At 43.7% G+C, this 144,179-nt stretch overlaps 1 protein-coding gene across 1 annotated transcript; it reads left to right on the top strand.

The window, feature by feature from the left end:
* Positions 1-49,675: 49,675 nt before the first annotated feature.
* Positions 49,676-99,929, top strand: BARX2 (BARX homeobox 2). Its single transcript, XM_044997352.1, has 4 exons — positions 49,676-49,950; positions 90,689-90,986; positions 98,221-98,305; positions 99,678-99,929. Exons 1-4 carry the CDS (start codon positions 49,764-49,766, stop codon positions 99,927-99,929), a joined length of 822 nt encoding a protein of 273 aa, XP_044853287.1. The 5' UTR covers positions 49,676-49,763.
* Positions 99,930-144,179: the final 44,250 nt, after the last annotated feature.

The following is a 144,179-nucleotide window of genomic DNA, read 5'->3' as shown; positions in this document are numbered from 1 at the left end:
CGTTCAGCCCTCGGCTTTTTTCTGAAATGGCGAACAAGGCTGCAAACAGTGCTAGCTGTAGTGGTGATTTTAACAATGTGGATACCTGGACTAAGACCCAGCAAACTCATTCCATATAAGCCACCACATAGCCATCAGAAAGAGCGCATCTTTCCATCACTGTTCACCTTAATTAAAATGGACAACCTAGAGATGAAAGGATCCACATTATATTACCAAAACCAGACTGCAAGAGTGCAGGAGAAACACCTGGTCTCTGACACATAAAGGTTTACACGCAATACCAACTCAGTTTTCCCAGTCTCTCTCTTGCGCTCTTTTTGTTTTAAAGCTATTCAGGGGAAAGGCTGCAAAAGTAGACTTTGGGAGGAAGGATGGTCAAGCAATTAGACAGCTAACCCTGACAGAGGAAGAGACAGGTTCAATTCCTGCTCTGCTTCAGCCATTCTGTGGGTGTCAATGAAGGGTTAAAAGAACAATTATTTTGGTGCAAGAATGGTTCTCTCTTTAAATTAGTTTCTCCGTTTATGTAATGCACCTTGGTTTAATGCACAGGAAATGTGTTTGTTTCTGAGTTCTCCAGCTGTTATGGGGCCTGCCGTTTATTTCAATTTACCTCTAAGTACATGGTAAATCTATTTTTCTAACTGCTTTATGTACTTGTACCAGCTACAGAGGACTCTGATTTGTACAATCCCTTTGCCTGTTTGGCTCAGAACAATTTGTTCGGTGAACACACTGGGTCTGATTCTCCTGACACCCTAATACCAGGGTAAATCCAGAGTCCGGCTACTGAAGTAAATGGAGTTGACATATGTTGTTGTTTGGAGGAGAATCAGGTTCACTGATGCCTTTAAAAATATTGTCAGAGATTCTACAGCACTTTTCACAGCTCATGAGAGTGCTGGATCCAGTGGCTTGACTCATTTCTAGCCTAAATTATTATGCTCTGGCCTATGCTAATTTCCACTGTATTTACAATTCATTAACTCTCCTTTATTAGCACTGTAATCATCACACACCACACTCTACTAGAAGGTGCCTATCGGGTCAGCAGAACTGGACTGGATGGACATTTCACAAGGTCAGGATAGCTTACAGTGGAAGCTGGCAACTTCTAGAAATAAGCCAGCAAAACAGTTATGTAATGAGATAACTTGCAGCATCAGGTAAAAAAAAGAGCGTCTCTGATTCAGAACAGGGTATGCAAAGCCCGTGAGATGGCTGACACTCCCTTGAGAAATTGGAGCTGAGATCACCATGTCTTTCTGCCTTTTTTGGGCCAGAAATCAGGTAGGAATGGCCTTTCTTGCCTGAAATAGCTACTTCTACTTCTGTCCTCTGCAGAAGAGCAGAGTTGCTGCAGAAATGAAAAACAACTGAGGGGAAACACTAAATTTTTTTCCTGCTGAAGCCCAGATAATGTTCTTTTATCTATCTAAAGTACTTACATGGCCCCCATTACAGTGGTATCTGACTGTGTCACAATCTTTCATGCATTTCTCCTCACAACACCCTTGGGAAGCCAGGAAAAAATGCTGTCCCCATTTTACAGATGAGGAACTGAGACTCAGAGAGGTTAAGGGTGGGATTCACAAGGGGGACTTAGGCTGAGCACTGCAGTGCCTAACTTTTAGGTGCCCTGCCAGCAAGTGGAATTCACAACCAAGTCAGGCACCCAGGCTCCCCACACAATAGCCACCTAAGCTAGCCAGGAGGCAATGGTGAGGGGACGGGTGTTGGCCTAAGCCTCACCCATCAAAGGGAGTAAGGATACGTCTACACTACAAAAACCCCATGGCAGAGAGTCCCAGAGCCCGGGTCAACTCATTCAGGCTTGCACTCCAGGGCTAGAAATAGCAGCGTAGACATTCCTGCTTGGGCTGGAGTCCAGGCTCTGAAACCTAGTGAAGGGGGTGAGGTCTCCAACCCAGGGCCGCCCAGAGGGGAGGGCAAGTGGGGCAATTTGCCCCAGGCCCCAGGCCCCGCAGGGGCCCCCACGAGAGTTTTTCGGGGACCCTGGAGCGGGATCCTTCACTTGCTCCAGGGGCCCCAGAAAACTCTCACGGGGCCCAGGCCCCTGGAGCTTCTTCCGCTCCGGGTCTTCAGCGGCAGGGGGTCCTTCCACCCCAGGCTGGAAGGACCCCCCGCTGCCAAATTACTGCCGAAGCGGGACCCACCGCTGAAGTGCCGGGCCTTCAGCGGTAATTCGGTGGAGGGGGGCCCCCGCCATGGGTCTTACTGCCGAAGCGGGGGCCCCCCGCTGCCGAAGACCCCAGGCCCCCTGAATCCTCTGGGCGGCCCTGCTCCAACCCGAGTGAGAACATCTGCACACAGGGGTGCTGGAACAATTTTTATAGTGGTGCTGAAGAGGGAAACCATGTATTTGGGTTGTTATTACTACTTCAGGCCAGGAGGTGCTGGTGCTGGGGGTGCAGCCACACCCATGTCTGCATAGCTGTTTTTTTTTGCATTGTAGACAAACCTTTTGGCATCCAAGTCTGGGCCAGAGGGAGGTGCCTCCCTCCACTCAGGATTCACAGCCCTGGACCCTCTCTTGGAAGTAGGCACCTAAGCCAAGTCAGTGCTTTCTCAAGAAAAAGCAAGGTGCTACCCCCCTCACCATGCAACGGGCTAGTGCTCTCCCCCAGGCTAGTTGAGATCTGGGTTTGAATCCCTACTCTGCCTAACATAGAGCAGGGGTCGAACCCAGGCCTCCTACCTCCAAGAAGCGTGTCTTAACTGCTGGGTATTCTGGAGTGGGTCACTTTGCCTCTCCTGTTGAAGCTCTTCTACTTCATAGAAGTGAATATTCATGGAGCCAGAGAGAGACTCTAGGACTCAGGGTATTCACTGCAGGTATTCACTGTGTGCAGTGCCAGTTCCTGCTCTGATTATAGTTAATGAATACAAAATGGAACAAATTCAACAGCACAGATGGCAAGTAACCAGCCCCAGAATATCCCAAAGCCCAGTGATCTGGGTTTGAATTCCTACTCCCCATCAGGCCGAGTGGGGATTAGAACTAGTGGTGCTACATTTGTGGCAAGTGCTCAAACCACTATGATATAAGGTCATAAAGGAACCATCCTGTCCCCTGGCTGTGTTTTGTACAGGGCCCAGCCTGGTAGACATTTATCTAAGGCAGCCTCTGAGCCGGTTGACTGGATCAGGCCCCGCAGGTGAGGATAGGCAGGGATTGTGAAGCCTGATGGGGCTTAGTCATGAGTTAGGCACCGAGCTGCTCAGTGGTGTCGGGACTGGCCATGTGCACTGCTGCCTCGCCAGCAGAAACGTATGCACTTTGCAGCCTTTACCAGGAGAAACTTGGGCAACTACAGAGTTAGGGTGGTAGCTGAGCAGGGGTTTTGTGAATGCCACTAGCACCTAAATGTTGGACTTAAGTGTCTGCATTCCCCCCCCGCGTGATTTTACCAAGGTCTCCTGTGGGAGAACAGGAAAAGCCTGGCCTCCCAAGCCGTCAGCTAGTGCCTTAACCACTGGATCCCCTTCTTGTCCATCTAAAGCTCTGGAAGGTGTTCTGAGTGGGTTCTAGTTTTGCTGAGATGGTCCATCTGCCCCTATTTACAATCACCCAAGTAGTTTCTTTCCTGTTTGAGCCCTGGAAATTTTTTACTTTCCAAGTTCTTTTTTTGCAGAGAGGAATAATACAATAAACCTCTAGCACTATTACTTGCGGTTTGCAGGTCACCGGCAGAAGCTGGTGGTTCAAGTACTTGGACAAATTCTAGTTTGGTGAGCATCATCCAGGGACTGATTAAGATCAGTGGCTGGGCCTATCAAAGAGAAGGAATCCCATCAGAGTGAGATCTCCACAGTTCACTGCACAGCAGGAATCAAAGCATTTCCTGGTTTGCCTGAGGATTTTATGGGTTTTTTTAACATTGTTGTATTGATTTTCTTTCAAATGCAAAAAAAAATAAAAAGGAAAAAAATACAGATATATCAGAAAGAATTAAGAAGAGCAGCTGGCTACAGAGGCTGGAAGTAGGTCAGACGCATCACAGAATTTAAAAAAATCATTATGATTAACAGAGATTGAGGAAGGCAAGAACAAATAGCACCAAAGGGATCCAATTTATCAAGCCACTTAAGCAAAAGACTTTCTAATTGAGTGGGGTCACCACACCCATCCACCAATCCCCAGCAAATGGAGAGAGGTGGCTCTCCCCTTTCTTAACCTGCCTTTGCTCTATTGTAACATACCACCCTTGTAGAAACCTTCATGCCGTCCTCTGTGATTGTCACCACTGCTGAGGAAAAGCCAATGCCCCAGAAACACTCTTTTTCTATTTGAGCTGTTCCTGTTTTGTGGTATATTCCCAATTCTTTTAAATAATAATGTAACAACATCCCTGTTAGATTGCGAGCAGGGACCGAACCCTCAACCTCTGAAGCCTGCAACACTAGTCCTTGACCTAAAAGATTAACTTCATTAGCAGAAGGCAAAAGCAGGAGGCTATCCTCTTTATTACAGAAGGGACCATGCACATATTTTACTGGTGAATTACAACCATGGTGACTATTTGTACATTGCAGCCAACCTGCAATTTAAGGATCACTGCCCCGTTGTGCTAGGCACTGTACACACACAATAAAAAGATGGCCCTGCCCATTTTTATATATAAATATAATATTCTACACTTCTATAGTGCCCTTCCTTTACATTGGCAGGTGGCTGTAATTATCCACATTTATTACTCCATTATTTTCCTCCAGCATGAGGTTAATGTTAATGAGGGATGGGGAGGTTAAAAAAACTGATTTTCTTTTGCTGAAAGGATATAAAATCCTAGTGTTGTTACAGTTCCCAGAGAAAATCAGGTCCTAAGTGACATGTCCAGTGCATAAGTCTGAATAGATCACATTATAGGCCTCAATACCCCACTCTAGCTGCTGGATAACACTGCTACCCATATATCCTGTACATCTCCATGAGACTTAATATGGCCAGACAAAGCCTCTATTGGTAGCTGCAGGAAATTCTTTTAATCTGCAAGAGTTCTATCTCCTAACAAGAGAGGCACTTTTATATATTTAAGCGCTGTAATAATTCTCCTATTACCTGCAGAGTTTTGGACCATTGCTGCACAATACAGCAGTTCTCCTTTGTTGTGGCAGCATAGCTGCAATCCCCATGACTCCACAACCGGCTGAGCAATGCTAATATGTTTTCCCCATTAGTCTGGGTCCTGCAATCCTCCTCTAGACAGCAACTGGAATCTCTGAATCCTTTGGCAGAGCTCTGCTGTATCAAGTGTTTCTTAACACGAGCAAGCTGTCTGATAAACTGAAACAAGATGTGGCTGTCTCCTAACAGTGGGTTAAGTGCTGGCTGAGTGGCCTTCTAAATGACTGGGCTCTGGTGCCAGAGGCTGCAGAATGGTCTACAGCTCTATGCCAGCCCCCCCAGAAGTGCTGACTGGGGCAGTTGGTGTGGCATGTAGCAGGCGTGGCATATTGAAAACCTTTAATTAACAACACATTTTGTGCCACTCATTTATTTTATGTTCAGGAGGGATTCTTATATGAAGTGTGTTAAAGCCTTCAACCAGTGGTTGCCCTTGCAACTAAAGTTACTGCTGATGGGTTCTGGGCCTTCTGATCCCAGGAGGCAAGATTCCTTTCTGCTGCCTTTGCAGTGACAGATCCAGGGCAGTACAAGCCCAGATGAGTGTCAGTGCTTTTTCTGCGGGCTCTCTGCAGCTCCTGCTGGGCTGGTGACCAGGGGCGGCTCTACCTTTTTGGCCGCCCCAAGCAGTCATGCGTGGGAGGCGCCCCGGAGCCGCGGGAGCAGCGGACCTCCCGCGGGCATGACTGCGGAGGGTCCGCTCGTCCCGCGGCTCGGCTGGACCTCCCGCAGCTGCGGACGGTTGGCTGGTCCAGCGGCTCTGCTTGAGCTGCCGCAGTCATGCCTGCGGGAGGTCCAGCGGAGCCGCGGGACCAGCGAACCGTCCGCAGTCATGCCTGCGGCAGGTCCGGTCGTCCCGGGGCTCCGGTGGACCTCCCGCAGGCATGACTGCGGCAGGTCCACCAGCCCAGCCTGCCGCCCCCCCGGGAAAGGGCCGCCCCACGCGCGTGCTTGCCGCGCTGGGGTCTGGAGCCGGCCCTGCTGGTGACATTCCCTAGAGATCCAAGAATTGACAGACCTCTTTCTACTCTCTCGGGCTCAAGGCTGTGCTTTAAGCTAATGTGGACAGAGGTGTCATATTAGCTCAGACACGAGGTCCCGTTAGTCCAGTGTTCTGTCTCTCACTGGTCAACACCAAAGGCATCAGCAGAAAATGTAAGAAGTCTTCAGTGGGTAGATGTGATTTAATCTGCATCCAACATTAGGTCGCATCCTTATATGCAATACAGATTGGCTTAAAACCTGAAGCATAAGGTTGTATATCCCTGCCAGAAGTTTTATTATTATTAATTGTAACAACTCTGGAGATTATTTATATCCACACAAATGTCCAATCCCTTTTCGAATCTTGGAGGCAGATCTTCAGCGGGTGACAACCAGCCCAGTGCTATTGGAGTCAATGGAGCAATGTCAGTTTACACCCATTGAGGATTTGTCCACAGTTTTAAATATTACTGCAAGTTGTTGAGTGTTTGGTATGCAACTACCTGGAAAACCTCCAGATCTGCAGCCATCTACAGAAGTGGTCCAGTGTCCTGCACTATCATTGGAGATACATTGCAAACTCTAGCATTTTGCACAGTTACTGTAGAATACTCCAGTGGTGTTTGGTAAGGGTAGTTGCTTCTTGCTTGATATTTGATGTTAGGCGTGCATATGGGATTGGAAAGGTAGGAGATAAGAGGGCAGGTAGGGAGAGGGACTGTGCAGCGACTCCCCGTCAACTCTATACTACAGCAATAATCTTTTCATTAAATAGTGACAAGAAACAAAATTAGTGTTTAGTTCTGTTGACTGGATGTTAGGATTCAATTCCCGGCTCTGCCACTGACATATTGCATGATCTTGGGCACGTCACTTTCCTGCTATGTGCCTCAGTTTCCTTGTTTGCAAAATAAGGCTAATGATATTGAGCTACCACAGGGGGTGTTGTAAGGCTTAATTATCGTCTATGACCAACTCTGAGATGCTCACATGAAAACTACTGTGTGAATGGAAAGTCTTGACATTATTATTATTGTTCTACCTTTAAACTGTCAAACTGTTTAAATCTGCATGGCTGCCTTAAGCAGCATGTGCAGATGAAAGAGCTGTAAAGGAACAAATTCTCTTTTTGTATCTTGGTCGTGGAATAAAATGTCATAATTGGAAGGGAAAACCAGGGAACTATTATTGCTAGAGAGAGGTATAAAGGGCTAGGAAAGAAACCAATGCAGCAGTAGAAAGAGGAGAGATAAGAGACAACCATTCATACAGACCAATAATGGAAAATCTAAGTACCACCAAAATGATCCCTTAAACCAGGCCATTAAAAAGAAATTCTAATAATAAACATTTCACATCAAGGGGCCTTCCCTTTACAGTAGTATGACAAAGGCAGTCATCTGCCTGACAGCAGAACTCCCCTAGGTCTAATAAATTAATAACACTTTACAAGTCACATTGGTGCTTTTCACCTGAAGATCTCCAAGCTCTTTACAGGCCTCAGTTTAAACCTCACTGCATCCCCTGTGAGGCTGGCGAATGTTGCGACACCCATTTTAGAACAGCAATAGACTGGGGGCCCAGAAGGGCTGAGTGTAGACCCTGAGTTTCTAGGCTCCTAGTCCCATGGCAAAAGCAGAGGGGTGGTTAAAGGTGTACCCTTCTCGCCTAGCATTGCCCTGTGGTTGAGAATGGCTGATTATATAGGCTACATGTGCTGGAATACCTTGGCACAGCAGGGTGAATTAAAGGCCGGGATGCACTGCCAACCTTCACACCATTCTTGGTTCCTCTTGGTTTATGTTACACTCAAAGGAAACTTTATAATAATGTTATTTGCAGGACTTGGGGCTCTCTAGCACCCTCTCTATCCATTTTCTCCATCCTACTCTCCCCAAGCAACTTCAAGTTGCCACGTCCTAGGTGCCTCAACCAAGATCAAAGACTCATAGTGCTAAGCATATAACAAGAGACCACTTCTGCCCCAAAGAGTTTACAAGCTGAATAGACAAGGCAGACAAAGGGTATGAGGGAAAACAGAGGCACAGGGAAGTGAAATGACTTTCCCAAGGTTACACAGCAGGTGAGTTGCAGAGTCAGGCATAGACCCCAGCTCTCCTAAGCTCCAGTCCAGCTCCTTACCCACTGAAGCTGTTCCAAGATCTCAGCTCCTCCTCGTCTCCCATTCCCTTGCAGCTGCTGAGCAAAACACCTCCAAGGTATTCCCGGCCACCCAGTAGCCCAGGACATGAGAGAGAACTGCTGGGGCCAAACTCTGTCTTGCCCCAAAGCATTACCTCTAAAATCCAGGCTGATGACTTTTATTTTGTTGTTTCTGGTAATAAAGAAATAGGAATGTTTTTCAACAATCGGAACACCCCTGCCTCCCAAAAAAAGATTTCCATCAAGACTATGATGGTTCTAATATCCACATGACACAGAAAAGATGAAATTGCACAATTCCCAATGGAATTTTTTGGATTCGTGGTTCCTTCGGGCCCCAAGAAACAACAATGTTTTGTGTCTCTGGTGCTGGCTGCCCAATTTGAGACATCTTGACGGAGCCTGAATTTCAGAGGTAGAGGCTAAGTATCTTCTGGAAATCAAGTCTTTTTAAGATGCCTCAAATTGGGCACCCAAAATAGTTAGTCTCTTTTGAAACACTTGGCCAACAGATCCTGAAACTTCATGCTCTGAACTTTCAAACTGTGGCCTGTTCGACACTGAAGAATTAGGTGGACATCGCTATGATATGCAGGGGTGTGAAAAATTCGCATCCTTGAATGGTATAGCTATGCTGACCTAACCCCCAGTGTAGATGCAGCTAAGTCAACAGAAAAATGCTTCTGTCAACCTGGTTACTGTTCCTTGGTGGGGTGGCATTGCCCCTTCTGTCACTGTAGGATGTGTCTGTGCTCCAGTGTTACAGAGGCCTATGGTGCCCTAGATGTACTGCTGTAGTGCCTGGAGACGTGACCTAAGTAGTGTCAGTATGGATCAGAACAAGGATGGGAGATCTCGTCCACACCTAAAAATTAGACAGATGTAGCTACATCACTGAGGTCTGTGAAAAAATTGTGTGCCCTGTGTGCTGCAGTTAGTCTGACCTACTCTCACTGTAGAGCTGCAGGATGGTAGTTATGCTGCTGTAGTATAGACATGTTGCAGAAAGTCATGCTGGGGGTACAAGAGATGGCATTTTACTTTTTACAGCAGGGGGAGCCAATTATTTTTGTCAAGGTCCAAATTTCTTGGCCAAGGTTAAGTTAAGGTCCAGACTCCAGAGAAAAGAAAATAATAATAAGTTAATAAATAGATTTCAGGCTCCATTCAGAAGCATCTGGCGGTGTGGATTTGGTGCGCAGTCTGCTTATTGACTACTCCTGCTCTACAGCAATACTGAACCAGTGAACCCTGCAAGATGCTAGAGGGCACTGTGCTCCTGGAGATGCTCTCTTTAGGATGATGTAATAAAAAGGCCCTGCCTATTTCTCAAGAGTAAGGATGGTTGCCCAGGGATCCTGGCCCATTTCCAGTTGTTACTTTCATTTTCATAGAATCATAGGTCATCTAGAGAGGTCATCTAGTCCAGTCCCCTGCACTCATGGCAGGACTAAGTATTATCTAGACCATCCCTGACAGGTGTTTGTCCAACCTGCTCTTAAAAATCTCCAATGATGGAGATTCCGCAACCTCCCTACATTCTTCCCTCCTCCCACCCGCCGACCCCATGCAATTTTAATCCAGAATTTAGGACTCTTCTGCCACTGCTACCCTAAACTGTTGTCACTGTGCAAACTGCTGTTAAACACCTGCTGCATTTTGATGCTGGGAAAATTAATCCTTATGTAGATGCCTTACTTACCCCAGTGAGCCATTGGGAAGGTTAATTAACTGTTGTTTATTAAGTGCTTTGTGACTCTTGGATTAAAGATGCTACATATGTGCAAAGTAGTATTATTAGTTACTAACAGAAACACTCCCAGCCAGCTGCCTTGCGAGGGTGGAGATGTTGTCATTTCATTACAGAACATCATATGCAGGGTGCGTGGTCTAACTGGATCACTAAAATATTTCAGGCTGCAAGCCAAGCATATAAGTATGTACACTGTGTGCGTTATGTATGTTTTATTAGCCAAATTTTGTCCATGTAATTCCACTGATTTCAGCTGGAACAGGAAAGTCTTGGACATAGTAAAATGCAACTAGAGTCTGATTCTACAAGGCAGATGATCCTTTAATTCCTATAAAGTAAAAGGGAGTTGGAGGTTCTCAGGCCCAGATCCTCACAGGCATTTAGGTACCTAATAGCTATTGATTGCAGTAGGAGTTAGGCACCTAAATACCACTGAGGATCTGAGCCTGAGGGCTCAGCATCTTGCAGGATTGAGCACACTGGGCCTGATCCAAAGCCCATTGAAGTCAATGGGAAGACACCTATTGTCTTCGGGGGGGTTGGATCAGGGCTCTTCTGCCCATGTGCAGCATTTGTGTTTCCATCATGTTCACTACCAAGCAGTATTCTTGCACCAGTGCCCCAGCCCAAGCCTTACTCATGTTAATGGGCATTACAGCCCTGCATCTCAGTACCTGCAACGTTTCCCCTGGGCACTGTTTTTTGTCCTGGTACCTAGGAGGGCTGATATTTTTTTCTACCCAGACACTTCATCAAGTCACAAAATGTAGTAACTTTATACATCAAAATGTGACGTAGTAAATTATTCCTGAGTTTGTTTTCTAAACATCTTATAGCTCCATCTGCAGCCAATGCGTCTTCTCTCTCTCTCTCTCTCTCTCTCTCTCTCTCTCTGTGATGCTTTTTAGGAGGAAAGCACTTACTGATGTTATTTTGGAGACACTTCTTCCTCTCATCCTTTGTTTTTTCTCCTAAGAATCAGCAAGGTGCCCCATTCAGAGGTTTGATACTCTGTGATCACTCTCTCTGGCCCCACGCCTGCTTAGTTTTGGTCAACAACATCCTGCAGCCCTGGCGTGGACTTTACCCATGGGCTTTGGGAATCCCTCAGAGAGGAAGGAATAAACTCAGCCTGTCCACTCATGCAAAATTCTGCTGGCAAGCCAACAAAACATGATCAGGGATGTAACAGGCTCTCTTCTCCGCCCTTCAGACCACCACAGAGTGGATGCTGCAGAGTTTCTAAGCACCACTGTGTTCTTTATTGGGTCCCTTCCAACAGTTCACCAGCAGAGCCTTTCGCAGCAATATACAACTGGAAGCAACCTTACCCCTTAACCCACTCTCCAGAGAAGAAAAAAGCAAGTTCTGTCCCTTAACTGTTCCCAGCTGACAGGTTGATTTTTCTCATTCATTAGCTCATGAGCCTCCTGCCTAATTAAGCCATTGGGCACCCATCTCCCCCAATCAAATCCATACCTTAGTGACCACAGTGCTGGGTCAGCTCTAGTCTCCCTAGCTCAGGGGTCCCCAACGTGGTGCCCATGGGCACCATGGCGACTGCCGGGGCATCTAAGTGCGCCCACATACTGGCCAGCGGACAAGCATCCGCCAAAATGCCGCCGACAAGCTGCGTCATCCAGAGGCGTCGCCGCCAAAATGCCGCCAATTTTTGGCATCCGCCAGACGAAAAAGGTTGGGGACCACTGCCCTAGCTCATAAGCAGTGACTCACCCCTCCCTACTGGATACAGCACTTTAGGGCTGGGACCATTTTTTGTTCTGTATTTGGACGGTGCCAACACAATGGAATCGTGGTCCATGACTGGGGCTCCAAGATGCTACTACAACACAAATAAGCCAATAATGATAATACCTCAAACTTCCTTTAGCAAATAGGATGAGACTCTACAAGCCAGTGAGTTTATATCCTCACAATGCATCTTGGGAACTATCAGCTGAGGGAACAGGCATTTACTCACAGCTGCAAAAACGTGACTGGGTGGAGGAGTTAAGGCAAGTCAGATTCAGCAGGCCATACAATCTGAAGAGGTCTTCAGGATGAGACTTTGCTGATGCTCTGGCAGAGGGAGAAGATTTGTTTCTTTGCTTCTGTCACTGTCACAGCCTAGGAATGTAAAAACATCCAGTGCTGCAATAAATCTGACTCAGAGCAAGTCTTCCACCATGAATGCTCCAACTACCTCACTTGCCGCTTCATCAGCCTTTGATCATCTGTCACCCCCGGTAACCTGATAAGATGAGATGAGGGGTGTGTGTGTGTGGCTAGGCACCAATCTTCGTGGATAAAAGATTGTTAGATGCTTCTGCTAAACTATTCTGGGCAGAATGTTTCAACACCTAATCCCTAGGACACCTGGAATCCAATCAGATACAGTAGTGAGGACTTCTGTTCTCACAAGAGTAAGGAAGGTCTTGACTGGCGGAGGGGATATTATCATAGCTAAGAGCAGTGTTTCACACTTCCAGCCCCATGCCAAAGACTATTATTCATATTATGACAGTGCCTAGAGACCCAACCAAGCCTGTAGCTCCATTGTACGAGGCACTGTACAAATGCATGTGACAATCCTTGTCCTGAAAAGCTTACAGTTGAAAGAGACTGTCATTATTCCCATTTTACAGATAAGGAATTGAGACATGGAGCAGTTAAGTGACTTGCCCAAGGTCTCAGAGGAAGCTTGTGGCAGAGCTAGGAATTAAACCCAGATCTCCAGAGTCTTCATCCAGCTCCTTAACTATAAAAATCATCCTTTTTTCCCACTAACAGCCACTCTGGGCTCACTGGATCCTGAAACCACCTTGGATAGACTGTAAGGGTGCTGAAGATCATGAGATCCCAAGTGAATACAGGAGGAGTCTTGTCTTTGACAAGGAGTCTAGTGGTAGTCAGTCACACTGCTCCCTGTCTCTAGCTCCCAGGGACTCTCCCCAGCCTGCTCAGCAGCATGTTCTCAAATGAGTGAAAAACAGATCTACAGATTCAAATCAAGACATCATTCAAAAGAACAGGAAAAACACCTCTCTCTGGAGACAGAGTGTCAAGGCCCCAGAACCGACTGTGCTCTTTCATTCAGTGCCCAGAGACAGGGATGTAGCCACAAGAATCTTCTCAATTGTCAAGACTTTAATCTCCTTCCAAAAGGAAGAATTAAAAGGGGAAATAATTTTTAAATGGCAATGCAAAAAAAATTGATGGGAGAGGAGAAAAAGATCTCAAATATTTCCAACTCTCCATAAAGGACACCTGCCTTAATATCTCCGTCCCCCACACTGTGCCAATACCGCAATGCTCCCCGGGGCCCCAAACACACCCTGATCTCTCTCCATCTCACACACACTCACAAGGCAACAGCTCCCGTGACAAGGCACCCATTCGGGTATCTCCAGTCCCCCCTGATTTCCCATCCATCTACCCTCCCTCCCATCACACACACACTGCTGTAGTAATTCCAGCCACCAAGCTTCTCAGTTTACCTTCCCAGCAGTGTCTCCCCTGACACCCACACATATCTCTCTGACACAACCATGCCCACTTCTCTCACATACTCCATCAGTGTGGTCATCCCCACCCCTCAAAATGCTGTCTCATTCTCGCTATCCCCTACCATTCCCACACTCACCAGCATTCCTCTCCATCCACTCACGCCCCCGCTGGCATAAACCCACAGCTACAGAGGCTCAGCAGGTTTCTTCTGTGGCCCAGCATCCACAAAGCCTAATGCCATTTGTCATGGTTACAGGCAAACTATGCTTTAGACGCCTTCCAATCCCTCTTTAGAGCAGTCTGCAGGGTCAGGCCTGGCTTCCTGCACCCCTCTCAAAGGGGTTCAACCCCATGGTCCAACCTCTCTTGGACTTGATCTCTGGGTGGCAACCCCTGTTTCCCAGCCATGTTAACACAACAGGCCCAATTATGCTTGGCACCTATAAACCCATTTCCTCCAGGGACCTGTGACCAATGGCTGATTTAAGTGACTCAAAAAAGAGCTTATTCAAAACAAAGCATTATTTATTCAGCTAAAGGTGCACCGGATGCACAGTAGAGGGTAAAAACAATATAGGTCTATGTGCATATTTTGTCTTCCCTAAACCTTAATCTTTCCTTGCATGCTTTGGTAAGATCTATTCACCCCAGTTACCTTCATCTCTGGGCTGGGAGATGCAGCCCACACTGCTCCAGCATGATCCTTTGTCTCTCTCATGCAGCTACAGCCGTTACTAACAACCGACTCATTTTGTCTAAGGCAGCTAGCATCTTTACGGTTTTAGCATTCCTCTTTCTGATCTTAGGTTCAGCCTGGGAAGAATATATTCCACCAGCCTGCTTGGAATCAGGCCAGGGGTGTTCCCCAATTAATAGCCTGCCTCACTGTTTCCCCCCAAGGACTGTTGGCATTCTCTGTGATAGTACCTTATCTTAGCTTGCCACTGTTCCATTCCCTGTTGGTTCCCCCTTGTGGCTTCTTTTAATCTAACTCCATGCAGCCAGACAGGATAATATCTCACAAGTAAACTGACGTGCACATGATGTTTGTAAAAAATACAGAGCTTTCTTTCATTCTCCACGCAGTGCAACGGAACAAAGTGTCTCCCCAACTTCCATTCAGTTACTCCTTCTCCCCTGCCTCACTTCAGGGTTGGAGCATACCCATTAGAACATTTCCTTGCCTTAAGGCTTAGCAATTACTCTGTTCTTACACTTGGGTTTTGGTGAGGTACATATGGGACAAAGACAACCCCTATATCGGGGTCGGCAACCTTTCAGAAGTGATGTGCCGAGTCTTCATTTATTCATTCTAATTTAAGGTTTCGCGTGCCAGTAATACATTTTAACATTTTTAGAGGGCCTCTTTCTATAAGTCTATAATATATAACTAAACTATCGTTGTATGTAAAGTAAATAAGGTTTTTAAAATGTTTAAGAAGCTTCATTTAAAATTAAATTAAAATGCAGAGCCCCCCAGACCGGTGGCCAGGACCCGGGCAGTGTGAGTGCCACTGGAAATCAGCTCGCGTGCCGTACCATAGGTTGCCTACAACTACCCTATATCCTGGGGCTGTGCAGACACCTACCTGATCCCTGGTGTAACTTAGAGTAGCCTCAGGGCCCAAGGAAGCAGAGAACAGTGATAGTGCACTGCACTCTGGCTCTGTCCTGACCTGTTTCCCTACGCTGGGGGCTGGGAACTAGTTCTGTTGAAAGGCTAGTGTGCCCTGCACATGGGGTTAAAGTTACTGGAGCTACACTGGTTTACATCAGCTGGGCTCTGGACCATCAGTGCGGTGGGAAACATCACTTTTTCATCACCGGATTGTTTTGTGATTTTTAACTACGCATTTTCCTTTGTGTTAACCTAGTTTTCTCTCTCTCACACACACACTCTGCACAGCCATTTAATTTTTAATTGAGGACACTATGCTCTTGAGCAGATAAAAGACTAAACCTTAATGGAGGAGAATGTGTCAAAGGAAAACAAAACAGTGCTGTGCTTTCTGCCAGCTGGACTGGGGCACTAGGTAATCCTGATTTTGCCTTTGCTGCTGCCTACAGCACTGTGGGATCAAGTCTCTTTATGCATGGCTGGCTGATGGGAAAAAAAAAGAACTCTCATCTCTCTTGCCTCTGGTGTGAACTTGTCTGCTGTGGATTCTACTTGAATAGGTAGAAAGAATCCATATTCGACACATCATGCCTGCAGACCAAACCACAAAGAGAGCCTTGAATGAGAGAGAGAGACAGCCAAAATGAGAAAGAAAAGCTCTCCTGCTTTAGCATTCTTTAACACTTCCTACCTTCTCAGTTGCTTGGAGAATTGATGCTTCCAAAGGACTTGGTTATGCAGAATGTTAGCAGGAAGAGAGGCCATTAGCACATCTAGCCTTCTGATTAATTTAATAATAGTTCTTTGAATGGATTTAATGATTTTCATCAAAGTTCTGAAAGCTCTGCAAAGGTAAGGTCACCATATTATCCCCCCTCCCCCCACTTACACTTAAACAGATGGGGAAAACTAAAGCAAAAAGGGGTGACATGTTTTGCCCAAGGTCATGTGGTGAGTACTGACTGAGTCATGAGTGGTACTCCATCTCCTGATTCCCACAGCCCACTGCTTCAGCCACTAGACCATGCTGGGACCCATATCCATTCTCTCCCCCTGATATGCAGGCCCTGTCTTATTTGACTCTATAAACAAGTCACTCGTTTTTACAGCTGGTAAAAAACAACACATTTCCACCCTATGGAGAATTCTAATATGTCAAAATGTATTTTGTCCCAAATTGGGCAGAAAAGTTGAAAGAGAAAAATCTTTTGCCAAACTTAAAGTTCTGAAAATATTTGATTTGAAACATTTCAGTGTTTCCAATTGAAATGAAACATTCTCATAAGAACATAAGAACGGCCATACTGGGTCAGACCAATGGTCCATTTAGGTCAGTATCCTGTCTTCTGACAGTGGCCAATGCCAGGTGCTTCAGATGGAATGAACAGAACAGGTAATCATCAAGTGATTCATCCCCTGTCGCCCATTCCCAGCTTTTGGCAAACAGACTAGGGACACCATCCCTGCCCATCCTGGCTAATAGCCATTGATGGACCTATCCTCCATGAACGTATCTAGTTCTTTTTTGAACCCTGTTATAGTCTTGGCCTTCACAACATCCTCTGGCAAAGAGTTCCACAGGTTGACTGTGTGAAGAAATACTTCCTTTTGTTTCTTTTAAACCTGCTGTATATTAATTTCATTTGGTTCTTGTGTTATGAGAAGGAGTAAATAACACTTCCTTATTTACTTTCACCACATCAGTCATGATTTTATAGACCTTAATCATATCCCCCCCTTAGTCGTCTCTTTTTCAAGCTGAAAAGTCCTAGTTTTATTAATCTCTCCTCATATGGAAACTGTTCCATACCCTTAATCATTTTTGTTGGCCTTTTCTGTACCTTTTCCAATTCCAATATACGTTTTTTGAGATGAGGAGATCACATCTGCACGCAGTATTCAAGGTGTGGGTGTATCGTGGATTTATATAGAGGCAATATGATATTTTCTATCTTATTATCTATCCCTTTCCTAATGATTCCCAACAATCTGTTCGCTTTCTTGACTGCCGCTGCACATTGAGTGGATGTTTTCAGAGAACTATCCACAATGACTCCAAGATCTCTTTCTTGAGTGGTAACAGCGAATTTAGACCCCATCATTTTATATGTATAGTTGGGATTATGTTTTCCAATGTGCATTACTTTGCATTTATCAACACTGAATTTCATCTGCCATTTTGTTGCCCAGTCACCCAGTTTTGTGAGATCCCTTTGTAACTCTTTGCAGTCTGCGTTGGACTTAACTACAGTGTATCTTGAGTAGTTTTGTATCATCCGCAAATTTTGCCACTCCACTGTTTACCCCTTTTTCCAGATCATTTATGAATATATTGAATAGGACTGGTCCCAATACAGACCCCTGGGGGACACCACTATTTACCACTCTCCTTTCTGAAAACTATTTATTCCTACCCTTTGTTTCCTATCTTTTAACCAGTTACCCATCCATGAGAGGACCTTCCCTCTTATTTCATGACATCTTACTTGGCTTAAGCGCCTTTGGTGAGAGACCTTGTCAAAGGCTTTCTGAAGATCACCCTTGTCCACATGCTTGTTGACCCCCTCAAAGAATTCTATTAGACTGGTGAGGCATGATTTCCCTTTACAAAAAAACTATATTCTCATATTCCCAAACCAAAATGTTTTGTTTCAAGTCAATGTGACATTAATATATGTCTGCTTGAGCGGCCATGGCACCTCATGGGAATTGTAGTTCAAATACCTTAGGTCCCATTCTTTGCTATGGGCCAGGCTCTCTGGCCAGACTACATTTCCCATGAGGCATTACATCAGTTCAGCAAGGTGCACAAATTTACCCATGGAAAATTTTGATTGTGTGGAAACTGCATTTTCTGTTCACATGGACACCCACCCACCCCTCAACAGAAAATTCCCACCAATTCAACTATGCTAGTTTTTTACTAAGAGGCCTTTCGGATGAATGAGCTACTGGCTACTCTGCCAGGGAATTAAAGAACCCATAAGGTACTTTGCATAAGCATATAGAGTTATCTTGTTGCCACCCAAAATTGTCCTCTCCACCCCATGTTGTGCATTGTGCTGTGCACTAGGTACCCTCCACACCAGAAGTGGCTGCATTTTGCTAGTAATATATGTATAGAGTTTGAAAAACACTTTGAGATCCTTTAGGATGAAAATTTCTATAGAAATATAAGAGGATGTTACAAATCCACAGCCACTCACAACACCACATGTCGCACATGTCGGCTGCTATTTCACGGCAGCAGCATGGATAGAACTCAGATTCTCCTGCTGCAAAAGCCCCAGACCCCTACAATCTGAGCAAAAAACAAAATCTCCTTTATAATTTATGATAGAACTAGCAACAAAGATTGTGGGACCCACAGTTGATTGGATGGCATCAGAATTGAGGGCAGTAGTGCATGCATACACAATGGCTTTTATAGACCTTGATCTTTTCAAGAGGAGAATGTCCCAAATGAATTGGGCAGAGAGGTGACAGGGCTAGTCGTCGAAGGCAAAGCAAATAGAAAAAATAATATTTCTGATCGTGGCAAAAACTGCACCCCAGTGGTTGTGCCAGAAAGTGATTTATCACAGTCAGCCCACTACTCAGGTTGCAATACCATCCCTCAGGGATGGATGCTTGGAGGTGTTGGTATTGGGGCTGGCAAACACCTTGGCTGACTCTGGTCCCATGAAGAGCTCTGCACTTCAGGGCTCCAGAATCTTTGCAGAGAAATGTAGAACTTTCAGACCATGAGACCATGCTACAGGGAGCGAGAGCCCGGGAGAAAAATTCACAGAACAAGAGAGAGAGACAAAGACAATCTTCTGTTTTTTCCGCCCCCTGCTCTTGCGTTGGCTCAGCTACTGCTGAGACCATGAAGACAACTCATAATCTGCATTTCCTTTTCCTCTTCCTCTGGGAATGGATAGCCATGTCGAATTGACCCTGTTCTCCTCCTCCCCCTCCCATTTCCTTTCCCAAAGGGGTCTCTCTTGCATACACAGCCATCTGGCTGTTTGTTGCAGCGTGAGCTGAGGTCTAAGAGGCATCCTTTGGAATCCAGTCCAGTTCACACGATTTCTCCTCTTTTCTGCATTTCTGAATTTCTTTTCCTGGGCTGCTGCTGTCCTCAGTGCCCTCCTTCACCTTGAATCCAAGGCATGTTCCCATCCCCACTGACCTCCCCAGACTTTGCCATTCCTGTGCTTTCCTTATTGTGTTGTGCTCTGGGTCTGGTGGGTCCTGTTTGCAAGGCAAGCACTAAAATCATCCACCACTACAATGGCCACCTGAGCACGGGCATCAGCCTCTCTGGCTCTTACCCCATTCATCCTGGGTCAAAACCCTGACCTGAGAGGCACTGCTGGAAGCGGAAGGGGAAGATGCAAACGGTTCCAGAGGAAGTTCAGCCTTGAAAGCATGTGTCAGGGTAGTGAACAAGAACCTCAAGCACCCTGATTGTGCCCAGAGGAAAGCACGCAACAGAAAAATCTGCTTAACTCTTTCATTTCCAGGAGCAAGCATGGGAATGAAAGGGACAGAACAGGGGAGGTAAACGTGAATGTCCTCCAGGCAGAGCTGGCCCCCTGGATGGTCAAAAGAAGCAGCTGCATAAGGTACCAAGGAAGCAGGGGGAGCCCTCAGGTGGAAATCTCTCTGGAGGAGGTTTATAGATTTTTGAGGCCAGGAGAGACTGTTATGACCATTTTATCTGACCTCCTGCCTAACAGAGGCTGGAGAATTCCACCTCATGATTCCTACATCATGGCCAACATCCCTCTTCAGTACCCACCTTGTATCAGCAACTCCCTATATGTCAAACATTGAAGGCAACGCCAAAGGCCTAGATCCTCAAATGGTATGTAGGTGCATGACTTCCACTGATTTCAATAGGAGCCTAAATACCTTTGAGGATCTGGGTCGTACCTTTGAGGAACCGGGCCAGAATTTGGCCCTGATTCCCTATCAACTATATAAAAAAACATGCGTCACATCCTCTCTCTTGCGCCTTTTTAATTAGTATTATTGAATTGCTTTACAGCCCACCAATATTATGATGTGACTGAGGCATGAAGAGGTAGCAGAATGGCAGGGATGGAATTGAAAGAAAAAGGACAATGGGTTACAGCAATAAGGCTACATGGTTGTTTCAGTAACGGAAGGTGCCTAGTCTGTTGGCTCACTTCTCATGGCAGACGTTTTTTCTGAAGGAGGGATTTAATGAAGGTAGTGGGCTTGTGGGCCTACTTGAGAAGGCCTTCGGCGAAGGAAAGCACAAAGCAATGTGGGCTAGAGAGCTGAATAGGAAGTGGGGGCTCAAGAGAGCCCAAATTTTAATCCTGATTCTTCTGCTGATTTCCTGTGTGCTCTTGGACAAGTCACTTCTCCTCTCACTTTCCCCATCTGTAAAATGGGAATAAATAATGCTGGAAGTGGTTCAGCAAGAGATGCATGTTTACAGGTGCTGGAAGGGAAAGTTGATGGCAGAAGAACGTGAGGCAGAATAAGATGATCTTGGATGGATGATGTTGTATCCTGCATGGAGCAAGAGAACAATTCATTCAGAAAGAGATTAGCATAGGATCCCACAGAATGGGCTACCATGGTTACAAACCTCTCATAATGGAGATGCCACCTAAGAAGAAGAATGCTTATCTAGCTACTTCATGGGATGTATTTTTAAGGATTAATTAGTTACGTGCTGTATGGTGCTTTCAACATATAAAGCATTATCAAAGTGCCAAGTATTATTAGGAGGCACCTTTTGTGACTAAGCACTTCCAGGCTAAGATCTGTCTCTATTTCAAAACATTTGCAGAGTACATAGCATGCTTCTGAGAAATACAAAATAGCAAATAATGGAGGAAAAATAAGAGGAGGAAAAGAATCAGAGTGGCATCAGTCATGTGCATCCTATCTATCTCCATCACCATAATATCTGAGCATTTTGTATGACAAGAGCTAGCCAATATACTGAATTAAAATAAAGAAAAAAGCTATTTGCATTGAACTGTGTGACTCTTGACAGAGTTACCACTAATGTCACGATTCCAGCACCCAAGAATTAGCTATTCACTGGGCAGTGGCAGAAGGCACAGGGGCTGGTGGAGTAAGGGAGAAATGCAGGGGAAAAGAAGGAGAATCTGTAAACTCCTTGAGGCAAGGACGGTCTTTTACTGCATGGTTGTTCAGTGCCCGGCACAACTGGGCTCTGGTCCTGGTTGGATGCTACCCTAATACAAATAAATAAGAATACTACGGTGACAGAGGAAAGATGATGAAGAAAAAGAGGCGCTAGGTGCAACAGTGGTTATGCCCCTCATGATACAAATCTCCAGCTAACAGATTTATAGATTAGGCTTATCCTACAGATGTAGGAGATATTTTGGCAGCTTGTTTACCCAGTTAGGAAGCTTTTTGCAATGCATCCTTGGTCTGAGATGATGCCTTTACTCATGTTGCAGTAATAAAGGCTTCTGCGGGCTACCAGCTTCTAAAGGCTCCCCCATTGATACACTGCCATCTGGTGGACTCTTCCTTGTGAAATGGATTTCACAGTCAGTGTTCTCTGAAGCTGGAAGCTCACCTGTGTGCTGTGTTTGTTCTGTGTTCCCACTAGCCCATGCAATGGCACTGAACCCTGCAGAGGACAGAGGCTTCCCTGAATTAGCCTCTGAGGGCTGAGACATGGGATGGGCAGCTGGAAGCTCCAAACAGGGTTTCAAGTGTGAGGGTTTTTTTTTAAAGTACATTTTTAGAGCTGGTCCAAGCATTCCACAATTTGATTTTTCCAAGAAAAAACAAGGGATTAATTCTTTATGAGAAATGCTGTAAAAAAATATTCACCACATTTTCCAACCAGATCTAGTACATTTTCAAGAAATCAGTGGACAAGTCATTAAGAAGGACAGAAATAGGGATCCAGTGCCAAGCAGTCCTACGCAATTAGCACTCTGAAGCTGAAGAGAGACAAATTCAAATTAGAAATAAGGCGCATATTTCACAGTCGGGGTGATTAAGCACTGGAACCAATTAGAAAAAGAAGTGGTAGATTCTCCATCTCTTGATGCTTTCAGATGAAGTTTGGGTGCCTTGCTGGAAGATAAGCTTTTGTCTAACATAAATGCAGGGTTAATTGGATAAAATTCTATGGTCCATGTTGTAGAGGAGGTCAGGCTAAAGGATCGAATGGTCCCTTTCTGGCCTTAAAACCCCGCCCCCCCCAACCAACCTATGACTTGATTGCTACTGCTTGGCAGGCCGATTGTGTGCTGTAGCAATTAGACCAGGGGATTTGGATTCAGGACTCCTGAGTTGTGTTCCTGAGTCCCTGGGAAGAAGTGGGGCATAGTAAGACAGATGACTGGGAAGCCTTGTCCTACACACAGGAGTTGCACTGCTCTAAGTCAAATTGTTTTAAAAATGTATTTAGTTAAACTGGTGCAAGCCTATTTCTGGAAACACATATCAGCGTGAAACTGGTTTTACTGGTTTAGCTTTTGCCTGTACATTCATTGACACAAGCTAACTTGAGACAAACTGGGTTTAAATAAAATTAAGAGTCCACACAGGGTTTTGAACTGGGTTAACTAGAACGGCTTAGAAGCACACCTTCAATGCACACCTGAGGCCTGGTCTACACTAGGACTTTAATTCGAATTTAGCAGCGTTAATTCGAACTAACCGCTCAACCGTCCACACCAGGAAGTCATTTAATTCGAACTAGAGGGCTCTTTAGTTCGAATTTGGTACTCCACCCCGGCAGGTGGAGTAACGCTAAATTCGACATGGCTAGCTCGAATTAGGCTAGGTGTGGATGGAAATCGAACTTAGTAGCTCCGGGAGCTATCCCACAGTGCACCACTCTGTTGACGCTCTGGACAGCAGTCCGAGCTTGGATTCTCTGACCAGCCACACAGGAAATGACCCGGGAAAATTTGAATTCATTTTCCTGTCTGGGCACTTTGAATCTGACGTCCTGGCTGGACATCGGGGCGAGCTCCGCAGCACCTGCAACGATGCAGAGCTCTCCAGCAGAGGAGTTCATGTTATCTGTGAATAGAAAGAGGGACCCAGCCTAGACTGACTGGGAACTCTTCGATCTGATCGGTGTGTGGGGCGAGGAGTCTGTGCTTTCGGAGCTGCGCTCCAAAACAGGGAATGCGAAGACCTACGAGAAGGTCTCCAAAGCCATGAGAGACAGAGGATACAGGCGGGATGCAACGCAGCGCCACGTGAAAATCAAGGACCCCAGACAAGGCTACCAAAAAATCAAAGCGGCAAACGGACGCTATGGAGCCTGCCACCACTGCCCCACCAGTGACCGTGGACTCTGACGATGGGACAGTGTCGACGGCCAGTTCCTCGGTGATGTTCGCGGATGGGGAAGATGAGGAAGGGTTTGTGGAGGACGAGGCAGGCGAGAGCGCTTACAACACTGGTTTCCCCGACAGCCAGGATCTATTCATCACCGTCACGGAGATCCCCCAACAACCCTCCCCGGCCATTAACCCGGACCCTGAATCAGGGGAAGGAGCAGTCGGTAAGTGCTGTAACCATGTTAACTTTTATTCTTAATATAACAGGAATCTTAACTGTGTGAAAAGGAGGTCTCTCTAGATATGGGGATAGAACAGAAATCATCCTTGGAGATCTCCACGAAGCTTTCCTTGCGTTAATCGAAAAGCATCAGCAGGAGGTTCCTGGGGAGAGCTGCCTTATTGGGTGCTCCGTGGTAGCACAGTTTTCCGCGCAAGGCTTTCATGAGGAACTCAGGGAGCACTGCCTCCCCGAGCACGGCTGCATCGGGCCCTGGTTCGTGCTAGCTTTCACGCAGCATGCGCTCTCTATCTCCTTCAGTGACCCTCCTCAGGGTGATCTCGCTCGGAGACTCCTGCATCTAATTAGGGTAATTACTCTAATTTTACGCCTGGTCCAAAGTATTTTTAAAAAATCTACGGACAGACGCCATAGCACAGACTCAGCACGCAGCTGCGTGACGAGTGTAACGGAAAGCCAAAGAATATAATGGACGCTCATGGAGGGAGGGGGGAATGAGGACACAAGGTATCCCACAGTTCCTGCTGTCTCCGAAAAGTATTTGCATTCTTGGATGAGCTCCAAATGCTTCTAGGGTCAAACACAGTGTCTGCGGTGGGTCAGGGCATAGTTCGGCAATTTGCGCACACACCCCACCCACCACCAGAAGTGAAAACAATCCTCTGTTGACTCTTTTACATGTCACCCTATCTTTACTGAATGCTGCAGATAGACGCGATGGTGCAGCACTCAACACCAACATCCTTGCTCCCCCCACGCTATGGATGGCTGATGGTACAATAAGATGGAAATCCATCCTCATCATCAGCCTATTGGCACATGGGGCAGTGCAAAAGGGCTGGTAACCATGCCGACTAGTATCAGTAAGGTCAATCAAGGGCGCCTGTCCCTAATTTTTGATGGCTGATGGTACAATATGGCTGGTAACCGTCCTCATCATTGCAACAGGGGGCTGAGCTCCATCAGCCCCCACCCTTCATTGTAAATAAAAGATTCAATTGCCCCTGGACTAGCAGAGGGATGATGGGCTCCTTCATCCACACTCCTTAATGTCCTGCCTGGACTATCATTGCAGCTGGAGGCTTCCTTCCACTCATTTCTCACAAACAAGTCACTGTGTCTTATTCCTGCATTCTTTATTACTTCATCACACAAGTGGGGGGGACAATGGTATGGTAGCCCAGGAAGGCTGGGGTAAGAACGGAATGAACAGGTGGTGTTGTTGCAGGAGCACCCCCTGTGAATAGCATACAGCTCATAATTTATGCAGGATCAGACACAGAGCAGCTGTGCTCTCTGGTTCTATGATACAGTGGTTCTCTAGTACACTTGCCCATAATCTAGGCAGGACTGATTCTATTTTTAGATACCAAAAAGGAGGGATTGACTCAGGGAGTCATTCCCAATTTTTGCTTTTGCGCCCCTGGCTGCTCGGCCAGGGGCACTTATGACAGCACCAAATGGGGCAGTGCAAAAGGACAGGTAACCATGCCCATCTTATTACCATCTTATTACCAATTTATGGTATGGTTGATGGTACAATATGGCTGGTAACCATCTCTGCTGTCATGCAAAAGCAAAAGCATGCTGCTGTGTAGCGCTGCTGGCCCGCCTCTGTCAGCGGCATCTAGTACACATACGGTGACATACACAAAAGGCAAAACAGTGTCCATGGTTGCCACGCTATGGCGTATGCCAGGGCAATTCTGGGAAAACGGGCTTGAAATGATTGTCTGCCGTTGCTTTCCCGGAGGAAGGAATGACTGGCGACATTTACCCAGAATCCACCGCGAAAATGATTTGTGCCCCAGCAGGCACAGGGGTCTCAACCCAGAATTCACAGAGACAGCCTAGACTCAGTTAATTGTTTGCAAAAATGTATCTTTGCAAGGAATTCACTCCCTGTTTCCCATCTCACAGCTTCCACTGTCTCCAGACCTGCCACAGCATCCCCCTCGCAGAGGCTGGCAAAGATTAGGCGGCAAAAGAAAAAGACAAGGGACAAGATGTTTGAGGAACGTATGGGCTGCTACCTAGCAGAGGCGGACCAGCAGAGCCAGTGGAGGGAGACCGTCTCTCTGTGCCAGCGCTCACACAGCGAACGGGAGGAGAGGTGGCGTGAGGAAGACAAGCAGGCGACTGAAACAATGCTTGGACTAGTGAGGGAGCAAATGGACACGCTCAGGCGCCTTGTGGATGTTCTGCAGGACCGCAGGAGGACAGAGCCCCCCTGCAGTTTATCTGCAACCGCCCTCCCCCGCCACAAAGTCCCATACCCCCCTCACCGAAAATAATCAGGAGGAGAGGCGGCCGGGGACGTGAATACTGTCAATGCACCACAGCACAGTGCTCAAGTACCCAAAAGCTCTCATACCCTATATTTGCCGAAGTCCTTCACTTCCAGACTCACAGTAGTCCCAATCCCAGTCCCATCCCCTAACTGTCTACTTAAGTAATAAAAATGCTTTGCTGTTAATTACTGTTTCCGTTATGTTTTTTCAAAGAAGACTGTGTTCGAATGGGGGGCATGGGGAAGGGGCTGGTTAATTGCATAGGACAGTCACCTTTCCCAGGGTACAGACACGGGGGCAGGATCAGCAGCGGGTCACACACACGGTGCAGTCAGTAGGCAACCTGGTCGGTTTTTGGAGGTGGTTTCCAGGATCTGTGTGGGCGGGGGAGATGTGACTTTGCATCAGGGGAGGGTGGTTACAGATCTTATACAGCGGTCCTTGTCCTGGACCGCTGAGTCACGCAGCTGAGGAATCTGTATCCGTCCTCCTCCACCACAAGGTCACATATCCGCCCGCACACAGAATTCCATAAAGAGGGATGGCAGGCTCCGTTGAAAGAAGCATTCCGGCACTGCGGACCGCTCTAGGAGCAGGAGCCTGTCATTCCTTGAGTTTAGAGGCGGTCTTTACATCACCGCACACCCTACCCAGCACAGCCTGCGTCCCAGTTTCAACCCTTTCACGAAAAGTCATGAATAAAGAAACCTTTGTTAAGTAATAATGGGACATGTATTTTATTTTTACACGTGTGCTGGAAGTGGGGGTAACGGGGTGAACGGGGTATGTAACCGAAGAGGAGAGTCAACAGTAACTGGGTAAAGAAACAGGGGCAGGTTCAGCTTCTCTGTAAAGAAACTGAACAGTCACAGGTCACGCTGCTCGCTGCTCGCTGGTATTTGAAGAGTTCCTTGTCGCTGTCCCAGGCGCCTGTATAGGGCTTCATGAGCAAGTGCATTAGCGGGCAGGCTGCGTTCCCGAGGATGACTATAGGCATCTGCACATCCACAACAGTTATTTCGTGGTCCGGGAAGAAACTACCTTCCTGCAGGCGTCTGAGCAGCCCACAGTTCCTGAAAACACACGCATCATGAACCTTGCCCGGCCACCCGACGTTGATGTTTGTAAAATGTCTCCTATGGTCCCCCAGTGCTTGCAGCACCATTGAAAAGTAGCCCAATTTCTCAGCAGCTGACTGTGGAAGACGTGGACGATAAAGTGCGAGGAGGAGAAAACGGCGATGATCGCAGCGGGCTCCATGCTTGCAGTGCTGTGGCGTCCGCGCTGTCACTGACCAGAAAAGTGCACGAACAGATTGCCCGCAGGCGCTTTCAAGGAGAGAGGGCGTGATTGACGGTTCAATGATGACAGTTACCCAAAACCACCCTCGACACATTTTTTCCCCCAGCAGGCATTGGGGGCTCTACCCAGCATTCCACTGGCAGCGGGGACTGCGGGAACTGTGGGATAGCTTCCCACAGTGCACCACTTCCAAAGTCGACGCTGGCCCCGTGAATGTGGACTCAGAAATTCGAATTAGTGTATTTAGTATGGATACACAAATTCGACTTCATAAGGTCGAATCCACAAATTCGAACTAAGTTGATTCGAAATAGTCTTGTAGTGTAGACAAGGCCTCAGTCAGGATTTCTAGGTTCTATTCCTAGCTCTGCCAAGAGCACCAATGCTACAATAGGGTGGCAAGACTTTATTAAAGTCAGCAAAGTTCTTTGAGGTCCTTCAATGAATGACGCAATAGGTGAGCAGCAAAGTGTGAGTACAAGGTCATTGCCGCTTTCGAAACCTGGAAGTTCCTTGGCTGGCTCTCCACAGGTGTTGTACAGGCAGGGAAAGATGCTTCTTCCCTTCCTGGTGGGGATCATAACAGCAGTTACAGCCCTTGGGTAGTGCTTCCTGGAACTCAAGCCCAGACTGAGATGTATCCTGGCCAGCTGCGGAAGAAAGTACATGCCGAACCTAAGGGCTGGCATCAAGGCTGGGCCCACTTCCCAGCAGCTCTAGGAGGCATTGAGTGTAAGTGGGCCTTAGGGCACATGGAAGAGACCCCATGAGCCTTGTTATGACCAGTGGCACCTTTAGAAGAGGGAGCTGTTGTCAGAGGGCACATGAAGCATGTCAGCTACAGGAAGCCCACTACAAAAACTTCAGCCTCTTAGGCAGGGGTAGCAGACCGTAGAGATCCAGAGTCAGGGAAGTTGCTCTCCATAGTAGCTATAAAGAGCTATCTAGTGGGTGAAGGACACTTCCTAGCCCTACCCTTCCCTCCTCCAAGGTTAGGGAGCGCAGAAGTGTGTTGTTAAGGCCTTTTGTATTACTGTGAGCCTTTCGCACCTTCTGTTATTGAATGAAACCTTCCCCAAGTGAAAGGATGTGGACATTGACTTAAGGATTTGGGCTTTATTTGGACTGGTCTGACTGGGGAATCTGCCCATTGGCTTAGAGAGAGTAAAGCGAGAAATGCTTCAAAAGGAACAAAACTCTCACCTTATCATCAGGGGAAAAGGAGGGTCGTGTGATGAGGGCACTAGACTTTGACTCAGGATACCAGGGTTTTGTTTCCAGCTCTGTCCCAAAAATCGCTGTGCGACCTTGGGAAAGTCACATCACTTCTTCTGTGCCTCGGTTTCCCAATCTGTAACATGCTACAACCCCACCTCCCCGGGGTGTTGTGGAATGCTCAGAGACCGTGATGATGGGAAAGCCAATAAGCAAACATAAGATAGCAAACAACAAATATGCAAACATAAGCCACTACCTGGCAATTCCATCATGCAGGTTTTAGTGACTCCTGGTCTCTTGAGGTGGAAAGTGTCACCATAAATCCTGATGCAATAATAGCTTTGTATTGCATTACACAGACCTACATGCACACCTCAGTGCACCAGAGAGATAAAGAAGCCTTATGTTCTGCGCATGCACAATACGCAGCCTTCAGGACTCTTAACTTAGCAGAGACTTAGTTTTTTTCTCCCTAACCTGGTAGCAAAGCAATTGCTTCTCAGGTATATCAGTAATTAGATGTTATGGCAGCCCGTCGGTACTATGGTGATGGGTGCTTTAGAAACACCTTAGACTAGATAGATAGGTATGCATAGTGATAGATTTGATCAACCAGATGCTAACTTGCTAGTTACCAAACTCAGTCCACTTTGCGTTATATGAATACACAAAAAGATGATAACGTGACAGAAAAGCCATCACAGCACATCCCCTCAGGGCCTTGCAATGCAGCTGCCTTGGTTTTCCCACATGGTCTTCAGTCCACTTCAGCTGTAGCCATCACTTAACTTCTCTAGCCAAGCCATTTCAGAGAATTCAACCCCTTCCAGGGTAACAGAGTCCCTTAATGCCAGTCCAACAGAAACTGGAAACCAAAGAATCTTCAAAAAAAACCAGGAGTACTTGTGGCACCTTAGAGAGTAACAAATTTATTTGAGCATAAGTTTTCATGGGCTACAGCCCACTTCATCGGATGCATAGAATGAAACATATAGTAAGGAGATATATATACACATATAGAGAACATGAAAAGGTGGGAATTGCGCTACCAACTCTAAGAGGCTAATTAATTAAGATGGGCAATTATCAGCAGGAGAAAAAAAAAACTTTTGTAGTGATAATGACAAGAAAGTGTGAGGATACTTAACATGGGGAAATACATTCAATGTGTGTAATGGGTCCGCCATTCCCAGTCTCTATTCAAGCCTAAATTGATGGTATCTAGTTTGCATGTTAATTCAAGTTCAGCAGTTTCTTGTTGGAGTCTGTTTTTGAAGCATTTCTGTTGCAAGATTGCCACCTTTAAGTCTGTTACTGAGTGACCAGAGAGCTGGGCTCAGCTTTTAGCCCACTTCTTTGAAGACAGGCGCCCAGCTGCAACAGCCTACCCTAACCCCTAACAAGTTCCTAGACTCCAGTCAAACCAATAGCCTGGGCCAAGCCCACCTTCCTAGAAAGGGGCTCTGGCAGGCTGCAGTCTCCATACAGCTCCTAGCCCTCATCCAGGCTTCTTACCCCACAGAGCCACAATCTGTCTATTCGCCATCCCACCCAGCCTCTTACTGGTGGGCTTTGCTCCTCCTAAGTCCACCTCCCAGGCCTAACAACCAGCGCAGGTGTAGCAGAGCGGGGCTACTTCAGCAGCTTGCTGCTCTTTAACCCCTTCCATTCTGGTATGCGGTTTATACACCCTGTCCCAGAAGGGTGTTTAAAAATAATGTTATTTTTGCTTTTCATGCTTAATTATAGATCTATGTCTATATATTAAAACAGGCAGAGCAGAGGACTGGGAACCAGGACTCCTGGGTCTCTAACCAGCTCTGCTACAATCTTGAGGGGTGACATTAGGAAACCGGGCACAATAATGAGCTGAAAGTCTATTTTACACAGTCATGAAGACATTATTAACTAGTGCTTTGGTCTGATCCTAATGAGGCAGGGTAAACGTCAATTGATTTCCACGGGTGCTTTGGTGCCTAGTAGGAGCACAGGATCAGGCATTTGTGAAGACAGGAACCTGATCCTGGAAAAGCCCGACAGGACGCCATTCACAGTTATGATTAGAAATGTTCTAGGAATGCATGGGGAAGGATGAGCGTACAGTATGCATTAGACCCTGATAGAATGGTATGCAGCTCTGTCAGAAGTGGCCAGATGGCACTGTCTTTTTTTCCCAGTGATTTTGATTTGATAAGGTCATCTTTTCCATGACTGCAGTAATGGATCCGTCACTCAGCCAGGCCGCAGAAGAGCTGGGGGTGTGTGGGAGGGGAACATCTGACTTTAATCTTCTCCGCAGGACTCTTTCAGCCTTCACTGTGCCTCCTGAGCCCCATTTCTTGATGCGGGTGTGTAAGGTCGGCTCGTCCAGCTCTCATACTGTCCATAAGCCTGGTGGGGCGAGAGAACAGGGAGAGACAGTTTTGTCCGTAATACATAGGACTGGGAATCATGAAGTCTGGGCTCTATCCCAGCTCTGCCACTGTCTGGCTGTGTGATGCTGGGCAAGTCACTTCCCTTCTTGGGGCCTCCGTTTGCTCTGCTATAGAAGGCTTCCCTGCCTATTGAGGCTGCTGTGAACTTTGAAGATCTTTGAGATCCTTGGATGAGGTTCATAGCATCATTGTGACTGTAACTATTTTAATACTTTATCTAGGCGAAATACTCCTGACCATGAAGTTACTGGATAAACTTAGCCCTTTGAGCAATTTGTGAATTATCTGTGAACAGATTTTGATTTTCCACGGTTAGCGTGAAATGCAAAATGGCTCGATGAATACATTGACCCAGATTTTCTGGCCTGGCTCACACATGCTCGGCTCAGGGCCAGAGAAAGAGAGGGGCAAAGGTGGCATTATTCTGGCGTAAGCCTGCAGAGGTCTGCCAGCCTACATCAAAAACAAAATGACTAGTTTAAAAAATAGAGTTGCAGGTTGAAAGTTCTGCCAGCAGATAGAGCTGTGGTTCCATCCTCCAGAGACAGTGCGCACAGCTGATGAGAGATGCACTAAGAGAACTACCGAAGGCTTCTAGCAGGCTAATTCCTCCACCTCTTTCTCCTGAGGCAGCCGCTTTGAAGGATCCCTGTTTTGTTGTCACACAGGGTCCTCACCACATGCCGATGGTAGATGGGAAAGTAGAGTGATTATTTCACAGGATCAGAATTGCCATCCCCAAAAGGTCAAAAATCATGTGTCAAACCCAAAGAAATAATGAAATTGACTTAAAAAATATGAGCTCTTAAAAAAATTACTTTGAGGTTCTTTTTGTCTCTTGGTGTTGTAGCCTTCACCTTTTCAAGCTTTTCTCTGCAATCATGAGGGCTAGAAACTTAATTAAAATATGAAATCTGAGACACACATGTAATCACTGACTCCAGAAGCTGGGGCTTTAAGATAAGCACCAAAATATCAGGAGACTTGTGATGAAATCGCAAGAGCTGGCAACACGGCTGGGCTCAAATTCATGTTTAGCCACTTGTGCTGATGAAGAAATTACTGGATGAGGTTCTCTGGCCTGTGCTGAGCAGGAAGTCAGACTAGATGATCACAATGATCCCTTCTGGCCTTAACGTCTAGAAATCTATTAATCTGATCCTGTGTGTGTGTGTTGACAGTGGGGATGCAGATACTGATTCTTAAATGCACCAGTGGAATCAGAAGGAATAAGCCTGACTCACTTCCAAGCCTCAATCCATGGAAATTTGTAGTAACCCCATTCAAGCCACTGGACTTACACTGGTGTGTGTGTATGGGGAATCAACCCCATGTTAATTTCCCTTCCACTTTTGTCCTTATTAAATTTAGCAGCCATTGGGCCAGCTTTGGATTCATTTCCACACGGGGCACTCTGGAGTGAGCCCAACAATTTCAACAAGGTTACTCCAGATTTACGTACACAGAATCTAGGCCATTGATTTCCCTGCCTTCCTTGTTTGTACTATAGAAACCAATGTTTATGTTATTGTTGTTTATTTATTGTATCGTGCTAGGGCCTAGGAGCCTCCATATGGACCAGCACCTCAGTGTTCTAGGCTCTGTGTTAACACAGGACAAAAAAAACAGTCTCTGCCCCAAAGAGCTTACCCTTGTTCTGTAACTAGAGATGTTTGGGAATAAGATGCTTTACTTTCCTTTATTGCCACAGAGCTGAATATTGGCATAGAGGGGATATCCTGTTCAGGAAGGACAGGCAGGATAAAAAGGGAGGACATGCTGCGTTATACATCAAGACTATCTACACTTGCTCTGAGGAACAGAAGAGGTGGGAGGAAGAGCAGTGTCTGGATGCCACAGTTTAGGAAAGATATGGAGAAATTGGAGAGAGTCCAGAGAAGAGTAACAGAAATGACGTCAGGTTTAGAAAACCTGACCTATGATGAAAGGTTAAAAAAACTAGGCACGTTTAGTCTTGAGCAGAGAAGACTGAGGGGGGAACCTGGTAACAGGCTCCAAATATGTTAAGGGCTGTTATAAAGAGAACGGTGATGCTACTGAAGTGAGGACAAGAAATAATGGACTTAATCAGCAGTGAGGGAGATTTAGGTTAGATATTAGGAAAAACTGTCTAACGATAAGGGTAGTTAAGCTCTGGAACAGGCTTCCAAGGGAGGTTGTGGAATTGCCATCACTGGAGGTTTTTAAAAACAGAATTGGACAAACACCTTTCAGGGAGAGGCTAGGCTTATTAGGTCCCGACTCAGGGCAGGGGGGCTGGACTTCATGACTTCTTGAGGTCCTTTCCAGCCTGACATTGCTTTGATTCTATGATTTCAGAGTCAATTGTTTTTAATAATAATTAATATTTCAAGTAGTAATACCAATTATTATTTACAGTTATGCCCTAAGGTCTCATTCAAGATTGGGGCCTCATGATGCTAGGGACTATATGAACACAGATACAGACTGTCTCCAAGGGCAAAATTCTCTACCCTGAGCAGATCTTGGTGTCATCTTCTCCCATGAAGCAGAATCACTGTGAGGCTTTGGAGAAGTCACAGTGGGTCAGATCCTTCTGTCTTTCCTTCCTTCAGCAAACACCATAGTGGAGGACTTTGCAATGACTGTGTAGCTGTGGAATTGGAAAGGACCTCAGGAGGTCATCTAGATCAAACCCCCTGCTCAAAGCAGGCCCAATCCCCAGATGGATTTTTGTTCCAGATCCCTAAATGGCCCTGGTCAAGAATTGAGCTCACAATGCTGGGTTTAGCAGGCCAATGCTCAAACCACTGAGCTATCCCTCCCCTCCATTGCTAGATGGAGCCCTCAGCGTGGCTAGACCAAAATGCCATTATTACTACATAAGCATCCCTACAATCCCGTAACTTCTGACTGAGATAGAGCATCTTCTTTAGGTACGCCTGAGGGACTGTGTGGAGAACTGGGTTTGAGGAGGCTTTGACGGAGGAAATGGAGGTGTGGGGTGTGTCCGGGCATAGAGGGCAGCATGGGAGTAAGTTTTTAGGTGCATGTGGGAGAAGGGAATCAGAACTGGCAGAACATAGGGGGAAGGGACAAGAAACAGGGTGTGGGCCAGGGGCAAACCTGGGCAGAGCCACGCAGCTGAGAGTGAGGAATTTGAAATGTGGGTGCAAACTGCCCTTGCAAACTTTGTGCAGGCAAACGAAGTAACTGCACAAGCAAACTGGGAGCTCATGGAGATTCACTGATATTCGTACAGTGTTTGGGGATCCACGGCGCAAATGTGCTAGGGAAGAGCACAGCAATGCACATAATGAATCATATTTGTATTTTGGCAATTGGCAGCACCTGGAGGCTGAGCTGAGATCAGGGCCCCCATGTGCTGAGTTTCTGGCTCTTTTCTGCAGGAACAGGGCTTCTCCTACTTCCTCGCTATCCTTTCTCTCCACCTATGCAACCTCAAAGCTGCCCCGTCAGAGAGGCCTCAGCCAATCTTGGGGCACCACAGTGCTGAGTGCAGTGCAAACAGATAATCAGAGACAGCTTCTGCCCCCATATGATCTAAACAGACAAAGGGATGCAGGGGAAACAAATGCACAGAGATGTACAGACTTGCCCGGGGTCACACAGCAGGCCCACTGCAGAGCCAGGGTCCCTGCATCCCAGCCCAATTCTGTGCCCATTAGACCACATTTCTTCTCAAAGCCCACGTCTGACTATTCATTACCAATTCTCACAGGCCTATTCAATGCAGTGACTTGGCTTTGTTCTTTCTCTGTCTGTGTCCTCCTCTCTTCTCTCCCCCCCCACCTTGCCTTACGATCTTAATCCATAACACAAAGGTTTTGCCCATTGGTTTGCTGGTGTGGGGCAGAGCAGTGGAGAGACTCATCACCTTAAATGTAATGGAAATATCTGCTAACGAATGAGCCCTCGTTACACCCGTTACAAGGAAATGCTTAATTGACAGTGGCCACCGGATAACAGGGTTTAATTAATAAATCTGGGTGGCGTCTCCTAAACCACAGGAAGGGATTACAGGGGTTAATGTGTCTGTCTGATGGACTTTTATGGAAGAGTTTTGCTGCCTGTCTTTAACCTGCTGGTCTCCCACCCAACACTTGTGAAGGGGAGAGTCAATTGGTTAGAAAAACACAGCGGACCTGTCTGAATGTTTGAACTGGGGTTGGCTGGCATCTGGGGATGGGACCAAGGGGATAGTTGTTTCCCTGACGCTCCATCCAGCAACTGGGTTTCTGGTCTAACCGCTCACACGTCACCATGCGTTCCACAAACAGTCCTCTCTCGAACTTAACATTTTCATTACGGGCTTGTTAGCTTCTCGGCGATGCTCCTAGCATTGGCCACACCGATGCTAGTGATGCTTTTGCTTTGGGAGCAATTCATTAATAGACATGGGCCAGATCCTCAGCTGGTGTAAATTGACATAGACCCATTGACATCAATAGAGCTAGGCTGATTTACACTAGCTGAGAATCTGGCTCTATGTTCAATTGCAAGTTGTTCTCTAGTGTGCTTGGAGAGCAGGAGCCTGACACTGAGGACAGGTTTCCATTGCTCAGATTTGCAAGCTGCTTGGATGTTAGGTCCTTTCTTCTTCACACTGTCCCTTTCCCAGGGTTCTTGGTACAGTGTGAGCAGCTAAGGAAAGCCCAAGGACTGCTGGCCGGAGTGTCTGTTTGAATGAGTATCTGATCACAGCCTCTTTTCTATATGCCCCAGAGGTAACTACACCAGAGACCTGATTCTCCACATTCTGGGGCATCATTTATACCTGTGCAAAATGGGGCTATAATCAAGCTCTTTGGGTCAGGACCAGCTTTTTGCTTGGCGTTTGTGCAGCTCCTAGCACAATGATGTCCTGGTTCATACTTTGGGCTCCTAGGTGCTACTGCAATACAAAAAAATAATCATACTGAACCTGAAAGATAGCATTTCCCACCCACTTTGCAGATAATTGAGCCAATGGTTTTCAAGTTCTCAGGGTCCCTTTAAAAGAGGAACAGACAGCAGCAGCATTTGTGCTTCTAAGACAAGGAGGTTTCATATGCACAGGTGTATCAGTATAAGGACCAAACCCTCAGCTAGTATAAATTGGCATGGCTCCATTGGACCTAACCTGATTTACACCAGCTGAGGATCTGGCCTGCGTATTTATGTTTTCGCACTGAAACAAAATGACAGCCGGGCTTTCAGCATGAAAACACTAATCCAGTTTTAAGGAGTGCCTCTCTTCAAACAATCTCCCCTATGACCACGAGAGAAACATTTGTATATACAAACAGGAATATATCATGCGGCAATGTGGCATTACCAGTTCTGCTGAAAACGATTAGGTGTATAAAACCCCACAGTCATCTCCTTGCCTTTCCGGAACAGCCGTTTGTGGTTCACCACCATAGCTTTAATAAATCCATATCCTGGCTATTTTGTGCTTTTTGGTTTGATCTGAGAACCTTTTAACCTGGTTGTTGTGTCCTAGATGTCCCAGTATTTGGGGTTTTGTCTTATATATGCAACTATCCCCCCCAACATCCCGGGAAAAAAAGTGTCCTGATTTTTCACACTTGCTATCTTGTCAAGCTAGTGTAAATCTCTGTTAAAACTTAGACGTGGATAAATTCTTCCCCACAGTGACACTGTCATAAATCCCGAGCGAGTCCACAGAAATCCATGGAGCTAATCTGGCGTTTATACTGGTTCTGCGGACAGCAGAATTTAGCCAAACAAATCTAGTTAGCTCTAACTAGCTCAGGCTTCAGTCTGTTATGGACCATAGGCCAGATCCTCAGGTGATCTAAATCGATGCAGTTTCGTTGAAACCAATGTTACTAGACCAATTTACACCAGCTGAAGATTTGGTCCCAGATCCTAATCCTGATCTTCTTGAAGTCAATGGGAGTTTTCCACTAACTTCAGTGGAAACAGCAGCTGGCTGTGTCATCATTTACACCTGTATGAAGTGGGTGGAAAACGCAGACTGGTGGTAGCATGTTACACCACTTTGCAAATGATGACACAAGGTGCAATGTAGAAAAGAATCTTGCATCATAACTTAAACAAAGAAAATGTCCTAATTTATGTTACCCATATTCAAAATCAATGTCCTCTTATGGATCATCTTCCCACCCATCCCCAATCTTGCACCTTCCCTACAGTAACTACACATTTGTAAAGTGTATGTTCTGTCCTGCTCTAGTCCACTTAGGGGATAAAAACTTACTACTGCTGTCAACTAACAGTTCCTTCTTTGGCTGAAACAAGAGTCTGAGCTTTAGGGCTGAAAGGTCTGGATTCAAACCCTGCTGATTCCTGGAGGGATGGGGGGGTTGAGGAAGTTGTTACACTTCTTATCAACACACTATTGTCAACACAATATTGAGCTGGAAATAAATTTGCTTTAGCATGATGAGCTTGCCTGCTCTGTTCCCCCACCCCGCCCTGCCCACACACAACACTCTGTGTGGCTTCTGGGGTGTTTCTTTCCACCTTCCAGGTGCTCGCCTTTCCTTTCATTAGGACTGAATTGCTCTGATCTGTCCTAGTCACTTTGCAATCTGCTTCTGTTCTCTTGTGCATTTGTGGCTACCTCCTGGTTTTGGTGCTGTGTGCAAATTTGATTGCCCCAGGATTTCTCCATGAGGAAAGAAAGACATCAAGCAACTGGGCAATGTAAAGAGAGGGACAGGCGGAGATGGTGGTAGTGGAGGCTTAAAGTCTATTGGGTCAGAAGAGCTGCTGGGAACCCTTTGAGATCCCTGCAATAGGCTATGACTAATAGGAAGCGTCATTCCTTGGAGAGAGAGAGATTCTTCTCTATTTGACAGAAGTGACTCCTTGTACAACCTAGAAATGGCCCATAAACCTCACCTTGAGAACCCCTGTCCCAAAGCTAGCGGAGAAGTATTGTGTTTATCTACTGGCAAGGCAAAGAAGAGTGCTGAAGAACAAAGCAAAGAGATGGAAATGCCAGGTTTTAGCCCTTGGATTAGTGACGCTCCTTGCAATGACTGGACCTTAAGTTCTCTCTTGTTCTTTCTGCTTCCCTTCCAGTACAGAATAGTATGTTGTCACTTCGCTCCGCTTCTTTCCTAGATCAGATCGTAAGCTCTTTGGGGCAGGGACCATTTTTCTCCTGTGTTTGTACAGCACCTAGCACAACAGGGTCCTAGTCCATGACTGCGGCTCCTAGGTGCCACCGCTATACAAATAGTTATTAGTCATAATTGTTAATATCCTCAAATTCCTTTACAGTGTTAAAAAATACAATGATGGATTAAGCACAGATTGTAGCTATTGTGAGCTCTTGTATGGACTGTCAGCCTCTTTGGGACAGGAACTGTCCTAGATCAGTGGGGCCTGATCCCTGATCAGTACCTCCAGGGGCATAAGTAAGGAGTAAGGGAGAATTCTGCTTCTCCTCCTCTGCTAAAAGTAGGATGGAGTTCCCTCTCCTATCCCTGCACACCCCCAGGCCCCCTTCCTCCTTGGCTGAAAGCGTCCCTTCCTATTTCAATTTGCTTTAACCCCTGAGCACCACTGTGCTAGAAATATTAGCAAATGTAGGAATCGGTAGCAGAGAGGGAGAGGAATGGAAGAGACTCAAGCAAAGGCGGAGAGGCATGTGCTCAGACGGGATTTGAAATTACTGGCAGACTAGGTAGGTGTAGGGAATTCTGGCTGCCAGGAGCTGCTCTCGCCTCAGTGATGGGGAGACTGTGAGAAGGAAGGAAGGATGGGGAAGCTGGGGCTATAGGAGAGGATTGGAGAAAGAGACGAAGATGGAGCAGGTGCAAAGAGTAACTGCTGATACCTGCCAGATGGGCCAAATACGATTTGTACCATTTGAGCTAACCCCTGCTGGAAATTGGTTGCTGGCTCCTGTTGGCTGGAATCGGGGCTAATCCCCAGCCTAGGCATGCCTGAGATCCATGGTGGCAGTAAGAAAGGATGTTGCAGTGGCCCAGGCATGAAGAGATGGAAGCTGAGATGAGGCTTTCATGAGAGGTGGTGCGGGGGCAGCATAGCCACGTTCTAGCGGTAGTCGTAGACAGGTCTGCAGACACAGGAGAGGTGGAGGAAAAGTTCAGGGTCAAGGGTAATGCCAAGGTTATGGACAGTGGAGCCCAATGGGAAGTCCAAGTCAAGCAGACAGGGGAGTTATGTTTGAGGATGCTCCTTAAGCACATGGGGCTTGGAATTGCCTCCCAGTTGTTTAGTGTAATACACCACCCCTTAGCTCAATATAACACAGTGAAAGCTCCTGGGCTTAACCAATGGCACCAGGACTCAAACCAGGGTCTTAACAGCTACATGTATTTTAATGTCCTAATTATGTTCAGTGACAATTGAGTTATGTCTGACCTCTCACTGTACCTCCTTGATACTGAATGTTCTTTCTGCGGAGGCGGGTTGGGGTTATCCCCACATGGTGCAGGACTAGACTTTTCATGCAAACACTTTTCACTAAATGAAACAGGAATGAGCCACAGCTGCCAGAGTTAAAAAGATTTCCAGATTCCTGCATTATGCCTTGGGTCCTAGTAAGCAATAGCATGCCATTTAAAGTCAGGAGCCATAGATTTTCCTCCCCCACCTGACCCTTCTCTTCCCCTATCAGATACACCCCCGTCACCAGCAGCCTGACCTCCCCTAGACCACATGTTGCTACACCCAGCCCTTCCAAGGAGCTTCATGCCTCAAGGGACTGTCTACCATCCCTCCCCCACCCTGCTCCTTACCCCTCCCTTTAATGTCCTGGGACCAACAACACTGATATAAAATAAACACACAACTGGCTCCTTCATGTACAGCAGAACCTGGATTTCACCAAGCTTACAAACGACCAGGTTTACGAAGCATTTTTCCTGGACAGAAAAACAAAATCACGCAATGCAAGTGATGCTGATGAAGAACAAGCTGATATCCCTTTGTGTTCCACTGCCCTCAGTGCACTGGAAATTGCTTTGCAGTGGTTGAAGGACAAATAGTAAATGATGCAGTGCTCGGTACTACAACTTACACTACACCCCGCCTGTCATTTTGGGATATTTTGATTTTATGAACTCTTCAGTCCCCAGTTAGTTTGTAAAATAGGGCTTCTACTGTAATACCTCCTGCCTCCTGGGTGCTGGAGACCTAGAGTTTGTACAATAACTTCTGCTGTGCTTTATTATTTATCTACTCCCAGGGCCTGACACTCCCCTCTCTCGCACTGGTGTAAATTAGGAGCAACTCGAGTGAAGTGAGCGGATTGCACCAATGTGAGACTTGTGTAAGTGAGCAGAGAAGCAGGACCTTGGCTTTTATACTGCACCGTGGTATCTAAGCTCCTTACATAAATCTATCTCCTGTGCACGGTCTGCGCAAAGGGTGGTCCCTGTGCTGTCAGTGTGGGCTAGGTAGCACGCTCAGTGTATCTTGGGGTGGCTGATGGACTCTCAGTTGGAATGGTTGCACTGAGATACATTCTGGGCTCAGATCTGGGGCCTGCAGAACTATAGGGCCTAGGAATGAAGGAGCCTGTCTAGAAACCGGTTATAAAGATTGACGCTTGATGGCATCAGTAAGTCCCTCTGGGCGTCTTCTTGCAGGCTGAGAGAGTGGCAGATTATTAATTCCTTAAAGTTCCTGAAACACCATCCAGTATGAATAGACTCCTTGTGGAAAGCCCCACGATTGCAATGTTTTGCAGGTGTCTCTATGGTGACTGAGACATACTCTTGGTCTATTGGTTTGGATTTTTTTCCCCTTCTCCCCATTCAGGTAAATCATCCCGGAAAAAAGAAAAACCAGGCAGGTATGATCCCTGTGGACCATGGATGCAGCATTAGTTACTGAATGTCAAAGGATTCCTCTTCCTCACTGCAAAGGAATTGAAAGCATCATCTTTTTAAGCTACCACCCATCTTGGCAGAGATCCACCCAGAGCCAGGCAAAAATAATTGGTCTTGAGCACAGCTAGCCTCAGAGGTGGAACCCTGATCAGTTTTAGGCCAGGACACAGGTTAAAGGCCACGGTTTGGTGTCCCCAATGCGAAAATCAGGTAAGCTGTTCTCAAGACATTTCAGCCCCAAACTGTGAGGATCTAATGATATCAGGTGGTTTCTACTACATCATCAAATATGCATAGACTGCTGAGGACCATTGTGCTGGCCAGTGTGACCACGGTTGATGTCATCACCCCAGGGATGTTCCCCACGGGTGGCACCCGGTAAGGTCAGGGCAGACATCCCTTTGCGCATTGATGGAGAGTTTGAGAGCATGGTGTGCTGGGTTTGTCCATCTTATGACATGGCTGAAAAGAGTCCAAGGCTACTTTGGAATATGATGAGCGTCTGAAGGAGAGCCATCATCTTGAGTGCAAATCACTCCAGAACAGCTGTTTGGATGAGATTTTCATCACCTTGCCCACCTTGAAATGGACTCCTGGAGGCTTTGAATCTGACCTGGGACCAAAACCCCTAAGAGCGTAGCAGGAGGGGATGTGTTGGCCATGATATTTTGGAAACAGTACATGAAATCCAGGGTGAATGGAGGAGCGCACTAGTGGGCAGTGTTCTTTTTGTGCAAAAGTCCCTGACACACCAAGTCCCTTTGAGATCCAAAGACTTTTGCTTAATATTCACATCACACAGATGGGGTGGAACTCTAACCAGAGGTCTGCTCAGGACTCAATTTAAAGCCTCACTTGAAGCCCAACTAGCCCATGGCTGACCCAACCCCAGCCCGAGCCCAAGAGTGTCACATCGTTTTCAGACCTGACCCAAACCCAACACTCCTCCCCAGATCTGTGTCAACACCACTGCCGCTGCCTCATCCTTGGGGCTCAGCGTGGTGGGGGCTTCCTGAACCCTGAACCTCATGCCCATGATCTGTCTCTGGCTGACGCCTGCTTGCGGGGGTTGGGACGGTAGTGGCTGCATGCTCAGTTCCTGCAAGCTGCTGCCACCTCGCCGCGGAGGGTGCTGTGGAGTGAGAGACGCTGTGACTTGTCGGCACGCTCATCCTGCAGCACACACAGATCAGCCAAGTGGGAGCTGGGCACACAGCCACCATCTCACTGACCCCATTGGCAGTAGGAGGCGATCAGAGCCTACCCGATCAGAGCCTGAGAGTGTTGGGTGGCTGCTGGACCCAACCCAACCTGACACTTGTAGTAGGGTCCCATTGGGCTCAGATCGGGTTGCAAGGCCCTAGCCCGAACTCCTGCACAAAACATGAGCGAACGGCCTCTGACAGGAGGTTCTCTGCTGGGTTGAGAGGATGGAATCCTCACCGCCCAGACTATGGAGCCTCCCAGGAGCTCCCCGAGGCTCTTAGTCCTCTGCGCTCTGCCTCCACGAGGGTGTGTTGCTCAGTGGATCCACATCGTTGTGGAGAAACTGGCCATGCTCCTGACCCTTCCTAAGCCCACTGGCTCCTAGCCCTGTCCACCCCCCTGCTTGGTGGCACTGAGAAAGTCACCACAGAGCAGGGTTCTATACTATTGTGGGGCCCTCCCTCAATGGGATGGCAGTGGAATCACAGTCATCATCTTTGAGATCTACGATCACCCTTTTTCTAGGCTAGAGGATCTGGCCCATGATACTGTAGGACACTGCAATGAGGGATGCAGGAGAAAGGGCTGGGCACAGTTGCTACTGCTTGTGCTCACCTGCTTTGCTACCTCCAGTAAGGCTGCAGTTTCCAGTTCATCTTCCACAGATTAGCACAGTCCCTGGACTAAACTGGCTGCAGAAAGTTATTGTTCAAAATCCAGCTGGTCTATCGGCTTTTTGACTCTAGCGCTGCGCAGAAGGCCTCTGAACTCCCTCAAGCATATTACGCTCTCTGAGTCTCTCGAAATCTAGCCACAGCCAGAGTGAGAGTCTCTGGGCCAAGTTTCCAGCTAGCCTGATTTCAGATGCACCATCCTTCTACACCTCCTCCCACTCCCCGTTCCAAACAAACTTTCCACTGTTTCAAATGGAAGCTCATTTGGATGACTACCCAGGACAGAATGCAATGGCTCAGTGTTTATGCTGCCCCAACTCCCATTGGCTTTCCTAGGATTTGGATTCACATGGTATACAGGAATGGGCCTGAAGGCTGCAGCATAGAAGTATATCATTAGACGGGCTTGAGATAATGACAGCTACTTAAAGGGAGTGGTTAGATAAACCGAGGCTTAAGTTATTTTCTTCACTTTCATTGCGGTGAGATTGGAGCTGGGGAGGTCTCTGGGGTTCTGTTTCCTGGCCTGCCACTGACTTTGGCCAAGTCACTAAACCTTTCTGTGATTCAGGTAGACAATCATAGAATATCAGGGTTGGAAGGGACCTCAGGCGGTCATCTAGTCCAACCCCCTGCTCAAAGCAAGACCAATCTCCAGACAGATTTTTGCCCCAGATCCCTAAATGGCCCCTCAAGGATTAAATTCACAGCCCTGGGTTTAGCAGGCCAATGCTCAAACCACTGAGCTATCCCTCCCCCAATCTAGAACTTGTGGATAATAATACTTACTTACTTGACAATTGTGAAGAAAGCTTAATTACGTGCTGTTCCCAAAGGCCATTAATATCCTTCAGTTTAATCACTAATATAACTACAAAGTACATCTCTACCCCTTTATAACGCCACCCGATATAATATGAATTTGGATATAACGCGGTAAAGCAGCGCTCCGGGGGTGCAGGGCTGTTCATTGCTGTGGATCAAATCAAGTTCGATATAATGCGGTTTCATCTATAATGTGGTAAGATTTTTTTGGCTCCTGAGGACAGTGTTATATCGAGGTTGAGGTATATTCATTATTATTATTGTTATTAGTGCTCATGACAGATTTCTTTATAGATGTGTTGCTGGCTTCTACTTTGTGATATGATGGGAAGAAAACCTCCAGAATGAGAGCCTGATTCTAATCTCATAGAATCATAGAATCTCAGGGTTGGAAGGGACCTCAGGAGGTCATCTAGTCCAACCCCCTGCTCAAAGCAGGACCAAACCCAACTAAATCATCCCAGCCAGGGCTTTGTCAAGCCTGACCTTAAAAACCTCTCACACTTGTTTAATTCCACTCTGCATTTCCGGTGGTGTAACATCAGAATCAAATCTATTTTTATAACACGCCAATTTTGGGCCAACTGTAATGTGATCAACTCTGCACTGTTTAGTTCCTTTCCAGGTAGCACAGAGCTCATTCCTGTAGGAACACAGACACACTAACTTAACAGCTTCCCTTGTTTTAGAGCCTGCTCCCATTAAAATCAAAAGGAGTTTTGCCTTTGGCTTCAGCAGTGGCCAGATTGGACCCCTCGGAGTGCAAGTGCTCTCCTGAACTGCATTATTTCGTACTCCACAAGCTCAGTGGTGGGTGTGCCCTGCCATTATATAGGGCACCAAGGAACACACCAAACCGGATAGAATAAATCCGTACCAGTCGTGGGGCAGGATCACTGGCAGAATTGGAGATGTTTAGAGAGATGTTTATGGGGTGGTGCAGATTTTCCGATGGGTGTTGTATAGATACCATGTGCACCTGAGTATATGCCAAGAAATGTAGGCCTCCTTTTGGCAGGTAAACATTTGTAGGTTTTTTTTTCTTGCAACTGCTATGAGCCCAAAATCAGGATGCATAAACCAGGGCTGGGGAAGCTGGGATGTACAGGAAGAAAAGTGTACCAGCCTGGACATCCAAACATAGAAGTAGGACTTGACATGCAGAATAGTCACAACTGGCACTTTGCACCAGTCTTAGGACAGCGAGGAAAGCAGAAATTGTGAAGAATGGCATGTAAGGCAAATCCTCCTTCTGATCTCTCTGGACACAGTGTGAGGTGGAGTGAGTGAAGCCAACAGATGTGCTAAATCCACAGCATTCATAGCCAGGTGCTAATGCAGCAATTTCCAGTGGTTTGCCGGCCCAGCCGTCTGCCCCACCAATCATACACTGACATCACCTTCTTCCTCCTTCTCCTTTTCTCTCTACCCTTCATCCAGGTTTTAATGAAAATACTGAAAATAGAACATCCCTGAAATGATAATCCTGCAAACTGATGTGTCTGTCACTTCCCCCCACAAAGGAGTTGAACTGGAAATAGAGGGAAAGAAATCCAGAGACTTAAAAACTAGCAGCACGGTGTCTTCTGAAAGGTGCCCTTGGAATAACAAAGAGTGCAGGGCAAGAAGTGATGTGTTTTAAGGCTCAGGATCAGGGGTAGTCAATGGGCGGACCGGGGGCTAAATCCGGGGATCTAAATCCGGACTGCCAGCTGCTTTTGAATGGACCTCAAAAATCTTTTTATTTACTTATTGTTATTTTTTAAATTATTATTTTCTCTGGAATCTGGACCTTGACGAGATCTTGCCCAAGAAATTTGGACTTTGCCAAAAATAATTGACTACCCCTGGCTCAGGTGCTTTTGAGGTGAACCAGACAGGTGGCAAAATGGTATTTGCCTTTCAGATTGTTCTCTGTGTGTGTGGATTTTGTGCTGGTGAAGGGAGCTGCTTTGATGGGTCCTTTGGGACTCAATTCCCCTCACTAGCCATGGCGGGGGCAGGGAGAAAGCAACCTTTCCCCCGTGCTGCTACACCAGCGTTAGCAAATAGGGGAAGTCCTAGAGTAGACAGGATGCAGCATCTAACCGTTCTCAGAGCTCCTGTGCACTGTCTAAAGTGAATATTTCCAGCAGTGCTGGAGTTACTCAGTGTTCTCAGGGCCCGCACCACCTGCAGTCATTCACAGCTGTGCAAAGCCAGTGCAGTCTGACTAGGTGGCATTTGTAAAATCCACCTGTAAAATGGGGCTAAGACTTCTGACCTACTTTGCCAACTGCTCTGAGATGTACCTGGTATTATTATTTGATGCCCGCTCTGCACAGGTGTAAATGAAGGCGCAGGGCAACAGTGAGTCAGGCCATCGGTGTTGTCCAAAAAGTCCTACGACTGGATTGAGGTCAGACAATGAGCCGGCACCAGAGCAGGAGACAGAACCCACAACTCCTGCAGCCCGAAGCACAAGGCCACTCTCCATTGAAAGCCTCTTTCCGGGGCTGGGTGACTGTTATTTGCACAATTTGCTTGTGTTCCCCTGTCTTCATCATGCAAGACCCTAAACTGACGAACGTGCTTAAATTCTTGCCAATTTCTTCCCTGATTCTGTCCTTGCACATACAAAATTTCCACTGGAGACGATAGGCTGCAGGATCAAGTCCCTGGATTTTTATACACACACACACACACTCTCCCTTGAGGAAAAGGGCACATGCAGAAGTCCCAACCAGTTACTGTTATATACCTCAGGCTGAACTGCCCTTTGTAAAGTACAGGTATCCACTCCCCCCTCCACAATTACAGCCAATTCTCCCCCTCTCTCACACACACACCATGGCACGTATTTCACCTTCCTTCTCCTCCCCATCCATCCCCACTCATCCCATTTCTTGGGAGTGAAGCAATCATAGGGGAGAAGGAGTTACCAGACAGGCAGCCCCGCTTCGGCAGACGCTTGGTGGCTCCAACAGCTGTGCGGAGTTTGAGTCTCTTTGGCAGATGTTTGGTTTTCCAGCCACTTCATTAATGTTGGAAACAAAACCCCTGATTATTCCTGACCAAAGCACTCCTTTTATGATTGACAGCTAGCGTGTGTTTCATTCCACATAACCCATCTTATTGCTCTAGCCTTTTTTTCTTTTCTTTTTTTTTTTAAATTCTCATTATTAACAAAGTTCCTTTGGACACTTCAGAGAACTGATCCCATCTGCCAATACAGCTCTCCCTGGGATCTAGCCGGGGAGTTTGCAGCTCCTGGAGTGGCTGATGAGAACCTGGTAAAGACTGAAGTGTCAGCTGCAGATCTACCAGGAACCAGACTTTCAGATGCAGGAGTGAAATAAACCAGACAATAAAGGACCCAAGTCTTTGAATCAGCTGGGTGTAAAGCGGAACAGCTCCACTGAAATAGATTTCTGCTTTGCAGCTTGTCAATTTCATGAAAGGCTGTTTCACTCCCAGCATCTGTCCTGCACCCTAAAATTAGCAGATGACATAGATTTATCTGCTGAGTCTTGTCAGCTTCCCTTAAAGCTATTTCACTCCAGCAACTGCACTCTGAAATGCCAGGGGAAATTGCCCGTCTCCAGCTACTAGTCACAAACAAAGAACGCGCAGCAAACGCAAGGAAGTATAATGACCCTATCTCCTTTCATATATTGTGGGTTTTTTCCCGTTTTAGGATTCAAACCCTGACTTCTTTAGGACTTTTTTTATTTACTTATGATCAGCAAACGTTCGCTACTTATTATGACACTTTGAGTTATCGTTAGATATTTTATTTCCTTGAAATAATAATTATTCGTGTTATCTGTTGCATTGGAAGTGTAGTTATTAAAATCTGTTTGTTTTCGAATAAAAAACTGGATATTACTATTATTACTATAAAATAATCTAACCCCTCGAGATATTTTTGGGGTGGTTTAGCAATTTAAACAACGGTTCTTCAATATAAAAATAATTAAGAGCATTCGGACACATTTTTATTTGAACTCATCCCTTACCGTTTTAATTAAATTCCTGTTTACTGTAATCACCTTTAATTTCTCAGCTGCAAAAAGAACAAAGTATATTCCAAGTATAGTAAATAAAATACTATTTATTTTAAATATCGATGCGTTCCTAATTACTTTTAATGAACAAGATTATTGGTCTTCTCTCTCTGATTTATAAAAATTGCTGTTTGGGGTTTTTTAAAACAAGTATCTGTAAATTTAAAAAATTGCTCTATATTTGAAGAAAACATCAAAATTAGATCGTCTGTTTCCCTGAGCTTACTATTCCAATTTTGACAGTGTTTAGAAAGGATATCCATATTATTTTTATGGTTCTCAAAATAGACCGTAAAACCAAACAATATTTGCAATAGAAAAAGAAATATTGATGAAACGGAAGACAGTTTTAACAGGATTCCAATATATGTTTTATAACTGGAACCACAACAAACAAAAAGTTACCCAAACAAACTCCATGCTAAAGACTCTGAATAAAATGTTTTTTCTCTTTCAAAACACAATACTTTCCATACAAACAAACACGAAATCTATAATTTCTGAACTTTCTAAAAATTAAAATATATGGTTTGTTACCTTATAGGTCAACGTTACTTTGAAAATAAAAAAGTGAGCAATACGGTTTTGTAGACTATATTAATGTATTTATTACATCTAATAATAAATCTAGACTTAGAAAAATTCAGTATATAGCTACTTTCTTAATTAAACAATTGTTTGCATCATATAGTCGATTCACGCAATTTAGTTAATGAGGGACAGACCAGAATCAACAAACAATTGATGTCAAAAGTAATTCAAATAATTGTGCTGAAAAAATCCTGTCCAAAACGAGGCGTGGGATAATTTCTAAAAGCACTACAAATCCCTATCTCAAAAACGATTCTCCCTTCAAATCGGGAAGAATTGACACAGTGTGAACATAAACCAGAGAAATAAAAATCAGAGCTAAGTCATCAGGAAAGGTTTGGCTTCTGCAAAGCGCAGGAAAATTGCACGAAAGCCCAGAGGCATTTGAAGTTAAACAACAAAGAAAAAATAATAATCTTTAGAATTAAACGAATTGACACATGATTGCTTAAAAGGAGACGAGAAAATGAGGAGCAGCATTTAAGAACAATTATGGAACATTAACAAATAATAATTTCTGCAAAACACTTGCAAGCAATGAAAATGACACTATTTGCCAAGAATCTCTTTCCATTTTTAATCTGTCTGAGCGAGGTGTTCAGTACTACTCGGTAGGGGAAAAAACTGCATTTCCAAAGATCACAAGGGTTATCCAATAAACAGCTGTGAGAAAATGGCCAGGCAGAAACTCATCTGAAAACAACCCAATAGCGACTAATGCTGCATTAGTGAAGAAAGTGTTTACAATACAGTACACCTATAGTTCTCTCTGTGTAATAGTCCAAGTCCTTAGCCGCAAACACAGCAAATCCCTTAATTGTTTAGCCATTATAAAAGCTCTATTAACTTCTGAACACTTAATTAGCTCCTATTTTTCTCCCTTTACACGAACTGTCGGTAAAGAAATGCTCATTTGTGGGTTGTTGTGTGGACAATACATACCCACCAACGAGTATTTCTTACGGACAGTTCGTGCAAAGGGAGGAAAATAGGTAATTAATTGTTCTGAAGCTAAGAAAGCGTCTCTCTTTCTCTCTGCAACACATTTCGGAGCGCTGGTGTATATTTGCTCGCTCTGTACAATTGTTCCAAAGTGCTTAATAACTTCCTGATGGGCCACATTGCTACTTGAATTTTCAAGCCTTAAACTAATTGCAGGGGGTAGGGGGAGAGAGAGGGAAAAAAAAGTCACCCTGGAAGCTTTCCAGCATTGGAAGGCAAAGCCGAATTAAAAACACACCCCGGTCGCTTAAAATAGAGCGCGCGCGCCCGTGCGCCCGGGATCCTGCCAGCCGCGAGCGCAGGGGATGAGCGCAGGAGAAGCCGGAGGCTGCGCTGATTGACAGCCGAAGTGTCCTAAAAAGGGCTCGGCGAGATGCTTATCGGGAGGTTTATATAGCAGCCGAGCGAGCGCACGCTGGAGAGCGCTCATTCACCCAGGCAAGCCGCAGAGCCCACGCCTGGCCTGGGGTGCGGGGGCCACCCCGCTCCGCTCCCTGGGACCCTCCCCACGCCCCTTGGAAAGGGAGAGTTCCTTTCTCCGGCCTCCCAGAGCCCGGGCCGCTCTTCGGGGAAGGGGGCTGAGCGAGCGGCGGCTTCCACCATGCACTGCCATGGCGAGCTGAGGCTCGCGTCCCCCGGGCAGCTCAAGGCAGCCAGGAGGCGCTACAAGACTTTCATGATCGATGAGATCCTATCCAAGGAGACCTGCGATTACTTTGAGAAACTTTCCCTTTACTCTGTCTGCCCTTCCCTCATCGTCAGACCCAAACCTCTGCACTCCTGTACTGGTAAGAGCTTGAATTTTCTCATCTTCCCTCCCATCCAGTCCCCTTCTGCATCTGCCTCCCAGGAAGGCTGGATCTGGGTGTGCGTGTGTGTGTGTCTGACCCTGGCACCAAGCTCCCTGAGGTTTTGCAGCACCCAGCCACGGCAAGGGACGGGATTTTTGTCTCTGCAAGAACCCTGGGCGCTAGGGTTTCGCCTGGGAGTGGAACAAACAAGTGTGCGGTGGGGAGCTGGGAGTGCACAGAAAAGATTTGCAAGCAAAGCCCTTTTTGTGTGTGTGGTGGTGGTGAGGGGCAGTAAAGTAGCTCGATTTCCCAGTGCGGACTCCGCAGGCGCGACGTCATATTTGTAGCGGCGAACTAAGGGAAACACTTTCCCCTAAACGCTCTTCTTTCTGGCCCAAACGTTCACAAACTCCTCAGCCAGTCGATGCATCTTTCCTCTACACTCTGTATTTTTCTGTGGTTTGCTAAATATCCAGTGACACCCTATTTACCTCCCTCTGCAACACACCCATCTTCAGCTCTCTCTAGAACATCCACAAATAAATAGTTGGGGAGGAAAATATCCAGAACATATATACCCCCTACTAGATGGATTAATGCCCTGATCAAGACTCAGAGAAGTCACTTCTAAAATTGTCAGTGACATCAGTGGGAACACAAAAAAAATAATAAAATACTGTAATAATGAGAATACCCCTAGTAATAATAGTTCCACAAACACAGGGCTAGATCCTACGTACAGATTTGCACCAGTAGACCCCCGCATGGCTGAGGAGCCCACTCACTTCAACTGATGGATGCCTTTAGTGGAAGTGATTTGCACAATCAGAGCCATATGCGTTTTTGCAAACAAATTAGTCTTATGCAGTTTGTTAGGCATGCACCCAAAATAAATGTCACTCTTCTGATACATTACAGGCAGAAAAGTTTTCTCCTGGCTAAGACACTATGAACTTTACAAGACTGCTAAGCAGTTAGAGGGCTCCGCAGACTTTTATTCTCCCCAAAACTCTGTGTCCTCCCCACACACTTTTAGTAGAAACATTTATAACTTTGGAGAACCTAATGATAAAACTGATAATTCAAATATATAAATTCAAGTTATTTAAAAAAATGTTTCTAAAGGACCAGTTCCTGGTAATGCTGATGCTAAAAATTCATGGAATGTTCTGACCCTGAAAATACAAGCAGTCTCTGCTGAAATCAGTGAGGAGTGCTGCCTACAGATTGATACCCCACCGTTTGGCCCCCTGATTCCTCTGCGAGTAAATGAAGAGCAACCTCACTGATCTTAATGAAATTATACCAGTGTAAAACTTGATTTAAGTGACATCAGTCTGACCCATAGATTTTTTTTAAAATAGGGACTTATTTAGTTCATGCAAGATCTACAGCTCCTCCTGCCTCAATACCCCAATTTGCAAATATTACTAATTAAATAGAAAGAGGCTGGAGGCCAATACTGTAGCAAACCCCAATTTTACCTGCTTTTGGAGAGAGGGTGGTTATAGTGCAGTTCTTATTCATAATAAATTTCCTCATATTGATTCCTACTTGGTTTTTAACCAACCACTGACATACTTCTGGTGGAAGGGATATTTACTAATCAAGATCCCACTGGGAAGGGCTTTTTTGCAATTAACCCTCTGCTACAGTTTAGCCAGTGAAACTCTGTCCATAGCAAAAGTGGAATGAAAGTCCCCAATGGCTCCAATGCACAGCAGAGTGCAGGCTGCAAATCCTTACGGAGGGCCAATCCTGCTCACGTTGGAGTCAATGGCAAAACACCCGTTAACTCCAGTCATGCAGGAATCGGACCAGACTAACCTTCCACTCCAGAGTAAAGATTTTTCTCTTTTCACTGTAGGAAAATTCTATTTTACATAGAGGGGAAGTACCACAAAAGAAAGCAGGCTACCAAAAATCCCCCAAGACTTTCAGAGGAGCAATAACCCAAACATCCAGTAATTTACAGGGCTGTAAAAATAGCTCAGCATTATAAAACAATATTTAGCTGCTTATCTGGGGTAAGCGCTTCTGATTTAGTTTTGATGAGTGAATAAACTGTCATTAGCTATTTCATTATCATCAAGCCTGTGGGAAGGTTGAGTGTATTTTTATGGGTGATTCCATGCCAGCTATGGAAAACGTTCGTTTTGCAAGGCTGAGATAATAATTCATAGTCAAATGAACTAACTCAGCAGTCGTGGATGATGCTATTATGACGCATATGTTCTAATTATTTAAACCCTGTTACTTTCTGTGTTTAGTAGTTCACTGAATTTCCCCTAGGGATTCTGCTAATAGCCCCAAATCCATCTGACCTATGCCATGACTGGGTTGATTGAAGATTCTGGTTTCTACTGGAATATGCTTCATAAAGTTGCATTGGTTGAGAGGCACTGGGCGGGATTTGCTGGTGGGATCAAAACCATAAAAGAAGTGGCTACAATAGTCCACACTTTCAAACTGTAAGCCACTGGTGGATTTATAGCTACAGTTAAAAATTTAGGCCATGTGAATCCTTTTATTATAAGAGAGGAAATTCTGTCATTGGCCAAGAAATGGAGTTAAACTCAGAAATATAAATAAAGATGAAGATAAAAAAAACCACATAAAGCAAATCAAATAATCACCTACTGTCCAGACCAAACATTTCAAAAGCAAAGGTAGCACTGTAGCATTTACCCTACTGCTTGGCTGTCTTTTTACATTTTGATGCATTTACTCTCCAAGCTGGCTAAGGGAGATAGGCCTTTAACATTTGTTTGAGGTCCCCTCTTGGGTTGATGATATAAAATGTCTTATGTCTAAGCAGCGCAGGTATCCAATATTGCCCTTTTCTGATCGGAAGAGAGATCTTAGAAGCACTGGAAACCAAAGCGAAAACATTTTTCTTTTGCCTACAGTCAAGAGTTAAATATTTAACATGTGCAGTGGAATCAGCACAGAATGAACTCACCCTGCAGAGTGTGCCAGAGAAGCAGAATGAAAGTTCTGAATCGTTTCAACGTATCCAGAAGGGGCAGATTGAAGTTCTGGTTGAGGGGGATGTTCACACCTCTGAACCTAAGCCCGTTGAAGTCAATGGAAAGACTCCTGGTGGGCTTGGATCATACCCAGAGTAAAATTGGGACGGGGAGGAGGGAATAACTTCACTATAAAAGAGACCCATTATGGTATACTTAAATTTACTGTAGAATTGTAAACGCCTGACATTTGTTGACAAAAAGCAACGAGAAGGCCCTGCAAGTATATAACTTAGCACAAAATAGTTAGCCAGGTTCAGCTATATGTGGTGGTTAAGATCCACCATAATCAGATGCCAAAAATTATATATTCTTAATAAAGAGGAATATTTTTCAGATGGTTGTTAATAGTTCTCTGATGCTAGCTTCTTGGACTCTGATATCTTGGACAGTAAGAATATCCCTGTTCATTCATTTAATAGCCTTGCATATTATGTAGCAACTAACTAACTAACTAACCTGACTTATTAATTGATGTAGTTCTATTGTTGAAAGTTTTCTATTTTGGGGGTTTTGTTATTGTATGATTTGAAGGTCAGAGAAGCCTTCAGACATTATTTCCAACCAAGTAGGAATCTATTATCAAAATGCCTAATATTTAAAAATGTAAGTAAGCAAAAATATGCTTGAATGAGTCTGTATTAATTCTATCCTGTTTATTGGCTTTTTTTTTTTAAAATCATTAAACCTGACACCCAGTTAGGTCTTGGCGTGATGTATACTGTAAGTGTTTGGAAATCAAAGATGCTTCAGTTTTTAGGGCCAAACTGTAACTGCATCGTCTTTTCCTGGAATTGGTCCCTTCAAAATAAGTTGGATCCTTTGAAAAATAAAAGCCAGGGCACTGGATACTTAAAAACAAAATGTTTTCCCTAGAGTCCCTGATGTCAAATAGTAATAAAACCAAATAGTATTTGTTCTATGCAGCCTCTAAACTAGAAACATTCACAGGGTTGTTGGATCTAAAAGAACCCAAGAGCCTTGGGTCAGGGCTCCATTTCAGTTCATCAAAGCTGACATTCTTTGGGCATTCATCGTGTTTGCCTATTCTATGTATTCCATCTCCCACATCTGTACTGTTGCTCATCAGAACTTGAGTCAAATTTTCGAAATGCCCCGGTGACTTAGAAGCTTGGTCTACACACAGTTTTTGTATCAGGAGAACTATTTCAGTTAGGGGTATGTTTTTATTTTATATTTTTATTTGAAGTAGTTACACTGATACCACCCCTAGCGTGGATGCAGTTATATTGGTAACAAGGTGCCTTTCACTGGTATAGATTATTTGCCTTCCCGTATGGGAATGCTATACTAGTATAAGCACTTTTATAACCGCATCCACATTAGGGTGTCCAGATGCCTCAATTTTATAGGGACAGTCCTGATATTTGGGGCTTTGTCTTATATAGGCTCCTATTACCCACAACCCCCGTCCCGATTTTTCACACTTGCTGTCTGGTCACCCTAATCCACATTGATGGGAATTGTACCATTTTAGCTATATCAGAATAGTTAAAGTGCTATAACTTTTGTGTATAGACAAGGCCCTAAATCCACTTCAGCCCCTTTGATAATGTTAATCCTCTTCTAGTTATCCTCCTTGATAGATATCAACAGGACAGCATACCTCCAAAGGTGACTTTCCAAGCTTCATTCTGCTCCCACTGAAATGATACTTTCCATTGATTTCAGTAGAGACATGACTCAGGTCTATATATTTTTTTTTGTACCTGAGACTTGAGAAATATGACTCTCTAATGTAAAACCTATTGGAGACTGGAATAGTTGTTTGACATCTTTCCCCAAAGGAGAGAGGGAGTGGCTCAGGTTAAAGCTTTTTGGGCTACTGTTTTTTTTCTCTCTCTTTTTTTGCTATGTGGATTAAACTACAGGGCATCTATAAATGTTGGATCCTGTGGGAAGTTGTGGGCTTATGCAGCAAAGCATGAACTTTGATATTCCTGAACTTCTGTCAGGCTTGTCAACTTTTAGGAAAACACACAGAGAAAGTAGATTTCTTATGTCTTAAAACAGCTCAGTTTTAGACCAATGGCTGCAGAGCAATATGAAATTCCATGTGGCCTGGGTTGAAAAAGCCTAGGAATGGACAAGCTAACTCCACTTTGAATTTGATCTGGGACACTATTTAAAATCTGGGTGGAAACCATTTGTGTTGGGCTAGTGTTTAGCTAGACCTTTTCCTTTTAATTGAAGGGATACTGTTACGGAGTTCCTGGGGGAGAGCAGGGAACTGTGGGAAAGGAAAGGGGAATGGATACAGCATGTGTATCAAAGTGTGGAGAAAAACGAGACCCCCTTCCACCGAAAGCCTATTATCTGAAACATAACAGCTGTATTAATCCAGTTAAATAAAACAAATGTAAAGTTGTGGGTAATACCTTCTACCAGACTAATTTACACCTGAGTACACCAAAGCTCCTGTCAGTCATGCATCTTCAACTGGGATTGAATTGCCATCACAGGAGTCTAACACAACTGTATCTGTCCAGAACTAAAAACCAGAGAGAGAGAGAGAGGCCCAAATCATCAGTTTTGTTAATATAGCCCCAAAGCAGCAGCAGATGCAGACTTCATCAGATTCTATCAAGTTCAACATCTATAAAAGATTCTGCGAATAGGTACTGATATTGCTGTCACTTTCATCTACATATTTGTACAGTGATGCGAACAAGAAAACAAGTCTCTCTTTAAAAAAAAAACATTTTATCTGTCCGTTTCAGTTACAAAGACAAATAAAATCCTATTGATTGATGTCAAACAGTAAAGACAAAATTCAAAAAGAAAAAAGTAACCCTGGAAAAAATATGAATAATTATGTCTCAAGTATAAATATCCAGATCACTCTGGATCCTTTATTAAGATATTCCTAAAAATAGTTCCTAAATATTCCTGATAATAGTAAGGTACTTGAAGAAATACTTTACAACGTAGGGAGACTGTACGATACATCTGTGTTAATATGCAGTGAAATACATCAGCATATCCTAACATTGTACTAGACTTTGCCATAAGATTCTCCTCTGAACCATCCATGCACACATTGTTTTGCCTTTCAGTCATGACCTAACAAAAGTTTGAGCTTTGTCAGAATCTCAAAAAGACAAACTTCTTCCTGTCTAGCATAAATTAAAGCTTGGCAGGAAAAAGTACTGATGCAATTACAGTATTATGCCAAAGAAAAGCCAGATCCTCAGCTAATGTAAATCGGCATATCTCTGTTGACTTGTGGAGTTGTGTCAATCTATAACGACTGAGGATCATTCCCTAACAAAAATGTTAAAGAGCTTGGCGTGCTTCAGGATGCCTAGACTTTGTCCTGTATGTTCTGTATATCTGCAGCAGAAAAAATAATTTATAAAGTGGCAAATGCTAAAATATGACACACAAAAGAAAATAATGAGTTGGCTAATGATAACAATAATTAAATATTTAGAGAAGGGTCTGAGCCAATGTCTTGGACCTGAATACACAAAGCCTTTGACAGTATCTGAGATTCAAAGCTGGATTGGGGGATCTGAATATTGCAAATGGCCCTTCTCTTTCTACTGAAACAGAACAGAAAATCCCAGATCTGAAAAACTCCAAATGTTGGGCTGTCTGAAATTTGAATACAGACCTGAATTTTGCAGCTTTAGCCCATTGCTAATAATAATGAATAAAATAACTAACAAAAGTTAAAACAGTGCCAAACACATCAGGGGAAGAGGAAATAGGACCACAACATGGGAAGCAATCAAAGTTCAGTCTGGTTGTGGTTAAGTCTGATTCAGCATTACAAAGGAGCCCTGTACTATATCACTTTTGTGCCACTGTGTGAAAAATAAGCACAGATATAAGGAAGCCAAGATTTTCACTTGGACAACACCTTTGCTTAAAAACTCGACCGAGTACTGCCTGAGCTCACCCAAGGTTATTTTCAGTGCATTACCTAAGAGTCATATACCAGTAGGGTGACCAGGTGTCCTGATATTAGGGCATTTGTCTTATATATGCAGCTATACCCCCCCACCCCCGAAAAAAATGTGTCCTGCATGTTTCACACTTGCTATCTGGTCACCCTGTGTACCAGAGGTCTTTAAACAGAACATCCCACTGGAGTCAATGGAGCACTTTGTTTGAAAATTGATGGTGTGATATGGCACATAGTATTTTATTAATTATTATGGGTGGTGGTGGTGTTTTGTGGGTGTCTGTAAAATGCACGCACCACAGAATGAACATTTCAAAAGTTTTGAGTTCAGGATGGACACGGCCATGGGCCATGGTGGGGGTTAATTTAGGGGGCTTGTCCGGTAGAGAAGGGTTCCGGACTCTGTGATGACTTTCAAATGCCTTTGTGTCTTTTGTCTTCATTGAAAAATGTATAAGTGAGGTATGGTTTATGCTATTGCATGCAATATACAGTAAAAATATGAGGTGTGGAATGGGCCCTTGACAATTAGCAGCTGGACACTGCAGAGAGATTACTAGATGTATTCATTGTACATGTTTATTAACCAGTGCTGATGCGTGTCGAGAGCGGGGCCACACTCTGCTCATGGTTACTACTGTGCAGCCTCCTAGATTTCTATACATTTGGATACATTCATTCGGTTCTACTCAGAGGGGCTGCATGGGTGTAACTGACAGCAGACTCTGTCCCACAAAGGGACTGGACCCTGATTTCCTTGCACATCCCCAATTGTTCCCTGATTTCCATGAGAGTTTGGGGTGCACTTAGGTCGGGCCATTGGTCTTCAGAGTGTATAAAAAACAACCTTCCCATCAAAGGGAAAACATGAAGAGTCCCTCCAGCTGGGTTGTGGAGGCTGGTAGCATATACAAGTGTAGGGAAGTACTGGTTTCACTAAGGGCTGTCGATCCTTACTTGTTTTAACCTGAATTAGCTATAAAACAGGACGTAGGGCCTGATTCTGCTAACATGTACACCAGAGGAAAGCAGGTGTAAATCGATGGGATACACTACAATACAGTGGTGTAAGGGAGAGCAGGATTAGGTCCCATGGAAATGACCTCAACCAATATCCACCCATACCGTTTCCAGGCCTGATAGGAATGTTTTCATAGAACCGTGTGCTTCATCATTCACACATATTGTCTGAGTGTGAAGAATGTGCTTCAGAGCAGGCTTAAGTATCACACATTATCCTGAGGTCTTGTAAGTGTTTGCATCCAGGAAAACATGGGAGGTGGATTCCTGTTGTGTATTTCTTCCCCCGGATGGCTTTTATTCTGAGTGTGGTTCAGTTCCTAGCAACTGAGCAGGATCTAGCTGAGAAGCTTTCTGTGGGTCGATGTGAAATTGACTCAAAAGTTTCATTTTAGTGGCATCTTTGAAAAATTCTAGCATTACGATCATACAGTAAATATTTAATAGTTTTCTTCTTCCTTTAATTTTACTGTCCATATTAATTTATTAACTGAATCCTTTCCACTATCCCTCATGGAAAGAATGTAGCTCTAAGGAACACTGGGTAATCAATAACATGCTATGGCAGGGAGGGCCATTTAAGTACTTAGATGGATATTGAGTTTAATATGGTATAGACCAGGGGGCACACAAAAGGTTTGATTCTGCTCTCAGCTTCTCTTGTGTAAATCAGGAGCAACGCCAATGAAGCCAGTGAAGTTATACCAGTGTAAAGTGTAAGTTGTAGCAGCAGAAGGGCCAAGCTGTTTATTTTTTAAGAAATATAGTTGCTCCCTTGTGAAGATTCCCCTCTCCCTCCAACATGAGAGGACAATTCAGAATCTTGCTAAGTTATCTATCCCAAATGATTTTCTTTTAGGACCATAACAACATTTATTCTATATGTACCTCCACATAGCTGTACGGTATATGTATATATATTGCAATAAGGGAATATTCTCTCAGTGAAGTCAATGGCAGTCAATGACACCAGGATCATGTCCATTATTAGAGATGGCTGGGAAATGATTTGTTTTTTCTCCTATGGAAAAATGTTGATTGGAAAAAAAAATGTTTTTGTCAACTTTTCTTTGAAATGTTATGGGTCTAAAAACCACAATCTGAAAACAAACAAAAAGGCTTATTTTTGGGTTTCAAGGTTTTTTTATGAAAGCCCATTTTTGGGGGACAAAAATGGACATTTTCCACAAAACTTTTGTTTAGTCGGAAAAGAAACATTTTTTCACACAAAAAGTTTTGATGGAAAAATTTCAAATGTTTTTATCTCTGAGGCTAGGAAAACACAATAACAATAACTCTCTCTGTGTGTGTGTGTATATATATTCTAGTTTGCAGACCCTTACCGCATTAGTATTCTTTACTCATGTAATTAGTTGACTGATTTTAATGGTACTGCTCACCCAAGTAAAAACTTGAACTATCATCTCCTACATTTGCTGGGTATTTCATGTTGTGTTACACTATTTACTGATTTATTTCAAAATAAGAGATAGCTTTCAATATAAACCTAGTCCAAGTACAGTACCCACTGCTGTTTTGGAGGAGAAGCCCTGCATTTTAGGGATCCATATATTAATAAAACATTTATATTCCAGATTACCCATGGCAAAAACAATACGTTACTCAAGGCCATATCCTCAGATGATGCAAATCACTTGATTTCAGTGGATTCATCAAAAAAATCCTGATCAGCTTTAATCCTCACTATTAAAGCAGATGGGGGAACAAGATTCTATTTCTTTAGGCATACAGGAGCCTATTCCCTGTATACTACACATATATATAATAAAACCTCTTTTAAGTAAACACACAAGGATGGGTTGCTTAAGAGAGGTGTTCTGCAAGGCAAAGAAATGTACATATGTTTGTGGTTACTTAGGAGATCTTTTAAGACTAATAAGGTTGTTCCCTGGATAGGATTCACCGTACTAACGTACATATATGGAAGAGCTTAAAATGTAGCCACAAAACTATATTGAAATATATTAAGAAGATTGTACGTCGGAGTTTGCCCTTATTCACAAGCAATAAAAAATGTGAAAAATCTCATTGAAACCTAAAATAACAATAATAATAAGCAATAATCTAGGACATATTCTCCTGTTTTATTGCTGAGCATTTCCATTAATACTTTACAAACACACCTATCTTTAGCCTTCCATTTGTTTTTGTTCAAAACTCCCATTTGACCTCAACACTTGCAATACTTTTTATTTTCTGAGGACTGAATGCTGGAATAGTTGATATTTGAAATATTCTATAAAGCAGGAGGGTGATAGAAGGGGCTGTAGATAATTGCAGACTGATGTCCTTTTTAGTTGCTTGTCACTAGCAGATTTGTTTTAGATCACTTGATAAGAGTGAAGCTTGCAGTGTTGGTGTAGCATATTAGAGAGATAAGGTAGGTGAGGTAATATCTTTTATTGGACCAACAGCTGTGGGTGAGAGACACAAGTTTTGGAGTTTACACAGATCTGAAGAAGAGTAGTTTCAACCAGTTTGCCCGGTACTGAAGTTAGGCTTAGGGACCTGTAATTGCCGGGATCACCTCTGGAGCCTTTTAAAAAAAAATGGCGTCACGTTAGCTATCCTCCAGTCATCTGGTACAGAACTGATTTAAATGCTAGGAGGTTTTTCGCCTTCCTCTGCAGCATGGGGCACGGGTCACTTGCTGGAGGATTCTCTGCAGCTTGAGGTCTTCAAACCACAATTTGAAGACTTCAATAACTCAGACATAGGTTAGGGGTTTGTTATAGAAGTGGATGGGTAAGATTCTGTGGCCTGCTTTGTGCAGGAGGTCAGACTAGATGATCATAATGGTCCCTTCTGACCTTAAAGTCTATGAGTTTATGAGTCTATGAGCTCTGTGCAAGCTCAAAAGCTTTACTGGACCAAAAAGAAGTTGGTCCAGTAAAAGATATTGTCTCACCCACCTGCACTCTCGAATAGCGAATCTGGCCATTGAGTAGTAGGAGACTGTGTTAGAACTGGAATAGTTGTTTTTGCTTTGTGGCAATACATTATAGAACAATAATAAATGATGGAAGAGGGTTTGGGGATGAGGGTGAAGAACAATTGATGGATTGTTTTATTTAGAATGACTTAGAGCTCAATTTCACTCCTACTGAAGTCAATTAAATAGGAGTTGGATCAGTGCCTCAGTGAGTCAATTTGAATCATGCTTTCATTCAGGGGCAGCTCCAGGCACCAGGGCACCAAGCGCGTGCCTGGGGCGGCAAGCCGTGGGGGGCGGCCTGCCGGTTGCTATGAGCATGCCGCCGAATCCATGTTACCAGAGGACCTCCCAAAGGCGCGCCGCTGAAAGCCACCTGACTGCCATGCTTGGGGCGGCAAAATACATAGACCCATTTTGGTGTTTGGATTAAACATCTCTTACAGTGCTTGGACCCCAAATGTTGCAGCATTTGGCTGTTGTTAAACAATGCTATAACAAGTAACATTATAACTATGTTTCTATCTATCAAAGCCTATATAGTTGAAAATCACACAAGAAGAAGCAAGTGAAGTTGACTAGAGAATAATTTAGAAAGGGCCCAACCCTGCACTTGCATGTGACTTTACTCATGTAAGGCCATTGAGTTAAAGGGACTACTCATGTGAGTAAAGTTATGTTTAAGCATTTGCAGATCAGGTTCCAGCATGATAAGGATTATATTTTGTTTCTGTTGTCTGAGCTGAGTGAAGCACAAAGTACAAAAGGTACACAACATACATGATAAAAAATGAGGTAGGCTTGTAAATTCTTTCAGGTTTAATAATATAGGTTTAATTGGTTCTACCTTGGGATGGGGGAATAGACTAGATGACCTTCAAGGTTCCTTCAAACCCTACATTTCTACGATTCTTGTAAGGAGTTATCAGCAACAAAGGTCAGGGCATTTGCTTTATAAATTATGACTTTTAACCCTGACGTTGTCTCTATTTCATGTTATGTGCCTTTAAGTAGGAGAGAGAGTTCCTGATTTTTTTAAAAATCCAAAATATCGATCCTTTTTATATTCAGTCCTTCCCAAATTTTCTCCGAATACAATTATTTTCTGCAGAATTCAAAGGTATGTTCCCAAATGTGTCTATTTATAGCATTTGAATGCTGACAAGTCTGGTGTCTCCATGCTTGTGTTTGTTCTGAGGGACAGGCTGTGCTCAAGGGGTTGTGGTTCCTAGTGCTGTCTCTGTCGACCTGTCAAAAATTTTGGGCATTGTGGATCGTGACTGTATAAGTGGGAACGAGTAGGGCTCATTCTTATCTATCTGAGTGGATTATATTTGTCCCCATAGACAGGAGGCCTTTTACTCTATGCCAAACATTGAAAGGAATTCTGCAGGGTTTGGTGTTGGGGCCTGTTTTATTGTCACGCTTTGTAAACAGCTGTGTCAAAATGAAAGATGAAGGGCCTGATTCCCATTTTCACTAAGGTCGCTTTACATTGCTCTGGCTGTGTAAAAGGGTCTTAAAGTGGATGGAAATTCCAGACCAGTGCAAAGGAGCCTTAGTGTAAATGAGAGTCTGGTCCAGAACGTTTCTAATGGCTGTATTCACCGTGTACCACTGCCCCTTAGGAGCAGGTATGAATGACAAGCATCAACTAGATTTTGATAATATTTTTGCAAACATTCCCGGATATTCCCCTTCCCTTTCATAAAAAGGAACAAACCCAATGGCTAGAGGGACTAATTACGGCCTGATTTTCAGAAATACTGAGCCACTGACAACTCGTAGCAAATTTAATGGGAGCACAACACCTCTGAAGATCAGGCTGTCTAACTCTGTAGTCATTGAGCCTTTCACTCATTTTAAAATACAACTAAGGATACGAGTGGAAAATGCTGACGAAATGGATTGAGGTTCTTTTAGGACCAACTCAGGTCTTTTATTTTCTTTTTAAATGAGACTTTCCACTGAAATAAATAGGAAGCTACTTATAAATTGAGAACCCAGTTATCACAATAGCCTTTAAGGGTACGTCTATACTACCCGCCAGATTGGCGGGTAGTGTTCGATGTATCAGGGATCGATTTATCGCGTCTCGTCTGGACTCGATAAATCGATCTGCTAATCAACGCCCATTCTCTATCTCGTCAGGAGGAGTAAGCGGAGTCGAGGGGGGCGCCGCGAGTACGGCCAGGTAAGTCGAACTAAGATACTTCGACTTCAGCTACGCGAATAGCGTAGCTGAAGTTGCGTATCTTAGTTCAATCCCCCTCCCCTTCCCCGCTAGTGTAGCCCAGGCCTTAGTTCTGCAGCATTCTTTAGCCAAGTAAATTGGCTGTATTATGGGTTTGGCTATTTAGGAAACTGCTTCATATGTGATATCACATATCTTCTTCTTTTGCTCTAGCAAATTGTCGAGTTGTGATTTCATCTTTCCTTTTACACCTGCATTTTGTTTTCAGTGCAGTTCCATAAGGGACAAGCGCACTTAAGTGGTCTCACAAGTGTTTTACAAAACACTCATTTCAATTTTATAAAAACATGCATAACAGTGCAAAAAAGACACACCCCTGTCTCCTTTTTTCAAGAAGAATGGAAGAGTTAATGCAGTGATAAGTGCTTTTCATGTTACACATTCCAACTTAAAAATATTTTGCATTTTAATTCTCTATACGTACACTAAGTCACTACACTGAAAGCCATCTATAGCATATGATAGCCATGTGGTAAAGTGACTATGACTTTGTACCACATGTAAGAAGACCTAGGTTCCAGTTCTGTAATAGATCTCTGTGTGTTCTTTGGCTCAGTTTTTCCCTCTGTAATGTGGGCATGGTTATATTTATCCTTGGTTTGTAAAATGCTTTGAGATCTGCTGATTAAAAGTAGCAACAGAGAGTCCTGTGGCACCTTTAAGACTAACAGATGTATTGGAGCATAAGCTTTCGTGAGTGAATACCCACTTTGTCATGCGTCTGATGAAGTGGGTATTCACCCACAAAAGCTTATGCTCCAATACATCTGTTAGTCTTAAAGGTGCCACAGGACTCTCTGTTGCTTTTTACAGATCCAGACTAACATGGCTACCCCTGTTAAACAATGTGAAGTGCTTTGAGAGCTACTGATGAAAAGTACTATAAGAAATAGGCATGACTATTTAGTTATTCTTAACCCATCACAGATCATTCACCTCTAACAACTGGTACCAAAATTGGAAACGCATGTCCATCTTATGATCATCTGAGGCCATATCTACATTCGGGGACTATGCCAGCATAGCTACAGTACCTACATGGAGGGAAGGTTTTTCCCCCCCCATCAGTGAAGTAACACCATCTCCCCATGTGACGGTAGCTAGGTTGACGGAAGCATTCTTCCATCGACCTAGCTGCATCTACACTAGGGGCTGAGCCAGCATAGCTACATTGCTCAGGGTGCCCTGAGTGAGGCAGCTATGTAGACGTAAATCTTACGTGCAGACCAGGCCTTAATTTATGTGTCTAGAGAGGTACTACTCCAGTTAGAGCTGGAGCATTTTGTGCTTTGAGACTAGATTCAAAAGTGCATAATGACCGCTCTGTCTTCTCATTCGTTTACTTAATCTATTTTGGCTCTACACAAGCATTCTCCATCCAAGCTTCTTGCACCTTACAACAATAAGTCAATCAAAGACTTAGTTAGCACAGATGTTTGAAGGGCCAATTTAACTCTTTGGATGCTGTAGACTGTGCACCCAAATTCTTCTTGACTCAACCCTCCCCCCCATTACTCACTGAAGTCAATGGGAGTTTTGGGTGGGTAAGGAGAGAAGGAATTGTGCCAAATATATGTATACAGAAAGATCCTGCTAAGCCGGCAGCTTGGAACATGCCGCTCTTGTGTATGGAGATAAGCGAACTTCAGAGTTTTGAGAACTATATAAGAGAGAGCTGAAGGTTTGGAGCTCTGAACTCTTTCCTCAGTTCTGCCACTGACTCAGTGTGATCTTCAGCAAATTACTTCCTTCACCATGCCTCAGTTTCCCCATCAGTATAATGAGACCAGCACTCACTCACCTTTATAAAGGATTTTGAAGTGAAGTGCTAGAGAAATACAAAGTGTTATTACTGTCTTGGTTTGCAATGTTAGTTCATGTTAATGCCACCATTTTTCTTCACAAAGGTGATTCAACTACACTAACTAATTTAATAGCCAGAGAGGTGCCTGTGCTTTGTAGAAGGGAAAGACCAGCCCTCTCTAGGGTGACCAGATGTCCCGATTTTATAGGGACAGTCCCGATTTTTGGGTCTTTTTCTTATATAGGCTCCTATTACCCCCACCCCTGTCCCGATTTTTCACTTTTGCTGTCTGGTCACCCTAGCCCTCTCCAAAAGTTATGCTGATACGCGTGGGAGCCCACCGACAGTATGTACACTGTATTTATTCTTTCCCTGAGTTTCTCATTCCTCTCCTCCGGTCCTTTTTTCCTCTTAACCTTTAATTTGCTTTTCACTCTGTCCACTCTCTGCTACATAGTACAACATATCATTTTGCTGCATTCTCTCTCTGATCCTTTTTTTTTTCACAGTCTCTCTCCTAAGTGGAACGTTAACCTGATGACATTCAAGTTCAATTCAAACTTTCGAACCCGTGACGTCGAGTGGATTTGGAATTAGGCAAAACCAGTTTGCCCATCCCTCATTGTAAAAAGGTTAATCCTCTAAACTATTGAGAGAGAAGGGCAGGGAATTATGAAAGGAGCCCCTGTTTTATAAGCGTATATATTACCAGTGGTTGGATACTAGTAATAAGTAGGTTGCTCCTATGATTAACGACCGCTTTTCAACATGTTGATGATGGGTGATATGGTTAATTGTTGCAGAAGCCATTTAAGGGTACAGGCTTCTTATCACAACTGTGCAGGAAATTAAATGTTAATATCACACAGAATTATTTGTTTCCTGTGTAAATAATTTAATTAAAGGTAATCTTCTAAAGAGGAGGACATAATTGATCATGTGCCCTGTTTTCCTTCCTTGCATTGTCTTAGGACCTGCAAGAATTTATTTTTTAATGCAGGCTTGTTTTTATATTAGAAATTCAGCTTGTGTGCACCCCAGAAATCTATATGGACCACTGAAGAACTAGTTAAGATTATGACATCATGAATGCAATTTGATTTAGAAGAGAAATCATTTGTGGTCAGGCTCTTTAAAGCTTTTTGCTTGTTTTTTGTTTTTTGTTTTTTTTGCTAACACCATTTTAGGGAAGAGCTGGAACCAAAATCACTAATATGTGATTTGTAACATTAGTAATTTCAGGGCAAGACTCTTATTTTGGATTAGGAGTGTTTTATTTTGATTTAATTTAAATTGATCTTTTGCTGACTTGAGAAATAGGACACTCAATCTGAAATAAGTGTATACACCCATAAATTTGCACTGAAATAACTGAGGGTGTGAATTAAAACTGATTTAGTTAGTTCAATTCCAATTTGGGTGTAGACAAGCTTTGAGAGATGTGGGAGGCAAGACTGCTTTTTAAGAGCTCCCAGAACACTTTTGAATCTTTGGGTAAAATCCTGGCCTCATTGCATCAATGGCAAACCTTCCAGGATTTCACCCTGTCTATATTCAGTGTTGCGCCAACTTAACTAAAGATATATTTTAAAACTAGGGCTGTCGATTAATCGCAGTTAACTCACGCGCCTAATGCAAAAAAATTAATTGTGATTAAAAAAATTAATCGTGATTAATTGCAGTTTTAATTGCACTGTTAAGCAATAGAATACCAATTTACATTTATTAAATAATTTTGGATTTTTACATTTTCAAATATATTGAGTTCAATTATAACACAAAGTATACAGTGCTCACTTTATATTATTAGTTTTGATTACAAATATTTGCATGCTAAAAATGATAAACAAATGAAATAGTATTTTTTCAATTCACCTCATACCAGTATTGTAGTGCAATGTCTTTATCGTGAAAGTGCAATTTACAAATGTAGATTTTTTTTTGTTACATAACTGCACTCAAAAACAAAACAATGTAAAAATGTAGAGCCTACAAGTCAGCTCAGTCTTACTTCTTGTTCAGTCAATCGTGAAGACAATTGTGAAGACAAACAAGTTTGATTACATTTACGGGACATAATGCTGCCTGCTTCTTATTTACAATGTTACCTGAAAGTGAAAACAGGCATTTGCGTGGCACTTTTGTAGCCAGCACTGCAGAGTATTTATATGCCAGATATGCTAAACATTCATATGCCTCTTCATGCTTCAGCCACCATTCCAGAGGACATGCTTCCATGCTGTTGACGCTCTTTAAAAAAACACTGCGTTAATTAAATTTGCAATTGAACTCCTTGGGTGAGAATTGTATGTCTCCTGCTCTGTTTTACCCAGATTCTGCCATATAATTCATGTTATACAAGTCTCGAATGATGACTCAGCACATGTTGTTTGTTTTAAGAACACTTTTACTGCCGCTTTGACAAAACACAAGGAATGAATGTGAAATTTCTAAAGATAGCTACAGCACTCAACCCAAGGTTTAAGAATCTGAAGTGCCTTCCAAACTCTGAGAGGAACTAAGTGTGGAGCATGCTTTCAGAAGTCTTAAAAGAGTAACACTCTGATGTGGAAACTACAGAACCCAAACCACCAAAAAAGAAAATCAACCTTCTTCTGGTGGCATCTGTCTCAGATGATGAAAATGAACATGCGTTGGACTGCACTGCTTTGGATTGTTATCGAGCAGAACCTATCATCAGCATGGACGCATGTCCTCTGGAATGGTGGTTGAAGCATGAAGGGACATGTGAATCTTTAATGCATCTGGCATGTAAATGTCTTGCGACCCTGGTTACAACAGTGCCATGTGAACACCTGTTCTCAGGTGACATTGTGAACAAGAAGTGGGCAGCATTATTTCCAGCAAATGTAAATAAACTTGTTTGTTTGAGCGATTGGCTGAACAAGAAATAGGACTGAGTGGACGTGTAGGCTCTAAAGTTTTACATTGTTTTATTTTTTAATACAGTTTTTTTTACATATTTCTACATTTGTAAATTCAAGTTTCATGATCAAGAGATTGCACTACAGTACTTGTATTAGGTGAATTGAAAAATACTATTTCTTTTGTTTTTTACAGTGCAAATATTTGTAATAAAAATATAAACTGAGCACTGTACACTTTCTATTCTGTGTTGTGATTGAAATAAATATATTTGAATATGTAGAAAAAATCCAAAATATTTAAATAAAAGGTATTCTATTGTTGTTTAACAGTGCGATTAATTTTTTAAATTGCACGATTAATCGCGATTAATTCTTTTAATCGCTTGACAGCCCTATTTTAAACTGATTTAGTTATACCAGTGGAAAAACCCTGTGTGGACACTCTTAAATCAAATGATGCAAAATGCATTTGGAAACTCTTAAATCAGTTTGAGCCTCCACATGAGCACTTTGCACAATTTTAACTAAACTGATTTAAAAACTGGTTTTTAGCTAAACTGGTGCATCAAACCATTAGCTTCCCGAAATCCCCTAGGAAAGATATGGCAGGAGGAGTAGATATATTATGGCTGATATTTCTAGAGAGAATTAAAATGTAAGAGCCCCCAAATCAACAGCAACAAATCCACATTTCAGACCAACTTTGTGCATCACAAAGAACCCATAAAAAGGTCACAATTTACTAACTTGGTATTTTTTTCATGTGCAGGTTGACTTCCAGGGCCTAATTCTCCTTTCATTTGTGCCAGTATAAATAAGAAGCAGCCCCATTAATGGAGTTACAATGATGCAAAACTGGTATAAATGAGAGGGTAATCAGCTCCTCCGTAGGCAGAACCTGCCTCTCAATGGAGCCTGATCTGAAACCCATTGAAGTCAACAGAAATAATCCCATTGACTTCAGTGGGGTCTGGATCAGGCTCTGAATGAAATGCCCGGTTATCATAAAAAAACAACGAGGAAAGTACTCCTCACTGTTTTTGCTGATACAGACTAACATGGCTACAATTCTGAAACCTGATTATCATAGACATGCAAAGGGCAAGCCAAGGAAACATGGAAATTCCACATCATTTGCTGTCAAAGTGAGAGGATGTATCTAGTGGGGTTCCACAGGGTTGTGTCCTGGGTCAGGTACTATTCCATATTTTCATTAATGACTTGGGTAATAGAGTGGAGGTTATGCTTCTAAAATCTGCGGATGACACTAAGGTGGGAGGGGTTGCAAGCACTTTGGAGGACAGGATTAGAATTCTAAGGGACCATGACAAATTGGAGAATTGGTCTGAAATCAAGATGACGTTTAATAAAGACAAGTGCAAAGTATTTCACTTAGGAAAGAAAAATCAAATATACAACTACAAAATGGAGAATAAGTGTCTAGGTGGCAGTACAGCTGGAAAGGATTTCAGTCCTGGGGGTTATAGTAGATCACAAATTGAATGAGGCAACACTGCAGTGCAGTTGCAAAAATGGCTAATATCATTCTGGGGCATATTAGAAGGAATGCCAAATGTAAGACATGGGTGGTAATTGTCCTGCTCTATTTGGCACTGGTGGGGCCTCAGCTGGAGTACTGAGTCCAGTTCTGGGTGCCACACTTTAGAAAAGATGTGGATCACATTGGAGAGTCCAAAGGAGAGCAATAAAAATGATAAAAGGTTTAGAAAACCTAACCTATGAGGAAAGGTTAAAAAACTGGTCATGTTTAGTCTTGAGAAAAGAAGACTGAGGGGGGGAACTTGATAAGTCTTCAACTGTGTTGAGGGCTGAAATGAAGAGGATGGTGATCAGTTGTTCTATGTGTCCACTGAAATTAGAACAAGAAATAAGGGGCTTAATCTGCAGCAAGGGAGATTTAAATTAGATATTAGGAAAAACTTTCTAACTAGAAGAGTAGTTAAGCTCTAGAATAGACTTCCAAGGGAGGTTGTGGAATCCCCATCCCTAGAGGTTTTTAAGAACAGGTTAAACAATCATCTGTCAAGGATGGTCTATAGATATACTTGGTCTTGCAGCAGTGCAGGGGATAGACTACATGACCTCTCGAGGTCCCTTCCAACCTTACACTTCTATGCTTCTATGATTATTGTCTAATAACATATCAGCTGTTTTCAAGATATAACAATAAACCCTGAGGAATTGTCTGACCTGGTCAGTGATTGAAATTACAGGTGGGTCATATCATCTGTTAACCTGAATCTTTGAAAGTGTAGTAAAGGCTCTGGCAATGCAAAGGAACTCCCAATTTTCAGAGTGCAGCAGGAAACTGCCGGAACACCAGATCTTTCAGAGTTCCATCCAGCCCTGAGAAATCTGTTTGAGAAGTGTCAAAATATTTGCATTGGATTTATGCCTTTAAAAAATGATCATGCCATAGAATATGGGAGGGGCGGTTGATGCTTGGCTAAGTATGCTGCTTTCTTTCTCAATTTGAAAATTATAGATATGCACAAAGTGTTATTTTGGTTTGAAAATTGCGCACGGCGTAAGTGCCTATTATTGGAGGTAGAATTATTATTATTCCCATAAAGCACTGTCAGTTGTGCAACAGCAGCATACACAGATTGCTTGATTATTAGCATATATATTAATGGGACACTGAGGAATTTCATAATCATATGACACGAGAATTCTCAATGTGGTGTTCATGCAATTTACTTATGCGGAAATGGGCTTAGCAAACTGTGGGATAAGAATATCTTCCATTAGTGCCTTCCATTTGAGGATCTCACAGGGTTTTTACACGCACCCTTGTGTAGTAGGTACCATCTTTATTTTACACATGGAGAATGCAGAGGCACAGGGAGGTTAAATGACTTGGTTGAAGTCACACAGGAAAAACTGTGGCAGAGCCAGGAATCCCATCAGGTCTCACTCTTTCCAAACTCGTATCTGAACTACCAGACCATCCTAGTCTATCATGGGGCGTCCCAGAACCAGAGTAAGCGATATAGCTACAAGCAACAAAGCATGCGTCTGACAAAGTGGGTATTCACCCACGAAAGCTTATGCTCCAACCCGTCTGTTAGTCTATAAGGTGCCACAGGACTCTTTGTTGTTTTTTACAGATCCAGACTAACACGGCTGCCCCTCTGATACATATAGCTACAGTAATACACTGTTTTCTATTTCTTTTTTGCTTATATGCTTTGTCATTAATATTTAGTTCTCTATAGAGCCATAAGTTTACCTACTGCTTCACAGAACAGCACAATATTAAATTCCAGCTTTAGAGAAGTAGATATACAGATGAAAACTAGAAATGGGCAAAAAATGGATGCTTGAATCCAAACCCCTTCAATCGTTGAGATGGGGAAGAGCCTCAAGTTTGGATCATGTCCCGGATAGATACAAAACTGCAAGGAACTTATTTTCTAGTTCCAGTATTGATGCAGATGTGACTGAAACAGATGTCCTTGCAAGACTTCAATCCGACATGGCACGAATCTAGTGAGATCAGCCCACAGTATGAGTTTGTAGGACTTCAGCACCATAGATGCCAAATTCAAACCTGAGAGCTAATTAGGACTGAAATCTACCCCAAATCTCATCTGGATCTGGATAGAGATATGAACACTATGTCCCCTTCAATTAAAATAGGGAAAAAAGTACCGCATCAAAATCTAACATGGGCCATATTCTCTGGAAGTCCTGGATTTCTAAGGCTCACTGACTGGAATTTCTGGCTTATACATGCCTGAATCCCTCTAACACAATGTTTCTCAACAACTGATTCGTGCACTGGTGCCAGTCCCTGATACAGTTTAGGAAGGCAGCAAGCTGGTCCCTGGCATCAAAAAGATTGAGAAACACTGCCTAACAGACCTGTGGTGTATGCAGCTATGTAACTGAAAGGAGAGGTTGTCGTAGTGTTTTCTGACTCATGCAGCATGGCATATTTCTATAGTTCTTTCCAAACATCAAAACTGACATTTTCAAAAGGGGCCACTAATTTGGGGTCTTTTAATTTCTGGGACACCTTTATGGCTGATATTTCAGAGTGGCTGAGCCACAATGGGAACTTCAGCTATTCAGCCATTTTTGAAAATATTGACCTAACAGTTAAATCAAAATGAGCATAGTGCTTGTAAGAGTCTGCACCAACTTTAGGATGTGCACATGGCCGTGATGTAGGAGGGACTGGGACATGTGCAACCGAGGGCAGAATCTGGCCCTTTAAGTGGGAAATCTAGACTTATGGGGAGCAAACTCGATTCTCAGTTACAACTGGAGTAACCCTTTGACTTCTGTATGGCACCAAGGTGGCTGTATCTCCTCTAACCTTGGATACATGGAGTGAATGGTAGCTCATGAGGACTCCTGCATCACACTTCTATTTCAACATAACCTCGCTTGGAATATAACCTCTAACCTCAGCCATGGATCAATCCCCTCTGCCTCTGAGAATGCCTTCAAACTGAAACAAGCTCATCTCTATTGCCTAAGCCTCATTCCTTAGGGAAGAAACATGCCGGTCCTGGCCTCCAATGCTTGGAATCCTGCCATCGCCTCATTTTCACAAGAGAGACCAAAGCCTTCACGTGGTAACATTCTGGGAAGTATTAAGGATGTCGTCCATGTTGTTCAAATGCAGATGGCAGGAGAGCTTGTTCCATGTGAGCACTCTCAAAGTGGCCATTGCTCCTGGCATAGGTCCATCTGGATATGGAGGACCTTGTTCTAATCTCCCATCAGTTTCGACACAGAAGTAACTCCATCAGTTTCAACAGAGCTGCTACCCCTAGTTTCCAAGGTGTGCAGGAGATTAGAATTAGGCCAGAGGAAGCAAAGCCATGTCTGTTTTTTACTGTAGTAGACGTGCCTGGCCTTATTCTGCTCTCACACCAGAATAGCTGAGGAGTCATTGGGTTGAAATCAATGGATCCATCAGATCCTCAGCTGGTAGAAGTCAGTGTAGTGCTGACTTCAATGGATCAACACCAGGTTCCACCAGCCAAGGCTCTGGCCCGCAACGTGTTTATACCAGAGCAAAATTTGTGTAGGTGTGATCAGCCTTGGTGTGTTTTGTTTATTTATACAGTAGCTAATTATTTTGCCTATTGCTTAACTGACATTTCTCTTCTGCAGATTAACTCTGTCACAGCTTCTTCTATTATCCTTATACCGGCATCTATCTGCCTTGTTTTGGGGATAAAGGAAATATTCAGTAGCGTGGTTTGACATACCCTCAACAGCAGGTCTGCAGAATGAATGCAGCATGTCCTTTCCTTTGCTTCTGGGCCACGGCGCAGGCCAGCGAAATGGATGTGTTGGAACAAGCAGAATGAGAAATTCTGCCTGCAGATTGCAGTTATAACAGTCCTGCGTGTCCTGCCTCATATGGGACACTCACATTTCAGTGTTAGAGTCAGGGCAGGAGGAAGGGTCAGTGATCGTGCAACATGCTAGCTAAGACCCCGATTCGGCAAAGACTTATGCACAACCCTAATTTTGTGCATTGTGAATAGTCCCATTGAAGTCAATGGAACTACCTATACTGTGTATAAGAATGGCCAGACTGGGTATGACCAACAGTCCATCTAGCCAAGTATCCCTGTCTTCCAACAGTGGCTGGTACCAGATGCTTTAGAGGAAATGAACAGAACAGGGCAATTGTCTAGTGATCCATTCCCTGTCATCCCATCCCAGCTTCTGGCAATCATACATAAGTTTTTCAGGATCAGGGCCTAAGTGTGTTGTGTGCCCTTTACTGGCTGGTCTACACAGGGGATAATAGCCTGCTACTGCTACAAACAAAGATGCCCCCTTTCACTGAAATGGTACAGGCCTGTGTTTTGGTGCTAAAATTTTCATCAGTGCTAGAAGCCATGTTACAGCAGTAGATTTTGATGAATTTGATATTAATAAATTTTAGCCATCTGAAAAATGAGATTGTTTTATATGTCTTAAGTCTATTTTGTTGGTGTACGATCAAAATGAACATGTATATGTGTGTACTACTGCTCTTATTGGATGAAATGAAAACAGCTCATCCATATGTCATAGGTCTTATACTGCTGACGGCTAGGGGAGAGTCTCTTTTCATTCAAATGGCTGAGGCCTGAGGGTTTGAAGCTTCCTGGGTAGTCATGGACTTGTTACAGTAGGCTTGAATTTATTTGTTGTGAACACATCACATAACATTTAAAGGAAACGCAAAACTGACAACATCATCATCAACAACAAATGTCAGAACTGGATGAAATCCCTGAGCTAATGGAGTCTGGCCCCAGTCTATACTCCATGTGGCTATGGATGCCAACATGCATGCTCTGGACTTCTTTGAATAACACTGCTGTTGGCAGTATGAGTATCTTTATCCCTGCTGTATGTTGTTCCTTCATTACCCAGCCATGAGGGATTTGTCTCTCTTCTAATTGACAAACACAAAGGATGGGAAGGTTGGACAAAACTCGCTCATGTATCATTTGCATCCTTCTAAATTGCATTGTGTGTGCAGCTGTTCGGTCAAATCGCCCACCGAGTTTATTTTTGTCTCAGAGAGGAAACGGAGACGGGTGTTCTCTCTATTAGGGCAGATCTGAGATCAAAGAATCATATATGCAGCTCAGGAGACACCTTTGCTAAGAGGTTTTGGGATGGAGTGAGATTATAACAGGACAACATTTGAGATTATAACAGGCAAAGTTTTAACGAAAACTCAGCACATCTCTAGCAGATTTACACTGGCACCTGTTGAAATGCTCCTTTCATTTCATTCACAGAAAGTGGGGCTTCTTCCAAGAAAGCAAGAATTAAAAACTGGTCACTGGCCCAGGAGATAAAAGCATTTTCCACAAGGCCTGTCAAGCCAATATTAAATGGATCTCTGTTTAGCAATAATTATTTCTTCCCTTGTGTCACTCACCAATTTGGTTTATGCCTCTGAAGCAGGAAGAGGCAGTGACATTTATGGCCAGCTTTTTGTTGGCACGAAAGACAAGGGTGGGCTTGTGAAACCTGAAGAGTGCTTTTGTGTGAGCTGCTAGTCAGCTGTCCAAAGTTAGTGTTTGCTTATGGCTGTTGCGATAACAATTAACAGAACAGGAAATAAAGGACTGATTGATTTATGCACACACAGCATGATGCATGTAATCTAGACACAAACAATGCCATACAAAGTGGGAGTTGACCTGCCTTTCAAACATGTTTCTAGGGGCACTTCAGGGTGTTGCTTTTCAACCAGTAAAACCCCTACCAGGCTACTTTCCGCCACACTTAGACAATGGGCCCGTGCACCACAGGATGTGCTCCCCTTGCAGCTGGGCACGGCCTAGCAGTCTCTCCTCCTCTAGCACCTTCTGTTGATGGTCGCGCCTGCCCTGCTGTAGTCTGCTTCTTCTTGTGACTCAGCCCTCCAGCCTGAATCCTACCTCTCTCAGGGTAACAAAAAGTCCAGGCAAATAACTGTCCCAATCCTTATGTCCGGTCTTCAGCCCTCAACTCTGGAGTTACTGTACCTATTCTCTCAGGACTTTCAACTGCCCTTTATCACCTTCTTAGGGCCTTCCACTACACTTGGTTCCCTATAAACCAGCAGCCCAGGCCTGCTTCATCAGACTGTGTGCTGCTACCACCCTACCACAGCCTGTCAGTGGGCCTCTCCCACAACCCCTCGAAGTTTCACCTTTCTTTCAGGGCCACGACTCACAGGCTCTCCCCTGAAATCCTCCAAGAAACCCCAAAACCCAAAGTATAAATTTAACCCAACGTCTGCCCTCCCCAGGTTTGACCTTTCATGCCTCTGAAGTTCCCCTTGCTCTGTTCCTCAGTTGAATGCCTCACAGGGCTCTCTCCCTAGGAGCCCAGATCCTGCCCTTTTATCAGGGATCCTCATCACTGGAGCTTGTTCTACTTCCCATGGCTGCACCACGTCTCTCCTGGCCTCTTGCCAGATTCTGCTACTCAAGAGAGGGTCCCCGGGGCTTCTTCTATGACCCTGCTGCTCTCTCAAATGCCCAGAAAGGGACTGTAGCATCCTTTCCCTCTGTCCCTGCAGCCTCTTTCTAATCTGTGCTTCCTTTCATTACAGTCACTGCCCAGCTCCATCTTTAATTAGGCCGGGCTCACCCAGCTGGGTTAATTGGCCACTCAGGCCCACCTTAACCCTTTCAGATCTAGTATAGAAACTATTACAGGGCCATGGTTATGTCAGAATAAAAGAGCCTCACCAACTCAAGCTAAATCAAAGGGGGCGCTTTATTCCAAACTAAAAACATCTGCACACAGACTTGCACTGAAGTAACAAAAGGTGCTCATTGAAACCCTTATTATGGTGCAAGTGTGCATGTCTGTAGACCAGTCCCTGTTTTGACGGCCTCGCGCAGGTGCACTGGCAGATCCCTGAGTCTGAACAGAGCTCAGTGGAACCTGTCGCTGTTGTATATGAATGCCTCACAAGGAAGCATTATCGCCATTGTACAGAGGGACAGAAAGATTAAGTGACTTGCCCAGCATCACCCAGACAGTCTGTGGCAGAGCAGAAACCTGGGTTTCCAAAATCTTCCTCAATATCCTGAGGTTTCTTTTCATCTGACTGTCATCTGTGTAAGACAGATGGTTGCTGTTGGCTAATCTTGCGTACACTGAGAGCTGGATCTCCTCCATGCAATATTCCACTCCTCACCCCCAATAAACAAGACCAGATGCTGTTTGCAAATCATTTCCTCGATTATAAGCATTTGGTTCTGTAATCTTTTGGCTAGTTTGATTTACTAAACTCAGCCCATAAAACTCTGAAAGCTAGAGCAGGATTTTATTCTTGGTAATGGAGGAAATAGTTGGCCAGAATATTTAGCATGACTTAGTCCAAGAGAATGATCTTTAAATTGAAGTTAACTTGCTGGAGTCAAAAGGTCCCTCGATTCAGACATATAGAGCCCTGCAAATCTGTGGATATCCATGGACCATGTTTGCAGATTGGAGATTGGATGTGGATACAAATTTTGTATCTGTGCAGGGCTCGACAGACACAGTAAATGGACTGATGGCTTGTATCCCAGTAACTTTCCTGTGTTGTCCAAATGCTATGGTTTACAGAGATGTGCTTCCTCTGGGACTGACATACCCTGGCCTTAAAACTCCCTCAGAGTCCAAACACGAAAGGTCTGGAATAGGAACTCATACCCAGACCCTCTGCTCATTTGGAACTGGTTCCAAACGACATGGCTTCAGGCCCATTCTTCTTTCTAGGGGACATAACGGGTGACCCTCTTAGGGTTGTGAGCACCCCCACATTCTCAGTGACGTCGATAGGATTTGAAAGTGCCATGTGCCAATTGTAAAAAATCCCAGAAAGTCACTTTCTTCTAACACTGATCAAGAGACTTTATTAGAATAAAGAAAATGGTGTCACCTTTAAAACTATTCTGCTTCTCTCTCTCTCTCTCTCTCTCTGTCACTGCTTCTGCCTAGAACCTTTCCCCAGCCACCTCACCTGTGCTGCCTCATGCTACAGATTTAAAGAAACAGCACACACCTCCTCTAAGATGGTGCTCAGCACCTTTCAGGACTGGACACAGCTATGGAGTAGAGATTATCATAAAGGGGCATGTACTTCCAAGACAGAGACTGTGGCTTGAATAGATGAAGCAGGGTAGATTAATTAGGAAAGCAGTGTGTATTTTCCTTAGAAATGGTTAGTCCAGAGTCACTTGTGCTGTGACATTTACTACACGGAATTTCTTGAGAGCCAACCTGATGGTTTTCTTAAAAGCTACTTTGAAAAAAACATCCACCTTTATTTATAAATTTCCTTCTCCAATGAGGGTAGAACAGGCTCTGGAACACTCTCCAACTTGACAGGGAGCCTGGGATAGAAGATGCTATACATAACAATAACAATGCACCTATAGTGCTTTTTCTATCCTTAGACCTCAGAACACTTTAAAAAGTGTGGCTAAGCACTATCATCCTCTGAGATTAGGAAACTGAGGCACAGAGTAGTTAAATGAGTTGCCCAAGGTCAATGGCAGAGGTGGGTCTTCTGACCCTCTCCACCCCCTGTTCAGTGCCCCACCCATACTGCTTCCTGAATAGCGCAGAAGTACAAAGCATTATTATTATTATAGGCAAGAGTTAGTGGCATCCTTCAGGGCTCTGCATTCAAGAGCTTTATGGATTTTGGATTGTGTATATTAAAGTAGAGTTAGACGCAGGGGATGAGCTATCTAATGCAGGGTTTTATACGCGTTACCTTTGCTGCAGTCACCGAGCTGAGCTCTTGCTCTGGGAGTTTCTTAGACTTGTCCCATGTTCTGGGCTAATTAGTTAATGTCTGTGCAGCACCTTAAAGATGTAAAAAGCATGGCATAAATATTAAATGTAATTATTAGCAAGTAAGTATTAATTATCCTTCTGGTTAGATTTTGTTAAGGCCTCCAAAGGCCTTCAGGCATGGGTGTCTCAATACATTCACACTTATTAATTAGTATTATTATGTAACCATTATACAGAAACATTGAGTTGATAAGTTGCTAATGGGGATGGGCCTGAATCAAAGCCCTGGCTCTCATCAGCTCCAAACTTTGGGAAAATTTCATGTGCGGGTCGACTCCTAAATTGGGCCAAACCCGCCAGAACTTTGGGAACGTTCAGCTATGAAACTGGATCTGAATTTGTCACTAAGATCTTTGCCTAGTAGATAAATGTAAATGCAGTTGATTTTTATGGGTTTATTTATTTGCATTTTAATCTCTGTGAAGCACTTTGATGAAGAGTGCTGTTTAATTGCTAGGTATTATTATGCTAACAACAACAACAACTAATATTTACACAAATTCGGATAGTTAGACTTCTGCTTCCAATTGATTCCAGGTGCAAAGTTGTGGACACAAAATTGAAACCTACTTTTAAAAACTGTGACCTTTACCTCTTACTTAGTCAACTACTTTCAGCTCTTAGACTCTACAGTGACAGTTATTGTAGGAAGCCCTAAGATAGCTGGATACTAGTATAGCCACACTTCCCCTTCCCTGTCTCCTTCCTCAATAGCTTCAGAATATGTGGCAACTTGCAATTTATGAGAAATGAACAATAACAGCCATGAATATTGTCAAGCCAACACATTGCAGAGCTGGGCCCTAATTCTCTTGTGTCTTGCACCATGTATTGTCATTTACTCCAGTGCAAAGTGGATGTAAAATACCACCAATTCCAATCTGTTAGCATTTTTAGACCCTATGTTGGAGGTGTGTAAATCACTACACAAGGTGCAGGGCAATAGAGAATAGGACTCTTGGTCAGAAAATCTCAACAACAGCTGAAAATGGGCATTTTAAAGAGAGTTTCCACAATTTTTTGTTTTCTTCCCATTTTCCTCCAGCTCAGGACACATGGGGTGAAATCCTGGCTTCATTGAAACCAATGGGGACATTGCCATTGATTTCAATGGGAATCAGGATTTTTCCCAAGGGAGAGAAACCACTGGTTACTGAGAAGCTCTTTGATACTTGATTGGATTGCATTTAGCTTTGGCAACACTTGTCTTCCTTGTCATGCTAGTAAAGCTCAATGGACTGAAACTGAAACTGAATACGGTGCAAGCTGTACCTGTGAACTCCAATGGGGAGCTGTTGGACTGTGCACCCAGCGTGGAACCTTGATGAAAATGATTCTCTGGCACCAGCAGGAATGATCCTATGCTTTTATTTGAGCCGCCATGAGACTGATGATTCCCATGGTGCTGTGACCTTTGGCTGAGTCTTGGGGCTATTTTTGGAAACTTTCAGAATGTTCCAGGAGTGCCCTTCACCGCTGCACATGTGCAGAATCTTTGGCTTCGGCTTAGCTACAGCAGGCCTTTGTGGGCAACCAAAAAACGGAGAGCCAATTAAAAATCCTGGCTGTGAGACCTCTCTGGTCATCCAGGTGACTGTGCTCCCATGTACTGATCCCAAGGAGTATAGGAATTGCAACCAGGTGCAGGCCTGGAATAAAGTAAACTCATCTTCAGAATCCGTGTTTAATACATAATAACTAGAGACGGGCCTGAGCTGCAAAGCTGAGATCTGGTTCCAAAGTCTGGGTCAGAGGATTCGGATCCAGAGTTTCAGTTCAGTCCATTATACAGATGGGGGTCAGCTGAAAAATGCAGGTCTGGATCAAAAAATGAACTGTTCCTAAGTTCTGGGTTATTCAGATCTCAAACCTTGGTCACTCATCATTAATATTAACTGTTTCATGGCTGACTTCTTAACCAAGTAACTGTACACCCAGAAAGTGTGATTTACCCACTGTTACCCAACATATGCCCTGTCTTCACTAGATTTTGTTTGGCCCTGTAATTCCTAACAGGTGCAGCTCCACTGGCAGAAACTGTACTGTACTGGTCATGAGACACACACAGACTCAGGTACGTTTACCATTGTATCATCTAACTCTATTAGGTGAAACAATGGTAACAACAGCTGCACCCTATCTACACCACAGATGCAACCGCTGGAGTGAATTCATCCCTGATGTTAATCCACTCAGGCTCATGGTTTCAAATGAGGGATAGACTTGGCTCTTTGTTTCTGTGCTGCATTGTGCACTGTTTGGGCCAGATCCTCAGCTGGTCCAATTACTTCAATGGCCCTATGCTGACTTACCCCAGCTGAGAATCTGGCCCCGTATCTTCAGTTATTGTAATCTCCTGGTTCATACCGGTGAATACGTTGAGGGATCCGGTTAGCCCCAGAAAAGCTTAAGTATCTTAATTATTCCTCACATTAGTTGGAATCTCTGTGTGTAACATTGTTGCTGTTATTAAAAAACCTGATGGGAACCCTTTAACTCTGCCTGGTTTGGGCACAAATATCTACTTGCCGAAACTAAGGGGGAAAGATATGGCATCCCGGGGAAAACTTAAAATAATTACTGAGGGTTTTTGGATGCAGCAGCAGCTGCTGCTGTCTGATCAAGCATCTGTGAGAATCTGTTCTTAACACGATAGAAACCTTACGGAAATTGTCTCTAGAAGATAGTCCATGTGGCACAGGGATAATACCTACTATCGGCAGGTTTGGTCAATGGTAGTAACTGCCTGAAGGCCTGATCTTCCTCTCAGGCCATGTGTACACTGAGTTATGACAGTGTAGATATGCTGCTGTAGTGTGGCTGCTTCCTATATTGACAGAAGAAGTTTTTCCATTGCTATAGGTAATCCACCTCCCTGAGCAGCAGTAGCTATGTCGACAGAAGCTTTCAGGGGCGGCTCTAGGGACCAGCGCACCAAGCGCGTGCCTGGGGCGGCAAGCCGCGGGGGGCGGCCTGCCAGTCGCTGTGAGGGCGGCAGTCAGGCTGCCTTCGGCAGCATGTTTGTGGGAGGTCCACCGGTCCTGTGGCTTCAGCGGCAATTCGGCGGTAGGTACACTGAAGGTGCGGGACCAGCAGAACTCCCCCAGGCATGCCACCGAATCCGCGTTACCAGCGGACCTCCCACAGGCATGCCGCGGAATCCGTGTTACCAGTGGACCTCCTGCAGGCATGCTGCCAAAGGCTGCCTGACTGCCATGCTTGGGGCAGCGAAATACGTAGAGCTGCCCCTGGAAGCATTCTTCTGTCAGCCTAGCAGTGTCTGTACTGGAGGTTAGGTCTGTCAGGCATGTGACTTTTTCACATCCCAGAGCAACCTAGCTATTTCAATCTAAATTTTAAGTGTACACCAGGCCGGATTTACACTGTTCCACGCCCCACCTCCACCCCCATGACAATTGTCTGATTCTCCCGTAGAACTGGAATGAGTGAGAGGAGAGTCACTCTTAAGTCATCACCTTAAAACATCCCCTAAAAGTTTCTTCCAGTACAATTTTGTGCAGACTTTGGTTGCCGAGCAGGGTGACAGGTACCTTGAAAATACTTCGGTAGACACAGATAGACACATGTCACTATGGCTACGTCAGGACCAGATTCCCATCTGGGTTGCACAATGGCACATGGGTAGCTGTGCAGATCGTGGGTAGCAGCTGCCCAGAGTGGGAGGGAAGTAGCCTTCGTGGGGCTGCTCTGTTCCATCCTTGCACAACTGGGTAGGACTGGATGGGGAATGGGGAGAGTCTGGGCTCTGCTCACATAATGCACTGGCTAGAGAAGCTAGGTTGGTTTGCTGGCAGAAGTAGCTTCACCAGGTATTGGATCTGGCAGGAAATACCTCCCCCGGGCAGGGGGTAGCTCTGATTCTTCCTTGGGGCTCTTGGCAAAGGAAGTCTTAAATCTGTCCCTGTGCTGTGCGGGGGTAGAAGAGACTGGAATCATAGAATCATAGAAGATTAGAGTTGGAAGAGACCTCAGGAGGTCATCTAGTCCAACCCCCTGCTCAAAGCAGGACCAACCACAACTAAATCATCCCAGCCTGTGCGTTGTCAAGCTGGGCCTTAAAAACCTCTAAGGATGGAGATTCCACCACCTCCAGCAAAAGCTTTGCTAAAGTCAAGGTATATCACATCCACTGCTTTCCCCATATCCACAGAGCCAGTTATCTCATCACAGAAGGCAATTAGGTTGGTCAGGCATGACTTGCCCTTGGTGAATCCATGTTGACTGTTCCTGATCACCTTCCTCCCCTCCAAGTGCTTCAAAATAGATTCCTTGAGGACCTGCTCCATGATTTTTCCAGGGACTGAGGGAAGGCTGACCAGTCTGTAGTTCCCCGGATTCTCCTTCTTCCCTTTTTTAAAGATGAGCACTATATTTGCCTTTTTCCAATCATCTGGGACCTCCCCCGATCACCATGAGTTTTCAAAGATAATGGCCAATGGCTCTGCAATCACATCAGCCAACTTCCTTAGCACCCTCGGATGCATTGCATCCGGTCCCATGGAATTCAGTATTGCTAATCCAAAGGTTCAAAAAGCATAAACCTGGACCCCCCTCAAATAATGAAATTGGTCTTAAAAATCAAGAGATATTTTAAAAAGAAATTATACATGCTGGGTTCTTTTTTATTTGCCCTTTGAATTCTGAGACTTGCGGGTGCACTTGGGTCACTTTTTATAACTTTTCTCTGCAACCATAAGAGTTCAAAACATACTTTTAAAAAAACCTGAAAGCTGAGATTCCCATGCAGTCCCACAACTCCAGGAGCTGGGGCTTTAAGTAAAACACCAAATATCCTGAGACTTGTGATAAAATTGTGTGAAGTGGCAAAACAGGGAATATCCATTGCAATGCATGGCTGTACAGGCAACCTAACAGAAGCCTGAATGGCAGGTGTTTCTTTGCTTAGCTTTATGAATCAAGAAGAGGTGCCGATCTGAGCACCTCTGACAATCACCTAAAATATACTACTCCCCAAAGAAACAGACAGTATCTCCATATCTTAGGGCTGGTCCACACTAAGAAGGGGGGTCGAACTAGGGTACGCAAATTCAGCAACGTGAATAGCGTAGCTGAATTCGAAGTACCCTAGTTCGAACTACTCACCCGTCCAGACGCCGCGGAATCAAAGTCCACGGCTCCAAGGTCGACCCCGCCACCGCCGTTTGCAGTGGTGGAGTACCGGAGTCAACCGGAGCGTGCGGGGAGTTCGAACTATCGCGTCCAGATTAGACGCGATAGTTTGAACTCCGAGAAGTCGAACTCACCGCTTCGACCCGGCAGGTAAGTGTAGACTAGCCCTTAGAATAACAACCAAATAACCAGCAACACAGCCATAAACCAAATCCCCCTACAGATCATCCCAACAGTATCTACTTCTTGAGCAGCACTTCTAAAATGATGAGCATTCTGCCAAGCCCTGAAGATTGACAGATACATGCTATTGCAGACCACAGTGGGGAATATGTTCCAAAGAAAAAGGATCTGACAAAGAATGCTCTCTGGTGGAAGCCCCTTCACAATTATACTGAATTGGGGGACCCAGTTCTTGTGTCCCTGCTAATCTGTTGTGGCAGTATGGCACAGTGAGAGGTGCTGCTGCAGGTAGGAAGGTCTGAAGACATTTAAAGCTTTCTAGTTCAATATCAATGCTTACCCTCTGCCCCAAAATGTGTAGGTAGCCAGTGCAGACCTTGGAGCACCAGTTGCCTACGCTCCCAGCAAGAAATTCTGCATCCTTAGCAGCCTGCTGTGTTCTGCACTAACTTTAATTTCCAAATGGATTTTCACCTCAATGCTTCCTTCTGTGATGTGAGTGCTCTGTGTCTATATATATATATATGGAAATAAGTCATTAATAGACAAGGTCCTAATAGATGGTGCTCAAGAATCTGTAGCATATTTTGAGGCTAGGAACTATCAAGAGATTTTTAAAAAGTATACATAATACATTTTGAGATCTTTTTATTTGCCTTCCATTGTCAGAGCATTTAGGGTACATGTTTTCAAGCTTTTCTCTGCCACCACAAGGGCTGAACACACTCAGCATTGGCGTAATCCTGCTCCCATTGAAGCCAAGGGTAAAACTCCTATTGATTTCAGTTGGAGCAGAATTAGGCAACCTCTGAACGATTATCCAAATGATTTATCTTTCCTTATTTCTAAGTAGGGCTGGTCCAAAAAATTACCAGCAATTTTTTAACAGAAAATTGGATTTTTGATTAAACAGAAAATGTTGTGGAAAGTATTGTCTTTCTTAGAACATTTTCAATATTTTTGTCAGAAAAATGAACAATTTCAGCCAAAATTTTTGGTTGCTGAAAACTAATTTTGTTGTTGTTCTCTTTTCAGTTTTTTGATGAAAATTCCCCATTTTCTGCCCAGCTCCATATTTAAGGTTTCTTTTCTTCCTTCAGGCCGCCTGCACTTTCACCGCAGTCTGAAGCTGATGTTTCATTTGGAAAATGAACTAAACTTCTCTTTGGTTTCCTTTTGTTTTGACACTTAGGACTGTGCAGATTTATAGACTTTCCTGTGTCGTAAGTTCATTTTCTTCTTTTATTTACCTTTCGCTGCAGCGTGTTCCGAGTGAGATCTCATTCTGCCTCCGAGCTGAGCTGACCTGCCAAGGGAGCTGATCCATAAATCTTTCCTTCCTTCTTCTTTCTTTCCAAAACAGAATTAGCTGACTTTGCCCAGGAGGAGAAACTGTTCTGCCATTGCCGGCAGTCAAACAGTGCAATTAATTAGTGCTTTCCCTTTTCTCCCCTAGTTCGTATTTGTCTGTGTCAAAGGTATGCAGCATAGATTGCACAGAGCCCAGACGTGCAGGGGAGAAGGAAAAAAAAAAGATCTGTCTGAAGTATTTAATTTTCATGAAACTTTTGAAATGTGATCCGGTGGGGGTTGTGGTGGGATATATTTGTCATGTCCAGTGGTCATAAGGAGTTTAATCAAAACCTTCCAACAGATGGTTGGAGCTGACTTCAGGTCGGTCTGATGAAAAGCAAGTGTTTTCAGTTCCTGTTAGCACATTTGGGCTCAGAAACGGCTCAGGGGAACCTGATTCTCCATTGGCTTGCACCTTGTGTTCACATCTGTGGGAAGTGGATGTAACACGCTGCCATAGGGATCTGAGTTATGCCTGAGAAATGAGCCTGCTTTGACTGGTAAAAATTCTTATTCTGGATTAAATTATTTTGAGGAAATGGGATGATTTTCCTGCTGTTTTCTTGGTGTTCATGATGAAAAAAAATCCTTTTGAATTCTGAGTCTTTTTGTATTTTGTTATGAATATTTTACATGCCTCTAACTAGGAACCAGGACTCCAGGGTTCTATTCCTGGCCCTGCCACGGAGGTAGTATGTGGCCTTGAGCAAGTCAGTTAACATCACTCTGGCTTATCTATTCACCAGTAAAGTGGACATAATAATAGTCATTCATCTCACTGGGGCACTGTGAGGCTTGATTGATTTCTTTGAAAAACACTTGGAGATATTCAGACTAAAAGTGGCTATAGAAATTCAAAGTATTATTATATGACAGCCCATGGACAAATCAGCCTTAACATCTGGTCACTTCAGGGACAGATACAACCGGACAGTCCAACTGTTGCTGGTGTTGGGTACAGTGATATGGGGAAGTCTATAGTCTGTATCCAACTGAAACTGTTCAGTAAGACAGAGCTACTGAATGGAAAAACAGCTGCCTCAGCTCCTTTACGTTTGAAGACCGAGCAAGTCATGACAGCACTGAGCAGACGGAGCCATTTGCCAATATTTAATTTGTTGGTGATTAAGAAATTGCTTCATTTCCACAATTACTGTGTCTGTCTAGAGAAGGCTCCAAACACTTTTGAACTCTGGGATGTTCAGAATCTATATTTGGATCCAAACTTAGGGGTGTCTGAAATCCAGAATTGTTTGGATTTGAATTGTTCAAATGGCATCTAGATACCATAGTGACTGAAACCTTATCAATGATAAATCTAGATAGAACAGGAAGGGCTTTGCATCCAAACACCTCCAACCTCTGAGGCACCTAGATTCAGATCAGTTTGTACCTTAGCTTTTTACTTTATGATCTAGAGCCTAGATTCTTCAGTGATCAATGCGCTATAAATTTACCTAGCTAGACAGACCCGTGAGGCCTCCTCAACATCTCACTTACTGGGTGGGATTTTGGGAGTTGGGTGCCTTACTCCCCTAGGCTCCTTTGAAAGTCTCAACTATGTCACTCTGCTGGCTACAATGCCGCTATTCCTGATTTAAACCAGTGAAAGAGGAGACCGAGGCTCATAGACTTTGGCCTACTTTTGTAACTGTCACCTTCCCTCAGACAGTGTCAGTAGTCTCAGATCCCAAGTATCTTTCTGAGCGCTCTCCTTCCTGTGTCTCTCAACCATCCTGCATGGCAAATTCTCCTTATTCCCTCAGAACTAGGGAAGAGAAATCTGAGAAACCTTGTCGGGTAGTGGAGTGAAGATGAGGCATCTCCACCTAAATGTAGGGCTGGAAGGGACCGCAAGAAGTCATCTAGCCCATCCCCCATGCCAAGACAGGACAGAGTGTACCTAGAAAGAAGGTTAAATATGAAGCTGTCATTGGGGCAGAGACCATCTTTTTGTGCTATGTTTGTACAGCGCCTAGCACAATGGGTTCCTGGTCTATGAATAGGACCCCTAGATGCTATAGAAATACAAATAAAAATGATTATTTACTATTATTATTAATAATGGCCAATTAAAGAGATGTTGCTACAATTGTTTGGCCCAATATTTGACCTACAGGTTTTTTTATATTCCCAAATAATAAATGAATAGAAAATAGTCAGAGCCAACAGCTCGAACAAGCTGTTTACTGCCTAGCACTCATAAGCAGCCTGACAATAGCAAATCCTTATTTGTGACCCAGCACTCATGGGTAACAGACCGGATTTTCCAAAGTAAGGAAGTGCTCCCATATAGAGACCAAAATAAATAGGCGCCGAGCTCTTTTGAAAATCTGGCTAGAGGTGTCACAACAGGATCTGCTGGGTGCTGAGCACTTTGGAAAATATGTCCCTTATTTAGGGGCTTAAATGGGAGTTAAGCGCTTTGAAATATGGTCCCATTTGAGGGGACTGAGTACTTGAAAATCTGGACCCATGCTTTTGTGAAATCTCATCCCTTGTGCTTCCCAGCATTCATCAGGTGTTATACAATAACCAACCATTGTGTCTTACCCTGCATAATAAACATACATGTATAGGCCAGTGATCATGGTACAAGGAAGGAGAGTCCCTTTTCCCCTTTACATATTCCTCTATAAGTAGCTTTCAGCAGTCTAAAGAACAATCCCTGACGTCTGAGTTTTTCCTAGCTCTGGGAGCTGTTCTAGCTCTCCCACTGTGCAGTCCCATGTGCCACCCCTAACCCAAAGAGGAAAGTAAATATCACTGATTGCTCTGCTATAAAATATCCTTTGCTAAGCTCCCTAAAGGCCAGTCCCTTGTAAAAATGCTTCCCTCTCAAGGTTTCAATCAGCTGGAGCCTTTCAGACGTTTCTGAGCTTGGGTGATTTATTGTTCTTTAACAATCTTGCGGTTTCTTCCCTGCTACACTGGAAACACGCAGGGGTGTAAGGGAGAAATTAGATGTCTGGCTGTGGCCAAAAGCCACCTATGTGCAAGAATAGGAATGGCATTTTGGGCTCTGAGAAAAGGTTTGGCGTGTGAGCCCTGCAGCAGCGCAGGGGGGTCTTGGGCTCTCTACCATGGTTGGGAAATTGTTAACCAAGACCGCCTGATATTGGACTAGGGGATAGAGTGGGCCATATCCATTCCTGTATTGGCACAAGGGATGGTGCTTGCCGTCTCCCTATCCTGGGCCTGCTGGGGTCTGGTAGGAGCCCTATGATAGCCCAGCTGCTATGGCCCCCATGGATCATAGCAGCAGACAAGGCATAGGACTGCCACCAGCCACTCTGCCAACACGTCTTCTGTCCCACCCAATATCATCGCCTGTGCCAGGGCTTCCTGCCAGGCAGGGCAGGGGTAGAGTTGGCCCCATGGTTCCTGCAGAGAGCCTCCTGCATTGAGGGTATTCTCCTAGTGGGGGGCCTTGCAGCTTGTTTGCTCTGGTGTAGCTGGCACAGAGGAGGCTGCAGGTTGGGGGTGAGCACATCGCCATTCATAAACCACAGTGGCAGAGAAAGAAATGGCAGTGGCCAACTGGCAAGATGGTTCCAATGCAGTGGGCGAGGTTCTGCCCTCAGTTACTCCCACGCAACCCAGCTGGCGCCAGTGAGGCTGCGGAAGTATCAGTGAAGACAGAATTCAAGACACCAGGCACCGTAAAGTGAAGGGCTGAGTTCTACCGAAACTTACCCTTTTTGTATAGCCATTGGCGGGCAAATCAGAGCAGAATTTGGTCCAGCAAGCTGGTGGATTTGTAAATCACTATTGTCATGAGGTGCCAAAGGATCCATAGAAACAAAACATCGCTGTTTTGTTTCCCCTATGACACCAGTTAATGGTGGTTGGTAAATTCTTGCCTTATCTTCTCTTGGATTTCAGGTTTTGTTTTTGTTTCACATTGAATAAAGTTTTGATGTGGAGGGAAAAATAGCAGCAGAGATCACAGCAATCAGCTGGGTTTTGTAGATCGCAGCAGCTACTGGAGAGGTTTGGATAGCACTGCAATCATTTTGCCAGATATGAATAAATTCAGCCATCATTCTTAGAACTGCCCTTTTTAAAGACTTCACTATGATTATGTAATTTCTGATTATCGAGCTGCTAAGTGCTGGCTTATTCTTTGGCTTGCTCGCCGTGGTGAGCGTGACACCCCTGTCCTCTACCTCAGAGGACAATAATAGAATCTAATCCTGGTTGCACAAACAATGAGATTCTGAAAGGATAATTTATCCAAAAAGAGAGAAACTCTCAGGCTTTTAACAGCATTTGTAACGTGATTGCTCATTCTCTGAGCCAGATGGTCAAGTCCTTACTCTCAATGGTGAAAAGTTGCTCATAGAAGTAGTCCCAATGAGGTCCACAGAACTGCTTGTGTAAACAGGTGCCCATCAGTAGGTGTAAGAGGTTCACAATCTGGCCCAATGATGGTACTCAGACCTGGCCTTTCTAGAGCACCATTTGTCTAAAGCTCTCAAAGCACTTTACAAACATTAATGCATTAAACCTTAACTCCCTAGGTAAATCTTAATTCTGAGGTAAGGATTATTATTCCAGTGTTACAGATGGGGAAACTGAGGCACAGATAAGTGATGTGACTTGCCCAAGATCACACAGCAAGTCAGCTGTAAAGCAGTGAACAGAATCCAGGAGTCCTGACCCTACATTTCTTGTTCCTATCGCACCACAATGAAACATACATTCCCCACAAATTGGTCCAGTTTCACTGCACAAAGGTGTCAGAGGGTGCCTGATTTACAGGGCTTAGGAACTGGCGATGCTGCGGAAGTAGACTCACGCCTGGGTTGGGAAGCCTGGATCGGAATCAGAACTTCCACTAGAGTTTGGGCATGTTTGGATTTGATCTTCCAGAATGGCCCCCTAGCCACAAAGATTGGTGCTTGAGCCAGAGCTGAACTTCTGTCTAGTTCTCAGGGTTAGTACAGCCCTGATGGTCCAGTCTGGGCCCATTTCTAGGGATTCATTCAGGGTCAACAGAGAAGGAGAGTTCCACTGGTTAAATGACTGACAGGCATAAAGTTTGGTTTGATTTCGTCTCTCAGTCAAACTAGATGGTAAAGTGAACCACCTCTACTGCATATATTACTCAGGACTAGAACTGAGCAAACAATTGTTTTTTCGGTTTGATGGCTGAACCTAACAATCCCAAAAAAATCATCATTGTGGGTTGACCCAAAACCATATTTTGTTTGTTTTTGTTAAGTTTAGTTTTTGGATTTTTTTAAAAACCTTTTTATTTAAATAGATCTAATTACATTTAGAAATTAAATCTTGTTTTGAAATGAAAAATCAAAATGTTTCATTTTTGAAAGTGTCTAAATGAAACATTTCAGACGTAAAAAAAAACCCTTGTTGTTTTGGCCAAAACTATTTGCCCAGTTTCATCTGAATTTGCAAATAGTTTTGGGTCATCCCCAAACTGCATTTTGGGGGGCTAATAAACTCCTCATCTGGAATTACACAGCTCTACTTATGACTGAATTGATTAGTTATTAGTTGTATTACAGTAGCACCTAGAGAAGGCAACTAGGCAAACAGACAGTAGAAAACACTCCTTGCCTCAAGGATCTTACTGTGTGAATAGATAAGACAGACAAAGCAGAGGGGGGGTGGGGAAAGGCAAGAGGGGGAAAAGGAAATAGAAGCCCAAAGAGGGGAAGTGACTTGCTAAAAAAGGTCACACAGCAGGTTAGCAGCAGAGCCAGGAGTGAAAACCAGGTCTCCTGACTCCCAGTCCAGGGCACTATCCACTGGACAATACTGCCACTGACCTGTACTTCCCTTCTGTGCTTCCTCCCTCCTAGGGTCCCCATCTCTGAGGGCATATCCTCTCATCTCTGTCATCACCCGGCAGCCCTCTGTGGTCCCTCACCTCGGCCCTGCAGCTCCCAGTTCCCGAGCGTTGTCACCCCACTCCTCCTTGGGAGCCACCAGCGCGGAGACACAAGCCAGTGAAACCCACGCTAGCAGTGAGTCGGAAGGGGAGCAGCCCACCCCGCGGTTGAAAAAGCCTCGCCGAAGCCGGACCATCTTCACGGAACTCCAGCTGATGGGGCTGGAGAAGAAATTCCAAAAGCAGAAGTATCTGTCCACACCAGACAGGTCAGAGGAACGGGATGGGGGTGTGACTGGAAGTGAGGCTGGGAAAGTGGCTCCGGGGCCACGACCCTTAGGGTAGAATCCTGCCACTGTGAGTTGCAGACCCAGGCTCATGCTACAGCACTAAAAAAAGGGATTACACTGGTGTTCAGACTGGAGCCTGAGCTCTAGGAATGGGGGTAGGCTTCAGAACCGGAGCCCGAATGTCTACACAGCTGTTTTTTGTGCTGTAGTGTAAGCCTGAGTCTGTAAACCTAGGCTGCTGCGGGATCCTGCTTGCTGTGTAGGCGTTCCCTATGAGACCTAGCCATCTCCAGGGGATTCACACACGTGACTCTCAGAAAACCAGAGGAAAGATAGGTAAAACTCTGAGCTCACAGAGGAGAATATAGGGCCCAGTGCAGCCTTGAGCACTATGAGTGAAATCATAGAATCATAGAACTGGAAAGGACCCGAGAGGTCATCTAATCCAGTCCCCTGCACTCATGGCAGAACTAAGTATTATCTAGACCATTCCTGACAGATGTTTGTCCAACCTGCTCTTAAAAATGTCCAATGATGGAGATCCTCCCTAGGCAATTTATTCCAGTGCTTAACCACCCTGCCAGTTAGGAAGTTTTTCCTAATGTCCAGCCTAAACCTCCTTTGCTGCAGTTTAAGCCCATTGCTTCTTGTCCTAGCCTCAGAGGTTAAGAAAAACAATTCTTCTCCCTCCCCCCAACAACCTTTTATGTACTTGAAAACTCTTATCATATCCCTCCTCAGTCTTCTCTTTTCTGGACTAAACAAACCCAGTTTTTTCAATCTTCCTTCATAGGTTTCCTAGACCTTTAATCATTTTTGTTGCTCTTCTCTGGACTTTTTCCAATTTGTCCACATCTTTCCTGAAATGTGACACCCGGAACTGCACACAATATTCCAGTTGAGGCCTAATCATCGCAGAGTAGAGCAGATGAATTACTTTTCGTGCCTTGTTTACAACACTCCTGCTAATACATCCCAGAATGATGTTAGCTTTTTTTGCAACAGCTTTACACTGTTGACTCATATTAACTTTTTGGTCCACTATGACCCCCCCAGATCCCTTTCCGCAGTACTCCTTCCTAGGCGGTCATTTCCCATTTTGTATGTGTGCAACTGATTGTTCCTTCCTAAATGAAGAACTTTGCATTTGTCCTTATTGAATTTCATCCTATTTACTTCAGACCATTTCTCCAGTCTGTCCAGATCATTTTGAATTTTAATCCTATCCTCCAAAGCACTTGCAACCCCTCCCAACTTGGTATCATTCACAAACTTTATAAGTGTACTCTGCATGTCATTATCTAAATCATTGAGGAAGATATTGAACAGAACCGGACCCAGAACTGATCCCTGTGGGACGCCAGTCGTTATGCCCTTCCAGCATGACTGTGAACCACTGATAACTACTCTCTGGGAACGGTTTCCCAATCAGTTTTGCACCCACCGTATAGTAGCTCCATCTAGGTTGCATTTCCCTAGTTTGTTTATGAACAAATCCCCAGACCTCTGGGCTGAACTGTCAGCAGTGATGTACATGGTTGTGTAAGTCACACATTGGGGGTCTGATTCTCCAGGGGCTAGCACTGGGTGCTGTCACAGTGCAAAGTGCATGTGTGACTCCGATAAAGAAACATGATCTCCATTTACCCACTACTTCATCAGGTACCTTTAAATACTAAAGACTGTCTCCGAACTACAGTTGCTTTTACAAGGCGAGGGGACAGCAGGCACACTGGAAACTATATCTGGCTCCTCCCTAGTTTACTTCTATTCATTTCAAATGCATCAGTGCACAGTCATGCATGGCAAGGGCTGGTTGGAGGGCACTTTGGCCATGCATAGCAAGGGCTTTCTGCACTGAGGGTAGAGTCTCTGCCATGGCATTGCCTATCGCTACTACTTTAAAAAGACACAGGACCAAAATGTTTCTTAAAGTGGAAAAAGCAGAGGCAGCAGAAGGGCTGCTCAGCCGTTGCGGTGCTGAGGGCTCTCCAGTTGAACTGTGATGTCTTCGGGACCGAGAAAGATGACTCTGCCATTGGTGGAGGACTTGGGCAGAAGACCGGATTCAATTTCAAGGCTAACTTTTCCCAGGATCAAAGGTGACCTGAATAGAATGAATGAATGGAAACCACATACCGCGAGTATTGTATAAAGAGAGGGCTCGATAAATGTGCATAGCAGCATGCGTCTATGCAGATACATACATGCAAGGAATAGAGAGCAAAGCTTTTTCCCCTGCTACACCCTTTGAAAGGGTGCAGCGTGATTTCCCTCTCCCATGCTGGCTCAGTTCCACTGGCTAGTGCAGGTATGGGTGTGGGTGTATAGGCAGAAACCTGCCCATCACCCAGCCCCTCTAGAGAAGCTAGTTCCACTATGAACACTAGACTGGAGCAGTCTTTGCCCTTGGGGAACATAGAGGACTGTGACTATGACTAGTCCATAAACAAGAGGTGCAATGGGGAGCTGGGTTTGTTGTGCAACAGCCCCACTGCAGCCGCCAGTAGGGATGGTCACAATCTCTCCCTGAGTGTCTCTCGACCAAGACTATTTGTTTCTATTTAGAGCTGGTTGAGATTTTTATACCTTACAACAGGGGTCGGCAACCTTTCAGAAGTGGTGTGCCGAGTCTTTATTCAGTTACTCTAATTTAAGGTTTCGCGTGCCAGTAATACATTTTAATATTCTTAGAAGGTCTTTTTCTATAAGTCTATAATATAGAACTAAACTATTGTTGTATGTAAAGTAAATAAGGTTTTTAAAATGTTTAAGAAGTTTCATTTAAAATTAAATAAAATGCAGAGCCCCCCGGACCAGTGGCCAGGACCCGGGCAGTGTGAGTGCCACTGAAAATCAGCTCGCGTGCTGCCTTCGGCACCCGTGCCATAGGTTGCCTACCCCTGCCTTACAATTTTCCCCTTTGGAAAATATGGTTTTGGTGAAACTGAAATTTTCCATGGGGAAATTTTAATTCAATGTTCCGATTTCTGACTGGAAAATGTAACTCCCAAGTATTCATTTTGAAATCAGGGTATTTTGTTTTCCAAAAACGAAAACAAAAACAACATAAGAATGGCCATACTGGGTCAGACCAAAGGTCCATCTAGCCCAGTATCCTGTCTTCCGATAGTGGCCAATGCCAGGTGCCCCAGAGGGAATGAACAGAACAGGGAATCATCAAGTGATCCATCCCCTGTCGCCCATTCCCAGCTTCTGGGAAACAGAGGCTAGAGACATCATACCTGCCCTTCCTGGCTAAGAGCCATTGATGGACCTATCCTCCATGAATTTATCTAGTTCTTTTTTTAACCCTGTTGTAGTTTTGGCCTTCACAACATCCTCTGGTAAAGTGTTCTAAAGGTTGTCTGTGTGTTGTGTGAAGGAACCCTTCCTTTTGTTTGTTTTAAACCTGCTGCCTATTCATTTCATTTGGTGACCCCTAAAATGGTGACATTTTAAGTTGAATGAAAATGGTTGTTTCATTTTGAATCAATGTATGTCTAAATGACATTTTCATTTTCACTTAAAATGTAGTTTCACTTTAAGTTTGGGAAATAAAACATTTCAGCTGTTCATTTTCAGTTTTTGGATTGGGGGAGTTTTACCATTTCTCTTTTTTTTAAAAAGGGGGCAAAGATTAAAAAAAAGCATGTGAAAGTGAGGAAAAACCCACTTTTCACATTTTTAACTGTTTCCCAAAATTTTCATGCACTTTCTCACTATTTTCCAATTTGTTTTCAGTTGGAAAAAAGTGTGAAATTTGTTTTCATTCCAATTTCACAAACTTTTTACTCCACTCCCCAATTTTCCCAGTGGAAAAAAGGTAGAAAAAGTAATAAAAGGGGGGTGGGGGCAGAGGAAGAGAGGGGAAAGAGAGAAAGAGAGAGGAAAAGTCCTGAAAATCCAGAAACCAAAATAGAAAATTGAAACATTTCAGTCTCCAAAAAATGAAGCAAAATGACATTTGAATGAAACAAAAATTTTCATTTTGTTTTGCCACTGGGAAATGAAATGAAAATTTTCATTTCAAAACATCATTTCAAAATGAAACTAAGTGAAGATTTTTATTTCGTTTCTTTAGAAAATTCCCACAGAAACCCAAAATATTTTGATTTGAAAAATGTTGAAGGGGAGAAGTGTCTGGGTTTCCCGATCAGCTCTAGTTATACTGAATTAGGCTTGTTTGACTGCTGTTTGTCTGGAACCCTCACAGAGGAGATCTGAGACTACCCTTTGAGGCAATGTGGCTCTGTGAAGTGTTTTCCAATGGACACCTCATTGGCGTGGAAGCCAGGAGACTTGAATTCTGTTTCAGGCTCTGTTTCTAACCTATTGTATGATAATCTTGGACAAATCAGCACACCGCTCTGTGCCTCGGTTTCCCTTTTTGTAACTACTGACCTACCTCATGTAAGGAGTTCTGAGGCTTAGTGTATTACTATTTACAAAGTGATTTGAGATTCACATATCATATCAGCCTAGCTTTTTGGGTTTATTCTGTGCCAAATGCATTACACATGCTAAAAAAGAAAGGGAGGTTTGTTTATTTTGTTTTAAAGAACTTGAATCACCCATGTGTTGGGATGCGTGGGGAGAAAATTGTGGGTTTAAATTACAGGAGAAAAGGTTGCCAACTCAGATTAGTTTTGAAAACCTAAAGAAAGTGTTTGAGAGGTTCACAAAATCTAAAACCCCACATGTCACCAACCCCTAGTTTAAACTACTTCTGAGGCCTAAGGTTGGAAGGATTAGATTTTTATCAGTAAACATCAGTGAATGTTGTTTTCACTGTACATACACAAACTGACTAAATTCCCCCCCCATAGATAATAAACAAAATTTACAGATAGGCAACGTAAGAAAATTGCTGCTTGAGAACTTTGTATCATTTGATTTCAGGACATTCACTTTGTATAATTTGATGTGATCTTGACATTTATAAAACTAACTTTTTGAATCTCAACGTCTACTGTCATTAAATTATTATTATGTGACTTCCCTCACTTTTGCCTGACCCTCCCCCGCCATAATTTCCTGCAACTGTGAAAATTTAAATTGATTAACAATTCGAAAACCTTACAAATAAATGATATTATCTGTCAAAACTATAAAAAAAATACATATTGAATTCTGCCAAGCCTGCCTCTAACTTATATGCTTATTTTTTTCATCTGATGAATCATGTCATCAATGCACAGGTCACATTGGGCCAGATTTTCAAACACTTAGCACCCACAATCAGGGACAGGTTTTCAAATGAGTGCAACTCCCATCTAAGCACCTAAATGGGGTCAAATTTTAAGCAGCTCCCATAGTGACTCCTACGCCATGGTTTTTTGAAAGCGCTCAGTACCCAGCATGCTATCTTTTGATATCTGGCCCATTTGGCATGATTCTGTATCCCCTAAGGCTCAGGTGTTGTGCTGACTGGCTCAGCACTGCCTCATGTGACTAGTTGAGTGACCCCATCAATCAAGCAGTCTTGGCTGCTGAATTAATTAGAGGCATGAAAGTTTTTTGGCTTTGCACATGACCGTGGCTGATGAGCAATCTCTGCTCCCCTAGCTCTTCCTTTCTCTCTCTCTATTTGTTTCTTTGGTTTCCTAGGCAATGCCAGTTATGCTAATGCACACGGAGAGAGGTTGTAAAGGTTACAGGTAATCTAGGTGTGACAAGACACAGGCTTCCTGGCAGGGGTTCGTCAAGCAGACATATTTCCCATGGGAGCTCATGAGCTGGGAACGCAGTGGCAAGGGCATGGATTGAGATTTACACTCACTCTTGTGTCCTTTGCCAGGGGGCTACATTGAGGAGCATGGGGAGCTACTTAATTGGATGGCTAATTAGAAGCAAAGGAGGGCAGATGGGATAATGTCCCGGAACCTGTGGGCTTGATTCTGTTCTCCCAAACTCATCCATGTAGCTCCTTTGACTTCAATACCCCAGCTCTTTAGTACAGTGAGTGGGATGAGGAGATGGAAAATCAGCCCCTTTAACTGCAAAGGGGACCCAAAGTGGGAAAAGCATGTGTGAGTTTGTTTGTTAGGGTGTTTGAATATAGGCATGTGTGACTGTCCTCACTATATATCCAGTTGGATCACAACTTTTGTTATGAAAAACTCAGCTTTGGAAAGTGTGTTTCCAAAGCTGTTTCAGGGACATACAACGTGTTGTTTCAGGGACTACAAAAAGGTCCACAGAAAGTTCACAGGACCTAAAACGCGTTTAGATGCAACTCCATGTTTGCACCTGAACCCATCTGAGTTTTGCATGGCTTCACATTGTTGCAGAACATTTGCCCAGCTCTACTTAGAATTTCTGAATCACACAAGGCCAAATTCATCATGAATGCAGGTCCACTGCACCAGTAGGTCTAGATTCATTCTCACTTAAGTGACAAATAAAGGAATTTCATCAGGGATGAATTTGGCCCAGGATCTCCAGATCTCAGGCTTTGTAAAGAAATAAATAGATTAATAGTTATAAAGGAACCTCTATAGATTTAGAGGTTTGGCCCGGATAGATTAGGATAAGCATCTGTGCTGCCTACTGTAGGTCCCCGGAAGGCCCAACACACACAAATTTATTTATAGGCATTTCTAGAGCTCTCATCACTGTAACATCAGCAAATTAATAAATTCAGACACACAACACCTTTGTGAGGTTAGAAAGCATCCTTATCTCCAGTCTATAGATAGAGAAAGTGAAGCACAATAAAGACATGGCCAAAATTTTCAATGGTGGCCTCTGATTTTGGGTGTCAATTCTTGGGTGCTATCTTGAGACACCTAAGGCCTGATTTTCAAAGGTGCTGAATATCAGGGCCAAGTTGTCTCCAGCTGGACGACCAAACTTTTGTCCTCATTCACTTGCCCAACAAAACACATAGGAAGAGATGGAAACAGACCAGCTATCCTATCTCCCTGTTCTGCACCATAACCACAAGACCATTCTTGCTTCCTCCATAAGGCCATATTTCACTGGATCCTAAATTTGGATCATGACTGTTTACACTGATTTTTAAGTCTCCTCTGAACTGGAGAGAAAAGACAAGTTAGGAGAAGCCAATAGCTATCGTTTTATGGAATTTACTTCCCTGTATGTGAGCCCTCCCATTGGCTCTCTGCAGGATACAATCAGGGATTGGCTACTGCAGTGCATCTGGACTCTACATTTCCTTTGTCAAGTCTCTGTATCTCTTGTCTTCTAGGCTGGACCTTGCCCAATCACTGGGGCTGACTCAGCTCCAGGTGAAGACTTGGTACCAGAACCGCAGGATGAAGTGGAAGAAAATGGTAAGAGATTAATAGGTTCCCAGCATGGCCTCCAATCTAATGTCAAAGAGACGGATCCTGAGCTGGAGTAAATCTGGGTGTACATTTGGATGTCTTTGGCATAAATTCTGCCAATGAAGCTATGCTGATTTACACCAGCTGAGGACCTGGTCCAGAATTTTAATGTTCAGTTTGTTACTGATAACTGGTTGCCCGAAAGGCTCACATGGCTGAATGTACATTGGGTGAGACTGGCCATGAACAGCAATGTGGATTCAAAGCAAAGGGATGAAACGGGGAGGAGCAGAAATTTCTCCCTTTTCATTTTTTCGCAACCCTGGGATCTTTATTGCTAGTGGGAGTTGGGGACACAAAGAGACTTAATTCAATGAAGCTAAGTCCAGCTCTGATAGGCAATGTCCCTGCTTCTAACTTTTAAAGCTGTCTTTAACTCTGACCCTGCCTCCATCTCTTCCTGTACACCTGCTCCTGCTCCCTATGGTCTGCCCACATTTCTCGCCTGACCTTTCCCTTCATCTCCTTCATGCACTCCAAACTTCAAACCTTTTTACATGCAGTTTCTCAGTTAGTGTATACCAAGCCTCCTCCCTGTCCTTCAAAAAACATCTAGAATGCCCACTTGTCCAATTCATCACTCCAGCTACAATAATGACAACACTCTGTGTCTGTCCTGTATTGTATTAGAGGAGAGGAAGGGCAGTCAGGTCCCATTAGTTCCATTCTGGTTCTGTCACTGACTCACTGCATGATCTTAGGCAAATTGCCTCCTCTTTTGCCCCAGTTCCCTGTGTGCAAAATGGAGATAATAGAGGTGACAGAGCTATTTTGCTGACTTATCCTGGTAGGAAGACCAGATGGGTCTCATTCGTTCCAAAGCTATTAATTCCATTCCATTAGTAAAAAGGATTGAGTCTCTAAGAGACAAGGGAGAGCTGACAGGAGGAGAAAAACTCACTTTGGAAACTCAGGCTGAGGTTTGATTGTTCTTCCTTAAGCTAAGAATGAAAAGAAAATCTCAGTAAGGGAGCTGAATTTTGGACAAGCCCGTGTGTGTGCTGTGTTGAGAGTTGGGTCCCTCCCCAGCCCAGTGAAAATGAGCAAATGGACCCTACATAAAGTCTGAGATATTAGTGTGTGCTGGATTTGTGCTTGTCTCCATTTAAATTAATTAAGCCCCATTAAGTCCCACAAGGCCTACGCATCACTTAAGTTCCACTTGAGTCCGGAGTAGGAGGTAAGGGTGCCTAAACCGTGGGCCAGCTCTTTGAACAGGGATAGATTTCATCCTAATGTTAAAAGTACCATCAGGAACTTGGATGGCAGACACTAGTGCAGTTCAGAATGGTTCAAACACTTATTATCTTTGTTCCAGGTACTGAAAGGTGGGCAGGAAGCTCCGACAAAGCCCAAAGGCCGCCCGAAGAAAAACTCCATCCCCACCTCAGAAGAGATCGAGGCAGAGGAAAAGATGAACATCCAAGTTCAGAGGCAGATGTTGGAGACATCTCAGGACCCAGAAGAGCATGAATTGACAGAGGAGAAGCCTGAAGTCTCCTTGAAGACGGGAAAGTCTCCGGAGCACACATTGGAGCCCTCCCCGGAGGAGACAACGCCCTCGAGTTAAAAGAGGAAAAACAGAAGAAAAAAAAACAGAAAAAGAAAAGAGAAAAAAACAAATTTAAAAAACAAAACAAAAAAAAACAAAACCAAAAAGACATTGTGTATAAGTCAGGAGCTTGTGCACTTTGTGTCACTGGGAATCAACCAGCGTGGGCTACCGTGGAACAAAGAAACCCAATGCGTATGGTGACCGTCTTTCCCTTCCCAACAGCATGTGTAAGTCCTCCCTGCAGATAACAAGGGGGCCTGAGTACTTTAGAGCTATCTTCCAGACGAAACTGTGTGTCTAGAAACCTGAAATAGCCTGGAGAATCAGGAAAAGCCCAGGGCTCCTTTCATGCCACGGGAGGTGGTTGTGTAGTGATATGACCATCCTGGAGGGTTCGGTGTGTTCGCTTGACCTTATCTTTGCCTTTTAAGGTAGAAATGGACAAAGTACTCAATCCGGCCTCAAGGCAATGACTGCCAGGAAAAAGGGAACTTTTACAGCACAATTTCTCATTTAACCAGCACTTATTTCTGTTAGCCATGGGCCCAAGTGAAACAGTTTTTTGGAGGATGCACAGACCGAGGGTTTTGGTTCAGCCCATTATAAAGATAGGTGCAAGATTCAGACCCAGGTCAAGATTCAGATTTCAGATCTTCCTTGGAGGTTTGAGGTGATCAGATGTGGGATGTGGAGCAATCCTTTATAAAGATAACGGCCATTGGGTAAAATCTAGATTGAGATCACGATTTGGATTTCAAGCTGCTCCAGAACTGGGATTTTTGCTTCGGGCCCATTTCTAATTATTGTAGGGTTTGTATTTTTTTCCCCCAAGAAGCATTTAAATATTTTCAGGGTTAGGGGAGAGCAATGGAGTTAAGAAGTGGCTGAAGAAAGTTCGCGTTTGTTTTTAAGACCTGTGTGCCAAGAATAGATATGCATCATGTTTCCTAAAGTCTTGTTGAGGGTGCATTTTGCCCGAAGGCTGCAAGAGATGTATTAAAATAACCTTTATTTTTTAATTAAAAATTAAATATATAAATAAGACTCTGTGTCATTTCTCTTCCAAATCCTAGACAGAGGATTTCTTCTGTGCGTCACATTAGCACGGGCAGCGTCAGCACGGCTACACTGTGCTGAGTGTGTACACCCTGGTTTGTATTCGGCCTGGCTAAGCTGTGCTGACGCTGATGCCACCCGTGCCATGGTGCCTATGCTACTATATATACTTGCACTAGCTCTCAGTGAGCTAGGGTGCATGTGTACACGAGCTGGGAATCACACCCCCAGCTTGTAGTGGAGATACAGCCTTAGTGTTGGGGGCCCATCTATGTTAGAACAGCCTCTCCGGGTGGCCCAATACGGACACATCCTTCCTACCCTTAGCCCTGCCTCCTATGTCAGGGGCTCACAAGGTGGTCCTCGGGGAGTGAGGGGGAAACTTTACACCTGTCTTCAAGTTCCTGTGCTGGGGGGATCCTCCACCAGGCAGATATGACACTTAGGGCCTCTTTACACCTCTCCTGCCCTTTTATATGGCAGAAAAGGATGAGGATCTTACTTTTGATTTCCTAACTGGTAACCTTGTGTCTTAATCACAGATACTCTTCCTACTTTAGGGGATGTGCTCAAATTTTTAAAATTTTTTTGAACAGGTGCCCATTCCACAGCGTCACCAAACACTCTGAGATGCAAAATAAAAGGAATGAGTATGAGGGTGGAAGGCCAGAAGTCTGGTATCTGTCCTATCAGCTAAATGTACTTGGTCCTGCTAGTGAAGGCAGGGGGCTGGACTCAATGACCTTTCGAGGTCCCTTCCAGTTCTAGGAGATTGGTATAGCTCCAATTATTTATTTATTTTAGGAACAATATGTTGTGATGGATCCCTGGAAGTTAAATCAAGACTGGGTGTTTTTCCAAACATATGCTCTAGTTCAACCACAACTAAAGACTCGTTCTGGTGTTCTTACTACATGGAAGTCCTATGACGTGTTATGCAGGAGGTCAGACTAGATCATCACACTGATCCCTTCTAGCCTTAAAAATCTATGATTTCCTAGTAGTCATAGCATCAACATTTTCTAAATGAAATTTATTCAGATGTCTTAAATCCAATCATTTTTTGTGAGAACTAGAATTAGAAGCATAATTTGCTGTGAATAGTTTACCTGATGAATTGCACCTTTCTATTTGCAAAGTGTCTGTAAATGTCTAGCAGTTTGTCAAGTTTATTTGGATTTCAAAATCTTTTGCTTAATTATTTTTGATGTGCAAATAATTTCTGGAATTGATAAAAACAACTTCACAAAAATGTCAGTTATTTCCATTTTGCAAGGTTGGAAATAGAACAATTTTTCATTTTTTTCAAAACTTTAAAAAATTATTTTTGAAAATGCTGAGTTTCCAAAATTTTGAAATTTCATTGTCCATCCTTTTTTTTTTTTTTTTTGCCACTGAGTGCCATGCAATGAAAAAATATTCAGGGCATTTTGTTTTTAAAAATTTCCTTTTCCCAGTCTAACTTCTCAAAGGTGAGGATGTTTTTAAATGTTCCAGTGGAAAAAGGGGAATTGAAACAAAGAAAAAATGACATCCTCAAAAAAAAAAAGGGGGGGGGGACAAAAATATTAAAAATCAGAAGTTTCAAAAATATTCAGTTTTCAAAATCTACAACAAAACTAAAACTTCAATTTAAAACAAAACAAAAATTGAAATTTCCTACTGAAAAATTAAGTGTTGAAAATGACATCCCCTACCCCCTTTTAAATTGATTTTGACAAAACCCCATTTTTCGGTGGGAAAATCTTAATCCAGCTCTAATCCCTGTGAATTATTTGCGTGAGTATTCAATATTCAACTGCATTGGTTATTTTTGAATGGATCCATAAGTCACTCAGAAAGTTTCTGTTCTTTTGGATGAGTATCATTCTTTGCATCTAGCTTTCCAGTGTGATTTTTATTTACGAGTTCAACATTTATTCTACAAATATTCTGATATTCACTTAAAATCAGTCACTTCCACCATCCTTCCTGCCAGCAAACTCAACCTCTAGCAAGTTCACAGAAAACAAACTCTAATCAAAAGAAGGAGAACATTGTCAAAGCCAGTTAGTTTATACACTTTTTTTTAAATACATTTTTGCCTAAATTACTTACAGTATTTGCTCAACTGGTACAAACCCCATGAAAATTGGTGGGAGTCTTTTCATTGATTTCAATGGGCTTTGATCTGACCCTAAGTCCATGGGAAGTTCTGTATTTTATGTGCACCTAGAGCAGGGGTAGGCAACCTATGGCACGAGTACCGAAGGCGGCACACAAGCTCATTTTCAGTGGCACTCACACTGCCTGGGTCCGGGCCATCGGTCTGGGGGGCTCTGCATGTTAATTTAATTTTAAATGAAGCTTCTTAAACATTTTAAAAACCTTATTTACTTTACATACAACAATAGTTTAGTTATATATTATAGACTTATAGAAAGAGACCTTCTAAAAACATTAAAATGTATTACTGGCACACGAAACCTTAAACTAGAGTGAATAAATGAAGACTCGGCGCACCACTTCTGAAATGTTGCTGACCCCTGACCCAGAGGCATAACATACAACAATTCTGATGTGATGAGGCATAGAGGTCCCATTCAGAGATTGGCAGGCCAGAAATTAACCCTCGCCTTCTGGCTAGCTCACTTAGCTGCACCCAGCCCAGATTGGCAGGGTAGCAGAGCTGGGCCAGCTGTGTGGAGATAATTGATCTTCCAGCACCTTAAAAGAACAGAGTGAGGGCAGAATATGGTAGTGGGAGTCAAGAAGTGGTGGGAGGGGAGGTGGTTTGTTCGCCTTCTCTTCACTTAAACTTGACTGAACTGAGCCACATGCTTCACTTTGGTTTTGAATTGGGCTGAAGAAGGCTTCAGTTTATGCCTTTACTTGGCCCGAGAGAAGCCTGTTAATGTTCAGCCCTTAAAAAGGCAGCATAGGCTTTACATTCACTGGTCTTTTCTACAAGAAAGCCCACCCCTGACTGCAGTGAGCTCTCAAACCCTCTGGAAATCAGGCCAAGCCTTTTCTTGCTGGAATGTGGAGTTAGGTGCCTAAAGTCAGGCACTGACATTTGGAAGTGCTGTTCTACGGTGGGTGATATCTGCCATCTCGGTCCAGAAAGTGTTAAACTGTGCCATGCCAGGTGGGAGTAGAGGGAAGACAAGGGTCTGCCTGCCTGGGCCGGGAGGAAGACTCTCTCCAGGAATGGAAGTCTGGGCTCAGAGAAGGAGCAGGTTTAGGAGGGTGTGGATCTGTAATTTGGATAGATCTGGGTTTAGCCTCCGTTAAACCATGCCTGGATGGTCCAGAGCTGTTGGGGCAATGCAAAATGTAGAATTAAAAGTATATGCTGTCCGCCAACAACAGGCACCTCTACAGTCCCATCAGTCAGAGAGAGCTCCATTGTCCCCACATCCGCCTTAGTACCGGTTGCTTCCCACTTCTGCAGCTGCATTTCACCAGTTCTTTGGGGCACTGAAATGGTGCCTCCTGCTGAGCATTTAGCAACTCTGCTTTTGGAGACAAATATTCAGAGATCCCACCTTCATCAAGACTCAGTTTGAGAGGCAGTGTGGCCTACTGGATAGAGCATTGGACTGGCACTCAGGAGATGTGGGCTTTATTCCTCATTCTGCCAGTGGCCTGCTGGGTAACAGTGGTCAAGTCATTTCACCTCTCTGCACCTCAGTATCCCCACGTGCAAAATGCGGATAAGATAGCTTCCTTGAAAAGCGCTTTGAGATCTACTGATGAAAAGTGCTAGATAGGTGGTATAATTATTATTACAAACTTAACATGCTAGTTGGGCATGTCTCTCTGGCCACTGTGTTTCAGTCAACTCCTCAGCAGCTTCTCGCTCCTGTCTCCCGCATTAATGACTGCATCATACTTTGTTTTGCAGCAGCATTCAGAAAACAGCTCGCGGTCGAGTTTATTCTGAAGGTGCAGGGTGCAGTACTTGGCCATGGAATATCAGTTAGTTCTGGAGAAAGCCAGGAGGCTTGTCATGTGGATGCCCCCAACAAGCCTGCACACAGATCAGTTGGATGCGTCATCTTTTATCTTTAGAACGGCAACAAGAGGCTTTCCAAGCTTCTGCCTTCCCATCCCAGGTTCCCCCTGCAGACAGATCCATCACTAGAATTCCAAAAGGCAACTTTTCCCATCACTGGGGTCCCCTCTTCTGTCACTTACAGGGGTTCAAAGAGTCAGCTGCAGGGGCGGAGTACATTTCGAATGGGGCTTGATCAGAGATATTTGACCAGGGAGCAGAACACTGCCAATGTTCAGGGGTGTTCAGATTTTAGTTCCAATACAAAGTACGAAGCAGGCTGTGATGCTGGCATCAGAAATCCCCACAGGGATGTAAAGTGTTCACATCTGGGGTTCTGGCTGGGATTCTCTTCTATATTTTTGGAGCCACCTATTCAAAGCCAATCCTGCAAGGCACTGAGCTATTCCTGCAAAACATTGAGTTCCCTCAGGCCCCAGGCTGGATGATCAGGCTCTAAAACTCCCCTTCACTGAAAACATATAAATACATATTTAGCTGCCAATTTAACTTTGTCAAACTGAGTTTTTTGTGTGTTTGGTTTTTTTTGTTACACCTTTCTCTCCTCTTTTCCCTCCTTCCCCCTCTTTTCTGGGGGAAAAATGGGGAAAAAAGGAAAACAAAGTTGGAATAGAAAAAAAGAGGAAAAAAAGAGAGGGGAAATATTAACTGAGCAGAATAAAATCTGAAAAAAGTCAGCTTGATTTAAAAAAAAATCAAAAGCTTTTTGTTTTTCCACTTCCCATTCTTTTTTGTCAAAAAATCCCCAAACAAACAGTTTTTTTCCCCTAAATGTGAAAAGTCAAGAGAAAAACAAGCTCTTCTGTGAAATGGAGGATTTCGATGATGTTACCTTATGTGCAACTATTTTCACTCAGATTTATATAGTTCTGCAGGATGGCATAGAGATCTCAGCAACAGGACTGAAATATTTTTATTTCATATATTCTTGTATTTTGTAAAGCTCTTTGGGCAGAAAGAATCATGGTCAAGATTTTTAGAAGTGACTACTGAATTTGGACATCTCAATTATTTTGGGTGCTCAGCTTGAGATATCTGAAACAGGCCTGAGGCCTGCTCTACACTGACATGAGTGCCCCATTATGGTGATGCAGAAAAGACACCTCCTGATTTTTAGAAAGTGCTGAGCACCCACCCTCCAAAAATCTGGTCCCTCTAAGGTGTCTCAGGTTGAGCACTGAAACACAAGAGGCACTCCAAAAAAATCACAAGCCACTTCTGAAAATGTAGGCCTATATATAGTAAAGTGAAGATGCTCTGATTTAGATCAGGTTTAGGTTAGAATTCAGGGTTTGGGTTCAAGGCTGAATCAAGACTATGGGTGGGTACAACACTGCCAAAAATCTCATAGAATCATAGATGTCAGAGGTAGAAGGACCCACCCCACTGTTAGAACACCCACACCATCTTCCCGACAATGCAGGATCACGCCCTGCCGAACATGCTTGCTCAGTCTCCCGTCTCCCTTTGCCCCAAAATATTTTCCTCCCTTTCACCTCATGCTTTCCTCTCTCTGCCACACCATGTTCCATTGCAAATTTGACATCATCACCTCAGGATTAAACAAAGACTGTGAATGGCTTGCCAACTACAAAACCAGTTTCTCCTCCCTTGGTTTTCACACCTCAACTGCTAGAACAGGGCCTCATCCTCCCTGATTGAACTAACCTCGTTATCTCTAGCTTGCTTCTTGCTTGCATATATATACCTGCCCCTGGAAATTTCCACTACTTGCATCCGACGAAGTGGGTATTCACCCACGAAAGCTCATGCTCTAAAACGTCTGTTAGTCTATAAGGTGCCACAGGATTCTTTGCTACTTTTACATGTTCCATTGCACTCCCTCAGTGTGCCTCCTACCCCTGCACATTTCCCTGCACTCTCCTCAGTCTGCCTCGTGCTGTCTACATTTCTCGGACTTCCTATACTTTTCTGTTGCATTCCCCTCCTTGCTGTTCCAACAGCTCCATTCCTGGCACCTCCATATTATCCTGCCCCTTGCCTGACTCTCTCACAGGGTGTTTAAGGGGCCACTATCTTCCTTGAAGGCAACTTGGCATTAGCCCTATTGGAAGAGCTGGATGGAGGTGGTATTCATTTTTTTGCCCAGGACAGCCTCAAGTTCAAAGGGACATGGCAGCCATCTTACTAAGGGAAGAGTCCCATTGGCAGTAATGGGAAATAGCAGCCATTTTGGATAAGGGCAAAACATGATGAGATTGAAAGGCATAAATCAGAAATTAATTAGAACACCCCAGGCTTTGAAAGAGAGTTGGCATCACTATATATTTACACCATAGTCTAGTAGAAGTGTAAGTTCGGGGTGGGGGGCAGGTTTCAATGTGGAGATTTGAAACCTAACCCAGGGTGTTTTGAGACATCTCCAGAAGACACTTCTTACTAAACTAAGGAATCCCTCTTTCCTCTCAAGCAGGTGCCTGCTATGAGCAAGAACAGTATCCCAAGCCCCCTGCCACACTCCTACTGCAACATGCTTATCTGAATCATTGGAACAATAATCCGGTAGCATAGCAGTACTTGCTACAAAGGAGGCCTCCTGTAGCTGCTGTGATCTGTCCATGCCAAGATAGAAAGGTATGCTGCTAGGTTGTTGCCAGTCGAACGAAGTGAGCTAATCCCCATCCAGTCTGTTCCAGCACATCCATTATCTGCTGGAAACACTGATTATTTTTTTGTCAAACAACCTAGGGCAGGAGGAGGGTGAGTTGCTCCACAAATACTAGGGAGCTACTTCCAACCTCAGGTGGCCTGGGGCTGACTCAGCTTTTTGTTTTGCTTCCTGTGGTTATCAAGAATGTTTAAAAAAATTAATTATACAAAGGAGTTTCCAACAGAAGAAGGTTAGTGGGAATGCCAGAGTGCAGGCACTGGCAGCAGCAATCTTTGGGTGAATGCTTCCCATAGGTCCATAAAGTAAAAGAAACCAACACACCATAGACAAAATAGCATCCCCACTTCCCAGGTCTACTAAAGTCCTTCCCAAACATTAGCAACACTCATGTCCAGTAGGAAGAGTAGTGATGAGTTCATGGCCATTTATGCTCTCATAGCCGTCAACACAATGTTACATGCGCTGGGAACTTCATGGCGGCACCGACAGAACTGTCATCTTCCCATTCCAAAAGTGCAGGCCCTTGACATCTGAGCAAAAGGAAAATCTTCAAGAGCAGTCTAAGGCCTGTGACACACAGATGAGCAATTCTGAGTCAGTGGGTATGCACCTGTACCCCACATGCTTTAGGCTGCAGTATTTGACTTTGTTTCTCCAGGGGAGGGGGAGAGAGACAGTGGAGAGGAAAGATGGATGTTAGCTGGATATTCTGTCTCTCTGCACACTTCCAGAACAGAAAATAAAGACAGGCAGCCCCATGGACTCATCAGCTGATCAACACAGGACTAAGAGATGTGCCTGCTGTGACAGCTGGATCCCACTCCCTGCCCCACTTTGGACTCATGTCAGTGTTCTTCCAAGTTTATTTACTAGGGGAGCTCTCCATTAGGATAATGTTTGGTCCACCATGGAGTATTTTATGGATCAATAGGAAGAGCTGGGGAGGAAGCATTGGTCTCCTCTAGAGGCAACAGAACCTGTGGAACTCATATTGAGCTATCAGCTAAGGGCTCTACAGTGGGATTTTGCCTCAGAGAGAGTGAGCGAATGGGGCAGCACTTAATGAGGGGAGGATTTGTGAATTCTTGTCTGACTTAGCTGGGTTTATGGGGGAGAAGATGGTGTCCTACAGAGTGAGAGCCTTATAGAGATCCAGAAGTGGACCTTTTATATGCCCATTCCAATCCGTGTACCGCTTTGGATACAGGCACGGATTCTGTTTCACCAGCAATTGTGAGGACTAGTCAGTTATTGACCCCAGGGCTGGAATGCTGCGAGCTGTGGGGATCCCCAGCCTGTTTGTTTGCTGACAGGGTTCTGGGGTGTGTGAAAGGACTGAGATGCTGCTTCAAGCACTGCAGGGTCCAGCCGACGCACCCTAGGTACTATGGTCTGGCCATAAACACTGAGCAGTCACCTCTGAGAGAAGATCAGAGGGAACGTGTTTGGATGTGTGTGCTGAAGCATAGAAAATGTGATGCTGAAACCTTCTATTTGAATGTTTGTAACAGAAACAAAAAGGGGAACATCTGCACGAGGAACACCAGAGATTTACTGGTTTTGCTGCTTTTGTTGAGAAGTTATTCATAGTATTCCAAACACTGTTTACAATATTTTATCCTATTCACAATGTGTTTTGGGTGCACGACATGTTTGTTTTACTGGGGATGTACCTGGCATCTCTCTTTGAAATTGTCTGGGGGCTCTTAACATCTGTTTGTCAGGGGTTTACATACAACAGCCCTGAGGTTTAACTCTGTGTAATGTTTTCTGAACAGGTGCAGGAGGAAGGGGAGTGGATAGTTATACTGAATGTTGCCTGAGCACCCCCTGAGCATCACACACAGAGCCAATTCATTGTAATAGTATCCTCATTAACAAATGGAGGCCTGGAGAGGTGAAGTGACTTGTCTACCATCACATAGCAAGTCAGTAGAACTAGGGATAGAACCTAGGAGCCCCAGGGCCTCATTCATCCTCCAGGATTGTCCTGGAGTCTCCAGGAATAAAAGATTAATCTTTAACTAAAGATTATGTTGTGTGATGAAACCTCGAGGAAACCTTTAGGAATATGTCCAACTAAAATTGGCAACCCTATATCATTATTGACCTGTGGCCCCTTTGTGCAGATAGGCTGAAACAAATGGGCTGGTCTGCAGGCCTAGGCCACTGCTTGGAATTCCCTTGGTGCAGTGGGATCTCTATGCCCGGCAAAGAGAGGGCCCGCTCAGTTCCATCCCCCCATGCCCCAAGCAAGCAGCATTCTGGGGTATTGTGGCCTGGGGGTGGGGCAGGGTTTGGCTAGGGTAGGCCTGTGCCTTGGAGATTCTGCACCCCTCCAAAGCCTCAGAGGGGCCTTTGCAGCAGGTGCACACGTGAGGGCAGCCCTAATGGAGCCCAGGTCCAGAACACAAAGACAGTCCCCTACTCCAAGGAACCTACAATCTGAGTAGCCCAAGGATAAGCCTGGCTCCTTGTACCCTTCTCAATCTCCAGGACCATTCTGCCCGCTGAATGCCATATTTACTGTTCATCAGTTTGGTCTCTTTCCTTTTTGTGGGTATACTGGTGAGGTGTTCTAAGCAGCCGGGGATGGGGGGGGGACCCAAAAATGTTTGGTATTTGGATGCTTAGTCTATCTAAACTCAGCCAGGCCTCTATTTTCAATTCTCATAAGAGCAAGCTTTCTTATGGGATTATCTGGTACATCCTGGTTCCACACTCAGTCAGAAAAAGACCAAGAACAAACTTTCTCATGGAATTATTGTTGTTTCTGGTTCCAAACTAAGCTAAACCCACAGAACGTAAAGCAGTGCAATAATCACAATAGAAATCGAACACTTTTCCAGACTTGGAAAAGAAAGTTTTGGTTCATATAATTGATGATGGCTCAAGTCTGTTTTTACCTTATTTCACCCAGTTAGTTAGTCCACCCCTGTTTAAATATGAAAGGAGTTGAATATTTGCATAGATGTCCATTTAATGGGAAAAAATTCTAATCTGAGCCCTTTCCCATGACAGACAGAAGTGGGGTGATGGGTCAGCTGACCCTTCCAGAAATGTGATCTACATTATTACCCATGAGATACTTTCTAACAAAGTGTAACAATGGCAATACTGTAGTGTCTCTTGCAGTAGAAAAAATCCCATCTTGACCTAAAAAATTGTCAGTGATAGAGAATCCACTATGACCCTTGGTAAATTGTTCCAATGGTTAATTACTTTTGCCGTTAAAAATCTATGCTGTATTTCCAGTCTGAATATGTCTAGCTTCAACTTTTCCAGCCATTGCATTGGGTTATATATTTCTCTGCCTGACTGAAGAGGCCATTATTAAATATTTGTTCCCCATGTAGATCATTATAAACGGCAAAAAAGTCATCCCGTAACCTTCTCTTTGTCAAGATAAATAGATTGAGTTCCTTGAGTCTATTACTAGAAGTCACGTTTTCTAATCTCTAATTATTCTCCTGGCTCTTCTCTGAACCCTCTCCAAGTTATCAACATCCTTCAAAGGCGCCCAGAGCTGTGGATGGTTTGAATATTCTTTTAGATTGAAATCTAACTAACTAACTAACTAATTCAAACCCTTGTTTTTCAAGGTAAAATTAAGATATTTAAAAAAAAAATCCTGACCAGAACTGGTTGAGAAATGAAAACCCAATCTCATACAAAAAATTCAATATTTCAAAGATGTTATTAAGAGTTTGAAAGGAACCCATGTTTTGCTTTTTCAAAATGTATCACGAGTTAAAAAAAATCCCCCAATTTTTATTGAAAGCAGTATGGAAAGATTTTTCCAAGTGGGTTATTGAACATTTTTGTTTACCAAACCCCCAGCTTTTAAGGTTTTTATAATGTTTTCAACAGTGATTTTGTTTTTGAAAAAGATATTGAAAAGAGTGTTTTTATTTATTTATTTAACAAAAATAAAAGGAAAAAGTTCCAAATGTCAACAATTTTTAACAAAAAAAAAAGTGTTTTAAGAGGGTCATTTTTCAACAAAGAAAACTTTTGCTCGAAAAATTGCGATTAGTTCTATTCCTAACTATGGTCCCAATCCTGCAATTTGATCTGTGCAGCTGGAGTCTGGCACTCGTGCAGAGCACCATTCATATTAAGATGGCTTTTAATAAACAAAAACACCCCAATCAACCGAAAACCTCATCTGTGAGTGTGACAGGTGCTGTCTCAATGTTTAATCCTTTGTATCAAAACAAGCTTATTAGTCTAATAGAAACAATTCTCTCCCTCCTGCAAAGGAGGTGCCCTGTCGTGAGTTCTCCAAATATTTGCTTAATTTGCCTCAACATTTTAAAACTAAAACATAATATTTGCCCCTCTGGAACATATCAGGGACTCTCTGTATCCCATGCCCCACCATACCATTGCCCAATTCTCCCGCTGTGGAAGGGTGGACTCACCACTCGTGTACCCCTCGTGGCTGGACATGGTGTGACAGCTCTTTGCTGTCTGGCGTCCCCTGCCGACGGTCGCGCCAGTCCTCTGGCAGCCTGCCCCTTCTTGAAACTCAGCCCCTCGGCCAGGTCACGTTTTAGTTCCACAAATCTTCCGGGTAACTGAGAGGCCAACAAAGAAGAGTTCAGTGAATAATTCCAAGATCTTTTGTCAGGTCTATGGCTGCTGACTTGAGGCCCAGTGGTTCTTACATTATTCTCTCTGGACTCTGAATTGTGCTTGTCCTCTCAGGTCAGGGGACCTCATGCCATCTTCCCCAGTGGCTGGTTGGGAAACCCAGGCTCTCTCACGTCATGGGTTCCAGTCCAGAGGCAAGCTGCCAAGGTCTGTTCAGTCAGACATCTTACCGCTGCCTCCTTAAAATTAGCCTTTCTTCAGGCCTTTTTCTGAGCCCCTTCCCGGGCTCTTTTTAATGAGAAACACCACCGGGATTTCTCCCTACAACAGATCTGGTTCCTGCCTTTGTGTCAAGGTTAATCACAGCAGCTTGCTCCAGTTACATGTCTGCCAGGGATCTTCTCTTTCTAGTGCCCTGATAGCAAATGCAAAGTTTTTCCCCTCTCTCCCCGCAGCCCCTCCAATTTCAATCTGAACGTCCCTTTGCTTTTACCATCACTGCCTCTTGGGTTCACTGCCTCCAGCTTCCTCCCGCCTGAGGACAACCAGCCTCTAGCCCCAAGCTGGGGGTAGCCTCCCCTGAGGTAAAAAAAAGACAAGACATGCAGTATGGTCCTGGGCCTATAAGCTTGGACAGCTGGCTGTGTGTTCTGAGCACCTTACAGATTTCCTTGGACAGCTACCTCAGAAAAGAGATGATCCCGGGAAAGCCTGGACAGGGTCGCAACCCTACTTCAAGCTTCATTGCCCCCGGCCTCCTCCTGGCTCAGGACCCTCTGGTTCTAGCTCCAGACCACTCTCAGCCCTGCTACCTCTCACAGGGGTCTCCTCACAGGCCTCCTCAAACAGCATTCCCCCTGCCCTGTGCTTCTTCCTTCATGAAGACCCAGTTTCACCCCAGCTGGGTTTGATCACCAATTATGCCTGACACCCCTCCAGGTGCTACCCAGTGGCCTAATTAGACTCAGGCCCCTGTTAACCATGGTTACCTAGAGTGGGGTTTATATACCCTACCACAAACCCCCATGCCAGGACTCTATGTTTCCCCATTCCTACCTTTCTCCCCATTCTCCCATATCAGGGCCCCCCATTTTCCCCATTAGGGGGGGTTCTGAATGCCTCCCTTCCCCCATGGAAGGGGTCTGTGTGGCCTCTCATTTCACTCATGCCCTCCATTCCCCCTTTCCTTGCATGGCCAGGGCTCTGTGTGCCCCATTCCTCCATTTTCCTCAGTCCCCTAATTCCCTCTTTTCTCCATGCACCCAATTCCCCCCAAACCAGATTCCCCCATTGTTCCTCCTGCCAAGGATTCTGAGTCACCCATTCCCTGTTCCTCCCATTCCAGGATCTTTATGTGCCTCTCCATTCCTTCTCCCATCATACCAGTTTCCTCTATTCTCCGCCGCCCCATGCCAGATGACCTGTATGCACCCCCATTCCACTCATGGGCACCACTCTTCAACCTACCATTCTTATTTCTTTTCTTTCTGTCAGGCAGATAAGTCATTCATATGCCAACATTTTTTATCTGTATTGGAGGAAGAGCAGACTTGAAATGGGGGGTGGGTATTGTTATGCTTGAAACTTTTAATGGCTGCCATCCTCTCATTCTTTGATCTATAGTCAGCACTGATGCCAGGGGATCCATGTGTCCCTCATTTCCCCCTCCCGGTTCCAATTTTAACCAAAATCATTATGGTTCTGTCCACTGATGCCTCAAACATTCCTTGAAATTTTGGAATTGATGGGGTGTGGCATTCAAACATTATTGCATTGCAGACAGATAGATAGAGAAATGCCATTGAGTTGAGTGTAAAACCTCACGTCACTTGGCAAATTAGCCTGTGAAACTTAATGCCACATGATATTATTGGAGTCAAGGATTTAATAGGATTCAGCAGTGGATCAGATATTCATAAGAACAACGGGAGGATCCATGGTTACATCAGACAGGATGAAAAATGCTCTCCTGAGCATTAGGAAGAGATCTTGGTTGGCTATTGGGGCAGAGACATAAGGATCCATCATTATGTTCTCCCAACAGCAAGCCAGCACAGCACAGGCTCCAACTCCGTGAATGTGGTTTTGGCAATTCAACGGGGTTGTTTGTGATTCTTCAGGACACAAGGAAGTACAAAGTATGTTATGCCCCACTTATCTCAGTAACCTTCAAAGCAGCTGCCTCTAATCCTTAATGAAGAAAATATGAACTTGCAAGCATGACTGCAATCCACAAACAGATACCTTGGGCCAATTCTGAGCTCTGTTACATCACTGCAAATCAGACACAATAGCAATGGGTACCCAGACAAGAAACCAGCTAGAGAGAGAACTACTGGAGCAATGGAGTTACTCCAAATGTACACAAGTATAACTGACAGCAAAATTCCAAGTATCAACCCAACCCTTCCCCTTTTGAGCATCCGAAGGTCAGCCAAGAAGGGACAGGAAGTTGGAGTAATTCTGCAGAACACTATTGCAATCAGTTTAAATGACAATCTCCTTGCATACCTACCAATGATTTTTTTTTTTTTTGCTCTCTGGCTTTGTTAATTTTTTCCCTCTTCCACTCTGTTTATTTTTGTTGCAGATTTATTAGGTGCACAGATAAGTGCCATTTAGCTTTGCAGAACTGTCATCACCAGCACTTTATGAATGGGATCATTCACTGACAAACTATTTAAACACTAAAAGGGGGGAAAAATTTACTGCCACAGGTCAACGAGGAGGCCAAGATCAACCGAAACTCGGCTGTATTTCTCCTTGAATATAGGAATGTGAGGAGGACACAGAGTTTGCTTTAATTTATCCTCACACATCAAATTTAATGTCACTTTGTCTGCAATGATATTCTGTCTAGAGTGCATGCCTTGGTTTTTAGCTGCTAGCAAGCATGGGATCTAAAAATATCAGTAGATAGGGAATCATGCATCTGCTAATAAGGGCTATGAAAAATATATGTTCAGTCATGCAACCATGCTCTCAAATAAAGTATGAGGCCTGGACCCCCATTCATTCCACTGCTCCTGCCACCAACAATCAGTTCAAGGCTGTGAGGTTGTTTGAAAATGACACAAAGTGTGGTCAGTAAGGCAATAAACCTGCCTGGAGGAGTTCTGAGGAGTTCTGCCCCAGCCTTTATATTTGACCTTGCACAGATCATTTCATCTCTTTGTGCCCCAGTTCCTCACCTATCAAAAGGGGATAATAATATTTCCTTTCTCCCACCTATTGTCTAGTTGGATTGTGAGCTTTCTGGGGGAAGTGACTGTCTCAACTACTTTTGTACAGCGCCAAGCACAATGGGGCCCAGTGTCAGATGGGCCTCTGGGCATTACCATCATACTTCTACTCATAATAATTTCCATAAAATGCCCTAGAAGGATGATCTGATGTGGCTGTTCTGGAGATGTGTTAGCAGCAGTCATGTATATTCTCCATGGGCATAAAACACTTGCAATTTTCATTAGAGCAGAAATTTATCGCAGTGTCTTTGGCCACCATTTCTCCTCCTTGGGTGTTGTGCAAGGTGTCAGAAACATAGGAATTAAGGTCCTTGATCAATGCAGTGACCCTTCTCGCCCAGTATCCAGTCTCCAATAGTGGTCAGCACCAGCTGCTTCAGAGGAAGATGCAAGGAACCCTGCAGCAGGAAGTTCTGGGGTAAATTTAGGGAAAGTTTCCTTCTAACCCCCAATATTTAGAGGTTGGTTTATGTCCTGAAACATGAGAGTTTGTACGCCTTCCAAAACTCTTGGTTTTTGTTTTAATATTTACTATTATAACCTGGAATGTTCTTGTCGTCCATAGAAATGTCCAATCCTTTTTATGAATCCTGGTAAACTCTTGGCTTCAATAATACCTTGTGGTTGTGAGTTCCATAGGCTAATTAAGCATTGTATGAAATAGTATTTTCTTTTATTCATTTAAAATTTTCTCCCTTTCAACTTGTTCTTGTATTATAAGAGGAGGATGAGGAAAAGATCTTGATATACCATCCATTATTCTGTATACTTTTATCATGTCCTGTTTTATTCATCTCCTCTCTTAGGTAATCTCAATCTTTGCAATCTCTCTTCCTAGGAGAGCTTTTCCGGGCCTCGAATGACTTCTGTTGCCTATTTCTGCTATATACTGTTTGAGATGGTGTGACCAGAAGTGAACACAATATTCCAGAGAAGGTATATTGTTAATTTACATAATGGTGTTATAATTCAGCACCCGGGTACCTGAGAGGTAGCCACATTTTAACAGTGGGATATACATACCAACTGAGATTTTCATGGGAATTGGGTGAGCAAATCTCTTAGACAGTTTTGAAACTCTCCACTATAATTTGTAAAGTACTTCGGGACCTCATAGGATGAAAACAGCTGTAGAAATGTAACATATTGTGCCGGAAGCCCATTTCAAACAGGACTTGGCAGAGCCCTCGGGAACAGTCTGTAAGGAACAACCTTGAATTGGCCAAGTGGTGAGTAAAGGAGGTGGCCTAAGATTTCCCATCTCTAACTTCTATGATGCATCTGAAGAAGTGAGCTGTAGCCCACGAAAGCTTATGCTGAAATAAATTTGTTAGTCTCTAAGGTGCCACAAGTACTCCTGTTCTTTCTATGATGCTATGACCCTATGAATTCCACTACTTTTTTCCCTAGTGAAAGTTTTCTCTTTACCTGATCCTGGGATATTGCCAGGCTTACAGCTCATTATACATGGGAGATCAAGTTGTATTGTAAAGTTGACAAAAATAACAATTTTATATATTTTTTCTCCCCCAGCAATTCCAAATCACCATGCAAAGCCTCTTGACTAATACGGTCAGATTTAGAGTTGATCCTTGCCTGCTTGGTATATTTGCATGTAGGTATTTGAGAGATTTAAATGGACACCATTAGCTCCCATAGGGCCTCATTTCATAACATATCTTAGAAACACAATCTGATGGAGGAAGATAAGAGACAGCGGCTTCTCAGTAGCAACCAGCTTTAATTCTGCTCTTCTTACACTGTGAAATCAGTGAAAACAAGGCCTCCATACCCTTGGCTCACAAAGTGCTTTATGGAAATTAAGTTGCACAGTACCCTTGCAAGGTAGGTGAAGCTGGAGAAACTGAGGCACAGAGAGATTAAGAGACTTGCCTAATATCACTGAGAAAGTCAGTGGTAGAGCTTGGCATAGAACCCAGGAGCTCTGGACTCCCAGTTTCCTGCTCTGATCACTTGACAACATTCTGTTAGGATAGAAGCAAATTTTTAAAAAATTGTTCAGGTGCTCATATTAAACTTATATTAATTTGACTGAAAGTCTTTGGCATGGGAACCAGGCTAGAAATCCCACCAGCTCAGGCCTCCTCATAAGTTTTCCTGAATGTCTATGGTTTTGATGTGAGTGGGAAGTATAATAACAACCTTTCTGGTAGTATTTTACCACCTGCAAATCTAGGCAAAATCAGCAGGTGCAGAGGAGAGTGAAATTTAGAGCTTGGGAACAAGCTGCAGAATTCAGTTCTGGATCTGGATTTTGAATGTGCAACAGTTTGGGGGTAGTTGGAGTTTGTGGTTTTGGCTCAAACCACTATAAAGGCAAGAGGTGACATTTTCAAAGGAATCTAAGTTACTTGGGCCCAGATCCTCAAAAGTATTTAGGTGCCTAACTCCCACTGACTTCTCTTTAATGAGAATTAGGCACCTAAATATCTTTGAGGATCTGGATCTTAGCAGACTAAGTACCATTGAAAATCTTTGTTACTTGGGCTCCTAAGTCACTTAGGTTCTTTTGAAAATGTTACCCCAGGGCCATTCATGAGATTTGGATATGGATTCTGGGTTTGATTTCAAAGTCACCCGCCCTGGATGTTTGCGGGTGCTTGGGTTCAAGCACATTTCCAGGGTACCAAACTCTTTTGGGCTCAGACTTACTCACTGTTTTAACCTCAGTTATCACAGGACAGACCCTCCCACTACTGTTTTATTGGACTGGTTCACTAGCACCACAAGAGTGTGCTCCAAAGACTATTGAAGTCAATGGGTGTCTTTCTGTTGACTTCAGTGGCTTTTTCCTGTGTGAACTGGCACTGGTATCTGGTGGTCCCAGCAGAGAATGACTGTATAATCACATCAAGTATCAGAGGGGTAGCCGTGTTAGTCTGGATCTGTAAAAAGCGACAAAGAGTCCTGTGGCACCTTATAGACTAACAGATGTGATGGAGCATAAGCTTTCGTGGGTGAATACCCACTTTGTCAGATGTATAATCGCAAGTGCTCATTACTGAGTAGCACACACCGGTGTATCAATGAGACACGCACGAACAGAGCTCTCCCTTTTGCATGGAAGCTGCATTTTGGTGCGGTCACACCACTATGAAGTTCAGGGCAAAGCCATTGTTCAAGGTCATCGTTATAAACACACTGGCAATAGAATTAGCCAATGAACAGACCTGCAAATTGTGATTGGAGGCACTGTGTGTGTGTGTGTGTGTGTGTGTGTGTGAGAGAGAGAGAGACTAACTTATCCCTCACCAGAAACAGAGGCTGTGACCCTGGAACAAGATGACAATAGTTTTACCAGGTGAGCCAAAGGAAGGCTTTCTATTTCCTGAACCCCAGATTCATCCTTGGTGTAACTCCACTGAGACTACCCCAGGGATGAATTTGGCTCTGAGTCAGTAGAAGCCATGCTATGGTTTCTTAGCTGGAAGTTGCTACAATTTACATGCTAGCTGGCTCTATCCCCAGCATCTGCCTCCGGTTTTGGTTGCTAGATGCATCCCTTTCTCTATCTGATTTTTTATTGTTTTTATGGTATGTAAAAAATGAGGCTTGCCAGAACTGACAGTTTTGCTTTAAGTGGCAAGTAAAGAAACCATGTGACCTTTATATTCCCTTAATGCATTAAGACAGACAGATTTTATCCTCATTTTGTTTGTAGATGTACACCCTTAGGCTGAGATCTCATCAGAGCTTACAAACTAGAGTTCAGATGGGTGGTGCTTGGGTGGGAGACCTCCAAAGAAAAGCCCAGAAGTGCTGCACAAGGCGGTGTCTGTGAAAGTGGGTGGCATTCTTCCTTTTGAGCCAGACTGAATCAATGTCCTGGAATGTTAAGGGGTGCTGTGCTGCCTTTTGGGTGGGATCTGAAGCCACAGTCCTGAGTGTTCACAGTAGTTAATGATCTCATGTCACTTTTAGCACAAGTAGGTATGTTTCTGTGGGCCAAATTCTAACTCCTATTCATTCTGCCTATCTAAATTCCACCTGCAGCTTAGAATGGAAGTGTTATTCTTCACTTCTTGCCCCAAAATATTGTGCAATTTAGGAAAAGAGAAATCGACAGATGTAAGAAACTCCATAGTAGGAAGATGTGGAATAAATTCCCTCCTTGAAGGCTTCAGCTTAACATCTAGTAGTTGGTTTAATTCAGAAGCATACGGTTTTGTATTTCTTACCAAAAATAAAATAAAATAAATAAAATCTTAGCATTCACTATAACAACCCTGCATATTCTTGTTATCCCTGTAAATGTCCAATTACTCTTTGGATCTTGCTAAATTTTTGGCATCCTGTGGCAATGAGTTCCACAATCTATTCCTTCTACTTGGCCCAAATGAGTTGCTTCTTTGTTGCTGTGTTCTACCCTGGAGATTTCCGCATTTCAAAGATGGGTGATATGATCCTTGTATAGATAGCTTCTTGAGAGCCTTTGGATGTTATAGACGCCTCTCTTACACAGGTGCAATACCATTGTAATTCCTGATTGAGACCTCTGTAAGTGACAGCAGACTCAGACCCTAAATGCTATCAGATTGCTGCAGTTATTATTATGAATAAGGTTCTAATTTTATCCTGGCTTTTGCAAGAGCTACAGATTGGCACAATAACAGGCTGCATATTAAAAATAGAAGAGCTTGTTAAAGAGATTGTTAATAATCCTGTTATGTTCAGTTCCATTTTTTAGAAAAATGAGGCGAAGAGGAGAGAAATCTATGTTTGCCTAATTAATTCATAATAATAAATCATTGCTACTGTTATTATTCCATTTGGCAAACACAGAAATATTCCCCCTTCCCTCACTGGGTTTCTGAATGGAGCTGAAATGAATATGGCTGTGTCTGTATAACAACTTCTATTTATAGGGCACAATCCCTTCTTGTGTCAAAATAACTTTATTTGTGCTCCAGTCGCATTCTCAATGGCATTAATTAACTTTTGGTACAGAGACAGAAGAGGCAACAAAAAAATGAATTTTGGCAAGATCTGGAGAAGTAATGGCTGGGGCTTTTTTAAAATTTAATTTAATTTTTTTTAATTCTGTGCAATGGAGGAAGAAATGAAAATATTTTTTTAAATGATTTTAAACCCCAGATGACTTTCCCCATTGATCAGAGTGGGAGAGTGATGAGCGCATGTCTTCAGACAAGAAATAAAGTCCAGGTTTTTTTTTTAAACAGGGAGGGTAATTTAACAGTGGAACATTTTACCAAGAACTGTGATGCATTCTCCATTACAAGCAATTTTAAAAATCAAAGATGGGATGCTTTTCTAAAAGATAGGCTGTAGTTCAAACAGGAATTAATTCAGGGAAGTTCTCTGGCCTATGATAAGCAGGAGGTCAGACTAGATGATCACAATGGTCCCTTCTGGCTTTATAATCTATGACAATCAAATAATGCTCTTGGGAACACAGTGACCCATTAATTTGAGATGCTAGGACTTTGCCTACGATCCCAATCCTTTACACTAAATTTGGTTGGAAGGTAGGATGTCTTTAGCAGCACACAGCAAGGAGGAAATGTTTAAGTGCTTGACTAGGGTTTGCCAGTCCAGCTCTGCTCAGCATGGCCCTGGCATGCCACACGTAAAAGTTCTCAGCTGGCAGCATTCGGAATTGCTGCAATGCAGTGTTAGTCTTAATCTGGCCTGGCAATATGTGCATGCAGTTACCCAGCATGCCTTGCCAACAATTTTGCTTTATAAATAGAGGTAGTAGAATGCAAAAATTAAAGCGAGGAGGATTTAAGGTCCTTTACATGGTGTCATCGTGCATGAATGTGTCGTGCATGAGACATGGATAACATTCAACTTCAGAGCGCTGTCTAATCAGAGATCCCAATACCAATCTTTCTCCTGTATTTCTGCTCCTTCATACCCTTCTGTTTCTATTAGCAGGCGTTCAATAATAAGATGAATTTTTTGGGAAAGGAGTTGAGAGATGAAGAGAGAGAGAGTGAGAGCATACACACACTATTCTACTTCCATAGCATCGGTTGGAATAATAGAAAATGATGCATCAATTTATCTAGTTATCAAAACAGATCTATTCCATACAGTATGTTTTCTGATGCTTTGTCTAGTCTACTTTTAAAATGATCTATCTTTGCATCTAGTTTCTAAGCATTTCTAGTGAACGCATCACGTCACTGTTATACTGAGGCCTGGTCTACACTGGGGTGTGGGGGGGGATATCGATCTAAGATACGCAACTTCAGCTACGAGAATAGCGTAGCTGAAGTCGACATATCTTAGATCAACTTAGATTGACTTATTTCGCGTCCTCATGGCGCAGGATCGACAGCCACTGCTCTCCCGTCGACTCCGCTTCCGCCTCTCACCCTGGTGGAGATCCGGAGTTGATGGGAAGTGCGTTCGGGGATTGATGTATCGCGTCTAGACGAGACGCAATACATTGATCCCGGATAGATAGCTCACTACCTGCCTATCTGGCAGCTAGTGTAGACATACCCTGAGATGCCACATATCCAGGTAGAATACAATGAGGAGTAACGTTTTCTGGCTAATTCTCAGGTGACTTTCACTTCCTGCATTCCCCTGCCTTGTTCTCTATTAATATTATTATTTATTCTTTGTACTACTGTTGCACCTAGGAGTCCTATTCATGGATTGGGATTCTATTCTCCTAGGCACTGTAAAATGCAGACCCTTCCAAATTCTAGAGCAAATGAGGCAGTTGTGCTACCAACAGTTTCATTCATCACACAACACTGATTCATTCCTTAAACACCTGTGCACTGAATGAGGCAGGTGTCCTGTGGGAAAAAATAGTATGTATAGTTAGAAACCGGGGACCAGAGTTAGGTGCCTAACTCCCATTGATTTTGTTCACCCAGTGTAAAACCCCATGTGGGCATTCACACCAATTTAAACCTGATTTGTTTTGATTTAGCTGAGCTCAGTCATTTGACTACTTAAGCTTAACCAATAAAAAAACAGAATCAGAGTTCCAGGATGAAATTCTGTGGGCTGCACCATGCAGGAGGAAAGACTAGATGATCATAATGGTCCCTTCTGGCCTTAAAATCAGTTACATAGATTGAAGAATGTCCGCACAGGTGTTGCACTATTTAACAAAATCAGATATTAGTTAAACCAATGCAACTTTTGTGTGACAACAAGCTCTTAGACTGCAAGAGGCTGCTTCTAACTTACACAATGCCCGCTGTGGCTGTGAAAAGTGGGGATCTCGTTAATATACATGAGAATCAGGTCCTAAGAACCTTGGCCCAGGGACTGCCTTTATATCCACACCTTGCACAGAACACCATTGGTGCTTAACATATACATAATTATTATGGAGGTGCGAGTCACAGCTTCATAGTTAAGGTTGAGTTCCATTTTGCATTTAAAGCAAGGATTCAACCTCTTTGTTGTGTATGAAAAGTACAGCATATCCCCCGCCCCCCGCAAATGTACAGCACTCACTCATAGAATGAACACTGAGCTTCCTTAGATCTAATGAGTAACCCCATTCATTAATTTATGAGTTAAATTGATTTAAAAGATATGCGGCATGCTCTCCAAAGGCATCACATAAAGATGACAATAACAATCGGATGCAACCTTTGTAGGATTTCTTTCATCCTGAAAGTGCTTTACAAGTAACTTAACTTTAAATATTATGTTATTTTAGTTCTTAGTTGAAAAGCTATTATAGATATTTTGATTGAATTCAACTTCTTTGTGTTGATACCAACTCCAGGAATACTATCCCCAGTGCAGTGCAGTCTTGTCTTACATGTGCAGTATTATCTGCTCAGTGCAGTGTTGCTACCTGCCTAGCATGAAAAATAAGGACAAAGAGGACGGTGATACAGTGCAAACCACTCCAGGAAACACTTGTTCTGTCGAGCACCTGACAGAGATATTTTCTCACTTTAAAAAAAATAAAAATGAAAAAAATGAGGTTTTTTTGGTGGAGGTGAAAAGCAAACAGCTATCACTCTTCTCACCTGTCATACTAGATCATCTGAAATTTTCTCTCAGGTAAAACAGCTGGGTTCAAATGACAGTCACATACACAGTATTATCCACTGCAAAGTATATAGTGTTCAGCTGGTGTCAATCAGCATGGATCCATTTAAACTGGCTGAGAATCTTTCCCCAAGTGATCCAAGATTCACAGACAATATGGAGTCTTTCCCCTTTAGCCTTGCAGGGCGAGACCTGCAGTCTTTGGAAGGCTACTTGGGGTTGGTCCAGCTCCTGTGAAATAGCTCCAACATCTCTCCCTTTTTGGCCTCCAGAGCCAGCAGTCTGACCAGGAGAAAGGGAGGTGTTGCCAGGGAGGCCTTTATGACCTCCTGGCTGGAGGCTGTGGGCAGCTGGCATAATTTAGAGCCTGCTCTAAATTATGTCAGGGACCTGGCCAGCCCCAAGATCTGGATGGGGATACACAAAGGGAGCTTATCTTGGGCACAGCTGGGGATCCATCCCACATTTTACAAATGGTTCCTGTTGCTACGGTTTCCCGCGCGATTTCCCTGGCCAGAGGGCACCAGGCTTAGCTGTTTTCAATAGTATTTTTAAAAAGTTTTCCAGAGTAGGTAGGGCACTAGAGCTAATTGATTTCTGTCAGGTGCTATCAATCTTAAGGACTTACCTGGCCCCTATTACTGTTGTACCAGAGCACCTCACAATCTTTAATGCTGTGAAAAAACAGCTCTACTGCCCTGTTCCTTGAGCACTGCTACCCAAGGATTTTCTCCCTGGATGCCCCCTTTCAGAACAGTTGATCTCAGGTTCCCACTGCTTTCCTTCCCAGGGGAACAGAGAGGCTTGGAGAGCAGGACTGTCACAGTCCCAGGGAGCAGGCAGGGAGAGCCCCATGTCTACTCTCTCTGCCTCTTAGCCACTTCCCCTCACTGGCTCTCTCCTTTTCTCTAAACCTAGGTGCCCTGTTTTAAAGCTCTGGCTCTGCTCCCTGTTAAAGGGCCAGTGTTAGCCTATGACAGAAGGGTGGCTGGGGGGTCAACATACAGTAAAAGACAGACCCTGCCATATTTACGAACTAAATGGAATGGTACGTCTGCCACCTTTTGATGGGGAACATTGTGTGTCTCTCTGTGCTGACTCATTGTATGGAGGGTGGGGGCAAGCAGGTCACGGTGTCTTCTTCATTTCACCTTCTTTGGGTAACACTAGTCTGGAGACGTGCAGGCACTGCAAGGGCTGCCTGCAGCTGTGGCTGGCCCCTGTTCAGATAAGTACGTCTGGGTAGCAAAGGTTCCTTGCACTGGGTCATCTGCAGCCTGGCTCGCTCCGTGGTACAATTACACTGTGAGGGTACCTACAGAGAGAGGCTGACATTGGGGAGTCATGGGAGCCTTTGATTACAAGTAGACACGTGGGAAAACCAAACCAGACTCTTAACCACTGCAGCAACTTGTTCCATAAATTCTGGAGGGGAGAGAGGACAGAGGAATGGCTCAGCCATTACCATGGGCTGGTTCACACCAGCCCTGATCAGACCAGGCAGTCACAACCCGAGCCTCTCCCACCTGCTGTCTATATCAGGCCACACAAAAAGGGAAGAGAAAGAAAGGAAAAGTTGGAGACCACATATACAAATTAATTAATGCTCTCCAGGCTCCTTCCTCTTGGTAATGTTAAACCTTTAATCCCAGGGATTAAACACCATGGTGTTTTATTTGTCCCTGTAAAACAAGTGAGGAGAGGAGTCCGGGAAACCATTACATCCAAATCCTTACCCTCTGGGCTAGAGATGCAAGCCAAAGGCAGCCTCTAACACAAGCTGTTAGATTCTGCTGAGGTTGGATAACACTCATCCCTCGTTATAGTGTAGCACCCTGGTGCCGCATACACAGAGACATAGCTGTGGTCAGCACGGATTGAAATGGGACCCTTCAACACCAAAGCTATAAGCTCCTGCCACTTGTGCTCAGTGAGAACTCTGGCAGCTCTTGGTAGATGGCAGCTATAGTCTCCCTGGGTGTGTCTACACAGCTCATGGCAGCATGCCTCTGAGACAGACCCAGGCTGGTGATGCTCACGCTAGCAATCTGAAGTAGCAACTTTGAAGTTGTGGCTCGGGCTGGAGCTTGAGCTCTGAAACCCACCCCCCTCTCTAGGCTTCAGAGCCCGAGTTCGAGCCTGAGATGTGACTTCAAAGCCCTGCCTACACAACTATCGTTAGAGCACTAGTGCCCTGCTAATCCAAGTCTGTTGACCCAGGCTGCCACGGGCTGTGTGAATATTGTAGACACTGAGGCCAGCCACTACTAGAAGAAATGCTTACAATCAAAAGACAGTGTATTACAACATTACCCTAGAGCCAGGATTCTCCTAATGTATAGGCCACCTCTTTGTGCACCCACCTGATTTCAGTGGGAGATTGAGTCAAGAAATGCAAGACTGGACCCTGTGAATGCTCAGGTGCAGTATTATGTCGTGGATAGAGCAGACGACAGAAATGACTGTGCTCTGGAGACAGGTCACCCTGCAACCTTGGGCAGGTCACTTCTCTTCCGTTCATAGAGTCATAGAAATGTAGGGCTGGAAGGGACCATGAGAGGTCATCAAATCTAGCCCCCTGCACTGAAGCAGGACCACCTAAACCTATACTATCCCTGACAGCCAGTGATAGGGGTTCACAACCTCCTTTGGAAACCAGTTCCAGAGCTGAATTATCTTTATAGTTGGAAAGTTTTTCCTAATATCTAACCTAAATCCCCATCGGTGCAGCTGCCATTACTTCTTGCCCTAATTTCAGTGGATCACTATTGATCACCGTCCTCTTGATAGCAGCCCTTAACATATTTGAAGACTATTATCAGGTCCTCCCTCAGTCTTCTTTTTTCTCAAGACCAAACATGCCTATTTTTTCCACCTTTCCTCGTAAGTCAGGTTTTCTAAATCTTTTATCATTTTTGTTTCTCTCCTCTGCACTCGCTACAATTTATCCACATCTTTCCTAAAGTGTGGTGCCCAGAATTGGACGCAGTACTCCTGCTGAGGCCTCACCACAGCGGAGTGGAGAGGGACAATGACTTCCCACATCTTACATTCAACTCTCTTGTTAATATGCCCCAGAACGATATCAGCCTTTTTCTCAACTGCATCACATCATTGGCTCATATTCAGTTTGTGATCCCCTCTAACCCCTACATCCTTTTCTGTGGTATGACTAGCCAGTCATTTGTGCCATTGAAGTCAATGAAGCGATGTCGATTTACACAGAGGATGTGGCTCATGCAGTTTCATTTCCAACAAATATACAATTTTCCAAATATATTTTCCAAGTCTACAGCCCCAAACAGGGATTTAACCCTCCCCCCCCCCGTTATCCTCCACACACACCAGGTTCCAGTGATATCCTGCTCTTTAGTCCCAGTTCTGCTCCCCTGCCACCACTGCCTACGGCTTCCAACTCTTACATTCCCTGCACTGGAATTCATGTAAAATTAGGCCACAATTGCAGGGTGTAGAGGTTCCCTCCTTAACATGTCAGCTGCTAATCAGAGGGTCTGCAAAGCTACTTACTCTTCTCATCCAACCTTCCACACGGAGGACTGAAATTTGTTTCCTTTGCAGAGATTATTGCTGCTACCTGCCCGGGGAGAACACTCTCTTCCTTGAACTCTCAGGTTAGGCCACATTGTGCCTGAGGGGGTTTCCTTGCAGAGAGGTTCTGTCAAAGAGATGACACAAGAATTTGTTAAGAAACAAATGTGTTCCCTCCCTCTCCCCCATTACTTCTCCACCGCCAGGGTTCAAAGGCACCCAGGCTCGGGAAGCTCTAGTGAAAGCGGAGGAACTCTTTGTGCTAGGGTGCGTCTACATGGCAAATAAAGGTGTGATTGTAGTAGGTAGGTTCCAGCTAGGCCTCCCAGGCCTGCTGCCACAGAGCTTGGGGCCTAGCAACACCCAAGGCCTCGTAAGCAGCCTGAATAAATCTGCCTGAGTTTCAACAAACATTTGGCTTGAGTTAATCTGCATTTTTCAGTGAAAATAAGTGTTGGAAAATTTCCAACCAGCCTTAGTCCCACTGACCTTAAATGAAACTTAAGCTCCTAAAGCCCAGATCCTCAAAGGTATTTAGATACCTAACTTCCACTGATTCCCCTTTTGACCCAACTGACAAGTCAAAAATCTGGGGACTTGTAGGAGAAATTGGTGACAGTCAGGTATTTCTTTGATGCAGTTTTCTTTATTTACAAAGAATGTACAAAGCTCTGTTTCCCTGAACACAAGAGGACTCAATCAGCAGGAGAGTTTCTTCATTTGCTGTCCCGAGCCTGCCTTTCCAAGCAGCTCTCTGTACCCAAAAAGCTTTTTCTCTTATCTTTCTCTAAGGGTTACATTGCAAGCTTTCTGTTACTGTCTGCTTGGCTTTCTCTTTCTGCTTCAGCTTATGCTGGGTGTCCCTCTCCCTTGCACACACACATAGACCAAGACAATTCCACCAGTTGAAGCCCAAGTGCCTGCATCTGAAACCCCTTGGGCCACATGGTTCAGCTGTTACATGTGCCTATATTTGGGTGCTAATACTATTGTTTGAGCCACCTGATTACAATAGGCCTAAATCCCTATTGAAAATGGCACTTGGGCTTCTAAGACCTTTGGATGCTTTTGAAGATTTTACTTTAAGTGATGTGGCCAAGGGTATATAGAAAATCTGTGGCAGAGTGGGGAGTTGCCCCTAGATTTCCTGCATACTAAGTTAATGCCCTAACCACTGGACCATACTCACTCATCTAGAGGAAGGATAAGAGCTCTGCCTGTGAGAATAAGCCCTCTTCCAAGAGTCTGCTCCTTCTGATAGTGTCTCTCTGACATGTATGGAGCAAACCATTCATTTTTCTCTGGCAGCTAATGATACATTAGGGTGACAATTTATGGCTCGGCAGTTAGTGTTTTGCTGGTAGATGTGCAAGGCTCTTTAAATATTGCCCAGGGTAGAAATCCATAAAGATGAGGGAGGAGTCTCTGTGCAGGTAGCACAAAAGGTGTTTTGTTTTTCTGAACAGAAACATCAGCTTATGAAGCTGCCTGTTTTTTCTCTCTGTCTCCCTCTCCCCCTTTCTTTGGCATAGTATGCGCAAATAACTAGACACATTACTAAACAAATGCTTCTCTCCTCCAGGTTTACATGTAAGCAGCAGCTGCTGCCTGCAGTAGCCTCAAGCCATCGACGCCATAGAGTGACTGCAGATACTCAGGTGAAGGATGGCGGAACTGAGGGCAGAAGTAGATTTCCCAGAGTGCTCTGGGAAGAAATGTGTCAAGTGCTTGCAACATGCTGGCAAAGCAAGTGACATGTCCCCTCTGAGTGGTTGGTCCGCCTGGAGGATAGCAGTCTACTACTTCTGGCTGTTAATGGAGTTGCTCCAGTGGTAGCAGTCTGTGTTGCTGATACTGGAAGTCCCAAGCCCAAACCCTCCTGATGTCCTATGCAGTTGAGGGTGTTACAGGTGCAGGGTTCAGAAGTACATTTCAGGGCCTCTCTAGAGAATTTCAAACCATTGCCTCCCTTCTTTCATCTCTGCTTTCAACTCTACTTTCTGCCTGTCCCTACTCTTTTCATCCCTTCTTCTCCCCCAGTCTCTCTCCAGGACTCAACCCCCCAGGTCCATACAGTTCTGCTAATGCCCTCCATATCACCCCTCCTCAAATCCCATCACAAGCTCCACATATTGCGGGCAACCTCCTTGTCTTTACATTTAAGCTCTGCCCAGCTCCACACCTGCCGCATCTCTGCTCTCAGGTCATTCTACAAACCCGCTTCTCGCTATCTTGTCTCCTCTCTGATCCCTTTGTCTCTTTCTCCCACTCCTGGCTTTCTGCCTTTTTCCATTATATCCTTAAATGAGTGCCGAGCGCCCTGCCTTTATTATTAGTTATATCGTGTAAGTGTCCAGCATGTGCTCAGCCCTTTCCAAACTCAGAGGAAGCCACCGCAAAGAGCTGCAAGCCCATTGCCTTCCCAGCATCTTTCCCCACCCTTTCTTCTGCAGCTTCTCCCTGCACCTGTCTCTCTTGCCCATCATGAACAAATGCCTGTATTTATTTAGATTGTCAAGTATCAGAGGGGTAGCCGTGTTAGTCTGGTTCTGTAGAAGCAGCAAAGAATCCTGTGGCACCTTATAGACTAACAGACGTTTTGCAGCATGAGCTTTCGTGGGTGAATACCCACTTCTTCGGATGCAAGTCATTGCATCCGAAGAAGTGGGTATTCACCCACGAAAGCTCATGCTGCAAAACGTCTGTTAGTCTATAAGGTGCCACAGGATTCTTTGCTGCTTTTATTTAGATTAAGAACAATGGTGAAGAGGGAACCTATCCATAGGCCCTGGGTGCTCTTGACATAATTTAAAAATGAATCACGAAAATGAGTTGGTTGGAAAATATTTCCTCCTTCCCTCCTCCCCCATAGAGTTAAACTTTTTATCAAAAATCCAAAAAGTTTGCAGCCAAAACCACAGAAAAACCTACCAAGGGAAGCAGAGTCTTCCTGTGAAAACGTTTCCTGACTTCAAAAACCCAATTTTCGGGCAAAGCAGTTTCAATGGAAAATTTTCCACCAGCCCTAATCACAGATAATTCGCTAAGTGCAGGAGAGCAGTTTAATATAACCCCCATTGATTAGCCAAGCAATTACAAACTCATCTCCTCCCCCAACCCCCACCCCGTGCATACCCCGCTTTAAAATGCCTGGGGGAAAAGGATGAATTTTGCAATAAACAAACTATCCAGCTCAGAAAGAAGTACCACGTGAGAGCCCTGATAATCATTCTGTTTTGGAAAAACACTTGAACACAACTGCTTAGAAGCACTTAGCAGAGTGGTTCTGTGCCGATGTCTGACACACACAAGCATTGGGAAGGCTGGGAGGGGGGCGAGGTGTAGCCTGGGGTATTGACTGGAGTCCTGTCCCTGCATGCCAGTGGGAAATCTCTGTCCCTATCTTTTGCCAAGGAAAGGAAATGCTGGATTCTCAAGGCCTCATCTCCTGAGAGATTGGCAGCAGCTGGGAAAGAGACTCACACATTAAACCGGTCCTGTGGGAGAAGTGAGCAACCTGGGTTAATTTATTCTGCTTTCCTATTGGCGGTGCCAATACAGCACCCTAGTGAGGGTCTCAGCTAAGAATATATGGCAAGCAGACTGCCCTTTCTGGGGCTGGGATTCAAGCTGTGAGGCCAGTTTGAGTAAGGTCTGCAAGTATTCACCCTAGGCCGCCACTTTCCCTGTTTCATTTTGCTCCTGCTCATGTGCTCTTGGTTGCACTTTGCAATATGCTCCTGTAGCTGCCACATACGATCCTACCGGACCTCAATCACCTAGGCTCTAGCTCAGTCAGAAGATACAATCTTGATGTAGGAGTTATTGGGAAAAATTCTATGGCCCATGTTATGCAGGAGGTCAAACTACATGATCATAATGGCCCCTTCTGGTCTTAAAATCTAAGGGTGAAATCCTGGCCCTATTGAAGTCAATGGGTGTTTTGAAACCCTGCAGGCTACAGTGGAGCTCCATCAAAGGCCTGGTCTACAGTACAAAGTTATGTTGATGTAAGCCACCTTGAGTCGACATAGCTGTGCATGTATCTACACTTAAATTTGTCTCTCACCAATGTAAGTATCCGGTTACAGTGACACAGTAACACCACCTCCCCAGGCGGCGTTGAGTCATGGTCAATCTACTGAGGTCAACACAGCACGAATGTAGTCGCTGCATTATCTATGTCACTCTAACAGTCCTCCAGAGGCTTTCCCACAATGCCTGACACTGACCATTCTGGTCACGATTGTGAATCCCACCACCCAGGAGTCACAGGGACTGGGCAGGCTGCACCTCTTTAAAGCCCTGCAAATTTTTTAAATGCCTTTTCCTGGTTGTCCAGCTTGGCACGCATACCTAGCAGCTCTCCACTGTTGGATGCAACTGCCCAGCTGACCATGCCAGCTACACACTCCAGACATGCTCCGGCTTGGAGTAGACAGGAGATACTGGATTTCCTGGGCTTTTAACAAAAATGTTTTTTTAATTTTTTAATTTTTTTATTTAATTTTTTAATTTTAATTTTTTTAAAATTTTGCCTGAAACCAAAATATTTCAATTCAAAATGGTGCTGTTCAACCTCCTGAGAGTTGTATTTCGGGTACCTTATGCTCCCATTCTCCTGTATGGGCTGGGGTCTCTGCCCTTCATGTCGAACTAATCTCCCATGATTCACCACTTTCTCCTTTCTTGAGGAGGTGAGAGGGTGTGTCATAGAAGTCCCAGGCCATGGTGAATTCTCGGAGATGTAGTCCAGTCAGAGAGCCTGGCCCATAGAGGAGAATGGACGCATAAGGTGCCAGAAATACAACTTCTGTGAGGCACTGCAGAGCAATATTGAACAAAAATATTTTGGATTTTGGATTAGATATTCTGAGCATTGAAGTAATGAAAGTTTCCCCCAACATAGGCACTTCTATGAAAATTTTTTTAGTCAAAACCCACTTTTCCACAGAATAACAGTTTTGACAGAAAATTTTCAACCTGGCCCTAGCGTTGCTCTTCTCTATAAAAACATGGCAGTATGGTATAGTAGTGTTCAAATCTCACAGTTTGCAATCCTATTACCACACTTTTTAGGTCCATTTCTGTAGAACACTTTTATTATTATTAATTAGTTGTATCATGGTAGCACCTAGATACCCCAACGAAGATTAATCGATTTTTTTTATGGCCAGAAGAGACCACTATGACCATAATCCAAAGTCTCACATAGAATTTCATCCAGTGATTTCTATGTCAAAAGATCAGAGCCCCACTGTGCTAGCTGCTAGGTACTGTACAAACACATACTGTCCCAAAGAGTTTCCAGTTTAAATAGATGAGACAAAGGATGGGAGAAGAAACAGAAGCACCAGAAGGGAAATTCGCTGATCTAAGGTCACACTGCAGGACAAGGAATATCACTGGGCTCTCTTGAATCCCAAGCTAGTGGGCTACCCACTAGATCATGCTGTCTCGTTTAATTTATTATTATTTTTTTAAGTGCAAGGCCAGCTTGTGCCTCAAAGGAAATGCGTGTCTGTAGCAACATACGCATCAATTTCGTCTCTAGATTTTCCCATATCAAGCCCCACATTCCAAGCCTGTGTTCATCAGAGGCCGGACCTGAGCCAAAAAAAAGGGCTGCTTTCCCTTAGGCATGGAAAGCTTGATCAGAACTCTGGCCCTGCCCATACTTGGATGCTTTATTATAATAATAATAATATTTTAATAAAAGAGCTGTCACTCAAATATTTCAGGATATTTTTTTAAAAAGGAGTAATTAGAACTCCTGAGCCAAAAGGAATAATGTGAAAAAAATGGAGTGGGTGAGAGACCCCAAACTTTAGCTGAGAGTCAGAATCCTTCTGGGAATTTGTTGATTTCCTTGACAGAATTCAAGAAGGCTTTTTGCTTCATACATTAATTACATCCTGCAGTGGCAATTGCAGAGTGAATGAGGCACACATGGATTTTCAATTGAGATCTTAAACCTCTCTCTCGCCTCACCCCCCTCCACACACACACACACCAGGACCAGCACAAGACACTTCAGCATGAGGTTTGAACACTGGGAGGGGTTCCAGGAATGAGCAAAACAACTTGAAATGGATCTGATGAATATATATAGCCAAGCCTTACTTGGGCAAGGCTTCCATTGGAAATTCAGTGCTGCCAGCAATGGGAAATTCAGTGCTGCCAGCTCTTGAGATTTTTATTTGGGCCTCATGCTATTTTTTCATAAAGCCTCAGCTCCTGGAATCATGTGATTATATATTCATGTAACAATAAAAAATAAGCAGCTTCTAGTCCTTGAAGTGACAGGGAAAAGGTTGAAAATGTGACCCCCTAAAGGCTCAGAAAATCAGAAGGAAATCAAAAGAACCCAACATGTATTATTTTTAAATATCTCATGATTTTTCAGCCAATCTCATTATTTGCATCAGTGAAACATGATTTTTTTACTGCTTGGGGCTGACAGTACTAGAAGTTTCATGCCAGTAAGGATGGCGGGATTTATAACCCAGTCCTTACGTTGGTCACTTTCTCTTATCCTCCCAAAAGAGATGTTGTCACCTTGAGTTAGTAGAAATTTACTAATTTTTTTAAATCAATTTTCTGATAGTGCTCCCTCTGCAGAGTATGTCCTGGCTTAATATTTTAAAATTCCTTAAAAAAAAGTAACCTTAATAGAACATTTTCCTGGTTATATTTACAAGTATCTTTTCAGCACAGGGGAAACTGGCAACTCAGCATATCATTCTCCTCTCTTGGCTGGAACTAGTATGGTACAAACAGTAGACAAAGATCATTTTATATGTAGCTACATCTATAACCCAGGAATTAATCAACATATAAAACTCCACATTGTTGGGTATTACTGTGCCATGAGCATATTTCACAGTCACTCGATAACGTACTCTGTATGGTATCCAAACTAAATACAAAGTTGGGTGGGGCTTCCTTTTTCACCCCTTTGGCATCCCAAGAGCTTGGAAATGAAAAATGCATTGGCTTGAGCAATGTTCTCCACATAAGTAATAGGACACTGGGATGGTCCCGAGGGCAGTTTTCCATCAGGTGGGGAAGAGGGTTGTATCTCGGCCAAGCTAGCCATCCCTCAGACAAGCACACGGGACATGATGCTTTAGTTATTTATTTATTTTTTATTCTTGCGATTTAAAACAATAAATCACTGATGTGGTTGCCAGTCTCTCATGCTTTGTATTCCATCCCTCCCTCCAATTAAAATGCCACTGCTGACTTGGGACTTTGATTTTCTGTTGCTCTGGCCCTTGTGCAGACTTTTACAGTGGTGCAAACTGAGTGTGAAACACGATGGGTTTGAATCTCATTCACAAATTAACGCAGTAAAAGGAGGCCTTAACATGAGAGTTAATTAAAGCTACACTCATATTAAGGCCCCTTTATGCCATCAGAGAGGTGTAAAGGGGCCGTAGCATAAATGAGAATTAAGCCCGTGTGTCCTCATTTATATAATGCAAAGAGGATATAAAATGGTTGTACTTCACACTTATTTTGCACAGGTTTAAGTGACAATACACTGTGCCAGGCAGGGAAGAATTAGCCCCATGTTGCAGAGCAACAATCAATCCAGTTTATAGTATATGAAAGCAGAATTGTGCCCTAATTAATTAGAATTTTTATGGCAAAGACAGCATTTCTCATGGATTATCCTGAAAGGCAGAAGCATGAAAATGTAATTAACAAGTAACATGCTTTTTTGAGCTGGTAAAAAACAAAAAAATAATTTTGTGAAATATTTTGAAATTTCCAAGTTTTTTCCATTTTACTGAGTTTGAAATAGAATTTTTTTCAAAAATTTGTCTGACTTTTTCCATTTAAAATTTTTGAAATGTCAACATTTAATTCCCCCCCCCCCAATACAATAACAGGAATACTGTCCAGGATTATTTTAAATCCTTTTTTCCCTACACTGTAACTTTTCAAAACTTACTCAATTTTTGAAGAGTGAGTGGAAAAAGGGAAAAAGGAAGAAATGTACATCTCACCCCATCCCCCTGCAGGGAGACATCTTTAATTTTATTTCATTCTAAAAGGGAAATGGGGAACAAACAAAAATTTGAAATTTCTAAAATTGTTCATTTTTTCAAAATCCAAACCAAAATGAAAATTTCAAATAAAAAATTCTCTTTAGTTTCTTTTTAAAAATTCCCACTGAAAAATGGAACTCTCTCATCAAAGACATTTTCCTGTGAAAAAACTGGCTTTTATTGAAACCCCATTTTTGGTGGGAAAAGTTTGGGTTGCAAATATTACTGATGTTGAACCTCTTGAATGATTTGTGGTTCAAGTTGTTTTCTATTTGATTGTAACCATTATTATTATTTAACATTCATATTGCAGTAGCTCCTAACAACCACAACCAGACTGGTGTCCATTGTGCTCAGCAGTGCAGAGATAATAATAAAAAAATAAATAACCAACCCCATACCTAGAAAGAACTCCCTGAGATAATGGGGAACTGCATAGATTCCACCCCCTTGAAAAAAAACAAAATACCCTCAGAACCTCCTGCCAAAATGTAAGGCTTGTCTACACTTAGAAGTTTACCAATAAAAATTCCAGAATAATTATTCTCAAATAGTTAGTTTGCTATAAACCCCCATGTGGAGTCACTTATTTTGGGATAGCTATCTCAGTAAATTTCCAAGTGTAGACAAGCCCAGGTGGTGCCACACACACACACACACACACACACACACACACACACACACACACACACACACACACTCTTTCTTCTTCTACAGTATCTCCCATTTGAATATCTCTAATTACTTTACAAACACTTCACAACTCCCTCTAAGAGGTAAATAAATGTTATTTATCTCCATTTTACTGATAAATAAACTGAGGCACAAGGAGGTAAAGTAGCTCAAGGTCACATGGCAAGTCAGGCTGGGAGAAGAAGAACCCAGGAGTCCCAAGGGGAACAAGGTAATATATTTTATAGGACCAACTTCTTTTTGGCAAGAGCCACTGGCTTGAAAGCTTGTCTCTCTCACCAACAGAAGCTTGTCCCTATAAAAGATATTACCTGGCCCACCTTGTCTCTCCAATATCCTGGGACCAACATGGCTATAACCACACTGCATACAAACCAGGAGCCCCAGCCACGTGTTCCAGTCGCAGCTTTGAACTTCCTGTCTCTTTCTCTCTCTTGCACAGCACATCCAGCTCCTCCTCAGGAGAAAGCTGTAGTCAACGCTACTGATCTGATCTCAGGCTGTACAAACTTCATTGACATTGAATTGCACATCCCTTTGGAGTGTCTATACCTCTCTCTCTCACACACACACACACACACACTCTCTCTCTCTCTTGCTTGATCCTCCTGGCTTGCTTTGCCTAATTGAAACCTCAGAGTTTTGTTGTAGAGCCTGTTGCTATAAACACTCTGTCAATTTGCATAAGTATGTGACATTGTAAAAGTTCCTGAAAGATTTTATCTAGTTGATTTTGGCTCAAAGCCCCATATTCATATAGAAATGCCAGGTAGAAAGACAATGTGTGTGTATATTTTCAACTTCCTAAAGTCCATCAAAGTGGAAAGGGAGTGAGTTTCTTAACCCAAACAGTTGGAGACAAAGTAACACAGAACAAACCTTTTCTCGTCTTTTCTGAATGTTTTTTGGTTGTGCTCACTGTATGGCAGTCAGGGAAATATTAAACAAACCCTTATATCTTTGGGTTATTTGGACAATTTTTAAAATATTAATTCATCTATAAAAACTCTTAAGCTGTCAAAGCTAAAGAATTGTGCAACATAACATTACAGTTATATAAACACAGTTGCTTTGGAAATATTTTTGTTCAAAATGCACATTTGTCATCTTAGTTGTAAAAGCCTTTTTTTTTTTTAAAGAAACAAGGAGCGAAAAATTTCACATGAACTCTTGGCTCCATTGAAGTCAATGGGAGTTTTGTGCACTGAGCATTTAAGTTTTCTAAATAAAGCCTACATGGGATGTAATGGTGCTTGGTCTTTGTGCTGGTGCCTCTGTACAGGGGTGAATATCACTGTAAAATCAGTGGGGAAATAGAGAACTGGGTGGTTTAGCTGATTAATAAAAGAATCTAAAGTCTTTTCTCTCTAGGCAGACATTTTGAAAGGAATTCCCTCTTCCAGTGTCTTTTGTGGATAGACACCTATTCCCTCCATCATGTTTGGGGTTGTTTGAATATCAGTTCAGTTTCCTAGATTCTTGCAAGAGGTGTGTTTTTTACAAAAGTGCCAATTCAACAAAGCACTTAAGTATGTGCCTAACTTTAAGCATGTGAGCAGTCCACTGAAGTTCTGGACTGCTCCTATAATTAAAGTTTCATTTGGTTTAGTGTCCCGTCAGTTAAGGGCCTAACTAATTCATTAAATTTTCATCAAAAAAAGCACAAGGTTCATTAATAAAGAACACTCTATAAACAGTTGTTGCATTACACTTTACCCCATATCGGATCAGAGTATTATCTTTTTTAGATTTACACGCCAGAAATGCTCAGTTTATTTCCCGCCAGCCACACCCATCAGAGGTACCAAGGCCACAGCATATTAATTGATTTAAAAACAGTTAGCACCTACCAGGCAGAGGTGATAAATCAGGATTGCAAAGTAATTAATTGGAATTTATAAATCATATGTGAACTAAGCATTTTAATTAATGCTTTTAATTATGGGTGTAAAATATTTCAGGTTTAGATCAAATGTACAAGTTGGGATGACATATATTGTAGCTAATAAAATATCAACAGCAGATACAACTCTAGCAACCAGTAACCATTGAGGTCTAAACATTTTTGTTGCACACCAACAGATGGCTATTTTTGAAATACGGTACATAATGTTATTGCCAGGGGATTAAGACTTGTCCTTTTATCTCCATCTTCATTGCTCTTGTAATAGTGGATTAATTAACTGGCAAGCAAGGTTATCTCCCATGAATTCATCACGTGCTCAAATGTGCAGATGGATAATGATGGATTTGACTCAATAGGCCCAATTCTCTGCTCCTCTGGTGTCATTTACACCAGAGTGTGAGGTAGGTGTGAAATGTTCACATCAGAATGGCTGTGTTTAACATCCACTTTGCCGGCACTTTGCACTGGTGCAAATGACACAAGCTGCAGGGCACTGAAGAATCAGACCCAGAACGTGTGTTTTGCAAAGATATGAACAAAGCACCATGTTTTTAAAGGTGTTCAGTTGCCTAAAGATGCAGATAGGGACGTAGTGGGGTTTTCAAAAATGCCTATGCACTTAACTCCCAAATCCTTATCTGGAGCACAAATTTTGCTACCTATCCTGAAGGTAGCAGGTAAATGTTGTTTGTTTGAGATATTTATCTTTTGAGGCATTTCCATTGCAGGCATGGAAAAGAATGAGGTGTGCCTGGTATTCCCACCCCCACGTAGGTGGGCAGGAAGTGGATGGAAAGAGGAAGGGAGTGGGTGGAGTGATGGCTCCATCTCCCCAAAGTGCCAGATGGCACAACTGACCCAGAATGAGGAGCAGTAACCTACTACTGCGAAAAGTCCTTACATGGGTCAAGTTGTTGAAGACACTCTAGCCCTTTAAGTCTCAGGTCTGGTCTACACATAAATGTTAGGTTACCCTAGCTATGGCACTCAGGGGTGTGAAAAATCCACATCTCTGAGCATTGTAGCTAGGCTGATCTAATCCCCAGTGTAGGTGCAGCTAAATCAATGGAAGAATGCTGCTGTCGGCCTACCTACTGTTGCTTGGGGCGGTGAAGTTCCTACAGTGATGGAAAAGCCCCTTTTGTTGAAGCATCTACTCTATGGCAATACAGTGGCGTAGCTATGGGGCCATAGCTGTGCCACTGTAGTGCCCGTAGTGTAGACGTGGCCTGTGACAAACCAGAACGCTGTGGCACAGGGCTAGCTTTCCACATACCACTTTGTCAATGCACATCAATGCTGAGCCCGAGTATTCTGCTATTTTACACGGGGCCATTCTCTTGAGCAGAGCCTTTCTCCCTCTCTCCAAAGAGCCCTAGAAACCAGTTGTTAGCTGTGACAGACTGACTGTTTCCTGAATGAATGTTATTCAGTTAAGCTGAACCTTACTGAACTAGGTTTAATACTTTTAGGGGCTTATTGCATTAAAAATGCAATTGTGTATCTGTTACTGTAGAATGATATGTACCTTCTCTAGGAGGAGGGAGATGCTAATGTAATTCCTCTGTTATCAACCCTTTGAAGCCACCCCCAGAGACCTGCACATGTAACTAGTTCAAACTGGAATCTCCAGGGACCAGCAGACAAAGAAAGGAGTTTTCAGTTAAGTAACCTGGTTTTAAACTGGCTCAAGAGCTTCTTCCTATTCCAGCAACCAGACAGAATCCCTGGTCCATGGGGGACCCCAGTCCTTCAGGTAGGGTTGGAAGAACTGGGCCTCTGAGGTTCAGTAATACTGGATGCTTGTTCAGAGCTGAAGATGTGATGAATTTGTGACGACAAAGGAAATCCCTTGGGTAGGGACTGAAGGGCTGCTCCTGCCAGAACCCATATTGGAGTTGGAGTGAACCCTGGTGAGCTTATTAGCATGTATGCATGTTTTTAATTGTTTTTAATATGTTTTCTCTGTAGTGCTTTTACTTTAAGAATAAAATAGTCTGGCATAAAAAAGAGTGGTATGGTACTTTATAACTGTACCAATTACGTCGGTTAACTGTCTCTGAAGAGAAAGCAAGCAGGTATTCTTGGGCAGCCTGTCTCTGCCGGGAATAACACAGTGAAGGCAGGGAATTGGACAGCCTAGAAAGATCCCACTCAGAAGGGAGTGAGAAGCCAGGAAAGGCTATGGCTGGTGAGCCAGAAGCCTGTAAGTGGATGAACTTGCGGGATCACTGATGGGAAGTATAGGTTCCTTAACCACATGGAAACAGGCAAGTTTCCCAAGAATTAAAATGGTCTAGAAACCGGTTTATAATCTCTTAACATCAAGCTCCCATTCAGCCAGTGTCACAAGTGATAGAACTTTTCATCAGGATGGCTGCCACCAGCATGAGTTTCATAAATGTCCGTGAATTTTAGTCAAGAGCTTACATTAGAAATGCAACTAAAAATTTGGTTGGGTCTTAAGTGTTGCTCACTTCAGCTGAAACTCTACCCAGTGCAGAGGGTCCCAGCACAAGACACAAGGTCCATGGATTTCTTTAATCCCATTTAAGCCTTCAAAACAGGGCTTAATTGGTGGCTAGGCCTTATTGGACTTAAATGGCACCTAGATGTTTTGCTGTCCCTCTGCCTGGAGGTGTTTTCACTTCCTGTGAACACCCAGGATGCTACACTGAGAAATATGTGCTGATTTAAACCAGACTCCTTAGTTCAAGATGGCCAAGATGATGAGATGTACGTTTGATTTTCCATCTTTGAGTGATACATCCCAAATCCTGAACCCCCTTCTCAGGCTTCTGCCTGGCATCAGTAAATTGCCCCTCTCCTCTGAAAGAGAGCCTCTGGGGTGGATTAATGAATGCAAAACGCTCCCTTAGCAAGTGGGTGTTCAGGGAGGCAAACAGCCACAACTATCTAACCTCATTTGTTTTCTGATTGCTGCACCGAGTAGTGAGAAAGGAATATCTTCCAGACTCCACAAAGGGATGAACAGAAGAAGGAGCTCTTATTCTATCTGGGATTTTTAGAATTGGTTGATATTTTTTCAAGGAAAAATTCTCATAAAAAATGGCCTTTTTAAACAACCACCACCACTACTCTTTGTAACCAATTGTCAAACATTTTAGGTTTGCACAAAAAAATGTGCCTTTCTTTCCACCTCAAACTCCCCAAAATGTTTGATAACATGGTTGAAATTTTTCATTGACAGAAAACATGGGTGTTGGTAAACAAAATACGCTGATACCATCATTTATAATCCTTTGTAATGCACTTTGCAAACTATGAATAAAAAGCTATTTGACTCCTATGTACCATTATTACAAAAAGCTGGTCAAACATTTTCTGACGGAACAGGGTTCCATCAGAAAATGCTGATTCAATACATTTTGTGGGAACATGTTGATTCCATGTGATCTGTCAATGGAAAACAGGCAGGCCAGTTGGACAGCTTCCTGGCCACATGGCTGCTTGGCCAGCTGCCCAACTCCCTGACTCCCCAACTGGCCAGTGGGTGGGCAGGCAGCTTGTTAGCTGTATATTATATTTTATTATAGTAAACATGAAATGTTTTGATTTTATCAAAACAAAACAATAGGGGCAAAACAAAATGTCGCCTGGATGTTTTCCAAGAAAATTTTTGGTATATACCCCGTAACAGCAATTCTGGGTTCTGACCAGCTCTCTGGTTATGACTCAGCATGACTATGGCCAATTTTTGTCTCTTAGGTAAGTGTCTAATTCAGGAAAGCAATTAATCACATTTAAATCCATCCCAGTTCAGGACAGCACTTAAGTACATGCTTAAGTGTTCTTGGCTTTTACAGGAACTAAGTACGTACTTACAGTTACGCATGTGCTTAAACACTGTCCTGAAGAGAGCTGCTTTCTTGTCCCAAGGCTTTTAAGACAGGAATGAAAGCTCCTAAGTTGGCTGTCAGTTATTATGTATCCAGACATTTATTATATGCTATTTAAATACAAATGAACTGTAACTTATTAAAGATTAAACCGTCCCTAAAAGGCATCTCTTGACTCACATATCTATTACACCACTGTTAAGCCATTGTAAATACATTTCCAGCTAGCACAGCTCCCAGTTGGAGAAAGCTTAACTTCATACTGAATTTTCTCCTTGCAAATTTAATTCTTTAAATTCTTACAAATGTATGTATGTATCTGAGTGGAGGGCAAGTTGTACTGACCAAAAAGCCTTAAATGGCTCAGGATCTTCCTACTGGAGATAACACCTGTCTCCTCATGCCACGCCCTTGAAACTGAGCTCAACAGAAGTATCATCGGCAAATTTTGCCACCTCACTGTTTATCTCTTTTTTTAGATCATTTCTGAATATGTTGAATAGGACTGGTACCAGTACAGAGCCCTGAGGGACACCACTATTTACCTCTCTCCCTTCTGAGAACTGACCATTTATTCCTACCCTTTGTTTCCTATCTTTCAACCAGTGACTGATCTATGAGAGGACCTTCCCTCTTATCCCATGACAGCTTACTTTGCTTAAAAGCCTTTAGTGAGGGACCTTGTCAAAGGCTTTCTGAAAACCTAAGTACACTATATCCACTGGATCCCCCTTATCCACATGCTTGTTGACCTCCTCAAAGAATTATAGTAGATTGGTGAAGCATGCTGACTCTTCCCCAAAAAATCATGTTCATCTGTATGTCTGATAATTCTGTTCTTTACTATAGTTTCAACCAATTTGCCTGGTACTGAAGTTACACTTACCAGCCTGTAATTGCCAGGATCGCCTCTAGAGACATTTTTAAAAATTGGCGTCATATTAGCTATCTTCCAGTCATCTAGTAAAGAAGCTGATTTAAATGATAGGTTACATACCACAGTTAGTAGTTTTGAAATTTCACATTTGAATTCCTTCAGAACTTGGTGAATACCATCTGGTCCTGGTGACTTATTACTGTTTAATTTCTCAATTTGTTCCAAAACCTCTTCTAATGACACCTCAATCTGGGACAGCTCAGGTTTGGGAATCTCCCCAACATCCTCAACTGTGAAGGATTAATTTAATTTATTATATATAACAAATTAAATTTAATTAATTAAATGCAAAGAATTAATTTAGTTTCTCCGCAATAGCCTTGAGTTCTCCTTTAGTATCTCAATCGTCCAGTGGCCCCGCTGGCTTCCTGCTTCTGATGTACTTAAAACATTTTTTCCTGTTACTTTTTGAGTCTTTGGTTAGCTGTTCTTCAAATTCTTTTTTGGCCTTCCTAATTATATTTTTACATGTCACTTGCCAGAGTTTATGCTCCTTTCTATATTCCTCAATAGGATTTAACTTCCACTTTTTAAAGGATGCCTTTTTTTCGCTTCTGACTGCTTCTTTTACTTTGCTGTTTAGCCATGGTGGCACTTTTTTGCTCCTCTTACTATGTTTTTTAATGTGGGGTATACATTTAAATTGAGCCTCTATTACGGTGTCTTAAAAAGGATTCCATGCAGCTTGCAGGGATTTGATTTTTGGCACTGTACCTTTTAATTTCTGTTTAGCTAACTTCCTCATTTTTCTGTAGTTCCCCTTTCTAAAATTAAATCTGAATGAAATGGGTCAACGCACAGTCTAAATTATGTCCTGCTACTTGATATGTAGGTTATATAATTATGCCAACTGTGTTGCATGGCAGTGAAGCATGGGTACTGAGGAAGGCTGGAGAACACTGGATTGATGTCTTCAGTTCTCGTTGTCTTGGTCAGCTGCTCCAGATTCAGTGGCTGGACAAGGTCAGGAGTGAGGAGGATGTTTGTGGCTGACCCCAACAATTGCCTTCATCAGCACTGGTTTGGTTTCGGCAGCTTTCATGGCACAGACATGTATTAGCATGGAAGACCAGCATATTACAAAAAGCATTTACCAAGGAATTCTGTTATGCAGCTGGCAGTCATGTTGTTGCCGAAAGCTTTGGTAGCGTGATAAAATTACCAGTGATGGACACAGACTGAATATCCAGACAGATCACCTAAAGACCTGGCTAGAAATTGATCAGCAAGGGATTTGCCATGATGATAACGATGATGATTATGATGATTTGACGTGCAGGATGAAATCCTGGCCTCATTAAAGTTAATGGCAAAGCTCTCAGCGAATTCAGTAGAACAAGAATTTCAAATGTGGAGCTAAACTCAACCCTGTGGTAGCTCCATTGGCTTCACAGGCTCATTCAGTGCGGAATGATTTCTTTGCAACAATCTTCACCACAGAAGATGTTGGGATTGGAAGATACTTATACCCTTTTGATGAGGTGTTAGGAACTGAGATCTCAAAGGAGGAAATGCTGGGATGGTGATTGTGAAATGCTCAGGTAGATTAAAGAGGCTACAAAAATGGAAAATCCAATAACAATGGGGGATTTCCAATATCCCCATATTGACTGGGAACCTGTCACCACAAGCCTGAATGCAGAGATAAAATTTCTAGG

Source organism: Mauremys mutica, chromosome 22 (assembly GCF_020497125.1).
Source record: "Mauremys mutica isolate MM-2020 ecotype Southern chromosome 22, ASM2049712v1, whole genome shotgun sequence".
In the NCBI taxonomy this organism is placed as follows: Eukaryota; Metazoa; Chordata; order Testudines; family Geoemydidae; genus Mauremys; species Mauremys mutica.
Note: the sequence above shows the minus strand (reverse complement) of the source record. Positions and strands in the feature narration are given on the sequence as shown.

Bases quoted from the DNA above. Each gene is read 5' to 3' on its own strand.
- BARX2 (XM_044997352.1), top strand. From the start codon at position 49,764: ATGCACTGCCATGGCGAGCTGAGGCTCGCGTCCCCCGGGCAGCTCAAG. The intron at 49,951-90,688 runs GTAAGAGCTTGA...CCTCCCTCCTAG, and splicing joins ACCTCTGCACTCCTGTACTG to GGTCCCCATCTCTGAGGGCA. The intron at 90,987-98,220 runs GTCAGAGGAACG...CTTGTCTTCTAG, and splicing joins TATCTGTCCACACCAGACAG to GCTGGACCTTGCCCAATCAC.